The sequence below is a fragment of the Aedes aegypti genome, chromosome 3 (genome assembly GCF_002204515.2).
Source record: "Aedes aegypti strain LVP_AGWG chromosome 3, AaegL5.0 Primary Assembly, whole genome shotgun sequence".
NCBI classification, from domain to species: Eukaryota; Metazoa; Arthropoda; class Insecta; order Diptera; family Culicidae; genus Aedes; species Aedes aegypti.
Genome location: NC_035109.1, coordinates 96324477 through 96468655, shown reverse-complemented (window position 1 = coordinate 96468655; position 144179 = coordinate 96324477). Strand labels below are relative to the sequence as shown.

Here is a 144179-nt window from a genome sequence, read left to right as displayed (position 1 = left end):
ATTAGAGAGTTCACCGTTAGCATCTACCACTTGCGTACGTAGATTTAAATATGATTTGATTAATGTTACAGCATTACGATGACAGTAAAATTAAGTCGACAGCTTATTCAAAAGCTTAACATGTGGTACTCGATCAAAAGCTTTTGAAAAATCAATAAGAAGTAAATAAGCTACACCTTTCTTATCAATGGTTTGATGAATATCATCATGAACCTTGAGTAGTGCGGTAGTTGTGCTTCGCCCTGCTCTAAATCCGGATTGGTACGGACTAAGAAGTTCAAATCGTTGAACAAAGCCTTGTATTTGAATTTTTAAAATCTTTTCAAAAGCCTTAGAAAGCGAGCTCAGAATGCTTATTGGGCGAAGATTGTCCAACCTGTTACTCTTTGGTTTTTTACGAATTGGCAAGACCTTTGCAGCTTTCCATGCTCGAGGAAACTTTGATATCGAGTAAGGGAAAGTTAACTGTACAATGTAATCAGAATATTTCGAATATTCACCTGGCAGTGCCGTGTAAAAATCTTTATTTTTTATAATTGCTCGAAAGAGGTAGCTCATCAGCAAAGTTGTAGATAATAAAAGTTGATATTTTTCTATAGACGCATCACGCATTTGTTTATGTTTATATCTGTGATCAGCTGACCTACAGTGTTACCAGGGTTTGGTTGCGTAACTGCGAACTTTTTCCCCGTGAAAACATTTGCCCCAAATTACTCTACAGAGGTTGGATTGTAATGAAGACACGGTGTCTTTTTTATGTAACTCTATAACAAAAAAAAATATATATATATATCGGCATGTCATGTCTCATGTTTGGACCGATGATGGCGAAGACCTTCCTCTTTCATTTGCTGCTAAAATCAAAATAATCCATCGGGGGGTCTAGTGTCTAGAATGAACTTTTTGTTTTAAGCTTTGTTGTTTGTAATATCATTTCAAATACACCATAAATCAATAAATTTAGGTAAGGTGATCTGTTGAAACGGATTTAGATAAAAATGGTGCAAAAAGTTAGTGTCAATATCTTGTTGACTATACTGTAGACCTGAAAATTCACAAGCATGGGTCCGAGTAGTCCTCCTCTCCTTTGCTTTCATACATTGTTGAATTAGTATTGTTTTCACAACTAAGTTTGTCAAACAATCTATTTTAAAACTTGGTTTGTAATTCAAAAGCCATATTCATCTTCCCGGCTTGGTTTAGGGACAACAAGTTGAAAGACAAAAGGTCGAAATGACAAAAAGTCGAAAGACAAATGGTCTAAAGAACAAAAGGTCGAAAATAATTTGCATTTTTGGAAATTTGTTTATCTTTGAAATAAGATTTTTAACCTGTTGCCCCCTTTTTATTCCTCTTCTACCTTTGGCCCTTTCGACATTCCAACATTCGACCTTCTGTCCTTTCGACTTTTTGTCATAGATACCAGAATATGGACAAGTTCTTATTTGTGCCAATGACATAAATTCAGTATTCCAACCCAATTGTCTGCATAGAAGTGCAATGTTGACACAATTATCTTTGTTTGTTGTGGAGATTAACAGAACATTGTTTTTGTTTGCTATGGAAAAGAAAACAAAAACAGAATTTCTTACAAATACACACTTCCTTGTTAAATTTACGTTAGGAAAAGTGCAAATGAATTCTAACAAACATCGATATGTTCCATTCATTAAAAATCTACCGGCGAAAAAGCTATCGTGTGATTGTTGCGGCACGCAGCAAGCCCCTCGGCTGGCTTTGGATCACACTGGCTACCACAGTGCATTGGTAGGGAATAGATGTTGGTAGCAGATAAGAAACAATGATGACATAATTTGGAAACGTTCCGTCAATCGTGATGATAAGCAAAATTGATCACTTCACAGTTATAGTTGCTATTGTGGGAAATTTATTATCGATTATTACTGAACTAATTTACATTGAAGTTGAAAATTAAAAGTTGAATTACTATTACTATTACTATTGAATACGGTAAGAAAGTGTAGAATATCCTTATCCTTAAGACCAAGGGTTTAATATTAGATTTGTTTTGCGTTTAGAATCTGGCATTTCGAGATAGCGTCAAATTGTACCCAATCAGGATCGTTCCATTGCATTGGTAATTCGAACACAGGAAATAAGTATGCATTAATTTCTTCTCATAAGATAGGTGAATGATCGAATGTCTTTTGTATAGCTGAAATATTGGCAAGCCACTTTAGCAGTCGGAACAACGTAGTCCCCATCACACGGTAGAACACCAAAATTGTAAGTGTAGGTTGTTACGAATGTGAATGCTAATTGTTAAATCAATAAACTTATTCCAGCTTAAAGCGATCAATCACACATCCCGTGTTTAGCTACAAAGATTTGGTGCCTCTCCGTACAGTGATAGTGTTCGTAGCATTTTGCTTGGAGACCTCAATAAGAAACTGTAATGTTCAGTTCTGCCATAGTTTTAACAGAGTTGTACGGAGTTCAAACACTATAACATAAAACATAAATAAATTCAATCAGGTTCATGAGCTTAATAACGAAAATAGCCAACTCATACGAAGCTTGAACAAACATCTCAGCTGAACCAGAAAAGTTACCAATCACATAAAAAAGGAGAAAAAACTGTGAATTTTAGTGCAACAAAACTTGGATTTATGAAACAATTATACGCATATCAATAAAATTCATCTCAAATCGTCTAATAATGACAATTTCAAATTTCCCCGAAGTTTTGGAGTGTAACATTTTTTAAAAACGAAGGAAATTAGAAAAACTTTTAAATATTGCAAAATCTACTTGTTCGTGCATTATATAATTGATTGTCTTTCATGTTCATCATTGATCAAGTAAATGAAATAAACCCCTAATTTACAAATACTTACAGCTGTTCAACCAAATGCATTGTTTGCTTGTTGGGCTTTTTGATTTGGTATATTTATATAACGATGAATCTAACTACCATGATTTTCCTACTAGTGTAACATTAGCATTTCGTGTGTTTTGTTGTTTATCGTATTTTTGTATTTGTGTATTTTTTTCCTAGGAGTTATATGCGATTCTCAGCTTTGAAAAAAGGTGCTCCCAACAAACATTTTTACTGAGAATTGAGCAAGTATTTTTTTTAGCTGATTAGAGCATAAATCGAAACTCAAAAACAGTAACCCTTTATTTTAGATGTTTTTGCTGAATTATAGGGACCTCCTGTAAACTTTTGAAACCCGTATGGAAATCTCTTGAGAACATTGATTTGTTTTCATACTTTTATGCATTAAAGAAAACTAGCGTTGAAAAAAAAACTTATTAATAAATGTTATCGTCAAATGGTCCGTAATATCAAATAATGTTATCTGTGTCATATATATTGCTTTCAGATTTATTTTTAAAATGAAATCAAAGAATTCAATCAAAATAAATCGAACTGCGTGCAATTACTCAATGCTGAAACGATTATCCCAAATTAAATTTGATGCAATAACCGTGTACAGTTTCCCTCTCACACAAGCTTCTACATGAACAGGCATAACTGCACGTCCAACGGAGCGTCTTCTTCTTCTTTCTGGCGTTACGTCCCAACTGGGACAAAGCCTGCTTCTCAGCTTAGTGTTCTTATGAGCACGTCCACAGTTATTAACTGAGAGCTTTCTTTGCCAATTGACCATTTTTTGCATGCGTACATCGTGTGGCAGGTACGATGATACTCTATGCTCTGGGAGTCGAGAATGTTTCCAACCCGAAAAGATCCTCGACTGGTGGGATTCGAACCCACGACCCTCAGCTTGGTCTTGATGAATAGCTGCGCGTTTACCGCTACGGCTATCTGGGCCCCCAACGGAGCTATAAATCTTAAACGATAATAATACACTTCTGCATACCTAAAGACAGTAGATGGATCACTCTTCGTCCTGGATGTTGCTTCCATTCATTCATCCGTCCACGCTTTTGACCAGTGACCGCGCTTTTCTGGATCACTTTTGCGTAATAATAGCCCACCGAAATGGACGGCAATTCTGCTCTTGATTCTAGCTGAGAAGGAAAAATAATGTTCTTGCGGCACGTTTGACCTCGCGAGAGACATTTGGGAATTCGCGGTCATTTGATTTACCGCTATCTAACAAATAAAATAGAGGCTTCACTGTAAGCTATGATGAGTTTGGAAGAATGAAGTGCATGGATCCAATCTATGGCGTTTATAATGGACTATTAGATGACCTATATGATTGTTACGGAAAACGCGTTGTGTGTATAAAAGATCTCCATTCATATGATTATTTTAAATAGAAAATCTTCAATGATCTACTTGTTTTGTTAAGTTCTGCGAAGAACATTTTATAAAACTTTTTTCTTTGATTTCGATGCCATGGATATGTCGGTATTAGTTTGAAATATGCAAGTATTTTACTACCTACCCCTCTTCCAGTACTTAAAATTCTACTACAAAACACTTTTGGATGACTTCCACTCGAAAGCGATCAAATTAATGATTGCTCAGCGATGCAAGATTAGTTTCGTTTTACTACCCAGATGACGCCAATGATAATACGAAGACACTTTTTCAAACCATGTCATCTTTGATTTTTTCTAGTCAACCAAATCCAATACAATGAGTAGGTATTAGATTGTATCTTTCAATAACGATGGCAAACGTTGACGAACCGTGTGTTAGGTATGGGAAAATAGGCTACGATGAGGGAGGGGATGTCAAAATTTGGCCAAAAAATGCTACGTTATTTATGGACGTTGTCTTAAGGGTATTGGGGGCATAAAGAAAATAGGGGTGAAAGGGACACTCCCTATTTTTTGAGAATTAATATTTTTCATCAAAACTTAATGCACTTCATTGTATTTACATTAATATGAACTTTTCAGCGGTATAAAAATAGGTTTTTATGCAACAAGTTAGAAAATTAGCATTTTTTTTTATAACGAGTACATTTATCCAACGAGGCTTGCCGAGATAAATACAACGAGTGCTGGAACAATCTAATTTGCAATATTTTGTTGCAATTCCTTTGCATACACGCATACTTTTCATCAAAAGGATGGCCACCATAAGGGCCTACTTATTTTATCAGTAGAAACAGTGCTGAAAACTGCTACTATTTTAGCACTACTAACGGTGCTGAAAAGTAGCATTTTTTGGTACTAATTTTGAAGTACTTAACTTCTGAGAGATCTGAATCTTGTCCATTGCAATTCGTAGATTAACTGCACTTCTCAAAAATTTGATCAACAATTTTCTGATTTTACATATATTGGGCAATCCATAACCGACTCAGGTGAACCAATAGAAATATAAGTAGTAGAACGCTAGTGACGTTGTTATCACAAAGCTAAATTACTTTATTTATACTTATTGTTGTTTGCGGTAACTCAAAGTTACCAAAGCATACTTAGCAACGATGATCCATATCACCGCCAACCTAGCAAAGAAAATCAATCCTTGACGTCGCCTTCCTTGTTAAACATCCAATCCGCATTTGGTGTGCCCCATTTGATATTTGCATTTCAAACGCACACAGCAATATTATTGAGGCTATCGATTGTTGGTTTAGTGCCATGTTGTAGAGAATGTTTTATTTTGGTTAAAAATCGATTTGACATTTATAGACCCGGTACTCAAGCTGTCAGAGCGTGGCAAACTTGATGTTGGTCACATGAACAGTCGCGACATTAGCATTCTAAGGCTCGTCCAGTGGACGTAAAAGAGGCATTAGATTCATTTCCAAAATGTCCGAAACTTTGCTTCATGCTCTTGAAAGCAATTTGACACATGAGGAATAACTGTACAATAGTTGGAAACTGCATGCGATGTCTTAATGGGTCCATCCCCAAATTTAAAATAAAGATGGAAGTATAGTATTGATGAGAGCGTGAAAATTTATGACATACAAATGCATCACAGCCTACATGATTGAAACAAATAGTCGATGTTTTGGCTGAATGCCCGTGTGGCTCTTCTTGAAATATGTTTACATTTATGAGGTTTAATCACCGCATGACTATATTATTATGAAAATTTATTGGCTTTTTTCGGTGAATACAATACCTATACTCAGAGTGGAAGGGAGTAACGAAAGTAATGAAATGGCAAGATGGAAAAAATCCAATATTGAGGATTTTGCCCTCTAACACTGTTCGACAAAAAAAGTCGATCTGAATGCACTGAGACCGGACACTCCGGGCTTGAAAGTATAAAAATAAACAAAAATAATGGCGTTTTCAGAATGCTCGTGTCTGCCCCAGGTCATTTTTAAAATATACTTGAACTTTTTGCATTTTTTATTTAAAAATCTAATCTAATCAATAAGTGTTTTATATTCAGGACAGCGGAATTCATGTGCCATATAATGTTTTCAACTTTAAATACAATATGAAGAGTTGTAATAAGATTTGCAGGGAGCCCTCCCACCTTTTTTGTACCCTCCCCATTTTTAAAGTATCGCAAATGATGGAATATTTGATATACAGGGGGTTGTCAAAATAACTGGAACAGGCAAAAATTGGGCCAACTTTGGAATGCTGTAACTTTGACAAAAAATGACCGATTTCAATTCTTTAAGAAGTAATGGACGGGTCAACTAATCTAGTTTTGAGGTGCATCCACGGAGATGAACTATGACCTCCGGATACCGTGGATAATCCGGATTTCCGGAAGCATATCTTATGCAGTAAAATTATGACGTGATTTTAGCAAAGGTCTCGGCTAAAAAATCAAAATTTTACTACACATGAAGATAGAAGATCAAATTCTGAAGCGATTGGTGCGCCAAGTATTAAGATCGGTCCAGAAACAATCAATATATGGCCATTTCCCTGGAATCGGTGCCGGTAGTGGATCCGAATTGGGATCAAACAATTTATTCACTCAAAATATATCGCGCAATATTGTTTTCTCCCTAGCTCATCATAAAATATCCTATTATAAATTGAAAATGAGTCTTGTAAGATTTGGCCACTCATGGTGCCGCCAAGTGCCCGGGGGAACCTTGCATAGGGGACATTTCGATTTTGACACCAAAGCAGATCATGCGACGGCTCATTCTTCATGTCTTGTCGTAAATAGAGCAACTGTAGAGGAGAATTCTAAGTGAAATTCTTGAAAAATTCTTAACAAATTCATTTAAAGAATTTCGGAAGTTATTCCCGAAGGTATCGTCAGAAGTATCTTTCATTATATGTTAGAAGATACCCTCAAGAAATCCATTAAAAATCCTGGAACAATGCTTGAAGGATTTACCTCTAAAAACTGCCTTGATACCTGAAAAAACTCTTATAAATAACTTTGGGCGATCACTTGAAAAATTTCTTGAAGCAATCACTTAGAAACTTCTATTAAACAACCTCGTGAAAAAAAATCCAGAAGAATCCAATACGATTTTTTTGCAAAAAATCATAGAGAAATATCTAGAGGATTTCTTTCCACATAAAATGGTTGAGGAAAATTATAGTACTGTTCGTTTAGTTGAGGAAAGATTCTCGTGCACAGTTTCAACGTGGAAAAATAAATACTCACACGTCAGTTTATATGGCACTTTCATAGAAGCACGCTCCTTGCATTCAATGTACAATCCAATCCAATGCGTTACATGTACGTTACTTGTTGGTTTTGTCAGATACGACGCCATCCAATATATGGCAAACATGGTGGGAGAATATTTTGGTGTGACAAAATTATTTAGGTGTGAGTCTATTAGAGGGCAAAATCCTCAATAAAATTAGAAATAAATTAAGCATGTACACTACCCACCATAGGTATGGTATCGCATCACTTAGTAATGCAACACTCCAGTTGAATATTGCAGCACCTTCCAAAAAGTTTAGCATCACCTAAAAACAATAATATTTATGATGTAATATCTCAGAATCCTTACTTCCTACAAAGTTGTGATCTTGGGCAAAGTTGTTCAGCAACCTTATGGCGTTTATTAGGTGAAATTTTTAATGCGTAATTTTGCCGTTACGTGGCACTAGGTGCATGTAACTTGGTAAATTTCATTATACTCTAGCTTATGATCCTGAGTACCTAGAAAGTACGTGTCTTCAGCAAAATAGTTAATAAGATTGAAAGCAATTTGAAAAAGTACTGTTTAGTTAGAAATTTTGCCGCTACGTGCCGCTAGCGTGCATGTCATTTGGTAATGTTCTAGCAGGCTCTAGCTCATGATCCCGACTACTTAGAAAGCTCGTGTCTTCAGTGAAGTTATTCAGAAGCTTGAGAGCAATTTGAGAAAACACTGTTTGGTGTGCATGTTATTTGATCATATTCCAATAGATTTTAGCTCATGATCCCGACCGCTTCGAAAAATCGCGTCTTAAGCAAAGTTGTTCAGAAGCTGGAAAGCAATTTGAGGCAGCACTATTTAGTTAGCAATTTTGCCGCTACTGAGTCTGTTGAAATATGACTAAATAACATACACACTAGCGCCACGTAGCGGCTAAATTGCTAACTAAACAAAGCTGCCTCAAATTGCTTTCTAGTTTCTGATCAACTTTGCCGAAGACAAGAACTTTCTAGGTGGCCAGGATCATGGGTTAGAGTCAACTGGAATATGACCAAATAATATGCACACTAGCGACACGTTGCAGCAAAATTGCGCATTTAAACTTCACCTAATGAACACCATAAGTGCTGAACAACTTTGCTGAAGACCGCAACTTTGCAGGAAGTAAGGATTTCGAGATACTGCATCATGAATATTATAATTTTTAGGTGATGCTAAACTTTTCGGGGTGCTGTAATATTCAACTGGGGTGTTGCAATATTAAGTGATGCGATTCCATACTTATGGAGGGTAGTGTATATCGGGAGCTATTTCCATTGAAGTATTTTCGGAGAATTCCTTTAGAAATTCGAAAGAAATCCTTTGAAAACACTTGGCAGAATGATCTAAAATGTTTTACAGATATCCCAGATTGGACATTGAGGGATTTCTAAGAGAAATGTATAGAACAAGTGCAACAGAAACGATTGGTTCAATTACATCAAACATTTCGCTTGTGATTGTTCCACAAATTTATCGAAGAAATCATTCAGCCCTCTTATATCCAACCCCGCCGTTACATGGGGTACTCTTTGGAATTTTGTGTATTTTTTCATAGCTCGGAAATCAAAATGATTTTATTTTTGGCCTTAACCTTGACTCATAACACGCATATAAGAAAAGATTTTTATGACTTTTGAAACTTCTTTGTATTTTTGAAAATTGTTTGAACAATTTGTATTCTTGTATAACCTACAAATGCCTAGGGTTCATTTAACGTGTAATATAAAAAAAGTACCTTTAATATTTTTCTACGATCAATCAATCAATCAAAATAATTACTTACCTGTTTTTACGTTAATAACACGAAAATTAAAAATATATCCAGAAAAAATAAAAATTTAATGTTTTTAAAGTACCGTACAAACTTGAATTTTCATTATTGCTAAGAATCAGTAGCTAGAAGAGGCTTCAAGTAAAAATGAAAATGGATAGGGATGTTCAAAAATAAAAATTAAAAAAATCAAAAAGCAAAATCCTTAGATTTGCGAAAAAAATAAATCTGGGCAAACGTGTTTAGAACGATTTCCTGGGCAAAAAACTGGTACAATTTTTAAAATTATTCCTGGTATGATGCTTGGAGAATCTTCTGTTTGAATAATTGGTTCCTAAAATGTTTAATGAATTCTCGTTTTAATTCAATTATACGAAAGAGCATGTTCTTGCAACTACTTTAGCAAGTTTTCCCGCTCAAATAACGGCTATATCATTTTTTAACTTCAATTTTAAAAATGGTTCCAAATATCAACCTTGACACTTGTGATCTTGTTTGACATTCACTTTTTCGACAAAAATGCCACAGGGCATATAGTTTTAACACTGGGGTTGTTCCTAACTGCCATTTCGGAAGGGACACGGAAAACAAAATATACCCGAAATTCGAGTTTAAACCAAGGGGTGTGACAAAATCTCAAAAATCATAAAAAAATGTTTTTTGTACTTTAACCAATGAAAATCATTTCAAAATTGAGTAAACATGTGTTTCTTCCCTAAACTTAAGCGTTTGGTAATAAAATTGAGACAGGGCTTTAGGACCCTATTCTAATATTCGTACATGAATTATGAAGGAAGCCCTGGAAAACAATCCGATGAAATTCTTCTAGTTATCCATCTAGTAGTAGACTACATGTACGAATTTCTAGAAGAATCTCTGCAGAAATTCCTAGAAGAACTAGTGGAGTAATCTGAAGGAAAATTATTGAATTCCTGGAAATTCCTGACTAATGCCAATTGAGATCAAATCAATCATTTCAATAAGAGGAAAAACAAGTAGGGGTATCATGATATTGAATTTGGAAAAAAACTGAAGAGCAATTATCAAATAAAATCCTGCTGTTGGAATTGCTATGAGTATTATTCCACGGGCGATGTTTGCCATCAAAGTTTCCAATTACAAAATTTTTAAACTGATTGATTGTCGATTACCGGAAATTATTTTGCAGTAGTTGCACTTACTGTCCAGTGTGTTGAAAAGGCAAATAGGCTTCTATGAAAGTGTCAAGCTGTGTATTAGAAGAAACATCCAAAACTTTAAAAACTTTGGTTTGATATGATGAAAAAAATTTATGTGTACTTTCATTTCAGGTTACGTTTCAGTTATTACTGCAATATGTTTGATATTGACTGCTAAAAAACTAATAATTCAATTTATAATAGCTGGTCCTCTTAACCATTTACAGATTGAGCACTTCAATTAGTGATGAATAAAATTTTGGTCATTTGCAGCTGATTCTAACATTTCCAATTTAAAAAAAATCGTGTCTTCAGTACAAACACCAAACGATTCAACGGATTAATTTCCTCCAGCCAGCAGCGTGAATCAGCTATCAATTAGTTATCCTGAGCCGACAAATCTCCGTATCCGATCGTTGGGTAAACGCAAACAAAACGGAAGAAAAGGAACATCTTAGAACGGGCTCGGCTGGGAAGAATGGAATTACGGCGAAAGAAATATGCAATATCCTGCCTTGCACTTCGGGCTCTCCACTTCATGCCAGGCCAGGGTCATAAATTATACACATCCGAGAGGAAAACGTGCCTGCTTGTTCGATGACGGAGCGGAGCATCCTCTCAGCTCGAGTTCTAAGGGGTGGGGTTTCACGCGAAAATGCAGACGCGGGAAGGTTAGTTAGGCATCCAAAGTACAGTGTTGCATCAAGAAGTGCAATCTTCTTGGAATATTCATCGAATCGAAGACACGAAGGCAGTTTGATGTCGTTTTCGTATCCATATGTTGAAAATCTTTAAAATACAAAGTTGTTATAGTTATGGACTTCTAGATACAGCTATGATTTGATGACATGCAAAATCTGTAAAAATACTTATGATGTTGGAATGTTTTCCGATGAAGGTACGCAAAGCACTTTTTGATTCTACGCTTTCCGATGTAGCAATCAGCGTGGATATAGAATGAAACGTGAAGATAGTTTTTCATCGCCATCCATCGGTCCCATTACTTGGTTCCGAACAACCGAAGACAACTCGATGGCAATGGACTGACTGGTAGAATAAATAAGCAGTGAGCAAAAAAAAAGCCATCAGCACAAGCGGAAAAGGCTCTTCAAAAGAACAAACGATCGAGCTTCGTCGTCGTATAGCTCTGTGTTGCGACGACCTCCATCTCCATCAACCGACGATCCACCTTCCCGAGAGGACCGACCGGAGGAATAGGCTCTCGAAGAAATGCGCGAAAAAGTGGAAACAAAGAAATGGGATAATGGATGGAATGTGCGGTAAAATGTTTCGAGGAGATGTGTCCTGGTCAGAGATATCTCATGTACAGTAAAGTATTTGTAATTTTGATTTAGTTTTCAAATTTGTGTTTCCTTCATCTGCAAGCTTAGTACACTCTCGTGCAAAAGTTTGAGTTCAAATCGCTCGAAAATGGTAACCTATTAACTATCTTTGATACCTGATATCGTACCGTTGGAAATAACTGATTAGCAGAAAGCTTAAAATAAGAAGATCAGGAACGTTGGCCTATTATTTCTTCAAATTAGTGTCTTTGAAAACGTGAGGAAAGGCACAAGTTGGTCATTGTGACTGCCATCTTTGGATTCAGAGATCTTTCACTTCATTGCCTTAGAAGCTATTTTCCACACTGAGAATTCTAATGATTTATGACCACAAGGCAGGGCTGGTAGCTGAGTGTCTTTAAAATAGAAACTCAGGAGATCTGTAGCCATTTCTTTTGGAATATTCTTTGAAATATCTTTCGTTATTTCTTTTGGAATTCTTTACAGAGTTTTCTTCGGATTTCTTTTTGGAATTTCTTCGGAATTGCCTTTAGAATTTCCATTGAAATTTCCTTAGGAATTTTTTTTCGGAATTTCCATAAAAATTTCCTTTCAAATTTCCTTTAAAATTAACAAAGGAATTTCTTCGGAATTTCTTTTCAAATTTCCAATAGCGTGGATAGGAAATTTCCTTTGGAGTTTCCATTGAAGTTTCCTTTGGAATTTACTTTAGAGTAAAGTGGGGTAAAAGTTCGAGTGGGGTAAGAGCTTCTTTTTATGATTTCCAGCTCAATTCAAAACAAATCTTATAAATGTCATGGTGGTTCAAATGCTATTCAAGTAAGATACTTTCAATCCAAATATCATAAAAATCGATTGAGATTTGGAAAAGTTATGGCTATTTGTTGTTTTTCGACGTGAATATTGTAATTTTTGGTCAAACTTTCGTTGCATGGAACCAAATGAAGATAAAATCTTTTTGAATATTTCATGTAAGGGCGTTTCTAGGCCTATCATAAGGTTGCTTTGAGGTGTATTAGTTTTTGCATAGATGCTTGAAAACAATTTTTGGCCCATAGTGGGGCAAAAGTTCGAATCAGCGGGGCAAAAGTTCGACCCATGTATAAAATCACGGAAAAATTTGCAAATTGCCTAAAATCCACATATATCTTCAAATTGAGTAAAATTTGTCTGATCGTGTGAAAATTTTCACCAAAATTTTACATTTCCACATAGTTTTGTGAAAAACTGCTTTTTTTGAGTATATTACAATTAACCCGGTTTCGGGCAATTTTTTATTGAAAATTTAGTGTGTATTTTTCGTCAAACTTAAGTTTACGGCTGGTGTAAAGTATGCCTATCATAAAAGGATCGATATTTTGTGTTTTAGCCAGCGAACTTTTGCCCCACACTAGATTCGAACTCTTGCCGCACCTGTGGGGCAAAAGTTCGAATAAGACAATTAATTTTGAAACTGTTATAACTAAAAATGAGTAAATATTTTGACACAAGTTTGTTCATCAAAATTATAGCCAATATATTGACGCTTCACTGTATGGTATTTGTTTTGTTTCAATTGCTATTAAGTGTAGAACTAGCCCTCGTGTGTTAAAATACACTCTAATAAAGACTTAAAAAAAAAAAAAAAATTCAATTGCTATTGTTTTCCTGATTATACCACTAAGGTCGAACTTTTGCCCCACCTTACTCTATTTGTTTTTCGGAATATTCTTTCATTCCGGAATTTCCGTTGCAATGTTCTTAGAAATTTCCTTTGAAATTTTTTTGGAATTCCTTCGAAACTTCCTTTAAAATTGGCATAGGAATTTCCTTTTGAATTTCCCTCAGAATTTCCTTCGGAATTCCTTTTGAATTTTCTTCGGAATTTTCTTCGGAATTTTCTTCGGAATTTTCATTGAAATTTTCTTAGAAATTCTCTTCGGAACTTTCTTTATTTTTTTTCGGAATTACCTTTGGAATTTCTTTTGGAAATTCCTTTGAAATTTCCTTAGGAATTTCCTTTGAATTATCGTTCGGAAATTCGTTTGGAATTTCTTTTGGAATTTTCTGTGGAGTTTCCTTTGAAATTTTGTGATCTCCATAGAAATAAATCAGAATTTCCTTCGGAAATTTTTAGAATTTCATTTGGGATTTATTTTGTAATTTTTTTCCGAAATTTCCTTCCAAATTCCTTTTTGAATTTCCTTTGGAATTTCCTTCAAAATTTGTTTTGATATTTACTTCGGAGTTTCCTTTAAAATTCGCTTCATATATTTCTTCAGTATTTTTTTTTATTTACCATTGAAATCTCCTTTGGAATTTGCATTAAAATTTCCTTGAAAATTTTATTTGGAATTTTCTTTAAGTTTTTTTTGGAATGTCCTTTGGAATTTCTTGCGGAATTCCATTTGAAGATTTTTTTCTGAATTTCCTTCTCGAATTTCCTCTGGAATTTCATTCGAAATTTATGCAGGAATTTCTTTCGGTATTCCATTCGAAATTTTTTTTGAAATTCCTTCCGAATTTTCTTCTAAATTTGCTTTTGTATTTACTTCGGAATATCCTGTTTCCGCATTCAAATTTCTTCAAAATTTCCTTTGGAATTTCTATCAGAGTTTGTTTTGGAACTTTGTTTGGAGTTTTCTTCGGAATTTCTTTCGGATGAGAGTCCATTCAGGAAGTTCCTATTAACTCAGGATTTTTTCCTGGAATCCTTTCAGAATTTATTTGGAAAAACCACTCATTGCATTCCATTTGAAGTTACTCCACAAATTTGTCTGGATGTTCCAGGAAAATCCTTAGGATTTTCTCCTTATATTTCTTCCGTAAATTGTTTCATGAATTACTCTAGGGAATGCTTTCAACTTTCCATCAGTAATCCTTCCGCCATTCTTCAACAAATTTCTACAGGCATTATGTTGGAAATTCCTCCAAGAATACCTTAGCAATTACTCCAAAGATCCTCCAAAAATTAATCCAAAAATACTCCTTCTGGATTTCCGCAGTGATTTTTCCAAGGAATTCCTCCAAGGACTTTTTCTACAATTTCACAGACAATTTTTTAACCGTTCTTTTTGGTATTTCTCTAGAAGGGAACTCCTAGATGAAACCTTAGAGCATTTTCTAGTAAAAATTTCTAGAAACTTTCCGAAAATTTTCCTTCAAGAAACTTCAAAGGAAATTCCGGAGGGAAACCGAAGGGAAGTCCAAAGAAAATTCTGAAGTAAATCATGGAAGTTCCAAGGATTTCCTAATCACGAAAGGAATTTCGATGAAAATGCCGAAAGAAATTAAAAGAAAAGAGAAATTTCAAAGGAAATTTCGATGGAAATTGCGAAGGAAAATTCAAAGGAAATTCAAACAAGTGCCGAAGCAAATTACAATAGGGAAATACAAAAAAATCCACAGATATTTCCGAATTTTGGAGAAAATCATGAAAGTTCCATACAAGTTCCTAATTCCGAAAGAAATAACAAAGAAAATTTTCAAGGAAATTCCGATGGCAGTTTCGAAGAAAATTCAGATTGAAACGAGGAAATTCCGAAAAAATCCGAAAATAATAATAATAATAAATTTCGAAGAAAATTCCAAATCAATATCAAACGAAATTCCTAAGAAATTTCTTACGAAATTTAGGAAAAAACTCCAAAGGAAATTCCGATGGAAGTTCCAAAGAAAAATTTGATGGCAGTTCCAAAGGAAATTCCGATGAAAATTCTGAAAGAAATCTCAAAGGAAATGTTGAAGGAAGTTTCGAAGGCAATATAACAGGCGAAGGAAATTCCAAAGGTTGTTGCGATGGAAATTCCTAAAGAAATCTCAAAGGAAATTTCAAAGAAATTTTCAAAGTAAATCCCTAAGAAAAATCAAAATAAAATCCACATATATTTCCAAATTCCGAAAGAAATCAAGGAAGTTCCATACGAGTTCCTAATCCCGTAGGAAATTACAAATACATTTTTGAAGGTAATTCCGACGACAGTTTCAAATGAAACTCAGATGAAAACGCCGAAGCTAGATCCAGCTGCAATTCCGAAAAGAAATTCCGAAGAAATTTTCAAAGGAAATTGCGAAGGAAATGCCGAACGAAAATCCGAAAGAAATTCAAAAGTATATTGCGAAAGCAAATTCCGAACTAAATCGCGAAGGTAATTCCAATGGATGCCGATGGAAATGCCGAAGGAAAATTCAAGGACATCCAAAAGGAATATCAAGGAAAACTCTGAAGGAAATTCTAAATCAATTTCGAAGGAAATTCCAAATTAATATCAAACGATATTCCTAAGAAATTTTGAAGGAAAATACAAAGAAAAACTCCTAAGGAAATTCCGATGGAAGTTCCAAAGAAAAATTCGAAGGAAGCTCCAAAGGAAATATCGATGGATGTTTCAAAGGAAATTCCGATGAAAAGTTCAAAGAAAATTCTGAAGGAAATCCCAATGGAAATTCAGTAGGAAGTTCCGAAGGAAATTTCAAAGACAAAAAATCCGAAGGAAATTCAGAAGGAAATTTTAAAGGCATGTCCAAAGAGATTTCCGAAGAAAAAATCCACAGGAAACTCAGAATTCCGAAGGAAATACCAAAGAAATTAAAAAAAAAAATGCGAAGGAAATTCCAAAGAAAAAAGAAATTCTAAAAGAAAATCGGAAATAAATTGAGAAGGAAACTCAAAAGAAAATTTAAAAGAAAATGCCGATGGAAATTCCAAAGGCAAGAGAAACTCCGAAGGAAAATCAGATAGAATATCAAAAAGAAACTCCAAATAAAAAGAGATCCAAAGGAAACACGATGGAAATACCAAAAGAAAATTCAAAGGTTATTCGTGAGCAACAAATTCCGAAGGAAATTCCAAAGTCATGTCCAACGACAATCCCGAAAAAACATGCACATGAAATTCCGAAGGAAACCTTCAAAGAAAATTAAAAAAAAATTCTGGAGCAAATTCGGGTGGAAGTTTCACTGGAAATTTCAAAGAAGTTCTGTCCAACGAAAATTCCGGAGGAAATTTTAAAGAGCTTTTGAAGGAAACTCATAGATACACTACCAGAAGGAACTGCCGGAGAAACTACCCAGAAGAACTTCCGGAGGAACTTTCTGATGGAACTACCAGTACGTACTTTTGCGATAAACATCTGGAAGTGAAGGATTAAAAAAAAAATCTTACTAGAGGAACTTACGGAGCTGTAAGATTTTGACAAAGAAAGGGTACCTAATCAATGAAATTCGGTAAGAATAAGAAGAAAATGAATCATAATATCAGCTCTCAAACAATATCACAATAATATCCAATGTGAACGGATTTCGTGATACAGGTGGGAATTTTTTTATTTCCATACGGGTTTGGGCCGAAGGGTCTCAGATTTTCATGAAACTTTTTCCACAGGCAGGGCTCATCAATATATGAATAAAAAAAATTGAGAAAAATTCAGGGTCGCCTATTTTCCCGGAAAACTCAGTTGGAATTTTTTTGTTTTCCCCTGACACTACTTACTTTGAAAAATCATAACTCAAGAACGAAGCATCATAGAAACAAAGTTTTTTTTTATGAAAATGAAAGCAAATTTTCTCAGGAATAAAAAAAAAATATTAACTGGAAAAAGTTTTCCACAATATCTTCCACCGTTGAGAAAATTCGTAAAGAAAAGCCGGAAAAACAATGCTCCAACTCGTGGAAAATTTTCAAAAAAATATTTTTGAGAAGATAATTTCATAAGCTTTAATCTCTGAAATTTTTGAAATGTAATTATTTTCGTTTTTGAGTTATGGCCAATTTTGTAAAAAATGTGCAAATGTGCCATTTTGAGCCTTTTCTTTGAAAAATCATAACTTAAGAAAGAAGCATCGTAGAAACAAAGTTTATTTTATTAAAAAAAAGCAAATTTTCTCAGGAAGAAAAAAAAATAATAACTGAAAACAGTTTTCCACAAAATTTTCCACCGTTGAGAAAATTCGTAAAGAAAAGCCGGAAAAACTATGTTCCAATTGGTGGAAAACTTTCAAAAATATATTTTTGAGAAGGTAATTTCATAAGCTTTAATCGCTGAAATTTTTGAAATGAACTTTTTTTTTTCGATTTTGAGTTATGGCCAATTTTGTGGAAAATGACCATATAAGCCTTTTCTTTGAAAACCCATATTTCAATCGAAGCATCGGGAAAACAATGATTTTTTATCAAAGCAATTGCAAATTTTCTAAAACATCTGAAAAAAAAAGATATGGGATTGGTTTTAATGAAGTATAAGTCGTAATGGATGATATTTTTCATGAAAAATTACACCGCTAAGAAAAATTGAAAAAAAAACTGTTTCTGCCTCAATTTTCCATTACACTGAAAAGGGATTCTTTTTTTCTATGGAACAAATAAGATTATTTTTTTTTATACTACTTATTCAATTATTCAGTATATAACTTACATTTTCATCTTAATACTATTTATTTTTTCAACCGGGAAGATTGTCTTTGGTTGCTAACACCAGAAGATTTTCGTTTCTTTGTATTATTAAGAACAAAGCATGCTGTATTCTCTTGGTTTTCATGTGCATCTGAGAATTCACTAGCAAAAATGCTTCGTTCGTCTTTTGGTATAAATGAATGATATTTTTTTGTTCCAGGAATTGGAACAAGGTTAGAAAATCTTTCCTGAAGAAATTTTTCAGCCTCTGAATAGTCATTTTCAGTTGCATAGATAAATTCCCAATCTTTTTAAATTGGTCTTTCACCTTTTGCGACACAGCCCAGTAGAAAAATTCTTTGGCGTTATTAATTTCTGCTGACTTTCTAATACAAGCATCCCTAGCCATTCGCTTAATTAAGCCACCGATACCATCACAAGGACCTTTTCCATGTGAGGTTGGGAAAAAGTACCATTCTGCTTTAATTTCAAAATCATTTTCATGGTTGCATGCATTTTTGAAATTTGACATTAAGCGAATGGTAAGTAACAATTATTTACTTTATAATGTTTAGGGTTCTCAAAAGTGTACATTGAAGATGGAAAGCTAATCCCAAGCTGTATCTTGTGTTCCTTGTGCAACTTCGATTATTTTGGCCTATCATGGAGTAGCAATTACTAATTGTACAGTCAATCAATGTTTATGATTATGCTTATCATTTTCAAACAAAACTAAACAAGTGAAGGTCACAATCATCGCAGGATGCAGCTCATTTAGGAAAAAGTTTTATTTATTTATCATTCATATCTTCGACTTAGTCGTACAGATGGTAAAATATGGTGTAACGTTTTCACATCTCTCAACCTATTCTCGAAAACAACTTTCGACACATTAAAATCAAACAACACACTATCATTATGGAATGCCCTTACGCTAGCGGAAAACGGGTTATTTTGACCATAACTGGTTCTGTGGACAGGAATGGCTAGGAAGGGAAGGCTTCGTGGTGAAACATGGAAAAGTACCTCAGCAAGAAGCGTTGAACAATCCTGGTTGCTGGTTATGATGTTAAAAATGAAAACTTGTTGTGATTGTTCTCTTCTTTTCGAGAGAGTCTCTGGCATTGATCAGGATAGCTTGGGAAATTTTTCGGGTCTCTCCAAGGAAGACCTCTTAGTGCAAATCGCAGAAAACTCTTTTAATGCAATTTCTCATCGTAATATGCTGTTTTTTCTCACGCCAATCTGTCATGAAACGGCCTACTTTCCACCGAAGTATGCAGTGCGGGAATAGTAATTATACAACTAAAGCCAGTGCTGTAATGATTCATTACGCAACGCTTTCTCATTACGCAACACAACAACAACATGCAACAATTTTTCAGAAATTGTAATATAATAGTGAATGCATTCCGATTTAATTTCTGATATCCTCAAGTGGCCTTCTAGGAAATTGCAAAAAATGTTGTACGTAACTCGTTGCAGAACTCGGTTTTTACAGCACTCGTTGTAATTATCCTACTCGGCACTACTTGTTGAACAAATGTACGACTCGTGCTGTAAAAATCATCATTATGCAACTTGTTTCGTAAACTACTATTTTGCAATTTCTCATCGTAGGTAATAGGCTGTTTTCCATTACGCTAACCAGTCATGAAATGGCCTACTTTACCCCATTGTTGCTTAAGTCTATTACCCAACTGAAAAGCGTTTGGTAATGACTCATTTCTCAACGCTTTTCAGTAACGTAGTGAAGCACATGCGATTTATATTACTATCATTCTTAGAATAACGGAGAGGTCTCTGAATTTTCGTTCTTCGGATTTGTGTAATTATCATTATCTAGGCCTTGACAATTTGTCTATCGCACCTGATTCTGTAAACTGCTTCACTCAGGCAGCTCCAATTCTTGTTCCCATCCATCCGCCCCGGGGCAACGACGAACCGAAGACGGTGGCGTCCAGCAGCAAGCGAGCATCTTCGTTTTATACTCCCATCATCATCCATATGTGCCTACATACGTTCATGTTGGTATGTGCACAAGCAAGCAAGCGAGCGCATAAGGATAAATCTCATGAGCTTTTACTCGCTACGGATGGCACTCGATCGACTGGATAATAGGCCCAGCAGCCTCAAGCCAAAGCAGCGAGCGAGCAACGAACGCAACGCAACGCGACACCGACACCACATCACATCACGGCAGTTGCACAGAGCAGCGATATGTTCGCCGGACACTATCGGCCGCGATCATCGTATCGTTTTGCTGCTCGTCCGTTCGTTCGTTCGTTCTTTGGTTCGTTGATGCCTTCACGCGAAAGAACGATAGAATCGATTGAATGCCGGTGAACTTCTTCGGGGAACAAAGAAGAAAAGAAGTTACCACACATCACCACGGATAGCTAGCGAGATACGGCGAGAGCGCGGACGGAAGAAAGCACGCAGCAGTGGATCGCGCGGTCTTTGTTGGTTGGGGTGGTGATTGGTGAGGTGGTGGATGTAAGGGTAAGTGATAAGTATTTCGAATGATTCCGTCAAACAGCGTTTGATTCGGAATTCCGTGGAGATCCACGGAATTTAATGAAGCAGAATTTATGTTTTGGTAATTCCATATTGTGTAGACTAAAATTAACTAATAGACAGTTTATCGTCCTACTGTACGACTCTTGCTGTAAAAATCATAATTCGGAAACTTATTGCGTAAACCACTATTTTGAAATTCGGTTGCATATGACTCTACTTTTCATCAGCAGGTTGATCAAAATTATGGCTTTCTCTTTCTACCAGTAGGAATAGTGCTTCAAAGTGCTAATTTTCAGAACTTTTAGCGGTGCTAAAACGTAGCACATTTTAGTACTGCTTTTAATTGTTTGATATATCTTAGGAAATATGTATCCTCTAATTTTGAAACTTTCATTACAGTTGTAAAATGAAATCTCCTATTATATGTAAACTTGTTTTCATTTTTCGTGTGTTTTTTTTTCAAATTTGTAGAATAGTTTAATACGTGTAAAACAATAAATATGAACGTCTTCAATGACCACTCACTCTTTCAAGAATATGGCTATTGATCAATGCCGTTTGAACGTCTTATTGTTAAGATTGTTTATTTCGTTAATATAAAAAGGTTTATTTATTTTTTAATATAAAAAGGTTTTATAGCTTTCTCAGAAAAAAAATCAGTGAGATGCTCAAAATTCAAAAATTAAAAAAAAAATAAATAAATAAATAGTAATACCTAGTTTTACGGCCGGAAGATTAAGACCGGTAGTGCGTTTTTATTTAAACCAGTTTCCTTTTACAACAATTTGCAACTAAGGACTGTGAAAAACAACTTGGAAAATTAAAAGTCATGGATCTTTTCAAACAGCTGAATTTCTCTCTTCAAATGTTTTTTAATTTCGAGGTTATGGTCCTGAATTGATGTAGGTACCATGAGTGAAAGTTGTTTACACTTACCATTCCAAGTTGTTTACATCGTACAAGCTGCTGCCATGAGATTCGCAACATGATTTTGTAAGATCACTGTACCGGTAAAAATTGGCAACCACTATGAAAATAAATCTCCCAAACTTTTACCAACGCTTCGATGATTTCTATTTGCGTAATCGATTTCAATGTGCCAAAAATAGTGAATAATAGAGACATTCATGCATATGCGTCACAGAAGGAATGGAACTTTTTGTTTACTGTATTTTACTTACTTAAAGAGCTACAAAAATTCAATCTTTAAGCCTGTCGGCCTGTAAATCAAAAAGAATAGCAATGACATATTGTTTTTTGACATTATTTTGCTTTCGGATGTCCTGTATGTTCACAGCAGAAATGGAAATTTTTGATAAAACTCAAAATTTATTTTGCTCAAAAAACTAGGAAACATCCTATTATTTAACCATTTTTTCTATCGTAAATCATTAATCAAACCGATGATATGTTGTTTTTTTTTTGTACCCGAAATTCATTTGTATAAGATATTTGGAGAGAAATGAACCCCCGTATATAAAGGGGGAGTGATTTGAAGTGAAGGAGGAGTATAAGAGTTATAGTGTAAAGTTAACAGAGTTTATGTGGCGGTGTTCGTCGTTTCACTGGTGTTGTCGAATGATGGGCAAGAACTTCGTACCCCTGGTTAGGGTCGTTATGTTAGGGGATGTAGTAATTTTGTATTCCTTCACAGGTCCAGGGTCTCAGAAGGGGTCATATTAAGGTAAAGAATCCAGTGTCTTTTAAAAAAAAAAAGAGCTGTCGTTCCTTTACCGCGTCATTTTGGATACCGGTGATTCCATTCTTTGTATGTACAGGTGCTCAGGTTTGTAATTGCAGACGGGACACTGACGTCCAGCACCATTTCTCCCTCCTCATCAGAAGCTCTTCCTTCTATTAAATGATAGCTGTTCTTTAGAAACACAACGTATGCATTGAATAGAATATACTGCATAAACGTAATATTTTATACAGATCTTTATACACTGTGTGAAAGATTATTCAAAAGGCTACCTTGGAAAAATAAAATGAAATAAAAAATCCTTTTTTTGGTCGGATAAATGCAGGGAGTGCACTGAATAAAATATATTTGTTTTTTTTTTATTAAAACTTTAAACATCCCATACTTTTTTGTCCCAACTTGTTTCAGGCTAAAATTTATTTCCAAGGGTACTTTTAGATCTAAATTAAAGGATCATGAAGAATTTAGCTGCAAAAATTAGCACTTTTTTAATACAAGGCTGACCATTTTCTATGGAAAACAGCTAAAAAATTATTCAGAGAATAATTAAATATCGCTTAATCATTTATATCATTATGTCTATGTTAGTTCTAATATTTATAATGGTTTGCACAACGTTTATCGCATAAACGGCTTATATGCATCATTAGTAACAAATCTCATTATTTCGCTATAAGCCCATTTCAAAAGTTAGTCTCAAAAACTTGATTGTTGAAAATAAAAAATCAAATTTGTATCACAAAACTCAATAATACGACATGATATGGATTTTTGGCCGCCAGTCTGTATGGAAACTGCCCATAGTGCATCAGCTGTTCTTCATAGATTTCACATATCTGGCCTGTATTTTTTTTTTCAATTGAAATGTTGCCTTCTAATTAATATCGGCTGTTCTTCATCCTTTAGAGTGTTTATGGGCATTTCAATTGCATTTTTATAAAGGATTTTCCTTCTTCTGAAGTTTTGCTGTTTTTAGGGCTATGCATTAGAGTTTTATCTGACTGGTGATTTCGACTGATTTCAATTAGCATCAGAGACTAATAATCCTTCTTTACTGGAATTACGTCCCAACTAGGGTAGAGTCTGCTTCTCAGCTACTCAAGCGTTTACTGAGAGTTTTTCTAATAATTTGATCATTTTTGCATTTGTGCATGATGCTTTTCATTAGGGATGATCTGCAACCCGAACTGTGAGAAGATAATTCAAGAAATGCGGGTGTTATGCCGCACCACCGACGACCTGAAATCTACCAATGCTCTAAATTAAGGTTTACTGAAAACATATTACTCTTGGATTCAGACTAATTTCTCTTTGGAACCACCTGATGGTATGGTGGTAGGTCATTTGGCATAAAGTCGTTTGACATAATGAGTCTGAAACCAAGAATTTTTTAAGATGATATTTGTTTTTACGTTTCAATTGAACATTTCTGATAACATCAGGCTTGTTATGGGGTCAATTGATGCAAAATGTCACTTTATTCAACAATCATATGCTCTTCAGTAAACTAAACCATATTAGGAAAGTTATTGCCAATAGTATTTTATTATTTATCTAGAACTTATCATTCTTTCAAATATTTTTTTTGAATTCCGCTTTTTGAATAGATTTTTGCACAGAAGATTTTGATATATTTAGCACGCTTTTCAATAACCTTCTATCCCTAATCAATTAAAGTACATGTTCTTAATGCATTTGTTCAATGTGATGTCAGAGAAAAATATAATTTAAACATTTTTATTTTATTCGCATAACTGACTTAAGTAAAATTGTTATTTTTTTAAATAACGCATATCACAGTTTTAACACATGATATCGCCAAATCATATTTTACAAATTTTTAAAATAAACAGATATGCTTTGCAAGAGACACAATGGTGCCATGATTTGAAACTTCATGTCTTTTGAACTTCATTTTCTTCTTCTCCTTGAAATTACGACCTCACTGGAATATAGCTTGTTTCTCAGCTTAGTGTTCAATGAGTACTTCCACAGTTATTAACTGAGAGCTTTCTTTGCTTAAGTTACCATTTTCGCATACGTTTATCGTGAGGCAAGTACGATGATAATCTATGCCCAGGGAAGTCAAGGAAATTTCCAACACGAAAAGATCCTAGACCGACCGGGAATCGAACTCGGACACCTTCAGCATGGCTTTGCTCTGTAGCTGCGTGCTATAACCACTCGGCTAAAGAAGGTCTATAAAACTATGTAATTTAAATATAAGAGAGTTTAAAGTAATATAACATTAATAGGTTTTCAGAAATATCGTTATTTCGGTTTTCAGAAATACTGTTATTTAATATTGACAATGCCAAACAAAGAAATACAGGAAAACAAGTACGACGGTAATGTGGTTTTAGTGCTTGATATAATCTCTATAATAAAAACTGGGGGAGATTCCATTTCGGGGTGAAATTGTTCATATGTCAATGAAAAAAAAACTATATTACTGGAAATATTAAAAAAAAAATCAAGAATTACACGAAAAACGCCTCAATGTAGGCAATACTGAATTATTCTAACAAAATGAGCTCATTTAAACGAGTTTTGTTGGTGAGATCTGGTTTGGAGATGTAATACAGGCATCCTAACAAATTTTCAGGCTGTTTTTGAATGTTTGTTAATATCGTATCGTATATGATTCTTGAGGATGAATTTTACATTATTTTCATAGAAATAAACATTCTTAACGCAAAAAAAAATCTTCACAACACTCGATCCAACAATAGTCAACAACGTTCGTTCACTTTAAGACTGATGAGCTTAGGCTGACTCCTAGTTTTGTTGGTGCATTTCACGTTCATAAAATATTGAGAGTCAAAATAATTCGTTCGTGATATCTTGAAATTTTTGGATCGGATTTTCTGTACAAATGAGGCAAACATTTTTTTTTGCAAAAGGCATGGAGAAAGCATTTCAGATGTAATATACCAGTCAATTTTATTATTCCATTAAAATGACATTTGATTTTATGGATTCCAAATGCAATATTGCATTGTATTCTTTTAGAAGAAAAAGAATATCTGAAAATGAATTTCTGAGCATGCTCACAAAAGATGTTTGAGCTGGAATATCCAATAAGTGTTAAAATTCTAATTATTCATCTATTGCTTACCCTATTGGCGAGCTAGAGGTGCATCAACTTATGCCGTACAAATCTGTTTTCCATCTGTTGCTAGAATATTCAAACGATTGGTCATCAAAAATGAACTCAAAAACTGTTTGTCTTCAACGGCAATTTTTTTCGATACGAATACTCTCTGATATGTAGATAATTGTCCTGAAACGGTTCGAAATTAATCCTTATTGAGTTATAACAGTTTTGAGTCAATATTAAAGTATGAGCATATCATTTAGGGGATAAAATAATACTGGGTGTTCCGTGTTGTCCGTTGCCGAAAGTTCGTGATTGTTCAGTCTGTGCTGCTTTTGGCTGAAGACGGTGTAAATTGTCTTTTTTATTTTATGAGAATGTAACTATTGATAACAATTTTGTGATAAGCACAATTGTGGGATATGTTGGTTGTTAACGGGTCAAGATCGTAAAAATGGTACGTATGGTCAGCCTATTCTTTGAAAAGCAGAACTCATACTATTATCGCGAAAGACTATCAAATCGTCTAATATTCTGAAGTAAAATACATTTCACGCAAAGACCATAAGCTCAAAGTTTGAGTCTGACAGGTTTTTAAAACTCCTTAGATAAAAATAACATAAAAGCAAAAATGAGTGCAACTATCCCGAGTCTATAACAAACAATTTTTTTTATATCGATTAGTAAACTTTGACCCCTCAATATTTTAATGAAGTTGGCGCCTTTGATCGTGCTCCTAGAAATAATTCAACTAACACGGCATTTGTAGCTGTAGCAAAAAATGTTGTATGCCACTCTCTGAAAAAAATCATTAATTGCAACTTCTTGCATAAATAACTATTTCAGGAATTCCATCTCAATTCAAACAAATGTTAATAAGTAATGGTGGTTCTTTAATCAGTTATACCCGAATTGACGGGCAGTTCGAGCCATATATTATATCACGGAAATTTCATAAATTGCCCAAATTCTACAAATTACTTTTGAATTTAACGAAATTTGCTTGATCACCCGAAAAAATCATCTGCTTTTACTTTTTACGATAGGTTTTCAAAAACTGCCTTTTTTGTTTACATATTACACTGCGGAACACGTTTTTGTCTCCAGCACCAAAATACCGCTATTCACCTTATTAAGGGTTGCTGAATTGCCGTTTTCAGAAATATCATAGCACGTCTAGTTTTTGAGATATTGCCTGTTGAAAATGCAAAAAATGACTATTTCAGCCAACTTGCATGCAAGTTTGCCAGCTTGTAAGGTAATATATTGGCTGAATTAGCCACAGAATTCAAACTTTATGTTTATAACAATACTTTTCATCAAAATTTGTAATACTTTCGATGCGGGAAAGTTATTTTTTAATGGTTTAGAGAATTGTTGTATTTTGCCATATAGAAGAAACGAAGAATTTTGTATGGAGACTAAAGCATGTTGAAAAAATCAGTTTAATCGAAATTTATCGCGTTATTTCAATCAAATTATGTCTGAAATGAAAGTTCAAGTTCTATTTTGCATGTTTAGAGGATTAGATTACAAAAAATTTTGATAAATTGTACTTTAAATTTCATGTAAACATTAATAAAATCAGTGTTTTATACAAATTTGGCGACCTGTAGCTAAAAATTGTGACGTGCTGGAACATTTCTGAGAATGGCACCAGATTCAGCAACTCCAAATCTACTAGAGACACATAATTTGATCCTTGAGACACGCAAAAATGTCGTTTTTGTTACGCTGTGTTACAATTAACCGTATTTCTGATCAAAAATTAATAGGTGCTATGCGAAGACGACTTTATGATTAGTAAAAGTTATTCCTATCACAGAATTATCTTATGTTTTATATGATTTCATACGATATTAGAGATGTTTCAAAACCATCACATTAGAATATCTCTTCATTTTAAATAGCACCGTGTTTATGTAAAGATGTATAACTAACATAATGATACTATTTAGGCAGCATCCATAACTCTAAAATTTGAAAAATTTTGCCCCCTCCCTCCTTAACGCTTTTTGTTCGGAAATTTTCTAAATTTTATACGAGTCATAACGCTCAATCCTACCCCCTCCCCCCTTCGAGCGTTACGTAGTTTGTGGATGATGCCTTAGTGAGTGGAAAAAGTTTAAGAACAAATTGCCAAGGGTGGCACACTCTCCCCAAATATCAGTGTATGATCAGTGTATGATAGAAATCCCGTGAATCGTTTCGTTCCGCATCGACATGAGTAAAAATCCATATCGCATACCCTTATCGGTGTGGTGCTGCACGCGGCTCGCATGGTGTGTTGGAAAGAAGGAAGATCCTCGGTGCAAGATTATGCTCGCGGGAGGTATAGCAGGTAGGTAAGGTGGCAAGGTGAGGTGGACTCTCGTTGCCTGCGGGCACCTGTGGCTTTCGGTGTGTGAGTGGCACATGCATTCCTCCCCTGGAGGTGCCGATGGTGCAAGCGAGATGGACGATCGCTCCGAAGAAGGCTGAAGAAGGTTCCCGTAGGATCGTTTCGCGCGACTTGCCCATGGGAGGAAGAGCTGATCGTCACTGGCGGCCCGGGTCTTCGATCAGTTGTGCAAGATCGCTCGAAGAAATATGTTGGATTTGGTCTAGCTGCTGCTCAATTGTTTCTGCAGAGTGGGTTCAATAGTCTTCCCCATTTTTCTTTGCCAGAGATATTGTGTTTGAAGAAACTGAAGCAAATTTTGAGTGTTGATTTGGGGGATTCGAGGGTTCTGTGATTTCGTGCAATTTCGGTGATTTTAAGAAAAGTTCCTGAAGTGTTTCCCACTTGGAGGAACTTTTCTCAAATCATTCTCTAACTGTTCCGATCCTTAATTTGTGTGAATTCCAATTAGAAGATAGTGAAGCTTGCTTTCGGGAGTTCGATCCTGACCGAGGAATAAAAGTGCTTGTTCAGTGTCAAGGAAGAGAATCGCGCGCAAAGTCCCGGAGAAGCAAACGAGCTCGGCGGTTCCAGTTTTCAGGAAGAGATAGAGAGAAATTTAAATCAACAGAAACCAGAAGAAAAGCGGCAAAACTCGAGATGAAGTCGATAATTTTATGTGTCTCGTTTATGCTGGCGTGCGTTGCAGGTATGTGTTGAGTGCCCTTTTTCCCAATCCATTTAGAGGAAGGTTCGGTGCCTTGTTCTTACATGAAATGTTTGAATATCGTTTTCATCATCGGCTTGTGGACGGTGATCCTAAGCAAATATTTGAACTGTTGTCGCTCAGTGGGACAAGTGCGGTGACGGAAAGGTGTTCTTTTTTCGGGACGGCAACACCCACGACGACGATGATGGATTTGTGGTATGGATGGTTATTTTTTTCTTGGGTTGGATGTGGTTTGATGAGACTGGCACATATCGTTAGTGAGAATGATGTTTGCATAAGAAATTATCGCACCTCAATGAGCGATGGTTGGTCACAGTGGCTTAGGGGATTATGGTTGCATGATAAAAGATATCCTTGGAATGAAAGTGCAATTTTCCTTATCATATCCTTTTCACTTCTTATTTTTCGTCTTAGCGTTACTTCCTTACTGGGACAAAGTCTGCTTCTCAGCCCCTCGAATATAACCACAGCTAATAATCAAAAGCTTTTTTGTCAATTGTCCAGTTTTGCATTATTTTTTTGTGTGGCAAGCACGGATATACTCTATAGCATTAGAAACCAAAAAAAAAATCAAACCCGGAAAATTCTCGATCAGCGATCCTTGTTACTATCACTTTAATTGTTTTACTATAAATCGCCAAATTCAAATCATAGAATTCCACGAATTTTTTGAAACATAATTGGAATACTTGGTATTGGGGATAATAAAGATCAATAAAGATGTCAAAAGCTTCATGGAAATTGCGGGTCTTATACAAGAATAATAAGATGTATGTATGTAAATGAAATCTGTGTTTACCTTCAAGCATTTTTACGCATCTTGAGGTTTTTGATAGTCAAAATTCAACTAAACATATTTTTTTGCTCCATTTTAAAACTTTTAATTCCAACTAGCAGTAGTGACTTTTTTGTGACTTCACCACTAGATATCACTTGGTCTGTAATTGAACAGCTTTTTTGGTCTCATCTCAGTCAGTACATTTTTTATAACGAGTTGGAAATATTGGTTTGATGGCATACAAGTTAGCTTAAACTCCTTTGATCTAGAGATTTTAATGAAATATGTTTTAATTGAAAAAAAAAAACTTTACCGTTTTGATTTAAATACCGAGCACTCTACTTTGTTTGGTAAACATTTCACTTCAAACTGTTTACCGCTCTATAGATCCACATTTTTTGGCTCACTGTAAGAAGCATCTTTTGTATACATCTATTGAAAATTTCAATACCTAGCTCTTTAACAGTTTGGCAAGTTTGATCAGTCATTTGACTTTGCTTATTAAGCGTTTTATGAGCTTTTCAAATTTGAATAAAAATGTACAGAATAACCTAAAGTGAGGATAAGAATCATTGAAAGTTCATCGTTTCTCTTTAGTCAAGATTTTTCGCATAGCGGAGCCAAAACCTCTTACTACTATTTCAATTCATAACTCGATCATGATGATTAATGATCATGATATGATAAATTATTAAATTCGTATGTTTTTATATCAGTTGTGCTTCACTAAGACCTTCAATGTCCGTAATATGAATCTAAACGGGAACTCAATGTCTTTATGTAGTAGAGTGATATGCATTGTTGAATTTAAATAGATCTCGATATTTTGCATAACTAAATTATAAAAAGCTTTGTGTTTTCAATCTGAATGAAAATCTATGCAAAAATGTGTACCCAAATTTGACAACCGTTCAACGTTGGATATGCGTTGCAATAAGCGAATAGCCGCTGCACATTTATGATAAAAAACATGACTCGTTATAATATTTATATATTTTTCAAATTTAAACACCTCTTAATGTTAAGCACAACTTCAGTTGCCATTGTATTATGATTATTTGTTCCAAATTAGAATGATTCTATCAACAAATTTGAAAAAATAACGTGTATAAAAAAATTTGGTTGAATTGAAATACTCTTTTGTTTAACCACTTGGTTTATATAGAATTTTATGAAAATATGAATTTTACCATTCGACGTATTGAAATAAAAAAATCTTCTAGCATCATATTACATGGTCATTTAATAAATTACTTGATATATTCTAAAAATAAAAAGGTGATTTTCAATATTTTATACAATTTTCTCTGGAAACACGTTGTATCGTCAGTCAAATTCGCCTCTATTGGTGTATGTAGATATTATTTACATTGTTGTAGTTTTTTACTCCAAAGATAATGACGCGACTATTCCGAGTAGTGCTTCGTGAGGCCCAAGCAGGACAGTTCGGTTTTGCGTCGTCGGTTAGATTTTGCTCACGATTTCGCGCGTTTTCGTCGCCGGAGAATTTTTTTTTTCTTTTTCCTTGTTTGGAGCGTCTTGCTGGGTAGGTATTTGGGAAGGCCCAAGCAAGACGGTTTGTTTTCGGAACGCCAAGAAGTTTTGCTGTCAGTGTCAGTTTTGTGTTCAGTCGAGAATGGATTACCAACTGGTGAGTTCGTTTCATGCTTATGATAACACATTTTTTCTTGAAAGCGTAACTTTTATGTAATATTAAAACAAACTTTGTATGGTTCGTCACTATAAGTGTCGGCATTATGCTTTTTTCTTATACAATTTCAATATACATATATTTTTCTCTTTTTGACATTATTGAAAGTTATCTTTTGAATTGTTCGACATTATAGATGTTGACGTATTTTTTAAAGTTTCCAAAAACCAAAAACTTCTCGTGACAAAAATACAAAACTAGCTTTTAATATAAGTCGTATATTTCCCCCTTGTCCATGGATCGCATCACCGACCAGAGGTGACTCCCAGATCTTTTCCTCCCTCACTAATAAACACAGTCAGTCTATGCTATGCTATGCTATGCTATGCCAAAGATAATGACGCGACTATTCCATAGGTTTACAGCTTCATCAGCTTCAGGAATTGTAGAGCTTTCTTCAGAAATACATGCAAGGACTCGTCCAGATTTGTCTCGAGAAAATATTATAAAGATCTCTCTAGTAATTCTCTAGGAATTCAGCTTGAAAATCGTTAAATGATTTCTTAAGCTTTGCCAAAATAAATTTATTCACAATTTGCCACAGTAAATCGTTTACCATTCCAACAATGGGATTCTCCGCTTATTCTCCCAGAAACTCTTACAGAATTTCTTAAGAAGCTTCCTTCAGTTTTACCGTGAAGGGTCTCAAAGCTCTTTGCCAATTTTAGTGCCGAACGCTTAATCTTAGGCCAGAAACACATGTTTTCTCAATTTTTGAGTATTTTTCGTTTTTTTCCAAAATAAACTTTTTTTTCTGGTTTTTGGGTTTTTGTCACACCCCTTTGTTTAAACTTAAATTTTGGGGGTATTTTGTTTTTCGTTACTCTTCAGAAATGTCAGATACACGAAAAATCAGTTTATCTAATTTTTGAATTGACTTTACCCTGAATGAAGTATATCGATTATTCTCTCTCTTTCCCACCAATGATGTCAAAAATAGAGAGAGAGCTGCACCTACCCACTGGGGGTAGTCTGTCCTAATAAGCCAATTTTGGGTAAATGCATTAATCTCAAGCTTGGGTTGAATGAACTCATTGCATTGAATCAAACCAATTTTAAATAAATTGTTCTAATGGCTTCAAAGACACAGAACCTTATGGAGGCCTGGGAAATTTAGCCATTGGGCTACATGTTAAAAAAGTAAATCCCCAGTGGATTTTTTTCGGCGAAGTGAACGTCAAACATGATCAAAAGTGACAAGGTTTATATTTGGACCAACTTACGGCTCAAATAACAGTTTTATAATATTTAAAAGCCATTATTTGAGCTGAAAAATGAGCCGAAGTAGTAGTAAGAATACGCCCTGTCGTGTTTTTTTCCGTAAAATGAATATTTAAAAAAAACTTTAGTAACTTATTCTTCAATACTAACCATCTCAGAGCAAAAATTAGAAAAAGATTCCTATATTCCGAGAAAATATACATAGGTTATTCTAAGGTTGAAAAAAATTCATCTAGAATTTTTAGAGATATCTAACATGCATTTCTTGAAAAGCCCTTTTATTTTTTCAGTATTACTTTGTTCCATTTTAAAACCACTCTTTCATAATTTACTCACAGTTTATCACAGGAATTGTTGCATTAATTCCACCAAAGATTATTCCACAAAATCTAATTATAATTCTTCCAGAAATTTTACTATAAATTCAAATGGGGTTTCCTTATACACCTCTCCAAAACAATTGAGTGCTTACATTTCTTGGATAAATTTTAAAGTAAATTCTCAATTGATTCTTCAATTTATCAGTTCTTGTAGGAATTTATCATCTTTATTTTACCAGAATCAGTGATATTCATTGGATTTAGTTCAGAAATCACCAGAAATGTTCTTATGGAAATCCTGGATGGAATCATTGAGAAATACTTTGGCAAATTTTAGGAAGAACCTGTTCAATGTTATATTAAGAAAATTTTCTTTAGAAAATCCCTGGAATTGTTTCGTCCAGAAAAAAAATCCTGAGTGAAATCTTCAAGGTATCCTAAATGAAAATCTGGGAGAAATCGTTTGTGAACTTTTTGTAGAAGTCGCTCAATCAACTCCTGATAAAATATTTGAATTATTAACAGAAGCAAACTTTTGGAAAAAACCTTAATTTTCCTCTCAAGAAGTCCCTAAATACGTATAGTAATTTTTGACGTAACTGCAAACGTCGAAATTCTCACAGATATTTTTAGAAAGACCCTCTGAAAGATGTCTGGTTGGATTCTCTGAGGAACCTTTATAGAAATGTAAAGATGAGCATGGCCGGAAGTAGCGATAGTCATGCTTTCAGTATTCTTGTTCAAGGTGTACTTGTCTGCCTTGCTCCTGAAAGCAGTCTGAACGAGATTATTGAAAAGAAACCTGAATGTTGCTAGTATCCAATTTACGGAACATCGTCACTACGGTAACGGTAACGTATTCCATAAGAAGTTCCTAGAAATACTCCTGGATGTTCCCTAGAGGTAGGGGAAAAGCATTAATATTCGACCTACAAGAAATCTGTGCCTATTTTGTATTTTCACACAAGGTAGGCCAAAATCGAATGGGTCGAAAATGGGTGCTTTTTCCCTAGTTGATTTTTTTTGGCCAATTCTTGAGAAAATAAGATCGCATTAGTATCAGTTGATTTTTGTTGAATCGGAGGAATCGGAAGAGGCTTTCTACACAAACTGATGGGGAAATCAGCGAAATACTTCTGGAACCATTTACGGCGCAATTCCTGAAGTAATTTTTGGAAAATTCCAGGAAAATTCTTTTTGGGAAATGATCAGAACCATCTTCCTTGGAATATGCTAGTAAAATCTTAAGATAAATAAATTGTAGAAATCTCAAGTGAAATCTTTTAGAAAATTCTTGCGAAAATATCTTTAGATATTACGGAAGAAATTTCTGCTGGAATTGTTTGAAAGTTTAATGGTTTTATCAGCAAGGTTCATGGCTAAACTTCGGGATCGATGACAAATTACATAGCAGAATAAAAATAATCTTTTCTGGCATACATCATTCTTTTTTGTTGTTGCATTTAAGCTGAAGCCAAGCCTGCTACTCATTCCAATTGTCTATGAAAATTTATAATTATTGATTAAGACTTTGCATTCAAATAGACTAGATCAAACTCTGATTGAATTTGTGTGTTGACGGGCCACGCTGCCATCGCCAATCCATGTAACGTATATCTCATAATATGTTTTCTTATAATGCATAAGGAAATATTTAGCTAGTGCTTTAGTAGTTACAACAGATGTTCTTTAGAAGGTTTGTACAAATAAAATTCTGTTTCTCCTGGAATTTCGTCACGGATTTTAACTAGAATCATTCCGAGGATTGATGATAGTCATGTATCAACGTTAATTTTTTTTCCGAACCATTCATTGAATTCCATCCATCCATTTCCTATAATCCTTCTACGTATTGATTCAAAAACTTTTCATGGAAAATCCATCAAGAATAGTTTTTGTTTTTAATTGAATTTTCTAGTGATTTCTTCACGAAATATCTTATACGTTTATTAAATTTTTTTTTTTTGAAATTTATTCTAAAACAATACCGGAAAAAAATTGGAAAACACGGAACAATACCGAAAAAAATTGTAAGAAAGATTGAAAATGCCTAGGTCAATAACAATAGTTTTAAATCCATTTTCTTTTCAAACAATATATGTTGAACGAAATTTAGAAAAAAAAATCGAGTTACGTTATATCGAGGTATTACTGTATGAGAGATACAATACTCGTCCAAGCCATCAAAAGTTAACTGCTTAGATCGGGGAGGAAGCCGGGGGAGCCCAAACATATCTAAACAAACTCCAAACCTGGGGGACACTATTGCTTTTGAATGTTTAGGGATTGTGTATCAAGCCTGTAACATAAAATACCGACTCTCAATGGTAAATAAGCGATAATGATCGTTCTTTCTCTCTCTTTGGAGCGATTGATGCTGTTATTTTTCAAGCTTGTTACAACTTGCGAAACATTGTTCTTCCTGGACCGATACAGTTGGGATAATTTTCTTCGCTTGCTTTGATCAGGCTTTGAAATCAAATGAGAACGAATTCTGCAAAGACTGTAAGGATCAAAAATACTTCACCAATATTCCGGATTTTTCGAACCATTAATAATGGTATAGATATTTTTATTGGAGCTTGATAAACGGCTATTTAAAGCGAAAGTGGATCGAAGCCACAGCTTAAATTATCTGAAGCTAAAATTTTGAGATCAAAATCAAAATGTATTCAAAGCTAAACATTGGATCAAATGATGACCACCAGCGAGTAAGCAATCGTCCATGAATTTAGCATGAACAAAACTCATGTTATCCAGTTTTGTCCTCTTCAAAATTCCGATTGCTCTTTAATCACCTCAAGCAAACAAATTAACTTCGGAAACTAATCTAAGCGTACAAAAGGCGAAGAACTTTCTGATTCTCCCCTTTAATTCAGTGCCTGCAGACGATTTCCAAGAAAAACTGCAGCAAACAATTTCGTCTATGAATAATTTGCCGTTTTTGTGGTTTTTTGAGCATCATAACCTCTCATCTGCTGCCGGTTCTCCACCGCAATTCAGTTCTGACTGGAGGTCGTCAACGTGACATGGTGTGACCATAATTGATGACAACCTTTCAGAAGTGCCCGAAGTTAGGAAAAGCTGGTGAAGCAGCAAAAGGATGAAAAAGCGTTGGTTGAAATGTCGGTAAGGGAAGATCGGGTTATATGTGCCCCACTTAATTTTAACTGTGAATTTCGTCGAAAATGTTATTCGTATTGGGTGTTTTGGTGAGTCTCATTAATAGGCTCGGAATCACTAAAAATAGACATTGGATTGAGACAATCATATCCAAAAAAATAAAATCAAAGGAAATGGAGCCATTTAGAGCTATATTCAAATCAGCGGGATATAACGCTCCACCCAGTTCAAAACAGACTTTTTTCATGTCAAAATCCAACTTTTAATCAAATTGTATATGTTCTATACAGGTATTGCAAACTTCGTTCTCAATTGATTTCGAAGCACGATCGAAGCAAACGAAGAAAAACATCACATCTGTAGCGGTCCATGATCAGCAATGTTTCGCAAGTTGTAACAAGCTTGATAAATAACATCAGCGAAAGAGAGCTCCAAAGAGTGAGCGATGGTAAACCCCGATTTTCTTGCTTATTCACCATTGGGGGTAGGTGTTTGACTTTACTAGAATGATAAACATTCCCTGAACATCCTGTAGCGGTTTTGTCCGTTCGGTTTGGAAATTGTTTAGATGGGTTTTATCATGCACTGTTATAGAATGCGATCAATGAGAGATACTCTCAATTTTTTCAGACTTCAACGCATAGGTCAATGTTTCGCTTGAGTTTTTTCGGCTTAATATTGATATCTCGGATGGAAAATGTCTTTCCGTGGAAGGCTTTCAAATGGATAGAGATATCGATATTGATATTAAAAGATCGAATTTGACTGGAATACCTATCATCTTGGAGAAATTGCAGTGACGCGTTTTACCCCAACGGTGCATTTCACACCTTGTCCCCCAACCGTTCCAACTAGAACGGATACGAATGTCTCCTAGCCAAGGAAAGAAAGAAAGCACGTCGCTCTTCACCACTCGGTGGACCTCGATTGCTCCGGATGCCACCAAACTCGGAAAGGAGCCGGTTGTTGCACAGGTGCATAGAGAAGCTTGATGCAAATGATGGATTCCCTAGAGACTTGAATGGCTCTTTAAACCGGGCGGACCGGGCGCTCGCTCATATTGAAATGTGGTTTTAATTAAATCAAGATGACACACCGGAAGCCTCGTGATTGCTGGCTGGGCTCATTTGAATGGACGCGAGAATGAATGAGCGGTGGTGAGTCAACTTCCTCTATGCTTGAGTAGAGAATTGTGGAAGGATTTTTCTTTCGGTGAACGAACTGAAGGTTGAAGAGCTTGTTTTAAACTATGGGGAGTTGATGGCAAACATCTATGTAGATATCATGATTGATAAACCAAACGACATGATATCTACATAGATGTTTGCCATATATATAATTTTTGCTCATATATGTTGGCCCAATAGATTGGTTATCATAATTTCAATGATTCTGGGCATGGGAATAGTTGCACCTCGAATTGCATCTACGAAGATTTAGATACCACCGGAAAATCCAGATAAATAGTTGAAAATGAAGTAAACAACTCCTTTCCGTTTAGAAATTTGTTATAATATTTAAATATGCTTCAAATGTATTCACAAAAAAGTGTATGCTTTTTTGTTATGTAATAAGTCTTGACATCTCTTGAGGAATATTTTAGGATCGATTATATGTTTCGTCTGGATAATCTGGTAACTTATTTCGGGAGTTTCGGCTAATCGGAAACAAATCTATGTCATTTTGAAACAGTTGATCATATAAGATCAGCTTCGAAATCCTGTTTTCAAATACAAAGGGATTGTGATGCGAAGCCTAAAGAATTTTTTATCCTAATGGGACTACTGAGAAAATTCTTAATAGAGAATTTTGGTGACAATTCTGAGAAAATTCTGATTAGAATCCGGGAATATTTCTGATGAGAATCCTAAGAGGATTCTGATGAGAATCCTGAGAGGATTTTGATGAGAATCTTGAAAGAATTGTTATGAGAATCCTAAGAGCATTCTGATGACAATCCTGATGGAATTCTGATGAGATTTGTAGAGGAATTTGATGAGAATCCTGTGAGGATTCTGATGAGAATCCTGCCGAGATTTAAATGAGAATTCTAAGAGAGATGATGAGAATCCTGGAATGATACCATTCTCATGTGAATTTTGACAAGATTCTGATGAGAATTCGGAGAGGATTTTGATGAAAATCCAGAGGAGATTTTGATTAGAGTTGTTATAGGATTGTGATGAGAATCCTGCGAAATTTCTGGCAAGAATCTGAAGAGGCTTCTGATAAGAAATCTGAAACGATTCTCATGAGAATCCTGGGAAGATTCTGATGAAAATCCTGAGAGGATTTTGATAAGAATTCAGAGGAGATTTGGATGTGAATCCTGAGAGGATTCTGATGAGAATCATGAGAGGATTTTGATGAGAATCTTGAAAGGAATCTGATGCGAATCCTGAGAAGATTATGATGAGAATCCTTAGAGGATTTTAATGAGAATTCTGACTGGATTTTGATATGAATCCTTCCGGGATATTGATGAAAATCCTGAGAGGTTTTTGATGAGAATCCAGAGAAGATTTTGATGAGAATCCTTAGAGGGTTCTGATGAGAATCCTGAATGGAGTTTGATGCGAATCCTGTATGGATTCTGATAAGAATTCTGACAAGATTTTAATGAGAATTTTAAGGGGGATTTAATGCGAATCCTGGAATGATTCTTATTCATACCATGAGAGTATTCTGATGAGAATTTCGAGAAGATTCGAATGATAATTCTGAGAGGATGCTGATGAGGATCCTGAGAAGATTTTGAAGGAAATTTTGAGATATTTCTGATGAGAATACTGCGGAAATTCTGACAAGAATCCTGAGATGATTCTCATGAAAATCATGAGAGGATTTTGATGAAAATCCTGAACGGATTCCGATGAGTTTCTTGAGGGGATTTGAATTTGATGAGAATCCGGATGGTATTCTGATGAAAACCCTGAGAGGATTTCGATAAAAATCTAGAGGAGATTTTGATGAGAATCCTTATAGGATTGTGATGGGAATCCTGAGAAATTTCTGGCGAGATTCCGGAAAGGCTTCTGATGAGAATCCTGAGAGTATTCTGATGAGGATCCTGAGAGGATTTTGATGAGAATTCTGATGTGATTCTGATGAGAATTCTTATGGGGTTACGTTGAGAATCCTGATGGGATTCTGATTAGAATCATGAGAGGATTTTAATGAGAAGATTTTGATAAAAATCCGGAGAAATTCTGATAAAAACTCTGGGATTTTTTTCCCTGAGAAGATTCTGATGAGAAAACTGAGAAGACTTTGATGAGAATCCTGGAAGGATTCTGATGAGAATCCTGACAAGATTTTAATGAGAATTCTAAGAGGGATTTGATGAGAATCCGGGAATAATTCTGATTATTACCATGGTAGCATTCTCGTGAGAATTTTGAGAAGATTCTTATAAGAATCATGAGAGGATTTTGATGAGAATCCTGAAAGGATTCCGATGATATACATAAGGATATTTGAATTTGATGAAAATCCTGATGGGATTCTGATGAGAATCCTGAGAAGATTTTGATGAAAATTCAGAAGAGATTTTGATGATAATCCTTATAGGATTGTGATGGGGATCCTGAGGGATTTCTGGTGAGAATCTGGTGAGCCTTCTGATGAGAATCCTGAGAGAATTCTAATGAGAATCCTTAGAGGATTTTGATGAGAATTCTGATGTGTTTCTGATGAGAATTCTTATTGGATTTTGTTGAGAATTCTGAGGGGATTCTGATAAAAATCTTGAGGGATTCTGATGAGAATTCTGAGAGAATTTTTATAAGAAACCTAAGAGGATTTTAATAAAAAACCTGAGATGATTCTGATAAGAATTCTGAGAGAATTCTTATGAGAATCCCGACAAAATTTTAATTAGAATCTTGAAAGGATTCTTATGAGAAACCTGAGAGGATTGTGATGAGAATCCTGAGAAAATTCTGATGAGAACCCTGAGAACATTTTTAAGAGAATCTTGAAAGGGTTCTGATGAGAATACCGAGAGGATTCTGATAAAAACTCTGATAGGATTCTGATGAGGATCTGGAGAGATTCAGAGAAGAATCCTGGCAAAAATTGATGAGTATCCTGAAAAGATTTTAATGAGAATCCTGTGAGGTTTTTAATGAGAATTTTGACAAGATTTCCATGACAATGCTGAGAGTGCTTTAAATAGAATCCTGGAAGGATTCCGATGAGATTCATGAGACGATTTGAATTTGATGAGAATCCTGATGGGATTCTGATGAAAATCCTGACAGGATTTAGGTGAGAATTCTGTCAGCGTTTCAATGAGAATCCCGAAAGAATTTTGATAGGAATCCTAAGAGTATTCTGATGAAAACTCTGGAAGTGTTCTGATGAGAAGCCAGATTCCTGATGGCGTCCTGATGAGAATCCTGAGATAATTTTGATGAGAATCATGAGAGGATTTTGATTAGAATCTTGAGCTGATTTTGATAAGAATCCTTAGAGGATTCTGATGAGAATCTAAGAATTTTCTCATGAGAATCCTGAGAGGCTTCTGATGAGAATCCTTAGAGGATTCTGATGAGAATCCTGAGAAGATTATGATGAGAGTTCTGAGAAAGTTCTGATGAGAATTCTGACTGAATTTTGTTGAGATTTCTGACAGGATTTTCCTGAGAGGATTCTGATGAGAATCCTGAGAGGTTTCTAATATGAATCCTGATAGGTTTCAGATAAGAATCCTAATAGGATTGTGATGAGAGTCCTAATAGGATTGTGATGAGAATCCTGAAATTTTTAATGAGTATCCTGAGAAGATTCTGATGAAAATCCGGAGAGGATTTTAATGAGAACCCTTAGAGTATTCCGGTGAGATTCCTGAGAGGATTTTTATCCAGGATATAATATTTTTCCGGGTTTTCCATCGGTGTCGAAATCATTATGGGTATAGTTTGAGAAGTAACTACCCAAGTAACCACTAGCCTGCTAATTCTCCCTTTTGGCCTTGTAGGGCTATTATACGGCTAGTATAGGCCATGCCAACTGTATTATAGCACCATATTGGCACACAGGGCGAAACAAAGTGATATTTGATTACTTGAGTATTCTTCTGCACAGATAGCGTTCAGAATTGAGTCTTCACAAGAAGGAAAGTGCTCTGAACATGTTTTCATTCCACCATACACTTTAACACATAGCCACGAGGCATAAACAGGTCAAATCGAGCATTTTTCTCTGTTTGTTGATTCAGCTGTTTGATCAAGCTACACCACAACCACAAAACCACCATTCCTTGGATGCTTTGCTCTGCAGTGGTAATAAGTGGTCACAGTCGTCATCAGCCAATCACCGGTGTATTGCGCTCCCTCCCGCATGTTACCACGCTGGTCGTCTTCGTCGTCGTCGTCGTCGACGTTTTGTATCGAAATAAGTACCGTTTCTTCAAGACCCACCATTGGATGAACGGACAGCAGCAGAATTTTAAACAACGACAGTGCCACCGTTAATTCTGCTGCCAGCGATACGGAAGACAGAAACTCGACCCGAGACGGAAGCAACAATATTATACCAGAATGTGTTTCTCTGATATGATTTTTTTTTTAATACCATCAGTTATTACAGAAGACATGTACCGTTGGTAAATAAAATGACAAAAAATCATATCAAAATTGGTATAAATTGAAACAAGAATATAACAGATTCTAGAATTATTTCTACAAGATTATTACAAAATGCGATGTCATCAGTATAACTTATGTTGTTACAAATCTTCACAAAAATAAGTAACAAGTTTAGAACAAATCAATCTTGATAACAAAATTATTTCATTTTTTTTTTCCATTTTTAACTACTGTTGATAGAATGTGCTACAATTCTGTTATGTTATTCCGGTCGGTAAGTGTTCCTCCCTAAAAAGCGTGAAAATAAACCGGACAGCCGGAGGTTAATCAGCAGCTAACTGCCTTCCCCCTCAATCCCAGAAGAGCTTCCCTTCCTGCCTAACCATATGCTAAGGGCTGGAAAGTTTCCGTAAGCGACGAACCCGTTCGGTTCTTATTTGGTGCAGCAGTTAGCCGCCGGTGACAGTTAGCGTTGGGCAAATTTGTCCAGAACATCGATGTTACTGAATCGATTCTCATTTGAACTGTCGAATCGATTCACCCGATTTTAGGTGCTCCAAACATCGATTCAAAAAATCGATTAATCGGAATGCAAACATCGATTTTCGGAACATCCATTCAAAATCGCCCAACGCTAGTGACAGTAGGTCAACTCGCCTCTACCGTATGGTGGCAGTGTGATAACGGTTTCATCGGTCGACCAGCAGCACTTGCCGGTAGTTTGTGGAGTGTCATTGCACTGTGACTGGTTTGTTTTGCGGGCTTTCCCGATAGGCCCTGGAGAATGAGGCGCTACCAGTTGCTTCGAGAATGGGGTCGTTTTGATGTTTATGGTGGCGATACGTGTCTGTGGCGAGCAGGGAAGGAAGTACCGTTTTTTATTTGATTAATATCAATCGGATGGCACTCATTTATGGATGAGACCGAAGGTGTCATTATGTGGTATGAAATGGGGGCATTAATTAATTGTGATGGCAATTTGCGGGTTTTTGCATATTTTTTATAATATGATAATGGATAACTGGGAACAGTTGAAACGGGTGGGACAAGATGGGATGTAATGCGTTGGGTGTGTTCTTCTTCTTCCTAGGATTACGTTAAAACTGGGACAGAGCCTATTTCTCAGCTTAGTGTTCCTATGAGCACTTCCACATTCCAATTATTAACTGAGAGCTTTCATTGTCATTCAGAAGTAAAAAAAATATAGTTTTGTAAACTTCTGCAAAAAGTTCAAACAAAATTAGCTCTCGAAAGATTTATTTCTTCAGCAACTTCCTTTATAAGAGTTCGTAGAATTGGTTTTCACTATGAGATAATAAGTTTGTACTTACAGAGTGATTTCTTTCTCAGTTAGTGTGTATGCGTTAAGAGAAGCTGAAAGTAGATTGTGGCTGATAAGTCAAGGACTAAGGATCGATTGGTGAGCTCGTTTCATACTTTTATTCCAAATCTGTAGAATACATTAAAATACACATTTAATCGTTACAACCGAGGTACGTAAATATGGGTTTTCAACGAACTTTGAATGGTTCGTCACTGTGAGTTTTGGAATAAACTGTTATTCATAAATTATTTATGTTTTACATTTTTTTCCAAAACGCCTCTTCTGCCTTTATTTTTGTAATTGAAAAAAAAAAACTTTTAATTGTTTGACCCTTTAAGCGTTGACTTGCAAAAGGTTCATTTTATTCAACAAACTTTGAATGGTTCGCAACCGTAAGCGTTCTGTGATGGTACACCAATTGAGTTCTTTTTTTCTCTTCGTATGACTAAAATATGATAACACATGCTTTCGCCCTGACAGCTATAGAAATGTTGCGTTTAGCTATTTGTTCAATAAAATTTTAATGGTTCGTCATTTCAAGTGTCGACATTATTTTCTTCTTAAAAGTGACGATAAGAGATTGCCTCGCTGAGATTTTTTTAAGCCATATATTGGTGACTTATATAAACAATCTGCTTGCAATGAACATGAATAAATAGCTACTGATAATCAGAACATCGTCGTAATTATAAGCTATTCGATAATATTGATAGCTGTCGACCAAATTAAAAAGCAAGCCTTTACAACAATTCTACACCAAACTTTTTGTGGTTTAATATGCTTAAAGAAAGGTTTTCAAATATTCAAAAAAGATTATGTTATATTATTTTTAAATAAATTGAATAATCTTATCCAATTAGTCTTATGGTGCAAGAATTTCGTAAAATAACACTAATAATAAGCATCGAGAAATTTTGCAGAAATATCTTTTAAATATATTAGCAACAAAAATCTGATTTTTTTAAATCTTAATGCTCTACAGTACTCCAGATTTAAAAGATCTTGGCAAAAAGATTTCATCATGACATTTGTTTTTTTTTTTAAGAACAAATGTTCTAACAAGCTTGCAGTATTTCACACATTTTGAATATTTCAAATCAGAAAAACGAATGTTTGGGCACACTTAGGCAAGAGCATCTTTCTCTTATCGCTTCCTTAGACTTGAAAAAACATTTGAGCAAAACTGAAAACTTAATTTACACGAGTTTTAGTGAAGGCGAAAAAGTTGAGTTTTGAAGCAAAAATGAAGGTTTCTGGTTCAAACTAACTATATGATATTGTAGATGAATTTTTGACTTTGGTTTGCGAATAATAACATGTTTGAAAATTGGGTATTCGACAGCATTCTGCAACGGGGCAACCTCTAGTAATTTATCAGGGACCTCTACTATACAAAGATTCAATTGTAACATCCTTAGTCACTTGAAGATAGACCCCCAAGTTATCCGCTAAAAATAGATTTTGGGACACTCTAACGGTCGTGCCGATCAATGGTACCGTAATCCAGGGTAACATTGATCAGTTTTTAGGATATTTCTTAAATATTTAATTCAAAAATGCAAATGTTCTGAGTTTTATATTTTTAAAACAAGTACTGCCACCCATAGCTCGTGACTACATACTGTATTTTGTTTTTTGAAAGATTTAAGCATGTTTACAAAAATGTTTTATGTGATTTTTTCATTTAGCTGAAATGGGGTAACATTGATCATCCATGTAAACAACGTTCGGTAATATTGAAAATGTCGTTACTTACTTAAATCATGGCCCCTGAAGCCGAATATGATGTCCAAACGCTTACATCTCATTTACTTTTTGAGTTAATTAAAAATTAAAAACACCTCAAACTGCGAAATACGCCTAAAGGTAGGCAATTTCCTAAGGGAATTTTACATTCTTAACAGTAATTCGTTAATGTTGCCTAATTGAACATACTTATAAAAGTTTTGACAGCGGAATCGTTTTATGCGATGCCATTTTTAGTGAGAACCGCATTTTCCTTGCTCATATCGTTTGCAGAACCTATGTGAGACATGAATCTTCGGTAGTGTCATCCTTAACCATTGAAATTATTGTTTCGCAAACTTGACAAATTTACGCATAAAGTTAACGCAATTTTTGCAAAAATCTCAATTTTTAATAGCTTATTAATATAAGAAAGAGAAGCAACATTCATGCTTTGGAAATGTTTCATCAATAAATGATGATACCAACTTTTTACGAGATGAGTCATTCCGATCAATGTTACCCCGCTGATCAATGATACCCCGGATTACGGTACCCCGTTTCAAGGACTCATCGCTTTTCTAGCATCGTATAGCATTCGAGTCTTTGTTGTTCAGTCATTGAACATGTTATTTCTGGAAAACATGATTATTTCACGTGAACGGCTTATGACGCAGTTTTTCAAAGTTTGGTAGCTTTGATGTCAAATTCATGAGTTGTAAGAATTTTATTTAAATTTTCTTATTCTTAAGAACCAAATTTAGCGGATAAAGTATTTTAATATTTAAAAATTCTGTTTCATTATAAGGTAATCGATGCTGTCCCAGAGTCTAAACTTCACTGAAGATCGTTTTCATTCATATTACGGACAGCTTATAATTCCGGACACTCTACTTTGAATGGGAAACATTTCACACGAAATGTTTCAATTTCTGCCGTTTAAAAGTTCTTGCTTTTAAGGCTCCTTTAGATAAACATTTTCCATAGATATACAGTCGATTCTCTAAATCGCGATGTTCTATACAAATATCCAGATAGGGTAACCTATATACTTTAGACCTCTATATATTTTGGACTCCTTGGGCAGTTTTCCAACAAATCTCTCCGTTTAAATTGATAGATCAACTTATTTCGCAAATCATTTGGAAAGACAGGATTGTTCCACACTTGTCTCAACCATTTGTACATGGAAAATGTCTTCATTTTGACTACAATTTATTTAATGCAATCTCTTTATTTATACAATCGTTATAACACGTTTCTGTCAAATTTGAATATCAAAAAATATTTTCAAATTTCTGGACTAAAACGCGAAAATTATTTCCAGTTTCCAAGTCAAATATATTGATTAGACTATGTGCGAGCAGTGCCGTAGCGTGCGGTTGGCCAGGTTGGCACCCGCCAAGGGCGCCAGCCTTTGGAGGGCGCCAAAATGCGTTCAGTCAATTTTGAAAGAGATTAATTAAATACGGGCGCCTCTTAAGTCACAATTACAACAGGAATCTATCGTTATAATGGAATGATTGAACTATTCATATTTTGGATAATGCCCATAGGTTAATTTCAAAATTTAACATTGGAGTTTGTATAGTAACTTTACAAATATCTAAGTGATTTTCCTGTATTTAAAATGACTGTGAAACTGGTTTCGCTTAAACCTGTTTTAACGGCTATTAAAATTTAGATTGTGGTGTTCAATTTTAAGTTCATACTGAGAATAAATTAGGAAATATTCAAATAAACTTGGTGAGGTTTGTAAATACTTTTTAAAACACAACACTAAACAAGAATTCAAATTTTCCATGTTTTTTTTTTGAATTTCTAAAAGATATCTAAACGAAACACAAATTTCCTTCCAAATTTTTCTGATTCTACTTAAAAAATACTTTCTAGGATTTATTTAACTTGATCAAAAGGAATTTATTTATTTGAAAACTCTTGGTAAAACAACTAAAACCATGTTTTCTGAAGGAGTTGTTAAGCATAATCATTATACATTTTTTTCTAGAAGCTTCTTCAATATATTTTTGAAACAAATGAAAATATAGTTAGCACACTGTATTTTAGAGATTAAAATAAATTATCCAGCAAATTTAAGAAGAATTTCTGCAATGCAATGCTCATAGAAACAACTCTGCAGACGTGTATCATAAACAATAATTTTCTTTTGAATTTCTTCAAAGCAAGACAACAGTGAATACTTAAGTCTGAACATGATATTTATGTGGGTTTCGAAAATCATTTCATAAAATAGTCGTCAAAAAATCATTAATCGAATTGATCCGTATTTACATTTATTACATTCCATTTAAATTTGCCTTCATTTTAAAAACAAATGGAAAATTATGGTAAATGCGATGAAGGTCATTTTGCTACATGCAACTCGATGTAACATTTTTTAATTGTGAACAATAAAAGTTGCTTGTTTTTAATTATGAATCGTGGTTTACGGCTAACCAGCCGAGTGGAAGTTTAACAACTACCGAAAAGCTGAACATTACATATAATTTGCAATTGGATTAGATGGACAAATTGATGTGGAGATTTGCGAAAAAGTTACACGTCTTCTCAGTGAGAATCGAACTCACGACTCCCCGATCTCTAGTTGGGGCGCGTTACCACTACGCCATGAGAGCACTCATGGACGCAGAAGTTAACCTGAATTCGATTTCAGCTCAATAATCACGTGGTTCTTTTTCGCAAAGTGCACCTCTTTCGGAAGAATTAGATGCCCATCCAAACACAACGCTTTCTATTTATATACAATGCTTAGCCCGAGAGCGCATTATTTTTTAGGTATAGGAATAGCACACTACACTAGCGCCTCTCATGGCGTAGTGGTAATGCGTAATGGAGTGGTAATAGAGATCGGGGAGTCGTGAGTTCGATTCTCACTGAGAAGACGTGTAACTTTTTTGCAAATCTTCACATCAATTTGTCCATCTAATCCAATTGCAAATTATATGTAATGTTTAGCTTTTCGGCAGTTGTTAATAAAAGTTGATTTAAAGTGGGGCAGGGTGATGTAATAATTCATAACATTAGGTCGAAATTTTATCACATACAAACTTGCATAATGAAAACAAAATTGACTTGGGGGCGCCCAAAGGCATGTTTGCCAAGGGCGCCGTGAGGCCACGCTACGGCTCTGTGTGCGAGCAGTGTTGATAGACTCACACTCAAATCTCAATCGAAATGCTATCCCGCGAGAGCAAACTCATTAGAGATCTGCTTCGTAAACCTCACGCTTGAGATTTTGAGGCAAAATCATTCAATCAACTCAAACCGTAAAAAATGATGCATTCGCAAAACCCGTCAAAAATTCGTGAAACCCGAATGTTGTTGTTTACGTTAGAAAGGATTACTATAATTTTACCAGACTAACAATAAATTATTGCCGTGTTTGAGTAAACTGTGGAAAAACGAGACAATGAGTTAAAAAGGTGTGCCAACTCATCCATGTTTTTTTGACTGCTGATTTGCGTGATTGACAACTCACGCATGAAGAATCTCAAGCGTAAGTTATGAGAAATTGAGTTTTTCAAAACAATGTATGCGAGCATATTAAACCAACAGTTTCTTTAACCTAGCCTACAATCAAATAATAACGCCGGGGTTCTAAAATATGTACGTTCATCGTTCAAATTGTATTGAGGTTTCCAAAATAATGAGAAACAGTGCTTCATAATTGAACTAGTTTTGACGTATTTTGGACTATATATGACCGTGTGAGCATTTTATTTCAAAGAGGAAGCTTTTTGGTAAATTTTGGCATGTTAATTGACTTGGTTACGCTGTTTAAACAAATGATTGTTACAAAAACCCAAAATTACTTCCTTAGAGGGTCCAAAATGCGAACGTTGCCCTACGTCATAACTTAAATTGATCAAATCTCAACTGAGCAATGTTTGCCAAACATGATGGGAACGGAAATTTTTAATCAATTTATCCAGGTTTTGGTCGCCGCAAACGGACTTGCTCTCTGGTAGGGATCAAACGATTTGATGTTTGGCTAGAATCAGTTCAATATAGGCCTTTTCACGAGACCCATAAAATCAGCTGGTTTTGAAATGGAAATGATCCTATCAGAAAGCAATCCAGTTTGCAGCAGCCATTAGCTCTCGCAAATAGCTGGATACTTAAGTATTCGTGAAACGATTGAGTTTTGTACATTATTAGAAAATCATGTTTGTCTACACTGTTTCCGCAGTAAGGGACGATTCAAATATGACGTCCGTCGTTTTTTGAGATTTCTAGACCTCTCGCCCCCCTCTGCCAGGCTTTTCCAATACCTTCTACACGTACGGTCACACTTTCGTAGACCCCCCCCCATCCTCCTAAAAAGTACAATGTTATTTGTTTGCCAAAATGTATGATTGTTTTATCTGCCGAAGGGTGTTCCGACTGGCCAACTTTTGTTTGGGAACATTCTAATATTACGTAACGCAAAATTTGTCATTTTATGACCCCCTCCCTTCCCTACGTAACAGCTTATATATGAAAATTTTCAATCTTTTTATGGACCATAACATTATTCCCTCCTTCTCTCTGTTGCGTAACGTACACAGTTCGAACGAAACGTGTAAATTTCTGAGACATATAATGCACATAATTGGAGCGTGGAATATCATGGATATTTACATGACATGTCATGTAAAGTTCAATTATATGTCATGTAATCCAACAGGATCCTGAGTGATTACATGACATATAACACATTTTTGCATGATTTCAGAATTAAATTTACATGACGTCGTGTTTACATGGCATAAATGAAGTTTACATGACGTGTAATCTTCATTATTTTTAACTGTGTAATATTTGAATGAACTCCCAATGGGGGTACTTTGGCCTAATAAGCCGAATTTGGGTAAATGCAACTTTTCTTATGTTTGGGTCGAAAGAACTCAATTTTGCGTTAAATCAACCCAAAATTGAGTATATTTTTATAACGGAATTAAAGCCAAACTACCTAGTGGGGACCTTGAAAATTTAGCCAAAATTGAGTTATTGGGCTCAACTACGGAATTGCGTTGAAACAACCCGAAATTGAGTTGAATTCCGTCTCCGTGTAAACAAACTATACACGATGGACCGAAACCACTCAAATTTATGGTAATGAATGAGTGAGCTGTCATTATGTTATCCGTCTATCAATGAACGAAATTTTAATTGCAGGTGCAAAAAATCTAAAAAATATACTGTTGTGCTCAGAAAACGTTAAGCTACCAATGCTACCATGTAAAAACAAAATTTGATAACTTTTGGAAAAAAAAATCTTAAACCTTAATTGGACTGATGTCTTTTGGTTTGAAAGTAGGAGTACGAAGAAGAAAAATTCTCCGTGGAGAATTTCAACGAAAAATTCTTGATCATGTGACCAATTCTTAACTACTATGGTTTCACCATACTGGTCTATGCTTGAGAACATGCTTTTGGCATTCTAACATTATCTAATTTTGACATTCAGCAGGACTGACTATACGTCTTATGTCGCTTCAAACCGTAGCTTTCTCCAATGTCGCTTCAAATCATCTTTAAAACATTAATGAGCATACTTTTGCATTCATTTACCAAAATAGCGCTATGATTCGAGCTTTTAGCCAACCAAGCCAACCGCGAAAACATTGTCAACCCCATTAACCTTCATCAGACACGCATCGCCATGATGGCATAAAACAGCGCCATTAAAAATCGTTGCGGGATGAGACCTGAATCACACCCCGAGTCCCCGAGGTATTTATAATTATGTTTTCGGTACTGCCAACATCAGCACCTCGTCAATTTCTACTCTCGCAGCTCGGTGACATACATCGGTGCTCTCAACTGTGTAATTGCCTCCCATTTTTTTTATTTTTCTGCACCGGTTCTCGAGAACACGTACACATAAATCTGTATGTAAATCTGCTGTTGCAATACATCTGCCGTCAACCGTTACTAAATGGAAATTTTTCTCCTCAACGTCACGCCGGAAACTCAACGACGATCACGTGTCTCAACGCTGTCAGAGCTGCGCTGCTTATCCTGCTTCATAGTAAATTCCATTTCCGTTGGTATCGCCGGATTGGGAATTGTTTCGCGCGCTTCTTCATTTATAGACTCAAGTACCTACACTTCAGACTGGGTTCGCTTCGAACAGATTTGAGCTTTTATATGAGCAGCATAAGGATGAGCAGATTACACGCTTAAATAATTGATGCAAAACTGGGCTCCGTGCAAACTTAAGAAAAGGAAATGAAATTTCAAGTTTTACTTTTAATTAGCTTGTATATATTTGGATAAAAAAGACAACTAAAGATACCATCCTTTATCGAAGCATATCTTTAAGATAACCCTTCTACGATCGATTTGGTCTTAAACGACTCTAGTCACCTTTGTAACTAACTGATTACTCATGCGAACATTGTTTTCTATCATGCCCCTGTTACATTTAAAATATCCCATGAAGCGATTCTCAATTCTGTCAGCTCCACTTTCAATTATTTACGAGTCAACTGGGGTACATCTAAAATATACATCGGTAAAAATCTTGAAGTCAACACTTTTTCGCAAACAAAAAAATATAGCTTTACCCTCACTCATTTAGTACATATGATATTCATAGAATATCCAATGTGGAATCATTGGAACAAATGTCGAATTAAATTATCAATGATTTTAGACAGAAATCGTTGCAATCTTCTATTGTCACGATAAATCGGTTTTATCTTTAGAGTAAGTTAATTGAAAGTGATTTTTTTTTCTCTTTCAAACAGGTGAACTCAATTAACTTGTAAAAGTAAAGGAATTGAAAAAAAATATATATCTAGATGGTATAATGGAAAACCGCTTTGGGAAAAATGGAGACTGCCCAGTGAACCATGTATCGTATAAGAATGTTCATGTAAAATCACATATTCATGCGTCCAAAATCAGAATCGCGCAAGATGCCACACAAAGCGTTATCAATGTTAATACAAGTTGTATATTAGTCCCCAATACGATTCATAAACGACAATCTGTGTTGACAACAAAACATGTCGTAAATAGTGCAACATACAATCGCGTTATGTTATATAAACTGACAGATCATATATCAATCCAGAAAGCATCGTATGAAATCGCAATAACTTAGCAACCCCAAACTTTGTATCTGCTGACGATAGGCCTCAAAGAACAACAAAGTATGTGTCGCTGTACATGAAACATTGGGAAATATTGGCAAATAATCACCCGTCTGATGTGTAACCCTTAGTGGCACAGTGGTAAGGTGTCCGAATCCTGATCCAAAGGTTCCGCGTTCGAGACTCGCTGGAAACTTTTCTTTATTTTCATCCAAATTTTGTGGCATCGTATATCTAATCGCAGAAAGATTGAATTGGTTCATATAGAATGATGTATAACAAAAGTTATACCAACCAAAATGTTGACTGGGTGACGTCAATTGTTTTTTTTTCATACATATTGCATGAATAAATGAGTTATATAAGGAGTTCACCTGTGTATGCAAACTTCTGTCTGATTTTGATCTAATCAAACTAAGAGTGTACATTCTCTGCAAATAATGCTGAATAGACCTGAAAAAAAACGTATTTTGTTCAAAGCAAACCCAAGTTGGTATGTACACATTCACCGAAACCTGTGAACGGATTTTCTCATTTGCACTTTGAAAGCCGTTTTCCCCGTCAATTGAATGGCAATGCTTTTCAATGGGGAAAGAAAAATCTATTTCCAGTTGTTTGAGATCGATTTAATGAAAGTATCCTCGTTTGGATGGTGTCTCACAATTCAACACAATAGATGGCAGTGCTGTCTTGCATAAAATTTCTTGTTTCCACTGACAGTCGTGACGGTTGATATATCGGAAATTGAATTTATTATTACCGACTCTCGTCGAAAAGAGAAGAGGAGTTCATTTGTTTTAGAATTATGGTGTCTTCGGGAAAGACATAGATTGGCAAAATCCTCAGAATGGAATACTTCAGTAGAATGCTGTCAACATTTTCAATTTCATTTAATTGCCAACATGATTTTTGTTCGACCACCATATCGTGGAAGATTTATTTATAATTAATACACTTGCCTTTTCTTAGAGTTGTGTTTGATCCTTCGACCTTGACGCTTGCTCCTGCGGAGGCCGGTGATGAGGGCAGGATCAAACATGTCGCGCGTCGGTCGAGTAAAGTGAAAAAGTGCCGCGTTCGATTAGTTCTTTTTGATCTATCGACGTTGACGCTTGCTCCTGGGCAGTGCGTCAAGAAAGCCCGAGCAGTCGTCAGTTGTTTTCCCTCTCGGGTCACGCGCCTATTTTCTCTGAGTGCTTTTATATAGCCGAGCAAACGAGTGAAGCTGAAAGTGGATTGTTGCTGCTCAAGAATGATGGATCAATTGGTGAGCTCGTTCAATGCAACTATTTCTAATCTATAAAATATGTTTGACTGCACCTTTAATCGTTACAACGGTGAGACGTAAATATGATTTTTCAACAAACTATGAAAGGTTCGTCACTGTGAGTGTCGACATAAACTCTGATTCATAAATAATTTATGTCTATTATTTTTCAAAACACTTTTTCCTTTTATCTTCATTTTTATAATTAAAAAAAACTTTGACTGGTTCGACACTACGAGTGTAGACTTGCGAAAGGTTCACTTTATTCAACAAACTTTGAAAGGTTCGTCATGTCAAGTGTCGGCATAATTTTTCTCTACATAAATATTGTTCATATCAAATGAAAATGTTATATTTACATATAAGCATGTTTATATCTCACCAAAATTATTTATCATGCTCTTATCACTTATCAAAGTGAATCCTGTGACCCAACGATCCTCTCCATTAACAATCATCCCTCCCAGTAACCTTTGTGGAGATACAGAGGCAAACACGGTCTCCAAATAGCAAAGGTTACACAATAACATTCCTTTCCCAAATCCCACCTAACTGCAAGGACGTGGCCAGCGCCGTTATTGACCATGTATAAATAGAGGCACTGAATTATGCACACTGAAGAAGATTATGGCCAATCCCAGCTGATCTTCTAGTTGATTCTTTGTGCATTTTCACTGACTTCGGTCAATCACGGAATAGCAACCATTGATATGTATAGTCAGTCTAAGCTAAGCTAATACACTTGCCTTTTCTTATCTCCAGTGAAAATTGAGATTACTCATCGTCAAGGATTTAATTCTGAGAGTATTGAGAATATCTCTCACTTATCGCTCTCCGCTACACATCATCAGAACCTGTTTATCATCTTCTGCTACAGGTCTGATTAGGTCGGGAAGAAAACAGTGAATGATAAAACCCATCTTAACAAGTTTAAAATCTGGGGGACACTACTACTATTACATGTTCGGGGATTATTTGATAATGCACCAGTAAAATAAAAAAAACCCACCCCCAATGGTAAACAAGCGAAAAAAATGGGTTTTACCATCGCTCACGCTCCTTAGGGCTCTCTTTTGCTTCTTTTATCTATCAAACCTGTTACAAGTTGCGATACATTCCCGACCATTGAGCGATACAGATGGAATGTTTATCATCGCTTGCCATGATCGTGCTTTGGAATCAAATGAGAACGAATTCTGCAATGTCTATCATTGTTCGATAACATTTTGATTCATATTACGGACACTTAAGGCCTCAGCTTGGGCTAACCTAGAACATCAAGTCTAATTGGTATACTGTTCTGATTCATTTTCTGGACAGCTTCAAATTCCACACATTCTACTTTGTATGGGAAACAATTGACAAGAAATGTTTCAATATTTGCAGTTCGAAAGTTTCCATTTTTAAGGCTTGTTTAAATAAGCATTTTCCATAAATATCTGAAATTGAATACCTAATTTTGAAATCAAAATCATTACTCATCATTCGAATGTTTAGTGTATATGAAGCTATGAAAACAATGAAGAATCATACAGAATATTTATTGTATATTCTCTTGATGAGTTATACCTCATTGAGGCTGTATGTGTCAGTAATATGAATTAGAAGGGTATATCTGTCACAGTTTCGCACATGCTCTATGATAAAGATTGAAACACACTATGCTTCACGAAAACAATTTTGTCAGTTTTTCCAAAATTAAAATGAGAAAAACCATAATAGTTCATACAGATAACAACCACATGCACTATTGTATGACTTCAAAGCTAGTCAATTTATTCTCATAAATCTATTTCAATCGTTTGTACTGAATAATTCAACATCATTTTGTTCTCCTTCTCTTTCCAGGTAATACCCGTCGATACAATCCACTTACATAATTTCCAAAGACGCCTCTTTAAACGGTAAAACATCTTAATAACTATCATCACTTCAACCATCGGAACTTCCAGAAAACCGTTCTAAAACCATCTCCTCGAATATTCCCACAATAAGCGCCACCCAATCGATTCGAAAACGCATTGCCGCCCTTTCAAAGTGCGCATAACACAACCTGCAACCTCATCGTCGGTAATTGAATTCTCGAACCGCATCATGCACGTGGCCGAGTCTTGTTTTTCCCTTCAATCATCGTCAGCCCTCATTCTGGTGATTATGATGCTCTCTGCATGACTCCCACACTTACTCGTGCAGCACACCTTTACCGCAACTTTCTATTGGAATAGCAGTCTTAACATCGCTTAACACCAAAGGTTCGTGCTTGTTGCTTTTACACTAGGTGAAAAAATTGAAGCTTTTTGAACGCACTTGGATCATTTGCAATGGATTCAATAAATTTTGATCAAATAAAATTCTGCCGTTGGATTTACGGCAATGAATTATTCCATGATCGATGTTTTGCGTTAAAGTCACCAATGACAAAAATAAATTGACTTATTGCGAGTAAATTTATGCAAGTCATTTTGGAGCAAATCAATTTGCTGTCCAGAGCATTGAAAAGGCAAATAGGCAGCTATGAAAGTATATTTACGAAGCTGTGTTACATCAGAAACATCCAAGGTTTCGAAAACTTTGGTTTCAGATTACGGAGTTGATGATTTTACTCATATGAATGGTGATTGCAACGCTCCCACATTCCCCATCATGCCGATCATTACGATAAACAAAAAAGTTTGGATGTTTTTTTTTAGCTTGGATCCAGGTTTTCAATAAGTTTAAGTGATAACTGCTGTATGTATGTTATTAGCTGTAAGACAGTTAAACAGCTCGTCCTTTACCATTCAAAGAACGAGAATTCCAATTGAAAATATTCAAAAATTGTTTGGATGCATTAGAGAAACGTAATCCGATATCAATTTGCTTAGTAAATTTTACACCAACTTGAACTGCTTCAGCCATAGTGCTGGTTTTTGAACATTGCATCAATCATTTGACTCCAATGTTCAGTTGAAAAAATCAAAATCAGAGAGTGTCATTTTACTAGAAGTAGGTGAGATTTCTGATGATTTTTTGTTGGAATTAACGGATAAATGAAGAGTGGGTAAATGAGTTGAAGGTAGCGCAGGGGTTTTTCCATATGATTTGGAACAATTAGAACGGTTGTCCATAGAAAACAATTTGAAGAAGAGGAGTTGAAACTGCCTACTACAATATCGGCATACGTTTCGGTTAGGTAAATCCATTCAAAATTACAAGATTCGAACGACCACCCGAAAAAAAAACGAACGAAAAACGTTACCGTTCATCTGCCTGACACGAGCCTCGACGATGCGTTTACGCGAATGGCAAACCCAAAATAAGACTCATCGTTGCCCCCGAAATTTGCGCATTCACATTTTTTGATATCGTCTTTCACAGGATAGACCTCCTCAGCGTGAGAAAAACCCTCCGCAAATCATGCATTTTGAATCTATGTGACAATGTCTAGTACCATGACCCCACTTTTGGCACCGACGGCACTGAGTGGGGTTCTGATAATTTCCTCCAGGTTTCTGGAAATGTTCCCATGTCATACGGACATCGAACAAACGTTTTGCTTTTTCTAAAGCTTTAATATTATTTAGTTCTTTTTTGTTAAAGTGAACTAAATAATATTCTTGAGAAAGCCCTTTCCGAAAAACGCCAGATTGGGCTCTCTTTTTCATAATGATTGCTTGGACTGAGAAAAATTCAAGTTAATAAGTTATTCAATTTTTTATCTCTTCGGGTGACTTATAGTAACTTTAGAGTCATTTCAAGACGACTTTGAACAAACGTTCAGTTTTGTAGTCATAAATAAAAAATATGCTTCTTCTCTTCAAGATGTTTGACAAGAAGCTCGCGATCTTTAAGAGTTTCCGGCAAAACGCGACAGTCTCCCCTCTTTGTGGTTCGGAAGGAAACCTTGATTCTCCCTAATGGAGTTTGTAATCTTCTGCCTAAATTCCCCAAATTCGGAACAACTGACCACGATAGGCGGCACTCTTTGCTTCCTCACTTGAATCAAAAAGCCTGGGCTAGAGGCTGCTTCGATTTGGTGTTCGGAGAATTTGTCTAGAGCAATTATCAACATTATTCATTTCACTCCTGGAAGAAAGTTCGTATTCCGTAGAAACGTCCTTTCTTCCATGTTTGCCACCCTTCCTTTGTTTGTGATTGCAACCATGTTCAGTATATAAACAAAATTAGAAGATACCTTCTAAGAGCTTTTCCCAAGACGGTATCCAAGAAGGATCAACACCGTTAGCTTTCACTAGCGGGTCAAACGAAAAAAAAAAAAACGAAGGCACGGGTCCAAACAAGGATCGTAAAGGGATCAATAGTAGAAAAAAAAATAGAACTGAATCAGAGCGCATCGTACCTTCGTGCTGTGCGTACATGAATTCTCTCTGCTCTTGGAAGTTTTCTCAAAAACTACCTAAAGCAATAAAACTGTACTTTTCAGTGCTAAAAAGAGTACTTTTCAGTACTATTTTTTTCAACTATTGATCCCTTTACGATCCTTGTGGTTCTGTTTGATCTTTCGACCTTGACACTTGCTTTTCCCGGGGCAAGCGACGAGGGCAGGATCAAACATGTCGCGCGTCGGTCTCGTAAGTGAAAAAGTGGCGTGATCGGTGAGTTCGGTTGAAGAAAGTGAAAAAGTGCCGCGATCGGTTAGTTCTGTTTGATCTTTCGACCTTGACACTTGCTTTTCCCGGGGCAAGCGACGAGGGCAGGATCAAACATGTCGCGCGTTGGTCTAGTAAGTGAAAAAGTGGCGTGATCGGTGAGTTCGGTTGGAGTAACTGAAAAAGTGCCGCGATCGGTTAGTTCTGTTTGATCCTTCGACCTTGACGCTTGCTCCTGGGCAGTGCGTCAAGAAAGCCCGAACAGTTTTTTTTTAATTCTTTTTGGGTCGCGCGCTTATTTTTTTTTTTCCTGAGTGCTTTTTTATAGCCGAGCAAACGAGTGAAGTCGAAAGTGGATTGTGCTCAGTCAAGGATAACGGATCAATTGGTGAGCTCGTTTCATGCTACTATTTCTAATCTATAAAATATGTATGACTGCACATTCAATCGTTACAATGGTGGGATGTAAATATGATTTTTCAACAAACTATGGATGGTTCGTCACTGTGAGTGTCGACACAAACTCTGATTCATGATTTATTTATGTTTAACATTTTTGTTTTCAGAACACCTCTTATATACCTTTATTTTTGTAATTAAAAAAACTTTGAATGGTTCGACACTACAAGTGTAGACTTGCGAAAGGTTCACTTTATTCAACAAACTTTAGATGGTTCGCCACTGTAAGTGTCGGCATAAGAATAAGAGTGTTCTATGATGTCCCAACCAATCGAGTTTTTTGTTTCTTTTCAAATGAGTAAAATATAATAACACATGCTTTCGTCCTGACAGCTGTAGGAATGTTACATTTAGGTATTTATTCAACAAACTTTGAATGGTTCGTCACCTCAAGTGTCGGCATAATTTTCCTCTACATAGAAATTGTTCATATCAAATGAAAATATTATATTTACGTATAAGCATGTATATATCTCACAAATCATTGTTTATCATGGTCTAATCGCTTATCAAAGTGAATCCTATGACCCAACGATCCTCCCCATTAACAAACATCCCTCCCAGTAACCTTTGTGGAGATGCAGAGGCAAACACGGTCTCCAAAAAGCAAAGGTTACACACTAACATTCCTTCCCCCAATCCCACCTGACTGCAAGGACGTGGCCGGCGCCGTTATTGACCCTGTATAAATAGAGGCACTGGGGCCCAGATAGCCGTAGCGGTAAACGCGCAGCTATTCAGCAAGACCAAGCTGAGGGTCGTGGGTTCGAATCCCACCGGTCGAGTATCTTTTCGGGTTGGAAATTTTCTCGACTTCCTAGGGCATAGAGTATCTTCGTACCTGCCACACGATATACACATGCAAAAATGGTCATTGGCATAGTAAGCTCTCAGTTAATAACTGTGGAACTGCTCATAAGAACACTAAGCTGAGAAGCCGGCTCTGTCCCAGTTGGGACGTAACGCCAGAAAGAAGAAGAAATAGAGGCACTGAATTATGCACACTGAAGAAGATTATGGCCAATCCCAGCCGAACTTCTAGTTGATTCTTTGTGCATTTTCACTGTCTTCGGTCAATCACGGAATAGCAACCATTGATATGTGTAGTCAGTCTAAGCTAAGCTAAGCTAAGCTAAGCTATTGATCCCTTTACGATCCTTGTTTGGACCCGTGCCTTCGATTTTTCGTTGGACCCGTTGGCGAAAGCTAGCGGTGGTAATCCTTCTTGGACACCGTCTAGGGAAAAAACCTCTCGAAGGTCACGTCTCTCTCGTTTATTAACTAAACATGGTATCAACAACTAACAAAAGGAAGGGTGAATCTCTGAATTCACAACTTCCTTCCAAAAGAGTGGGATTTAAAACTGACACTAAACGTGGCAAGAATGGAAGAAAGGACATTTCCTCGGAATGCGAACTTTCTTCCAAGGGTGAAATGAATAATTGTATCGAAATGAGCAATCAGTTCGATGCTCTAGACAAATTTTCCGAACACCAAATCGAAGCAGCCTCTAGTCCAGGCTCTTTGATTCAAGTGAGGAAGCAAAGAGTGCCGCCTATCGTGGTCAGTTGTTCCGAATTTGGGGAATTTAGGCAGGAGATCTTGAACGCCATAAGGTGAATCAAGGTTTCCTTCCAAATCGCAAAGAAAGGTGACTGTCGCGTTTTGCCGGAAACTCTCAAAGATCGCGAACTTCTTCTCAGACATCTTGAAGAGAAGAAGCATAAATTTTTTACTTATGACGACAAAACTGAACGTTTGTTCAAAGTTGTCTTGAAAGGTCCTTCAAGTGACTATAAGTCACCTGAGAAAATCAAAAATGAAATAAATGATTTACTTGGATTTTCCCCAGTCCAAGTAATCATTATGAAAAAGAGAACCCAATCTTGCATTGTTCGGAAAGGGCTTTCTCAAGAATATTATTTAGTTCACTTTAACAAAAAATAACTAAATAATATTAAAGCTTCAGAAAAAGCAAAACTTTTGTTCGACGTCCGTTTGACATGGGACCATTTCCAGAAACCTGGAGGAAACTTCCAGAACCCCAACTCAGTGCCGTCGGCCCCAAAAGTGGGGTCACGGTACAAAAAATTGTCGCATGGATGCTAAATGCATGATTTGCGGAGGTTCTTCTCACTCCAAGGACGTCTGTCCAGTGAAGGTAGATACCACCAAGTTCATACGCTCTAATTGCGGGGCCAATCATAAGTCAAATTTTTGGGATTGTCCTTCACGCAAAAGAATCGTTGAGGCTCGTGCTAGGCAGATGAAAGATAATATCCGTTACGATAACGGTTGTTTCCGGAATTCGGGAATTTGCCTGGTAGAGTATCGAACAATACTCATTTTTCAGTTAACGTTAGCTTGATTAGGAATCATACCCATCAGGAAGATCATAATCATGCTAATTCTCAAAACTTATATTAATCCGTCGGGTAGCTGTAGCTGTTCAAATCTTTCAATTTCGAATTATTTACCCACGGAAAATCCTTTGCCGATATCGTAGCAAGTAATTTGAACTCCTCCTGTATTTGTTCTATGAGTACCCATTCTACTTGTTTCAAATCAAATGAAAAAACCCTACCGCCACAGGTCACTCCTACTCCGCCTCTTCGTCTACCGAAAATTCTAATGGGAATTCATCAGATAATGTACCCACTTCAAGTGTTGGGCGAATGACCATAATGGTTAAAGCCCAATAAAAAAAACCCACTTCAAGTGATATGTTTGTTTCTGATTTTAATTTTCTAACTGAACAATTGAATCTAATGATTGATGCAATGTTCAAAGCCACCACTATGACTGAAGCAGTCCAAGTAGGAGTAAAATTTACAAATTAAATTGTTATTAGTTTACGTTTTTCTAATGGATCCAAATAATAATTTAATTTAAATATTTCAAATTGGAATGCACGTTCTCTGAATGGTAAAGAGGACGAGCTGTTTAATTTTCTTACAGCTAATAAAGTTCATGAGCTAGTGTTGCCTAGTGTTATGAAAGGGTAGTGTTGCTCTATACCGGCCGGTTCCCAACGGGTTGGATCAATATTGAGCATTACTTTCAATTATTGTTCATTTCACAATTGTTGAGAAACGATTTAATCCGCTCTATTTGAGCAGAAATCTTCTTCAGAATGACGTCAACTTGCGGGGTTCCACCGAAAACAGCCCACAGATAATTTGAACGAGAAAAACGCTACAATCCGGTATTTAAACGATTCCGGTAGATTCGATGGTGTTTTGATTCCATCTAGATGAAAACAACAGCATCCCGTAAGACCGGCAAATCTGACTGCGTGTTGATGCACATCTGTTCCCACTCCAAAGAATGTACTCTGAGCGTGGGAGGTGGAACCCGACCAGAATAATATAACAAACATTAGGAGAAAACCAGTAGAATAGCCTTCAGATTTATTGGAACGAATCAAATTTGTTACACATAAAAGTTGATGAGTGTTCGAATGTCCACGTCGGAATTCGAACTGTTCATTGGCAAAAATTGAATTTTCGTTGATTTGGACCATGATTTTGTTCAGAACAACTTTTTCAAAATGTTTGATGATGGAGGCAATCATAATCTTGTTTCTTCCGCCTGGTTGGGAATGGAGTCGAATGTTCCCAAGACTCCAATAAATCGTGGAACCGAGCCAGAGGATGGAAGAAGCATTGCGGGCCGGCGGCGTTCGTCTGGGAAAGTCGTAATTATTCGATTGATTGGCGAATGAAGGTGGTTGAGAAAATGCAAATTGATAAGAAGCAACTCAGCCGCAAGCAAGCAGCCGCTCCGGACTCCGGATTGAAGTCGAATGATTTCGAGAAGCCAAGAACGGCAGTGTGAATGAGAAGAGTTTATCGATGCCGTTTTGTTGGACTACAATCAGCTGATGGGTTTGAACTTCTTGAGAAGTGGGAACACAACGAATGCTTGTGGAGGATGCACTCTTTGCGCTTGACGGCGCAGTTGATTTGGTCCCGATATTGTTGGAATGTGGAATTAACGAAGCTGGAAGTAATTCATCTATAGGAATATTGGGTGGTTTAGTAAGATCGCTGACCTGGAACTGAACATTTAGGGAAGGATTAGTTGCTAATTGATTGGGAAATCTTGATCTACGGTCAAATTGTAGTCGCAATAAATTTGATTTCATGGGGCCTTCTTACAATAACAGCCATACCCGCAAATCAAGGTCTCACTGTCTAAGTTATATCTTCTTCTTCTTTTTGGCATTACGTCCTCACTGGGACAACGCCTGCATCTCAGCTTAACTTTCTTTGCCAAAGTTGCAATTTTTGCAATCGTATATCGTGTTGCAGGTACGATTATACTCTATACCCAGGGAAGTCAAGGAAATTTCCAGTACGAAAAGATCCTGAACCGACCGGGAATCAAACTCAGACACCTTCAGCATGGCTTTGCTTTGTGGACGCGGACATCAATCACACGGCTCAGGAAGGCCCCTCAGTTATATAATAATCATGGAAAGAGAAATTTCGAAGCATGTAATTTTATAAGGTACCGCGGGGCAAGTGGGAACGAAAAAAACGATAGTTCAAACAAATTGTTCAATCAAATTTTCAAATGTCAATATTTTTCAAATCCAACAACAGAATCACGTTTTGGCAACATATTTGCTGGTGTGTGCATGAAACTAATCGAATAATTTCGAAATTGTGAAAACCTTGGAAGAAAGTTTTAGAATGAGCCAATGGTCCCACTTGCCTCGCTAAGCGGGGCAAGTGGGACACATCCAGTTTCATGCGTCAATCCACATCAGTAAGTCAACCATTACAATAATAGGATTGATAATTCATAGATTTTTAATTTTAAGTACATATTTGATGTACATAAGGGATCAACCATAAAATACGTTACGTTTTAGGAAGAAACCCTTTACTTAATAGTATGTCACCTCACATTTAATATTAACTGATAATTCCTCAATAAAAGCGTAAAGAGGTATTAAACATGTTCAAAATATATCATTTATAAGTTGTTAATTAAAATGTAGAACATAAACAATCAATAATTGACGAAATTATAAAAATGTTTTGTTATTATTTATATGCATGGCAGAAAACCACCTTATGGGGTGGAATTGTTTTCCATCTCTACTTAATTTGGTAGAAATAACAAATAAAGTTCAAATAAAATAGAAAAGTAATCGTTCTCATGATGCATTTCAAATTTCAGCTGTGTGTTTGTTCAATTTTGAAGTCGTATTTCAAAAATAAAAAATAAATTTAAAAATAAAGAATAATAACACTTTTCTTCTCCCTCCTATGCAATTACGTAATTTGAGGTTGATCTTTTTTGATAAAAATCATTTGTTTGAATGTTTTAGTGCTACTCTCTAGGAGAATGTATGAAACGTGTACGAAAAGTTTTGATTCTGGTTTTTGTTTTGATAGGTCCCACTTACCCCAGGTACAAATATATTTTGGGGTAAGATAGACCATCGAAAATTTCATATGAAATGAAAACAAAATACTGGTTTATCGTTAGCAGCTTGTAATAATACTCAAAATTATAGCATACTGATGGAAATTCGATTTAAAACACATTTATTTTTTGCGAGTCAATGCAAGACGTGGAACGTGTCACAATTTGTCATGCAAGTTGAAAATGGCGCTGAACTGACAACTGTTACATGAACCACATGGTAATAAAAATAACAATATGTTTAGTACTAAATACATTCCTTGTCATTGTATCTTCAACTTTCTAGAAGAATACCCCCATGAAAAACTTTTCCTAGTTGAGCTATGACAAAACGCCCCACTTACCCCGTATTCTCACTTGCCCCGCGGTACCTTACCCCGAAAACCAGTTCCCCGAATGCGACACTTCCCCGAAAGTCAGTTATGCACATCAAGAAATTCTTCAAAGACGCTCGCGAATTTGAGCCTAAAATTCCATCTCTCTCGTTCTATGTACGACAAGCGAGGTTTTCCTGGCAGTGTTAAAATAATTGTCGGCGTAATAACTACTAACATTTCTATCTGTAATTTTTTATTCTTTCAATCATCGGCTGTTCTTTCGAGGTTGTATAATGCCAGAGTGTACGTTTTAACCAATGATTTTCCCTTCTTTGAGTTATAGAACAGCCGAGTTGTACTGTTTTAGTTAAATTTTGAGCGATAGCCGCCAAAAAAATCGACTGGCACAATTGTCTTGAGCGAAATTCAAAGTTGACAGTGACTTCAGACGGGCGACCTTGAAAATAAGCTCCTGCATTACTTGTCAGTGTTACATCTTGTAGGTATTACAACTTCCAACAAGAGAATTGTCCTTCTTTTAATTATCGACTATTCTTTCAAAAGTTGCGCTTGTATAGTGACTATCGGCATCATAATTTTTAACGTTTTCATCAACGATTTTTTCTCCTTTTATCATCGGCTGTTCTTTAGCGATGCATATATAAATAGTTGTCAGTATAATAGTCTAGTGCCATTCCAGAATATGTTGATCATCAATTGATATAACGCTTTTGAAAGAGGGCGGTAGAGATCTCTGACATTAACATGTGAAAACAAATTCTGTACCAGCAATATCAGCAGTTCGAAAAATGTAACAATGAATCTGTGAACACAGCCATCCTCACAAAATTAAATTAATAAATCTTTGATAACAAGAACACGAATTCAAATAAAAATCAAGTAGTACCGTTATCTAATATCATTGAGTAAAGTATATTTTGAAGTAAGGAACACTTCGTCATATAGAGGAGGAGTTTTCTACTTCCGAACCTTTAGATTGTTTTTATCATATACATTAGCAAAAATTTGATAGACAATGACCTCCAACGAACAAGAGAAGAAGTGCTTAACCTCAACTAATTATTTAAAAAATGTATGGTGCTGATTTATCGAATCTTCATTTTGAATTATTCGGGGCAAGAAAATACGGGGTTATGGTCCATTCGGGGAAATAGTATTCGGGGTAACGGACTATTCGGGGTAATGGATTTCGGGGTATTGGTTTTCGGGGTACTTGACCATTCGGGGTATTGACTTTCGGGGTGATGGTTTTCGGGGTAATGGTATTCGGGGAAGTGTTATAGGATCTATTCGGATAGCAAGTTTCAGGACACTATTTGAAATAATAACTTCAATTCTTCTCTTAACACTTTTCCTATATTTTCACAAGCTCTTTCTTTCCGCATCCACACCGTTCGGTTGCTTACTCAACTCTTCCTTTTTCCCCGTGCCTACTTTGATTCATCGCTCTTGGTTTTTATAGGGTGTGAGGCCCTACAGTCATAGTTTATTTTAACAATCGATTTCACATCGTCGCCTTACATTTAGACGGCATTCACATTTATTTTGGGTGGCCCTAGATGGAACTCCGCACCGGGCCCCAAAAACCCTAGCTACGCCACTGCAACCTTCTAGCTCAGCAGGTTCTTGGGGTTTCTGTTGAATGGGTGATATGGCAAATTTTGGTAACAAAAGACAATCCGGAATAACTCCGGAACCATTTGGCTCATGTTTGAAATATCTTCGGACCACAAACTACAAGAGTTTTTTCGGTAAGTTCTTAACGTGTGAACAAAATTCATCTAGAAGCAATAAAGTTATGCACATTTTAATGTGTTTTTCAACATGTGAAAAGTATGTTGGCTGGATTCGTGTAGGAATTCCTCCAAGTTCTGTTTCAAAATTATTTCCAGGATTTTGCAACATTTCCCTTGAAGAATTCTCTAGAAATTCTTTCAAAGAAATCTTAAGGGGATTTATTCATAGATTCCTCTCATATTCTGATCAAGTTCTTCTTGATTCTCTTAAGAGGTTTAATAGAGCATTTCTTCGACAATTCATAAAAAAAATCGTGCAAAAAATCAACAAAAGTCACTTCCTACCCTATACAATCTCTCCAATAAATCTTCCACAGATTACTGGGAGAATTCCTCCAGGTACTTCAGGAACTATTTTCAGGCTTTGTCCAGGGATGTCATGCAGTTTCATTCACATTGATAATCATGTGGCAAATTAGATGAATTCGTTAATTCGAAACATCCGCAGTGATTGCACAACCGCTCTGCGTGCCGAAATAAGCTATTGAAAAAAAAACGCAAATCTGAATCCCTATTCCATCCGCGAAGCTTTTTTTTCATTTTCCGCTCAACTTGCGGGACTGATTTAGACCTGTAAACCTACTCTGAAAAACATCTCAACTGGAGAATCCCTGCCACCAACTGACAGTGAGCGCCATCATGGGATGGGTTCCATTGTCCGTTTGTCGTTGTTCCGTCGTCGGTCCAGTCGGTTGTGGCGGTCAATGTCAATGGCGAAGGTTTTATCAGAGTCAAACAGACGAAACACTTACGACAATCGTCCAGTTCAAACCATTACCATATGTAAAATGTAGGTATCCCCTTATTAATAGAAAATTAAAACTTTGTCTTAAGAACAAACTTTTGATCTTCAAACTAATTTCCAGGCAAGTCATGTTGTATGCTCTACCAATATGGACTTGTTGTTGTAATACCAGGAAGAAGCTCTGCAGAGGATAAAAAATAAAATTTTGAAAATGATTCTGAAGCTTCCTCCCTGGTATAGAACCAATGAGTTGCATAGAATATCCTATGTCGAAACATCATTGGCGTAAATAGGGAGGGGCCAGGGGGGACATGGCCCCCCCAAATGATGGGCTCGCCACCCCCCCACCCCCCCCAAAAAAATGGAGAAGAAATGACAATATAGTTAAAACTATCAAACATGAACTTATGATACTAAACGCGTTAAATGCATTTTGAATATAAATTTCTGGATGATCATTATTTGACAGGCAATAGCAATATGTAATTTTAAAACGGCACATACTGGTATACTGTTTCCTTTCTGCCCTTTCCCAAGTTTAAAATTCATTGAAGTAAGTTTTAGAATAAGCAGAACTGGCTTGATCCATTTGTAGTGGTATTGTTAATTAGAAATCCAATGTCTCTTAAAATTTTAAAACAAGCTGCGACATTTTGTGATCAATTATCTAGAATGAATCGTTGTTACTGGGAAATGTTTGTGTATGAGAGTTATTGTATCACGCTATGCCTGAACTAGGAGATTATAAAAATGGAATGTACATCGGATTTTTTCTCGCTAGAGTTTAGTATTTGGGTCATATTTTTATAATCGGAAAGTTTTAAAATATTCCATCGGTGAAATTTTGATTTTTTCCACTTTTAAGCCATTTTTCATACTAAATCCCATTAAAATCAAGTTTTCGACACATTTCCGCCCATACAAAATGTATGGAAAAAATTTCACCGATAGAATATTTTAAAACCTTCCGATTATGAAAATATACACCAAATACTGATTTCTACCGAGAAAAAATCCGATGTACATTCGATTTTTATAATCGTCTGATTCAGACATAGCGTGGTAGAGTTTAAAAAAAAGTCTCATAAATTCATACATACATTTACTGCAAACTTTTAAATGTTTCATATTGAAATTTGTGAGTCATTCAATGTATTTGACTACGAAACGTCGGAAACAGATTTGAACTGCTAGTAAGTAGACGACAATGAAGCTGTTTTTTGTAAGTCACACTAGCATTAAAATTTTGTGCATGTAAAATCACAAAGCATTCTTAAATATCTCTTGGCTCAGATTGCTTATTTTACCGAATCCAATGAAACAGCCATTTGTTAGGTGACCTTTATTAACATTTATGTCAATCTACTATATGAAAACCGATTGTTTTTCAAGCATGAGCTCATGAATTTTTCAGTAAATATGTATTTCTCAGTCGTACATTTATATTTTAAGACCAACCGGATTCATTTTTCGATTTTTAGTAGCCCAAAACTGAACATTACTAGAGAGAGTATTTTTTATGTGAGATAAGATGCTTCGAGGTGTATTAGTTACTACATAATTGCCTGGAATCAATTTTTGGCCCATAGTGTGGCAAAAGTTCGAATCTGCGGGGCAAAAGTTCAACCCATATAAGCTCGCAGAGAAATTTACAAATTACCCCAAATTCACATATTATCTTCAAGTTTAGCGAAATTTGTCTGATCGTGCGAAAAAAAAACATCAACATTTCACATTTCCGCTTAGTTTTGCAAAAAACTTCATTTATTTCGGGGCTTTGGGCAATTTTTTGATGGAAAAGGTGTGTGTATTTATCTGTAAACATAAGTTTATGGCTGATATAAAGTATGTCTGTCGTAAAAGTGTCGGACAGCCAAAAAGTTCGTTTAAGACAATCAGCGATATTACACAGATAAAAATATTTAAATTTCAATGTAGTGTAAACAGAAATATATAGTAAAAGTAAACCAAATTAATCTATTGTTACAACATCACGTTTAATTTTCAACTAGAGATGCTTGAATGTTACATGATCATGTAAATTTAAAGTGCATTCGATTGAAAACTAAGCGATTTGTCGTTGACATTTCAGTTTTTTTTATGCTCCAAATATGTGCATTAAATTAAACTGAATTCTACAAAATATTTTTAGCTGTGTATAGCATATATGTTGTAGGTTCACTGTATGGCATTTATTTCAATTCAGCTGCTATTGTTTTTATGAAAATTGTGATTATATCACTAAAGTCAAACATTTGCCTTACCTTACTCTGATTGGATATTCATAAATCCATGAGCAAAATACCTTCCATCCTGCTTTCTTCAAACAACTGTTATCGTACAAATTTGCTGACGACAGCTTTATTTAAATACAAAAAACCTTCAATCCTTCAATATGATGGTAGCTAAGCAGCTTTAGGTTTTAAAGTTTTTAACTCTAAAAAGAGGTTTTATTCAATCCTATGTTCAAATTTTGGATTCGAGAAGTTTAGAGAAATGATTCGTTCGCTACAGAAATTCCGAGCAACAATAATCCATATTTTCAAACTAGCAAGCGTTTTTTTTTTCAAAGGCTTGTTTTTTTTACTTTTCGGCTTCAAGAGGTTTGAATTTCACATTGATCTTGAACCTGAATTGAACTGATACATTTAAATCTTTATAATTTTGCAAAAAATCTAGTTCAAATCTGATTGGAAAGGTAAATCCTGATTATAGTCTGCTTTTAAATCCTTGTATTCTATTCGAGATCATTACACTCTTATAAAATATCATGTAAAATTAAGTTTATTAAGATGCACATAAAAGAAGCGAAACAATTGACGCTTTTTTACGTCCGTTCTTAAAATTACATGACGCAGAGGAACCAAAAAAAAAAAAAAGATACACGCCATGCCATAAAAGTAAGACGAAAGACTTACTTTTACATCATGACGTGTAATTTCTCTAGCTAGAGGCTCTGTTGCCACATTTACGTGTAATATATGATGCGCAATGTGTAAAGCATAATTCATAAATAAAGAAACGAAAAACTTACCATCTAATCATTGTCGCTAAATGTCTCCCACTTGTAGGTATGCCATTTATCCGCCACACACAAATTAATTATACTTGCAAAACCGTACTAATATTTCCAATTATTAAACACATCTTTGAAAACACTGTAGTGGGGCTGGGACCCTACGGAATTCTAGCCAATATTAACACTTTCAAATGCCCATTTTCTTACATTTACTAGCTTTGGGAATAACAACTTCACTTATTCTCTGTAAGAAAGTTCGTTTTAATGTTGCTTCAAATATGTTCACTATAGCATCTTGGAAAGCAGCCTTCGATGCCACACAAACCGAAATACAGAGAAAAAAAAACTTCATTCCTATTTTAGTTATTCTCGGCCAATTTAATCGCCTGTTTCCTACTCCAACCACTCGCGCACTGGTAGGGAAAAGACAGCTGAACAATGTTTTTCAGTAAAATGCACTCGAATAATGATATTTTTCGATAAATAACAACTGTTTGGAACATAAAACACACGCGAACGTCTTACCGCGGCCATGCTTGAAAACAAACTTGACGATTCGTATGACGCCATCAACAAAGTAGATAAGCACGTAAATTCACGTTTTGGTGCATTTAAATTTAAGTGCTACCATTTACTTTTATAATTTGAGATACCTGAATTTATGGCGCTGCATTCAATTTTTATGATGATATAAAAATCGGTTATAGGTTATTAAAATTTCCTAATACGTCAATTAAAACGTGAAATTCAGTCATTTTTTAGTTTAAGTCACACAATATTAAAAAAAAAAAAAACATTTTTACGTCACCTGTAAATCTCATTATTTTTAAGAGTGTAGATTGGGTTAAATATGTCATCTTGGCTGATCAATCGGTTTTGGACGATTTTTAGCTTTTGATCTACCTCTGTATGAAAGTGCGCGACTATAATCGGTTCACAAATATTATCAAAACAAGCAATGTTAAGTTATCTAAATTCTTTACGACTTTTATCTCTCATGAGAAGGGGCCGTGGCCCCCCTCAATTTAGGTTAAGTTAGGTTAAGTTGATTATAAACTTCTTTTTCGGGTGAAATCAACTCGTCTGTAAAAATTCTGAACTGCTACGGCAAATAAAATATAATATGTTGGTAATCAAATGTTCATAAAAGCTCAATTTTGTTTTACCGAATTAGGATGATAGTGTTGTCTAACACAGATCACCTAGATATAAGAAATGAATGTAATGATACTAGTAAAGATATTAAAAAACTGCTTTGTGCGAGATGCAGATGGCAGTAGTGAGAAACATCAAACTCTAGGGAAAAACGATGCGCGCGCTTCTTCATGTGAGGTTTCGAACTAAGTGAATGCGAAATGATCGTTAAACGACCTGTCGATGAAAATTTCGTCAGTGTGACGTCTATTTGCCTATGATTTCTCCATGTGGCGAAGTGGAGATAAAACCTAACGATGAGAAGTGGACCAATCCGCTGCCTCCATCGTCGTCATACACGCGAATTGGAAAGTAGTGTGGTTTTCTGTGCTCGAAGTTGGCATGAAAGAACTGCACTTTGAGTCCTGTTGAACTTGGGGGAGCAAATGGCAGGATAGAAAAAAATAATGCTTCGAGCAGAATAGGGACTAACCACCATTTGTGATGCGCTATCCCGATGCCTGTCTTTTGTGGCTTGGAGCTTTCGGGATGGAGGTTGCTGTGTTGAAGATTTTTTCCTGAATGCACTTCGAAGTGCACGTGACCGCACTTTGCGTATGATGCTTTTTGAAGTGTAGATATTGGTGACAGCGATTGTTTCATTAGGGATGTTGTCAGCTTTTGGAAATTGTGTGGTTTTGTGAGGTTATTTCGGAAGTTTTTCTGAAGTTTGTGAAATGTCTTAAAACTGTTAAAGTTTAGGGAGCAATTTCAACATCAAATTTTGTTTGCAAAGAAATGTTAACATCAAGATAACTATCGATGTATGTTTCATATGTATTCCAGTCGGCTTGTAAATAATTGAAAGTGGAACAGATAGGATTGAGAATCGTTTCATGGGATATTTGAAATGTAACAGGGACATGATCAGAATCAAAATCAGCGTGAGTAGCCAGTTGGCTACATAGGTGACTAGAGTCGATTAAGACCAGGCGTTGCAGAATTCGCTCTCATTTGAGAATGAAGCACGATCAAAGCAAGCAAAGAAAAACATCCCATCTGTTGCGGTCCACGATCGTCATTGTATCGCAAGGTGTAACAAGTCTGATAAATGGAAGCAGCGAGCGAGAGCCCCAACGAGAGAGCGATGATAAAATCCATTTTTCTCGCTTGTTTACCGTTGGGGATAGGGGTTTTTCTTAACTGGCACGATAAACAATCCACGAACTTCCAATAACAACAGTGTCCCACAGGCTTGGAGCATGTTTAGAGGGGTTTTATCATGCACTACTATCCCCCCAATCTGATCAAACTTGTAGCAGTATACAATAAACAGTCTCTCATAATGAGCAGCATGTTATGATAGTTACAGAGAGCGATACGTGAGAGATTCTCTCAATTTTCTCAGGATTCAATCTCTGATTAAGACCAAATTAATCGTAGAAGGCTGTCCAGAAGATGAAAAACTAGTAGGGCTATCGGGGTATTGAATTTGAAAATATTCTGAAGAGCACACGTCAAAAAAAATCTGCTGTTGGAATTGCTTTGATAATTATTTCATGAGCGATGTTTTCCATTAGAGTCACCAACAACAAAAAATCTTGACTTATTACGAGTCAAATTCCGCAAGTCAGTTTGAAGCAAATTAATTTGCTGCCCAGTGCATTGAAAAGGCAAATAGGCAACTATGAAAGTATATTATAAGTCAAATAAGGGTCGAGTTTTCCTCACTATTTTTATTGTGAAGAGCAACCCCAGCAACGTTCGATTTCCACTTACAAGAGAACACCCCCAAAATGCTATCAGCTGAGTAATGCACGGTCTACACATGCTGTACCACATCATTCCTCCGGAGGATGAATGGCTCATCGCACTATCTGTGTCCGGATCCCATTCACCTACTATCTTCATCCAGACACCATATCATCGAGTCTGCAGTGTGAACCTATGGGGGGGAATGTCCACCGTACGTGTGCAAAGAGGACATTGCCTAGCACATGACCTATCCATTCTTCCTGTGATCCTCTACACGGAGGAAAATCTTGGAAGATTGACAATTTTTTCGATAGCTGTTTTAACAGTTGCCTAAATTAAGTTGTTACAAGAATATTATTGTCTTATTGCATTTTTGCTTTGTCGATAAAGAATATTCGTGAAGTTGAATTAACTGTACTAAATAGTTGAACTATATATATGGTTGATTTACTAATATGTAATGTAATTTACTGCACAATTCTTTTTTCTCCGTGCATACGCCGTAACTATTGTTCATCGAAACAGAAAAAAATCGACCCCGTATCCGCTTTGCAAATCTGACCGCTGCTGGCAAACCCTTCTCCCCATGGTGCACAAACAAAATGCAATTATTCAAATCGTGTTGGTTCGCCAAGCTTTAACTGCAGCTCCACTACAGCCACCGCCTGAAGGATGAATTTTGAATGAATATTTAGCTGTTATGCAACAAGGAACTGGGGAATAGTTTGTTTCGGCTATTCCCCGGTAGCTTTAGTTGTGTTGGAAAGGAAAGTAGGAAACCTAAGCAATGTGTCAAAGTCAATTTGGTTGTGAATTACATTCCCGGTGGGAGATCAAGACAAGGAACATTCGTTGCAACGTTGTTGAATAGTTTTGAAGCAACTTTTTAGTGTTTTGGTTTCCATTCCTAGGACAACTTTCCAGCCTTTTCCATATGGATTTTTTCAATCATTTATCCACCGGTTCTTCCAGGAACTGCTCCAAAAATCCTTCAGGTATTATTCCAGGTAATCTATCAGGAAAATTCTCAGGATTTCCTAAATAAATTCGATTAAGGATTGCTCATATAGCTCCTTCAGAAATTTCTATATGAATTCTTATATCGGCCTTGAAAATCGTTAAAGAAATTTCTCATGGAATATCTGAAGAACGAATGCAATCTCTGCAAACATTGCTGTTAATATTCTTGCAGATGTCTGAAACGGACGTTTCGGATGAAATCCTAGCAAAATCGAAGAAAAACTCCCAGGGATTTGTAATGTGCATTCAGATTCTTCAGATTATCATTTGCGGTTTCAACTCAGCAAATACTTATGCATTTATTGCAATTATTGATCTGATCTGAGTTCTTTCAAACAAATCTGCTGCATATTATCCATGGATTCGTATTTATAGAAAAGCCACCACGATTTCTTTAGTTTTCTAGGAATTCTTTCAGAGATTCTTGGATGAGTTTAGCAAGGAGATCATCAGAAGTTATATCCATAGTTATTATTGGATATTCTTAGAAACTACTTCTGTTTCAAGAGGTTTACCTTTGATTTTCTGACAATTACCTGGAAAAATGTTTAAGAACTTCCGTGGGAAATTTTTTATAGAATATCTGCTGGAATTCCGGAACAATTTTGGAAGGAACCTCCGGAGTAATTCCTGATGGTGTATCTAGCAAAATTTCTGAAGGAAATCCTATGAAATCAGCGAAGACATTTTAGAAGATATTACTGCTTGTATTCTTGCAGATGTTTACTTTGGAGTTGAAAGAATTCCTGGTTGAAACTTTGGAGTAATTTCTAGGGTACAGCTTAGAAAAATTTCATGTTGAGTACCTAAGGAAGAAAGCTATGAATAAGTTTGATAAATTTTCTGAAAAAATCTTAAAACTTACATACAGTATAGCGAGTAATAATACTTGTTGTGATGTCACGAGTAATAGCTGTCTCTATTCCTCATCCCTCATGCTCTTGCAACTCATGGAAATTTCCTTAGAGAAATGTCTGACCAGATTTAGTGAAAAATCCTCGCAAAACTCTTATTCTTGGGTTTTTGTCCGGATTCTATTTCTTTTCTTATTTGGTGTCTACTTCAGTTAAGGACACTCAGTCGCTACCAGCCCTGCTATTCGGTCCAATGTATTAATACTAAACGTATTTATGTGGAACGTCTATTCAGCCAAGTGCCCATATTCCAAAATATGTATCTTTAAAACACATCGTTAGTTTTGTGGAGGAGTTCGCTTCCTCATTGCATGGGATGAAGCAATGAGAAAGCGCCCAAGCGGTAGTTTATGAGCGGTTAGAAGCCACTTTCTAGTGGTGGCCAACCGATCAAATTGTCAACTCAAACGAATACTCCATTCTCCAGAGCTGTTCTTTTGAATTCGAAATTCGAGTCAGACAAAATCTTCTTCTTCTTTCTGGAATTACGTCCCAACTGAGACAGAGCTTGCATCTAGGCTAGAAATCTCCTAGGAACCACTGGAAAGTCGTGAGCACCTCTGCAAATCCATTTGAGAATATGAACATCTTGGAAATTCCTGATTTTTTTTTTAATTTCTAGGATCCTTTTTGAACCATTTGGGACTCCTGGATACTCCTCGGTTACCATCGGTTACCATAAGTTTTGAATATCAATGGGAACTTCTGGGAAATCTTTAGACATTTATGTTCTTATGAGCACTTCCACAGTTATTAATCGAGAGCTTTCATTGCTAATTGACCATTTTTGAATGTGTACATCGTGTGATAAGTACGAAGATACTCTTAGCCTAGGGAAGTTGATCAAATTGCCATCACGAAAAGAGTTTCGAGCCCACGACCCTCAGCTAGGTCATGCAGAATAGCTACGCGTTAACCGCTAGGCCTTCTAGCAGGTTACTACTAAAGTACACCATCCTAAACAGAGATTGAGTAATATTTAAGAAGCTTTTCGAAGTTTCCGATAGTCAATGTATGGCTATAACAACCATGTATGCTACAATAAACCACAGAAAAGAAATGAAGAGTGTACCGGCGCACATCATAAACCACTGACATTTGTTCAAACGATGGAAAGTTACTCTTTCGCGGTGGCCGCTTGCAACTTACTAGCTCAACAAGGCGAAAATAAATCAAAAGTACCTACCTACTGAAAAGAAGCATCTACACTGTGCACAGGGAAACTTTTTCCTGGAATTAGGATGCTGGACGAAAAACTGGTCGGTTGAAAGTCAAACCGATGCAAGGTTGATTTTTGTCTAATTCATTTCAATTGCATTGGTAGGTTTTTCTCTTTATAAAATATCCTTCTGCTTCTAATTAAATATAAAGTTCGACCACCTGGCTGAAATTTCAGGTTTATTTTTTATTTTTGAAATTCTTTCTTTTCATTGTGCTGTGAAATCCGAGACCCGCAACATTCTACAATTACAATTCGCAAAACGCCTTGATTCTGCAACAGATTTCTTCGAAACAATAATTAGAATCAAATGATATCAACGTTTTCTCTGGGGCCCTCGAATGGTTACCATTAAGGAGGTTCCATAATATTCTAAGGGTTTCTCACAGCATTTTCAAAGAAACTCGAAGAAAGATTTTCAAAGGATTTGATAAGGTGTTTTGGAAAAGGTTCTCAAAAAATGTCTAATGGAGTGTTAAAGATTATTAGCTATTTCTCACAATACTACAGGGGTTCTCAAGAATTATCTTTGTCTATGGGTTTTAAGAGGGTACCATGTGTTTAACATAGAATTATCAAAAAAAATCGAAGGGTGCTTAAACTCTCTTAGAGGTTCCAATATAGTAGTTCACAGAAGTTCTAAGAACTTCAAGCCTTTCCATCGATTTTATTTCGGTTACTTGAGGGTCCTACGCAATATCCAAGAGGATTTAAGAGGAAATCAGGGATTCTTAACGGGCCTTTGATGACTCCAAACCAATAGTCTCTTGGGATAAATCCCTGAGCGAATAATTTTGTTCCTGAGTGATTCCTAAGAGGTTCCTTAAAAGTTCCTTTAAGTTTAAGGGATTTTCAAAGATTTTCCAGAAATTCCCATTGATTGCTCAAATTTTCCTGGTGCTAACCTAGAAATTACCAAGAGACTTTTGCAGGTCTCTACAGGCTCCCAAACAGTTCAAAAATATTCCTAGTGATTTCCCCCTAGGAAAATTCCAGGGGTTTCCCAGATGTTCTTGAGAAACCACATCAATGAACTCCCAAATTGGGGTTCAGAAGTTGCAAGGCGATTCAGATAGATTCAGCATTTACAGAGGCTTTCCGATAGTTCCAAGATGTTCACAGAGGCTTCTCAGGAGTTTCGAGATGTTAACGTGTATTCTCAAAGGCTTCTGCACCTGTGGGATCTTCAAAAATGCTGTTTATCATACATTGATTCAAAAAGGTTCATTGAAAGCATCTGCATTTCTCCTTGTGACAGTTCAGTTGCATTTGAATGCCAAGAAGGTTTAAGCTTTACGCTTGATTGCAATGAAATTGCAGTTCACCACGTGTTTTACATAAAAGATTGGTATCTTGTGAAGGCGTGTCTTAAATGCTGAAAAAAGATAAATAAAAGTAAATTTTACAAGCTGAGCCATGAAGTTGACAGTTCACTGAACCTAAAATGAAGGCCATTTTGTTTTTTTTTTTTAATTTGTGAGTCGGTGGCAGAAATGTTGTTTGAATTGAACATTATTACGATTTAAACAACTACCGTTGCGTTTGGATGGGCATCTAATTCTTCCGAAAGAGGTACGCTTTGTGAAAGAGGACCACCATCTCGTGGTGTAGGGGTAACGCGCCCTATCTAGTGAACAGGGAGTCATGAGTTCTATTAACCGAGAAGACATGTAACTTTTTCACAAATGTCACACCAATTTTTCCGTTTAATCCAATTGCGACAATGTTTAGTTTTACGGTAGTTGTTCAAACCTGTTTTATTATTGGATACTGCTTGGGGTTCTTGAGAGCTTTAAACAGGTTGTTGAGGTTTCAAAGTGTTATAATGTGTATTTTTGTTCAAATGCATTGGATTCAACATACACTGGAAACCTCTTGTAAACGAACGGAAAAACTATGGATCTCTAGTAATGTCTTAATGTAGCATGATGAAAGAAAACACGGTGATCCTAATCAAGCTGCTTATTGGTTCCCATGTGTTCTCCAAGTTATTAAAATGTAGTTTCCAAATTTTCTTAACTCCTCAAAAGTTACCTTTGGAAGATTTCGGGAGTTTCCAATGTTCTCCAATGTTTCTCAGGTGTTGCTAACTAGGTAACGAAAGGTTGTCGGAGTCTCAAAAGCAATTCATACAGGTTGTCCAAACTTTTCCGGAAATTTCAAAGAATTTTCAAAGATTCCCATGTGTTTCTAGAGATTAACAGGAGCTATCGAAAACTTCTTAGAAGTTTTGCTTTTTGGGTTGGTTTTGGAAATTTGATAATAACATTTGGTGAGCACTCACGGGGTCCTGAAAGATTCTTGAGGGCTTCAAAAGTATAAATTAGGAGCCGAGAGCTAGTAACTCGAAAAACACTTCATAACCCTCTGGATTACCATTGGAACTATTTTCAAAACGCTTTAAAAACAATCGAAAAACTGTAATGAAGATTCAATTCAAGCATTATAGCAGATCATTTGGATTCTTTTAAAGGCTTCCAAGACCTCGTGTGAGCTATTGGTCACCCTCTAGAAAACCTTGGAATTAATGAAGATTGTTTCACAAATTTCTGGGAAGCCTGAAAACCCCGCAATATTTGAAGAGAAACCTCTTGAAACCTTCTTGAAATGCACTTAATAGCGAAGCATTATCAAACCAAGTGAAGGGAAAATCTCATTTATTTCAGTCTACATATGATCGACAAAGTTTGCAAGTTTCACGCAAAAAAATAACACATGGTCCAAAAAAGCCCAATTTTGTGTGCATCTTACTTAATAGTCTATTGAACTCAAAATTCCAAACGCCGATCCTCAAACGATTTGAGTGAGAGTGCATCAAAATGCGAGATTTTTTTTCTGATGCTCTTTCCCTCTTGCTACAATGCTCCCCTTTGGTTACACTTTAAAAGAACTCTGGAGTGACCCGTCCAAACAAAACAGGCCTCGCAGAATTGTGATGGTACTCTTTTTTTTATGGAATTTTCTTCTGTTATGTTTTGTGCCCCATCTTCCTCGTTCATTTTTCGTTGCCTCTCTTTTTAATATTTTTTTGCTCTATCACAAAGAGATAAAGGCAGCACGCTACCCTGAAGCATGTCACCGTACTCTGAAGATGTTGAGGAATATTGTCAAGCCTGGTTTCAGCAGCGAGACATTGGAATGTTTAGATTCACTTGAAGTCCTGTGCAAACTCCTTGGGGACTCTTGAGAAACACCAGAGGACCTGATCGACGCTTTTTGAAAGCCTCTTGGACAGTGTTGTTTAACACTCAAATTCTCGTAACTCTCAAATGATAATTTTCATGCGTGATTTGTTAGCCACGAAACTCAGCAGTCAAGAAATCATTGATGAAGATCATCTGTTTGATTCAGATTCACTGCCTCGTATTTCCACAGTTTTATTGCACAAAGCTATGATTGCTTGTTAGTCTGGTAGAACTACAATAATCGTTTCTGACTTAAATAATAACACACATTTTTTTGTCGATTGAATGATTTCGCATGGAAGGCTGAGATATGCAAAGTAGATCTTCAATATGTTTGGTCTCGCGGGAGAGCTCATTGATTGAGATTTGAGTATGAGCGTAGACTTATTTGAAATATTTCAAATCAACGTAGACACATTAATTCTGGACCATCAGAAATGACTGTGAATTTATGGGAAATTTAGGGGTTTGAACTCATAATAAGCCCCTTGTTGTTTCAGATCTCCTTAACACAATTGAAAACTCTTGAGAACCTCTTGTCTACAACTGCAAAACTTGTAACCCTTGATGAACTTTGAATCCCCTTATAGAAATTCTGCACATCCTGTGGCAATTCCTCTGGAAAATGATAGGAACTACCTCTTTCTGCGAACTGGAAAATTAAGCCTTAACCTTAACCTTCTTGGAGTGGTTTGAAGACCCCTTGGAATTCCCTTGATAGGAGCAGCTCTTGTGAACCTCTGAGAACGTTAAGAAAGCTCGAGAAGCTCTTTGGGAACCCTCTAGAAACTCCGCAAACACATGATGAACACCTGAAAATCCTTAAAAAGAATCTACAAGAACCCTTTGGAATTCTTTTGGAACCCCTGTAAACCCTCGAGGATTTCCGGTTATTCTTCAAATCGCATTGAATCTATGCGTAATTACTCAAAACTACAAAACTAATCTTGGTTAGATGCTAAATTGCTAAATTTGAAACATGCTGAAAAGCTTAGATACTCATTTCGACAGCAGATTGAACTTCTTTTCATCGCTGCAAATCATCTGAATGGGCATTGGATCGTATTAGTGATTTCTAGTACACGGTGTCCGGCCGTTTGACCGAATGTCATTTGGCCGAAAGCCGTTTGGCCGAATGCCGTTTGGCCGAATGCCATTTGGCCGAATGTCATTTGGCTGAACGGGTCGTTTGGCCGAATGCCGTTTGGCCGAATTAGGAACAAAAAAATATCAAATTTCTACAACACTTATGTGTAAGACTCTTAGGTGTTGCCCAATAACACAGCGTAACAAAAATGACATTTTTGCGTGTCTCAAGAACCAAATTATGTGTCCCGAGTAGTTTTGAGGTTGCTGAATCTGATGCCGTTTTCAGAAATGTTCCAGCACGTCACAATTTTTAGCTACAGGTCGCCAAAGTTGCATAAAACACTAGTTTCCTTGATGTTTATATAAAAATCAAAGTATGATTTATCGAAATTTTTAGTGATGTAATCGCTCAAGCATATAAAATAAGACTTTAGCTTTCATTCTAGATATAATTTGGATGAAATTTCACGAATAAATTTAGATTAAATCGGGTTTTTCAACATGCTTGCAGTCTTCATACAAAATTCATCGTTTCTCTTATATGGCAAAATACAATACTTCTCTAAATCATCAAAAAATAACTTTTGAGCGTTGAAAGTATTATGAGCTTTGTTTATAGGTATTGTTAAACACATGAAGTTTGAGTTTTGTGGCAAATTAGGTAAATAAACTGCCATACAAGCTGGTAAACTTGCATGCCAGTTAGCTGAAATGGTCAAATTTTGCATTTTCAACAGCCGATATCTTAAAAACTAGACGTGCTATGATATTTTTGAAAACGGCGATGGATTCATCAACCCTTAATTAAGTAAATAGTGGTATTTTGGTGCTTGAGACAAAAACGTGTTCCGGTGTGTAATTGATCAGCTAATTAATTGACATTAATGATGGACGGCATGTTTGTCACTATATAAGTGCCTAAAGAGAATGATATAATTGATCCTTTAATTTAGGACGAAGTTGTGAACTCTACGTTGTTTCATCTGGGGCTATCACCGGTATGATAGGGTTACAGTTTTTTAATGATTTCACTAGAAGTTTTTCCTTCTTTTAAGCATAGGCTATTCTTTCGAGTTATACGAGTCATAATTTGTGAACCGTTTTAGTTACTGTCAAAAGCTGACTACAAACACAATGCAAAAGCTTCTGCTGGCAGCTATTACCACTAGCAGAGAAGTGAATATTTGTCTACATTACGGATGTTCTTTCTTTTAGCACTGGCTGTTTGTTGAACTAACGTCAAAGAGCCAATTATGTGTATATCAATGATGATAATCTTCTTTAAAAATAATCTGAATAAGTTCTTTGAACTTCAGCTTCGAAGCTCACTACAATAATATGTCAACTGTTATTCACTTTTATTTCCTATTTCGGCCAAACGGCATTCGGCCAAATGACCCTTTCGGCCAAATGGCGTTCGCCCAAACGGCATTCGGCCAAATGGCATTCGGCAAAATGTTTTGCTGTTAACTTACCGTATGCCACTGCCGATTCATGTTATTTATGCTAAGTCGTCTCTCAATGAGAGAAGTAGTCAAGTTTGGAGCTTTCACCTTCTTGGCCCTTTTGATGTGCGGACTTTTGACCAAAACCTGACGCACTGTCTCCCTACTAATCTCCAAACTGAGTTCCTGTTTAATGTGCTTCAAGGATTTCAAGGAATTCGAAGCAATTCTATCGATTTCACGTTTGTCACGAGCGGAAAGCTTAGATTCACGTGATTTAGTCAAATCTGCGGGATTTTTCAAGTACGATAACACAACATGATAGGATCGACCAATAAGTCGTGCTATAACTCGGATCCCTATGTTTTCTCGACAAAATGCTTCAAATGGAATTTCTCTTTCTCTGAAAGAAATTTTCCCTTCAATAATGATAATGATAATGATCGATTGCTGAACAAATCACTTGAAACTTAAGAAAAACAATAATGGTCGTAAGTTAACTGGACACTGGATAAAATATTTTCACCATAACAAACAAGCAAACAGGAATTATTATCTGACAGTTCAGATTTATCGAGATGCTCTTACCAATACAAGCATAGTTCGGTATGGTGGGACAAAATTGCAATAATATTTTTCAATAAATGACATAAAAACGATGTGGTCTCAAGCCAACTGGACAGAGTGTAGGCATTGGTAATTTTCCTTGACACCGTTCAGTTACATTTTAATAAAAGAAAGCTCTGAGTGTTGCAATGGGAACGTAATGCAAAGAAAAAGTTGTTCTGAAGTTACACTATGCTGCATTAAAATTGCAATTCACCACGTGTTTCACTTTCCAGTGTATGTCAAACCCATTGTAAGGCTTCGTAAAATCCACACAAAAAATTTGAAATTCCAAGGAACTCCATGGGAACTATTGATAACTTCTCAATATATTCTAAGAACATTTTGAGATATTCTAGGGATCCTTATCTTAAGGTCATTGGCAGCATTGGAAGGCGTTATATCCTAAGAATCGCTAAAAATTGTGTTCAAGAACAATCTGATTTTTTTTTCCAAAATTCATGTGAACTTTTGCAAATCACTACCAATTTCTTGTTTTAAACGTTGCGGACTATTTGGGAGCCATTGGGAGACTCTCTGAACTCTTGTAATCCTCGAAAAAATCCGTCATGAGCACCTGATCATCATGAAAACTTCTCAGAATTACTTGAAAACCTCTTGAAAGCTCCTGTATTGCCCTCATAAGCTTTTGAGAACCAATCAGGAACGCCAAGTAATCCCCTGATCAATTTTTGGTAGCCCCCCAAAAACTTCACAAACCCATGATTTAAGTCTGTATTCATTTGGAAACCTCTACACAACTATCGGGAACTTTTTAAATTTGTTTTGGAATGTTTGTAAACTCTTGAGAATCGGAAAGCAAATCTTGAAATTGAAAACTCTGTTAATACTTCTGGATACAATTGCAAAAAATTCGGACCCTTGATGAACTCTGAAACCCCTCTTGGGATGTCTGTACATCACGTGGTAACTTCTCTGGAAAATTTTGGGAACCCCTTCTTCTCAGGAACTCTGAGAACCCTATGATGTTCTGGAAGATTCACTAGGAGCCCTTGAGAACCCTAAAAATTTCGTGGATAGATTGACCTTTTAAAATCCTCTAGATAGCCCTCAAGTGCCCATGCGAGTTTCTGGAAACCAATGGAGAACGTCAAAAATGTCAGGAAAGGTGCTTCGCAAACATATAATCAGTAAGTGAAAACCTCTGGAAACTTCTACGATTCCTTTGAGAACCCTGTGGAATTCTCTTTTTGAAGTCTTGTGAACTCTATAGAATTCTCGAGCATTTTTAGGAACTGCTTTGAATCTCCGCGAAATTTTTCAGAATCACAATACTGTATGCGAAACAGGCTTCAAACCTTAGATACTCATATCGACTACCTACACTTGGTTCAATCAGACTAAACACCGATCAACTTGACACCAAGAACGTGGTGGCAGCAGAATAATGCGCATAATTTTCCACTTTCCTTGACTGATGTTCTCGTTGAACGACTCAGGTACCAGTAGCTTGTTGTAAAACTTAAATCACCTTAAGTACACCTACACAATATAAAGGTGACTTCTTTTGTTTCTAGGAAAGTTGGTTTTCGTTTGCAATCTGGCGGAAGCATCACGTTTATGCAGCTTTTGCGCGAAATCATACTTTGCCTTTTGCAACCAGCATTAATTCAGATCTTTGGGAACAAATTCACCTACATTTCGGCTTTATATCTCAAATGACAGAATCATATTTCCGTGAAACTCGGAAGCTCCCAGTTTGACCATTTCTTCGAATCGTGATCGAACAAAAGCTTGTCCCCAAAAATTGAAATCAAAGTCAATTCAGCGGAATAGGATACGTTTGTTTGAACTAGACCGGCTCGCGAAAATGTCACTTCCGCCAGTACCAAACCGGGGGTTCCATTTCAGTGGGAAATCAACACGGATTGCAGCTTTTAGTCGGCGGTATTTATGTTTCCCGCCACTCTGCTCTGGCTGCCGGAGCTCGAAACCCGATTATGGCAATGGAGTGAAACTTCCTCTCATTCTCAGCACCCCGAAATGACACGTATTCGTTAATCCTATTGGTGGGAGTTTGCTGCTCGGTAGGGCGGAATGTCGGTTTCCAAGCGAATGGATCACTATTTAATATTTATGAATTGGATATTTCGGTGACAATGTAACCGCACTTAGGATCGGAAAACTGGCATTGGCGTAGATAGGATTTTTTTAGAGGGGGAAGAGATCTATTTTAACCAGAGTTGTCTCTTGGGCCATTCTTTAAATAGAATTTTACTAGTGCAGTGCAAAATGCTAGTGTCTCCAAGACCTCCAGAGACCTTGACGTGACTGTTCCACTGGTTTCTCAGAAATTCTTCTCAGTTTCTTCTAAAAATTGTTGGAATATTTCGAAAACAAAAATGTAAAAAAAATGTTGGATAATCATGTGAAATTTACTGAGGAATTTTAGATTAAACTTTTGGATTTTTCTTCCAAACTTTCAACAAAAACCTGCTTAATATATCTGAATAAGATTTGACGGAGCTGTATGAACTTCTAGAGAAAATATTACAACTTTTTCTTGAAGGAGTTCAGGACGGTAACTGAAATCATTATAAATGATTACCCCCATGCCTATCTCCCCCTGTTTCTACGCCAATGGAAACCAGTCAGCGCTGGGAACCTTTCCAGGAAATATATTATTCGCGGTGTGTTGCATTTTGCCTACGAAAACATTTGTATTGCAAGGGATTGGTTCTCCATTATTCTGGTTTCGTAAATGTGAACCACCTGTCAACTATTGGTTCCCCACACGTGTGTGTTCAATATATTCCCAATTGTAACTAGTGAGTGGCACTCTGTATTAAACTATGTTGTATTTTTTTCTCATTTCTCATCCCACAGGCCAACGTATCACCACAATCCAGCTGGATGGCGTCCAGTATTTCGTGAGCCGGATGAATCCCTACTCGCCGGAATTGAATTACTTCCTCGCCTACCAGTACTGCCGCTCGCTCGGTCTGCAGCTGGCCTCGTTCGAAACCAAGGAGAAGGTCGAATCCATGACACAGTACCTGACGAATGCCGGTGAGTGCAATATATGTAGTTTAGTAATGGGGGATATAATATGGGAGCCAAATCAAATTAGGGGTTGTCTGCACTTGTTTGCCATCCATCATCTGATTTACTGGCTGGAAGCTGCGATGTGACTATAATGTTTCATTTATGTGTCGGAATAAAAATGTATCTCTGTCTGTAGAGTGGATGTTGTTGTCAAGTTGGAATACTGCCAAAATTTTCTACGGAACTTCCTTCATTTTTTTTAAATGAAAGCTTCAGGAGATTTACAACAAACATACATGTAATTTCAATTTGATTGCTCATTTTTGTTTCATCACATAGCTGAAATTGAATCACGCTTGCTTTCAGCATATCGATAACAGGGGTTTGTAAACTTTGCACTGACAAAATCAATTGAGCGAAAAAGGACAAATACTGGAATAAGGACAAATATATTCTGAAGTTGAACTACTTTTGATTTTTTTTTTTTTTTTTTGGTGTTGGGATTTAAACCACTGCGACCATGAGTTTGATCTATTGTGGTATACCCCTATTTAATTTGCATTCTTTCAGGACGACGAATTACCATTTGGGGTAAATGCCGTTGACTGATGATGCGAAGTACTCCAATCCGGTATGATTCTTAGAATGAAACCAATAATCAGATTGGGATTTTCTAACCAAATTTCAAAAGGGCTTAAAATGCCCTTATTGAAATATTGTCTTCTACGTACATATAACGCTGGACAGTCACAGAGCAAATGTTTTGAGGTCTCTATTTCACAGTCACAAAACCGACAGACACCAGTTTGACATCGATTGATTTTATTCAAATGATATCTTGTCGGACAATGTCCTGTGAGAAGTCCAATAAGTATGCTTAAAGATTTTTTGTTGTTTGAAACTACTTTTGATAGTTTCTATCCTTTGTATTTTGTTGAAATTTTAAAGTTAACCGATTACATTTCTCTTTAAGAAATCCTTCAAGAGCTTCTGTAGAACTTTTCCTTTAGATTTTCCTGAATATGAAATACAAAATGAAAAAAACATTCTTAACAATAATCTTTGAAGGATTTCTTCAACAATTGCTTTAGTGCATGTATAGTTTCTCAAGCTGTGAGTCGCGATGCTCAGGGAGTGAAAAATATTTAATTTGTCTTATGATTAAAATAATGATTATTTTTCAATGAAATTCATAATTCGTTCAAAAAATGGAACATGATGATAGTAAGTCCTAATATTTCAAACTGTATGTTTAAAAGTATAGAACAATCTATATAAATAAAAATGGAATAGTGTTTGTATGTCACGAAATGGCTTACGAACGGGTCAGCGGATTTAGATGATTCTTTCTCCATTTTGTTCGTCAAGGGTTCCGACGTGTTTGTGTGTATAAAAATCCCAGGATATTCACCGGGAAAATTGAAAAAAAAAACGAACGCGAACGAAACTGTCATTTTATATGGGACGATCAAAAGCGTTTTTCAACAGCCTACCGTTTTGACTCATATTCCGAACACTTAAGCCCGACAGTGACTTCAAATGCATCTAATGCATAAACTGGCTGATATTTGTGAAAATTTTAATTTCTTCGCAAAGTCTAATTGTTAGCTGTTAGATGTACCGATAATAATGTTGATTTGATTAGTTTTAGTATTGATTTTACGTAAAAGTATGGAACAACATTTTGATTCAAATGCCGAACACTGTGCTCATTCTGTCTCATATTCCGAACACCTTGATTCAAATTCCGAACAGCCCGAATAAATCGTATTCAAATGAACGATTTCGCAAATAAATTTATCTAAGCTTGTTCTATTGGTCTCAAACTAGAGAATCATCGCTACTCCTGCGGTATAAATTATATTCGAGGCGTTTAAATTGAATTGCAAGTGACTGCCATTTCCATGTTATTTGGTGACATATTTCAGCGAAACATTTCAACCAAATCACCATACAAAACCCGAGTGTTCGGAATATGAGTCTGTTCGGAATTTGAGACAAAACGGTACCGTTTTGTCTCAAATTCCGAACAGACTCATATTCCGAACACTCGGTTTTTGTATGGCGATTTGGTTGAAATGTTTCGCTGAAATATGTCACCAAATAACAAGGAAATGGCAGTCAATTGCAATTCAATTTTAACGTCTCCAATATAATTTTTACCACGGGAGTAGTGGTGATTCTCTAGTTTGAGACCAGTAAAACAAGCTCAGATCAATTTATTTGCGAAATTATTTATTTGAATACGATTTAATCGTGCTGTTCGGAATTTGAATCAAGGTGTTCGGAATATGAGACAGAATAAACACAGTGTTCGGCATTTGAGTCAAAATGTTGTTCCATACTTTTACGTTAAAACAATACAAAAAATAATCAAATCAACATTATTATTGGTACACCCAACAGCTAACAGTTAGGCTTTACGAAGAAATTGAAATTTACACAAATATCAGCCATTTTATGCCAATCAGATGCATTTGAAGTCACCGTTGTCCTTGAGTGTTCGGAATATGAGTCAAAACGGTACTTGATGGCAAGACGAAGTTTGCCGGGACCACTAGTTATTAATAGTTTAAATCAATGATTATTTCTGACAAAGTAACAAATGGCTCGAAAGATTGAGAAAAGAACTAATATTTTTTCACATTTTCTCCTGGTGGATCACGTGAAATATGCCAGACTGTTAGGTGGGTCGCGTACCGTCGATGGGGGTGACAATGGGTCTAGGGGGTGAGATTGGGTCAAAACGGAAAAATATGATTTATGAATTATTTCAGGTTATAATGCTGATATTACTAGAATTAATAATTCATATGCTAGGGAACATATTATTACACATAATTCATCACAATATACATTTTAAGAAATAGTAGTTTTTGTTTACTATATCAATAAACTTGTATGTTGAAACTAGATAAAATTTACAACAATAAATTTCTTCTGTGCAAAGTATCACGCATATATTTTAACCTCTATCATTGTACTGGTAGAAGGTTGAAAGTCTTTTCATTACACTTCACACATATTTTCCGGAATCTGTTTGATTTGTCCATAAAACTTTCATTTTTTTTTTTGGTACGGTGTCTAAAACATTAAAAATGGGGGTGAGATTGGGTCAAGCAAGAACGATAGTAAATGAAATTACAAGTCCACCTTTTTGAAATTTTACGGTGCAGGGTGTTCTCTTTATCTATTAAGATGTGTTTATTCTTTCCAAATATAGCATCTCTGAAACATCAAACAAGTCTACTTGAGGATTCCATGCATTGAATAACAATGCGACGCAACAACAACTTCTCAAACCAGCAACTGTGTTTCGTGCGCAGCAACATCGTAAAGTTTTATCAAATGGATTGTTTTTTTTTAGAATTTAATTATTTATCAGTGGTTTCATATTATAGAAACATCTCACGGAGGAAGTACAAATGAGTTGGATCGCCGAAATACCGGGATTATGGCGTCAACATCTGCCTGAAATGTATTGATCGTGGAATGTCGCACCGAAATTTAACTATTTGCGAAGGTTTAATATAATCACTGTTTCAGTACACATTTGGGGAAACTGAATAGACTTTATGGCATAGGCAATGAGACTTTGAAGACAATTTGAGGAAAAAATCAAGAAAACTTATGTAAACTTGACGATGTTTTTTTCTCATAGCTCTTATTTTTTTTGTATAATCGTTCTTTTAAGTGGGTTTATCATACTTGTGAAACATCTTAGATATTTTTTTGTCTTCTTTGCATCGTATTTCATCAATATTTTTCAGCTGTGAATGGTTTTGTAATGATTTTCTCAAAAACAAGTTATTTCAATTACAGTGACCCAATGTCACCCCATCTATGGGGTTAGATTGGGTCATTTTTCATTCACTTGTGGTGCCGCTGTGAATAAATATTTTAACAAATTTTTTTTTTGAACAGTTGTTAATGTACCATCCAAGTACATACACACCAAATTTGAAGTTTATTGGAGTTAAATTGCGATAGTTATTCAATAAATAAATCGTACATATCACTTTTTGACCCATTCTCACCCCAACGACGGTACTCGAAAAAATTGGAAACTTATTTGCAGAAAATCCTCCAGAAATTTCTAAGGATATTTCATGAGAGAATTTTCCGGGAACTTCTCAAGTCATTTCTTAAAAGTTTCTTTATTTATTTCTAATAGATATTATCAAAGATGTCTTAAGGTATTCTTTTCGGGATTACTGCTATAACATTGTGTTGCATTTTTTCCGTTTGGTCAAATATCTTTTTATCCTTTTCTCTGCGACTATCATAAATAACTCTGTTATATTCCAACCGATTATCAACCTCACTTTAATTTCAGAGAGAGATAAAACTACCAACTCATATCAATAATAAATTATACATAAAACACTTATTCAAAATATATCTCCTTTAAACTCAAGGGAAACATGTCTCCAGATCCCGGGGACTTCCACCACGATAATCTGTTCATACTTCACCAGTAATTCGCAATTGAAATTTTGTAGAAATTATTTCATGGATCCCATAAGGATTTTTTCGAGAAATTCTTTCTGAAATTTCTTCAGAAGTTCCTCCATTAGAAAGGTTTGCTATTTAAAAAAAAAAACAAAGGATATGTTCTTGGCATGAAAATACTATGGAAATACAAACCAATGAGTCAAACGGATGACTCATTCATGATTTTCTGGCTGTTGAGTTGCGTGAGCTACAACTCAAGCGCGAAAAATATGAAGCATGAGAAAAGAGAACTTGAGATTTTCGCAACGCTGTGGTTAAGAATATTATCGGGTATTTCTTTATCAATTCTTCTAGGAATTTCCTTCAATATTTCTTTCTGTGAAGAAAAGATATTCATTTTCAGAGAAAAAAAAAACTAACATAACGCCATTACTTCAGGGGTTCTACCAGCAATTCATTTGTAGATTGTTTGAAAGATTCCTCAATGAAATTCTCTGAGATTTCATCCATGAACTCTTATTGAGGAGCCATCCGAAGAACATGTTGCGAATGTTTCTAACTACTTACCTGTTCGGAGAAACGTTCAACACGCTCACTGTCAATGGTAATCGAGGCGTCAATGAAAATTGAAAATTATTATATTTGAAGGGCTCAAACGTAAAAAGCTGTAAGTGACATTTTGGTCGGTTTTAAGTTGAGTTGAGTTGAGTAGGCTTGTTTTTTGACTCCCATACAATTTGTATTGAAGAACTTTTTCCAGAAAAGAAAAAACAAAAAGAGATCTCAAAGGAACCAAAAAGAGGTCGAAAAGAGACCAAACAGGAACCAAGAAAACAAAACAAAACCTAATAGAATCCAGGAGAAAGTGTTCGATTTTTCATAGTATCAGACATTTTTTTTAAGATCTAATATCATTTTAGAATACTTCTTTAGTAGAGCGTCCATCCCGGGATTTGACAAAAAATCCCGGGATTTGACGAATTTCGGGTTTTCTCGTTTCCCGGGATTCCCGAAATGTACGTAAAATTTGATGAAAACCTCTAAATTTCAATAAAAACCCATGATTTTTTTTCATCACTATTAGCCTTATTTGATACAATAGAGAAGCATCATAAAAAGAGAATAAACGAGTAATTATTTTCATGAAATAACCAATTTACCAAATAGAAGACCAAAGAGAATAGGGAATTTGAAAAATCCATAGCAACCCTGTAATTAGTCAAGCTAAGTTTTGATTTTTGTTCGGTTACTGCATCAGAATAAGAAAGTCTTATCTGAAATATGATTTGCTACAATTAACGCATTATCTTGGAAAGTTACATTATCTGTTTATCTCATTGGAAAAAAAAAGAAACATTGTATTGTTAAGTTTGTACTTCTATTTGAACCAAAATGCTAGTTTTAGTGAAAATTTGATAAATCCCGGGATCCCGGAATTTTCCGGGACAAGCTTAGATTTTTGTCCCGAGTCCCGGGTCGAGCAAAATGGTCGGGAAATGGACACTCTACTCTTGACATTACGACAAGTAGTCCTGTATGTGTTTTTTTCACGATTTTCTCTTTCATCAGAAATTTATTCAGGTGTTTGCCTAAGTGTTCAGGTATTACTTCAGGATTTATATAAGATTTCAACTAGGGATTTCTCTAAAGGTACATTCAGCAATCGCTTCAGAGACTCCTTCTAAGATTTTTACAGAAATTCCTCCAGTTCTTTTAGATATTAAATCAAATAAGTCTTTAGTTTTCCTTTTGTCAGAAATTCTTCCAGGAATGTCTCCAGGGAAATGCCAAGGATTTTCTTTTTCTGAATAATTAACCCGTGTGGTATTTTGAAAACATCCTAGAGTAACCTCTGATAAAACTTGGGTAAATTTTAAAGTAACCCTCAATGAACAAAGGTCGCCGAAATAACTTATGGACTCTTTATTTTTTCTTGAGAAAGTTTCAGAAGATTCCATTCCTTCGTAATGAATACATTTTCTTTCCCTACTCATTAGCAAGAAAATTGCCCATTCATCGAACGAAATTCACGCCGTAAATTTGCCTACTGGTGAACATCAAACAACCCTCTTATGATTTTTTTAAGGAAAAGTAGCTAATCTATCGTTTTGGCAGTCATGATGGCTTTGAAGCTCACAATTCCAAAGTAATAAAACAGTGAACCTAAGTAATGAAAAATGGCATTGTTAATATTTATTTGGAAAAGTATCACCATATGATTTTTCATACTGAAATCATGCTGATTCTTTCGAAGCTATGTCAAAACATAGCCAACGATACTCATTAAAAATCAACCAACTACATTCTACCATAAATTACTCCACATGGTGAACTCCTCCGTAGTGTCTTGAAATTCCCTCATGGATTCCATTGAGTATCCCGCAAAATTCGGCTAGAATCTTATCCACAGTAAACAAGATGGATTTTTCCAAAACTCTGCCAACAAGTCATTCATCTATTAGTTTCCCATAATCGTTTCAAATACCCCGTAGCTCCGATGCGAGCTCGTAGACTTTCCCATTTTCCAGCTTTTGCAAGATCACGGCCAGAACAGCTCTCGACTGTTGGATGACGGTGCCAAGCTCCAGGATTCAGGAGGAGCAGGGATTGAATCCTGAGAAAATTGAGTATTTCTCCCTTATCGCTCTCGGTAACAGTAATGATAAGCAACACATCATGAGAGCAATACATCTCTGCTTTAATCGGGGGGATAACAGTGCATGATAAACCCCACCTAAATAAGCTTCAAACTTAGGGGACTTGTTATCGGATGTTCGGAGATTGTTTATCATGCCAGTAAAATAAAATACCTAGGGAAAGTGTACCAGTTATGGCCATAGTTGTTCCCTATTTGGCCATATGTGACATTTTGATAACTTTCAAATTTTAAGTTTTTTTGAATGCTTTAACATCAAGATATATCTTAAATCTAACTACCACAAAACACAAAATTTGAGGACGTTAAAGTTATAATGCATGGCGAAATAGGGAACCACTATGTCCATAACTGGTACACTTACCCTACCTCTAAATCAACAAGATAAATAGCTTTGAGGCTCTCATTCGCTGCTGGTATTTATCAAGCTTGTTACAACTTGCGGAACATTGCCGAGCATGGACCGATACAGATGGTATGTTTTCTTCGCTTGCTTTGATAGTGCTTCGAAATCCAATGAGAACTTGGGGGATGCGGACTCTTATATTATTTTACTTATATTTAGGTCTTTTAAATTGAACACAATCTTTTCCTCGAGCGCTAACTTTCGTTCGTTCTCGCAGGAAACCTCATTCAAAGTGCACTCTGAAAATACTTCATACATCATTAATTCAATTCAGGCGAAAAACCAAATAAGCAGACTAAATCGGAACGTTTATGGCCGCATGTTAATTGGAAACATATTTGAAATAAGTTTAAAAGTTTTCTTTAAGAGTTGGCAGTCTTTTTATTATATAAATTAACATTTTTAGCGTGGCGAAATTATGACCGAACACTACAAGACAAGGTCGGATCATTTCCACAAAAAAAAATGTTTGAACGCAGCCTATCTGCTTGTTGATTTTAAGTTCGCATCCCCCAAATGAAAACGAGTTCTACATTGACTGCCCTAGAGTCAAAAATTAATTCTTTGACTAAGTTTTAGACGGTGTAAAAATACGACAAGTTGTAGAAGACACCAAAGTTCTGGGACTTAAAATAACAAAGTTATGATAAAAAATGTGTAAATCATTCACTTTGGTATCCTTGTTAGGGGACGGGAAACAGGTAGTCTTCGTGTAGCGGTCTAAGACTATATCATCCACGATTTCGTTCGAATGCTTATGTTCAATATATCTAGTGTCCTAAAATAAAGAGTTTACTTTCTTCAACTTTCAAAAAGATTCGTGGAGATCTTCTCTAAGATGTAAGAGAAATTCTTCAAAGAATATCGCTAGATATTTTTCAAACATGACTCTTTTAGAGAAACCCCAGGGATTTCTTTTAAAATACAATTGAGAATCACACAACTGATTCTTTCAGGAGTTCTCCCGAGCACTTCATAAGGAACCCGTAAAATGATTTTTTGAAGAACTTTTCCACGGAATCCTTTAGAAATGCTTTTTTCAGATATATTCTGCCGTTCTACGCATATTTGTCCCGCGGTCCATAAGGTTCACATAGAACATGGGACAAGTAGGCGTAAAAGGGCAGTATCTAATATTTAGTTCCTTTAAAGTTTCTTTACTGATTAGTTCGGTATTCACCCCAAGATATTCCAGAGCCATTTTCAAGGAATTCTTTTTGAATTTGTTTGCACATATTACTTCCATTATACCTACAGGGATTTTTTCAGAGATTTTTCATTAAACATCTTATATATCTTCTTTTTTTTCGGCATTACGTCCCCGCTGGGACAGAGCCTGCATCTCAGCTTAGTGTTCTTATGAGCACTTACACAGTTATTAACTTAGAGCTTACTATGCCTGTGGTGACTAGAGTCATAGTCGTCCATGCGAATACATTGAATCATCTTCATGCAGTACACTTCCATCCATACACTCACCCACGTGGTGACGCGAGAGCTATCATACACACTGCAGCTTAGCAGCGCAAGAGTTAGTTTGTTAAGAACGCTCAAGCGTAGTGCACGCGGCTACCACAAATGGCGACGAGGAGAAAAAATTTCAAGAAGCGCAGAACGTTTAGCATTCGGTTTTCGCATTTTTCGAAGGTGGTGAAATAGTGCAAAGTATATTTGAAGTGGAATTATTAAAAGAACACAATCGAATAAATTAAACCAATTTGATGTGCTTATGACGATTAAAAAAAAAGAGGTTTAGAGCTGAACAATGTGCGGAAGAATCAATTGTTCGAGCAAATGACCTTGATGCGACACGAGCTTGACGCAGCAAATTTTTTTTTTGTGTTCTGCGCGTGAAAGTGAAGCAGTGAAAAATAATGCTGTAGGTAGCCTGATTAAGACTAGCGCGTGTGGATAAGTGTAGTAAAATTGAAGAAATATACATAACCAAGGGAGAGTGGCGTGAATGTGTAGGCGTTGCAGCTGGTGTTTGTTAAGGTAATGTTATTATTGGATGACAATTTGCAACGTGGAATCTTCGAACTAAAGGTATGTGATGGTTAAAGTTTTTGCAAATAGAAAATAATCCACCGTGAAGCGCGTCATAGTTCAGTTAATATAAAGTATTGTCTTGTTGGTGAGGGAAATAATCTTACAGCATGGATGATGGTTTCTTTCTAGTTATTGGTATGCTATTCTTCGAGCAAATTGATGATTTGTTTCGAATTGTTTGCAACAGGAAGCATTCTGTTTGTTTGCTTGTTAAGCGCATGGAAAAAAAAAACAAACTGAGAATACTTAGCAGACAGTTGCATTCGACAGCTATAAGTGTGTTGTCTGTAGTTTACTGCTGATTAACGGACGTCCATCTTACGAGTGCTTTCATTGCAGCCAATGAATTTGTTTTACTTAACGTGACCATTCAATTGTATTGATGTATGAACGGATCCGTGTCAGTCTCTTTCGTTCTGTTTTAGTGGGTACATGTTGATGTTTTGCAAGGTTTTTTTTTTAACTGTTGTGTTCGACACGGTTTGGTCGAATGCGTGGCAAAACTGATTGTAGTTTTCTGAATCGTTTGAATTTCTCTTTTCGTATTGCACATTCTCACTGTGGATACTGTGCTGAACATGATAAAGAAAAATCGACGAGCATTTGCGACATTGAAATGAGGTGAAGACGATATTGATGAAAATATTTCTAAAAACATGCTACAGTAAGCCCGGACAAACCGGTGATATTTAATGTGCATAATACACAAAAAAATACATTGGATGATTATAAGTTTTTGTTCAGCACCGTTTAATATGTATTTCAAATGAAGGTTAGTATATGAATCCTAGTAATGTTACTGGAAAATTCCAACATTATATTCGTGGATTGATGACTACTGTGCAAACAAATATTATCAACTTTATGAATGATGAAATGATTGATTAAGAAAAGCGATTCGGTTACAGCGTATTTGAATCCACGAAAAAAAATCACTTATGGGAAAGAGATAGAAAAAAAGAAATTGCGTTCTCGGATTCTTATGATAATTGTTGATTCTAGTAAAATCAAATGGTTGATTCAATTCACTAACGATAGGAAACCCCGTGATTAATATACCGAAAGCAAATAGAGTTGTGCTGCACCGTGAACATTGTGATTAAATTTACTGAGGATCATGAAGAGATGTGTGATTTGATTCACTGAGGTAACACTGCACGGGGATCTAGATGAATATGGATCGAAAAACGGGTGTGATTTGGATCATCAAAAACAAGTTGAACAATACTGATTGAAACAATTCTCAATAGCAATTGTGTTGTAGTATATTTTTTTAAGAATGCGTGAAAATGTTATTGCCTAGAGAAAGGTTTACACGAAGTTGGTCATGATTATATTGTATTTGAGATATGGACATACTACCTAGAACTGAAAACGGCTTCGTCCAGAACCGATACTTAAATTCTAATGAATATAAAATTTGAATATGGAACTTGTGCATTTAACTTTCAGATAATAAAAAAAAGAATGATTGTTCATCTGATGATAGAATACAGTTCTATACTGCCATTCGAAGCTTGCTTTATACAAAAGCATATATCACTGGATTGCTATTGTTAAAACAAATCAATATTTAAATAAACAAATAAATAAAACAAGAAACATTATTGCTGCACGCTTTTTTTTGCTTCTTAGGTTATTTGTCAAATATTTCTACCTTTCTCGTAGATTACAAAAAGATCTTAGGTGAAATGATCGATCACTTTTATTAATTTCGGCATATCTATCCCTTGAGGTTTTTTTTTGTATAAGAAAAAAGTTGCAACATACATATGTTTCTGATAGTTTCTGGAGTTACTTGATATTGACGCTTGAAAATGGATTACAAACATCAGTCAGTTAGCTTCACTGGATCAGAAATATATCCACCATCTATAAAGTATTTAATCTGCCTCTGATTCCAATTCAAGCCCTATTATTTTTAGTTTGGGATATGCCGCTTGAAATTTTAAAGCTGAGTTGCACACCATCGATATTTGATAAGATGTATCAATTTTATGAAGTCCAAGGTCTCATCTATAATGCGTATGGTTTTATGCGATTGATGCTTTATTTTGATGAACAGTTGGTTGAAACCAGGTTCTAAGTATTTCATTCCTTTCGAATTTGTGGAATTTACAATTCAGTGATGTTCTATCATTCGCATAATTAACTCAAAACCAGGTGTACTCTCAGACACCGCCCGTACCACTTAGAAATATGTGCTACAAGCATGCAAGCACTTTTAGGTTAACGGTCTCAGAGAAAATAAAATACTTGTTATGTTTGTGCTGTGATTAAATTCACTGGGTGAGGAAACTGTTTTGTTAAAATGGTTATAAAGTACTATGATTGGATCCTCAGGAAATTATGGGAAGAACTTTTATTAAATTCACCAAAGTGCATACATAACGAGTCGTGATTAAATTCACTGGAAGAATACGAAATCAATTGTCATTAAATTGACATGAAAACTATAACAAGAGTCGTGATTAAATTCACTGAGAGAACACAAAAGTAATTCTGATTGAATTGACTGCAAAAGCATAAGAACAGTTGTGATTAAATTTACTGAGAGAATACGAAATCCACTGTCATTGAATTGACTTGAAAACAGTAAGAAGATTTGTGATTAAATTCATTGTGAGAATACGAAAATAATTGTGATAAGATTGACTTGAGCTATGGACTACTCTTCCTTTAGATTCACTTAAACAAAGTGTAAAGGAAAGTGAAAGCACACACAACGCACACAGCATAAAAAAATGTGATTAAATTCACTGACAAATGAAAAAATGTATAGTTTGGACGAGGGCTGAAACAGCCAAATTATTGCGTTAGATGACAACAGTTTACAAAATTCCTCCATGGAAATGTTTGAATGGTTCCACTAGGCATTGACAGAAATTAATTTAAATGCAATATATTGACACAGTCAAACTAAAAAAAAATGGGAGCATGGAAGTTATAATGAGAAACATTGAAGTTATCCATTGAAATCTCTCAATTAAAAAAAAATATATATATATTGTGATATTGCACATTCTGCACTATCAGACTCCCGGCGGAAAAATTTTGTCACACCATGTTTGCCATTGCTTGAGTGGTGTCGTAGCAAAAAAAAAATCAACAACATTAAACGCACTCTTTATTTGTACATTGAACGCAAGGTCCTTGCATTTGTTAAACTGCCGTATTCAGTGATATGTGAGCATCCATTTCCTCACATTGAAAATTTGCACGAAAATCTATTCGTCAGTGATAAGAGCAATAGAATTACTTAATTTTTGGGTCTACATATATTTTTATGCACCGAAATAAATAAATAATCATTAAACCTTAAAACTCTGCAAAAGTTTTTTTCAGGATTTTTTTCGTAGTTTGAAAACACTGCAATCGAGAAAGATTCACCAAATGTACTATGTACAAAACTCAAAAAAGACCGAAAAACCTCTATGGTGATGGTACCTGCACCGCCCAGACAACCAGAAATCGCATGAAAGTTCACGTAATAACTCGTTTATTCATACAAATTACATCAAACCCGCAACACACGGTGGGTAAAATCGTCAGATTGATGAGTTTCCTCGCATAAAACGCTGTTTTCTGAGTACATTTTGTTTCGTCTCGTACACTCGTACAAAGTAAGTCGAATCAATCCGTAGCAGCTGTCAAATCAACATTTGTTATCATAAGTTAAATCGCTTAAGATCACAGGTAAGTTCGGAAGAAAATTTATACACTCGCATCGTATGTTATTGTTCATCACATAATATATATGCACGTATATCGCCTCCACTTTTGTACGTAGAAGGCCTTTTCGCAACATCTTATAAGTGAAATTTTGCACATACAAAGCCTCCAGGTGATTTTGTTATACGTACATTTTGGTTGTCTGGACGTGTTCGAGGAGAACTTTCAAGCATATGGAGTCTTCGAGTAGCGAGTGCTTAGAACCACTTTTGGCGATGTGTAGCAAAACAGTGTGTGGTGGCAAAGGCTGAACCGCGGGCTCATTCAATTTTACGACAAACCAGTACCCAGAAATTGACTAAAGTCGAAATAATACACTAGAAACGGCATGTGTTGAAAAATGTTTAAAAACAACCGTATAAGAACAGAGTTCGTTTAAAATTCGGTCAGAACAAGAAGGTGTGAGGGAGCGAGCTTGGTAGATAGGTCAGGTACACAAGGACCTGGAAAAAAGCGGCCATGAACCGAGAGAACTAACGAAGAAGGATAATGCTCAGAGTAGTTGTGATTAAATTCACTGGAAGTACTGTAATACGATTCAGTGAGATCGTATAAAGAGCTTTGTAATAAACTTCACAGAGTTATGGTTAAATGCACTGAACTTGTTGACTAGAGAGCGATTCTGTTAGAATCTGAAGAAGTAAATCGGCGAAAGATTTAATAGCATCCCCTTAATGTCACACTTATTGTTGACTTCATTGATAATTATATTTTCATTGTTCTAGTGATTGGTTGGCTATCCTTCATGAAACATTCATCATCGACAGAATTTTCACTTGAAGCTGCATAAACTTTAATTATTGAGTCGAAGTTGAACCCAGTGATAGACTTTCAGGATATTGTCGATTGTGGTGAAAAGTTTCTGTTTCTTTTATAAAAAAAATGATAATTAGAAAAAACATAGAGTTGATATGGGTGTTCTTGCAAAATAACAAAGTCATTTGAATACTGCATATCTCCTGGAAGCTGCAATGCTATTTACTAAAAGTATCACTTTTATCGCATTTATAAACGAAATATTGTTTATCAAGGAACAGCTGTCCAAATGAACATCAGAAATGAAAGCTCTTGAATCTTTCGTTGCTAGCCGTCACGAGGAAGAATAAGAATGGTTTGTAACTGACTAAGAAGCTTGCGATTGATCGATGTCCCTACAGATGACAAGAGCTTGAATAATTGAGAAGAGGAGGACAAACAATGAAACACACGTGCTCTTTAAGTAAAGAATAGACAGATGCAAGAAATTCTACGTTCTAGATAAGGAAAGTACCACAAATAAGGGGAGTCGTATTATGTTATTCCCTTAACACAAAGTAATTATGACTATTGGAATTGGTATATTATTAGAAAACTGCATGGAAATATTGCGTCAAATACTTGTTCAAATAAATGATTAACTATTTGTATTCAAACACAAAATTAGAATAAAGAAAGGGGGATGTGGTGACTAGAGTCATAGTCGTCCATGCGAATACATTGAATCATCTTCATGCAGTACACTTCCATCCATACACTCACCCACGTGGTGACGCGAGAGCTATCATACACACTGCAGCTTAGCAGCGCAAGAGTTAGTTTGTTAAGAACGCTCAAGCGTAGTGCACGCGGCTACCACAATGCCAATGACCATTTTTGCATGTGTATATCGTGTGGCAGGTACGAAGATACTCTATGCCCTGGGAAGTCGAGAAAATTTCCAACCCGAAAAGATCCTCGACCAGTGGGATTCGAACCCACGACCCTCAGCTTGGTCTTGCTGAATAGCTGCGCGTTTACCGCTACGAATATATGGGCCCCAAAAAAACTTATATATCAAAATGCAAATAATTAGTATCACTGCCGGTCAGTGGGAGATGGTTGAGTTATCGTTTAAAATAAACGATTAAAATTATTTAATTAAAATTAAACGATTTAAAATACGATTAAAATTAAAATTAAATAAAGTATTAAAATAATTACAGGAGTTACAGGAGCACAAGCCGTTCTTCAACGGATTCTTGATAAACATCTGAGACAATCCTTGAGGAAATCTTTGGACATCTGGGATTGTTCTTGAAGAGCCAGTCATTCGTGAAAACTGCACAAAATTTGTTATTTTTTAGTACTTTTCACAAACGTGATCCTAAATTCTATTCAAATTTCGTGGCGAATTTTGAAGACCATATTTTTTGTTACGATATTTTGATATTCTCAGCAAGTTTCTGTCGAAATCTTTGTCGGATTTCTATAGAGTCCATTGATAGTGTTCATAGTGAGATTCTTACTGTGTGTCGCTGAGATGTGTGAAGATTTATTTAACACAACTAAAAACTTGAGTTTAATAAGATCTTTTTGAAAAAAATACACGTGGTTCTTGGCGGATAAGAGATGTGATCTTTAATAGCTTAGCTTAGCTTAGACTGACTACACATATCAATGGTTGCTATTCCGTGATTGACCGAAGTCAGTGAAAATGCACAAAGAATCAACTAGAAGTTCGGCTGGGATTGGCCATAATCTTTTTCAGTGTGCATAATTCAGTGCCTCTATTTATACATGGCCAATAACGGCGCCGGCCACGTCCTTGCAGTCAGGTGGGATTGGGGAAGGAATGTTACCGTTGTAACGATCATATTATTATATTTTATAGATTAGAAATAGTAGCATGAAACGAGCTCACCAATTGATCCGTCATCCTTGAGCAGCAACAATCCACTTTCAGCTTCACTCGTTTGCTCGACTATATAAAAGCACTCAGAAAAAATAGGCGCGCGACCCGAGAGGGAAAACAACTGACGACTGCTCGGGTTGTCTTGACGCACTGCCCAGGAGCAAGGGTTTGTTGGTTTAGAACTGTCGAATTGCTATCAAGAATTACGCAAGCTTCTGAAACCGAGCCAGGTGTTTTGCCTGGCTTGCTCTAAGATATAGTTGCACTCCAAAAATTCTGGAAGCCTTCATCCAGGTTCATTGATCTTAGTTTTCTTTATCGACTAGTTGTAAAATCAAACATTTTGATTATTTTATCGGGATTGCAGTAAAAAAGTTTCAACCAAACAATTCAAATGATACTTTTCTTTCTTCACTACAGGCTACAGCAAGTACAACTTCTGGACGTCCGGCAACCGACTGGGCACGGGAATGTTCCTCTGGATGAGCACCGGTCTGCCATTCAACGCCACCTTCGACTACTTTGAAAAGTCATCCGATGCCACCACCGGGCTGGACCCACTGGATCACAACAGCAACACCTCCCCTCAGCGCACCGCTCGCGACAGGTAACTACTTGAATACATTACTGGGTGTTTATTTTTGGAAAATTCCTAAAATCAAAAGTTCGTGTGCTCTACGGAATTCAAATCACATTAAAAGAGAAAGCACAAAGTTTGTGCTAAAAATAGTAAGATTTAGAAGTGGCCTACAGATAAATTTAAAAAAATATTACTTATAACCTTCAGTGAAGAGAGGCTTTTAACTCTTAAGAGAATTCTGATGAAAATCCTTAGAGGATTCTGACGAGAAACCTAGGAGAATTCTGATGAGAATCTTGACAAGATTGTGATGAAAATCCTGAAAGTATCCTGATGTGAATCCTGAGAAAAAAATTTCAGTTTTAGGCAAATTTGATATTATACAAACTTTTCTAATGTTAACTGTGAATAGAATAATACTTGAAGATCCATAATTTGTTAAAAAATAACAAAGTTTTGATTACTTTTTTGAAGGTCATATTTTGTATCTTCAAAGTTAACCTTCAAGTCGTTTGCGTCTTCTCTTATTATCTGATATTTTTGGTTTGCACTTCTAGGTTTCTCTCAGAAAACTACACGAACTATTGGTTTTGGGAATTTAAAAAAAAATAACACTCTACTTCCTAGCTTTACGTTTATCTAATGTGTACTAATCCGAATTTGTTCTGTTTCCCCCCTTGCAGCAGCAGCGGTATCGAGCGGGGCTGCGTGCACCTGAAGGCCCCCTCCCTCCGGTGGGAACCCGAGGACTGCCTGGCGGTGAAAGATTTCATCTGCGAGCAAACCAGATGCTACTACTACAACTACGGTAGCATTCCCGTTTCGTCGGCGCAGGGGTAAATATAGTTCCAATTAAAAACACATACAAAACCAAGCAAAACTCGAATCAATTAAAAGCAAACAGCAAATAGATCCATCACAAATCATCATCAGAGAACAAACAAAAGTGAGAGATTGAGAGACAGAGAAATCGAGCAAAATAATTAATAGCAAACCAATCAATAGACGAAAAAAGGCGCCATCCGTCACGGATCGGTGTTTCCCGGTAGCAAACAAATGGCGGGATTCGCAAAATTCCACCCAGCAGATTGAAAGACAAATATTTTGCATCAAAAGTAAGAAATGAAAAACACAAAACACTGCGAATCGAATTTGTTCAAATTCCCGTTAGAGAAGAATCAGTTTTCCGATAGTGCGAACTCTCGAAACGATGAAACCTCCCCCCTGCATAGGTGAGCTAACGCCATTTCCACCATCTATATGTTATTAAGCTAATATCCGATGTTGTTCCTGCTGTTTCTAATTTCGATATGAATTCGCGTTCACCTTTCCCAGCTGTTTCCTTTCCTATCGGTTATTAACGGGTTTCAGGCAAGGCTTTCATCTGTTCTGGGCGGTCCCGCGGTGTGTAAGAGAAGCGATGATCTAATTAAGAATGTTAGCACATTTAATTAATGGATGGATAAAACAGTTGTGTCAAAGATGTTAAACTTCTAATAATTACCATTAAGAATATGTTAAACCCTCAAAAATTATGGACGACTGTCTTGCTCTCGTTTGCTCATGTCTTTTAATCCAATAGATCAGTTCTTAAAAAAGTAACGGTTTTCAGCACCTCTAATTGCATCAACAAAAAAAATGATGCTGGTGGATAATTTGGAAACATAGCCATGAATGTAGTATACACTTTCTATAACCCAAGTGAGTTATGTATGAAACAAGTCTTGCGATTTCAGTTTTGGCCACAACTCTAAGTATGTTCAGATTTCTAGGTTGAGTAACAAAACGTCGAATCCCAATAAGTCGAAAGCACAAAACGTCTAAAAGAGAGAATTACTTGGAGAGAATAATTCCTCTTGTGAAAGAATTCATATTGAATCGACCACACTGTGAAACAACTATCTGAACAACAATTCAACATCGGTGTTGAAAAATGATTGCTTTCGACGTTTTGTCCCTTTCGATGTTTCGGAATTTGACGTTTTGAATCGACGTTTTGTTTTTCGACATTTTGTCCCTGAGCCAGACTTCTATACTGTGGAAATATGAAATAACATACTCAATCAACGAAAGATGTCCTTCACACACTGAGGCAGATCGCTGTTTTCGACGGCAAAAACCTCTCGCACTCTGGATACGCATTAGTGTTAGACAAAATTTAGATTCTCGCTCCAGTCCACTTTACGGATTGCATTTGGGTTTCATAACAACTGTGCACAATTTAAGCTCGATCGGTGAAACTATATTTTAGCGCCAGCCTTCAAAGTTTGTATGGGATTTACTATGGGAAAACTTACTTTAGCAAAAAAAAATCGCCAGAGGTCGCCCATTTAACCCTTATAAAAATTCTGAACACAGACCTCGATAGGTATTTTTACGATGAAGAATATTTCTTATTATATAAAGTCGAGTCTAGTACACGACACTGAAGACGGCCTTACAGTTGAGGTCGAAATACGCGTATCTGTCAAAGGATACAAACTCTAGTGGAATTAAATGGTATTGTACTAAATTCGGATTTTTCATCTACTAATACTTATCAGCAAAGTTCAAGATACTATCGATGTTAAAAAGTTATTTTTTCGTGTTTTAGAAAAGAATTGTATTTTGCCATACAAGAGAAACAAAAAGCTTTGTATGGGAACTGCAAGTATGTTTAAAAAATCGGTTTAGTCTCAATTTTATTGAGCAATTTCAATCAAATAAAATGAAAATTGAAGTTTTAATTCATATACTTGCTGGATTGGATCACAAAAAAGTTTGATAAATCATACTCTAAATTTCATGTAACAGCCAAGTATAATTAATTTTTTACAGCTTTGGCGACCTGCAGCTAAAAATTGTGACGTGCAGGGAGCAGGGACATTTTTGAGAACGGTATCAGATTCAACGACCCCAAATCTACTAGAGACACATATTTTGATCCTTGATACACGCAAAAATGTCATTTTTGTTACGCTGTGTTCTCTTGACCAGCAGGATTCGAACATACGGCTATCAGCTTGGCTGCGCGTTAGGGTGCCGGTTATTTTTTCAAACGTTCACCGAACCGAACATTCGTGTGTATGAATTCAATTCAGATTAAAAGGGAAACTTAAAGGTTGAGCTAAAAATATTTAGATTTAGAAGTAGCGCATGCGTCTTGAAGGTGAATTGTCAAGTTATTAAAAAGCCACAATAACTTAACGAAGTCCAATCAATATTGAATATTTTAGCACCATTATCTTCAAAAGTGAACTTATGAAAACTTTGTAGAACACCAAATTTGTGTATAATCGAAACTAGTCTTAGTGAAAAAAAGTTTTTTTTTCCAAGTTATTCCTCATTTTACAAAAAAAAATTATCTTTATTTGACCATAACTTCTTAAATAATCAACCGAATCCAAATCTTTTTACATGTTGTTGAAGCAAATTCATACAACACATTTTTCAATGGGATTGCACTATGGGCGGTTTTCATACAGACTGGCGGCCAAAAATATTTTTTCCATCTCATGTCGTATTTATGAGTTTTATGATTCAAATTTGATGTTTTATTTTCAAAAACAAGTTTTCGAGACTAACTTTTGAATAGGGCCTATAGCGAAATATTAAACTTTGTTACTTATAATGCATATAAGCCATTTATGCGATTAACGTTGTGCAAACCATTATAAATATTAAAACTTACATAAAAATGATGATATGAATGATTTAGCGAAATTCAGTTATTTTCTAAATTAGTTTTTAGCTGTTTTCAATAGAAAATGGTTATAAATATTGGAAAACTTCAAAAAGCCTTCTATTAAAAAAGTGCAAATTTGTGCAGCTAAATTCTTCACGATCCTTTAGTTTACATCTCAAAGTACCCTTGGAACTGAATTTAAGCCTGGGACAACTTGGGACAAAAAAGTACTCGATGTGTTAACTATAAGCTTATTCGATTTTTTTAACCGCTTTATAAAAAAAAATTATAAAAGCCACTATTTTGAATCTTTTTTTTATTTTTTTATTGTTTGTAGGATGCCTTTTTTGTAAGCTTTCAAATGGTGTAAAAATATTTTGCGTAAAATTATAGAAAAAAAGTTATATTCATTTGAGTAAACCATAGTTTTTGTTAATAAAAACAAGTTTTTCTCCATAGGCTTAACTTTGGCACCTCATATCTGAGTGTGCAATGCAAATAATGCCCTTATATTTTGGGGATGACATGTTTACATGAAATGGCGAACAAGAATTTAATTTTGGGGCACATCGCTTTTTTGATTATTGGCCACCTGATAAGCCATAGTGGATTGACTTAGTTGACTTTTTTCAGCGGAAACTGCATGTTTTCTACAAAACTTAAGTTTATAAAGCATCTTGTTTTAATTACGAGTTGAATAAAGCATATAATTTTTACCATCGGCAAAACTATTTTTGTTCCAGAATTATTTAACAATTATTGCAAAGTCCTTTTCAAACTATCAACAAATGAGAAAACCCAGTTTCAGCTTTAGAGATATTGTTTAACTGGCAAAAATAAAAAAAAACTGACATTTTTCGATAAAAATCATGTTTTTGTACAGTTTTTGTTGAATAACTTGGTCAAAAAAATATTTTAGTAAAATGTGTTGTAAAAACAGTTTGCTTCAAAATAATGAAAAAAGATTTGGAATTGATTGAGTATTCATGAAGTCATGGTTAAACAATTTTTTTTTGTAAAATGAGAAAAAATGGAGTAAAATACTTTTAACTAAGACCAGTTATGGTTTTAGATAAATTTGGTGTTTTACAAAGTTTCCATGATTTTAAATTTTGTCGATTCGGACCATTGTGCAATGTTGAACAAAATACATCAACGTGACTAATGAAGTGTTGAAGAAACATTAACCTTGTAGCACATAAATGCAAATTTGAAGTAAATTCTCTTCACGAGCAGCATTCAATCCAGAAGTAGTAAAACTTCCAGAAATTCCTGGATGGTTATGGGAGGATTTTGATGAGAATCCTGGAAGAATTTTTAGGATAATTCAAGTAGGCTTCTGATGGAATAAGAAATCTGTGAGAATATTGATACAAATTTTGGAAGGATTTTAATGAGAATCATATAAGTATTCAGACAAACCCCTTAAAGATTCTTATTAGGATCCTGAAGGGATTCTGATAATAATCCCTGAAGTATAGCAACTGAGAATTTTGATGAGAACCCCGAAACGAGTCTTATTCTATGAGAATACTTCGAAATATTCTGATGTAAATCCTGAGAATATTCTGATAAACATCCCAAGACTATTCTGTTATGCTTTGTTCATGAAAATCCTGAGAGTTTTCGAGCAAAAATTCTATGAGAATTCCGAAGAAAATTCTGAGTGTAATCTGATAAGGATGCTACAAGTGTTCTGATAAAATCTCACTAGAATTTAAATATAAATCCTGATGCTGTCCAGATAAAAAACGGCAACTACTCTGATAAGAATCCTACAAGTATTTTGATGAGATCCAGAGATGATTCTGATTCTAATCCTTAGAAAATTCAGATTAAAATCCTGACTGGATCCTAAACGGTATTTTAAGTAGATTCTGATAAGTATCCTAAGATCTGATGAGAATCCTAAAAACATTCTGATTTGAATACCGAGAGGATTGAGAAAATAAAATGAGGAGAATAATGAGAGCATTCTGATAAGAATGCTGAGAGAACTCAGATGAGAATCCTCAAAGAATTCTGATGAGAATTCTGTGAGGATTCTTATGAAAATACTGAAAGATTCTGAAGAAAATAATGATAACAATAGAGGAATCTGATGAAAAAATAAAGAGGATTATGATAGAAATTCTGAAAGGATTTTAAAGAGAACTCTTTCAGGATTCTGAAGGTCCTGTGTTAATTTTCAAACTTCTGAAAAGATTCTGATGCGAATCCTATAAAGATTCTGATGAGAACGCTGAGAGAATTCTGATGAGAATCCTTAAAGCCTTCTGATGAGAAATCAAAAGATTTTGATGAGAACTGAGAGGATTCTGAATTTTGATAGGGTTCTGATGAGAAACTGGATAGGATTTTGATTGAATTTATATCAAGAATCCTGATAGAATTCTGATGAGAATCCTGAGACTATTCTGATGAGGATTTTGATGGAATTCTGATGATAATTTAGATAGGATGTTTATGACATTCATGAGAGAATTCTGAAAAGAATGTTGACAGAATTCTGATGAGAATCCTGAGAGTATTCTGAAGAGAATACTGTAAGGGTTCTAATAAGACTCCTGTTGAGATTTTCATGAGAATCTAGTTAGGGTTCTAATGAGATTCCTGAGAGGATTCGGGTAAGATTCTTGAGAGAATTTTGATGTGAACTCTAATCGGATGAGAATCTTGACTGGCTTCTGATGAGAACTGTGAGGATTCTGATGAGAATCTGGCTAGGATTCCAGTGAGGATTTTGTGAGGATTCTGATGAGATTCCTGAAGGGATTCTGATGAGAATTCTGAGGGGATACTGATGAGAAGCTTGTGAGGAGTCTGATGATAATCCTAAGAGGATTCTTTTAAGAATACTGAGATAATTGTGATGAGAATCCTAAGAGGATTCTGGTAAGAAATCTGAGAGGATTCTAATGAGAATCCTGAGAGAACTCTGATGAGGATCCTGCAGAGATTCAAATGAGATTCCTTAAGTGATTCTTATGCGATTTTCAGTGGATTCTGATGAGAATCCTAAGAGCATTATGATGAGAATCTTGAGAGGCTTCTGATGAGTATCCTTTGAAGATACTGATTAGAGTCCTGAGAGGATTATGATAAGAATCCTGAGAGGTTTTTGATGAGAATCCTGATAGGATTCTAATGAGAATCCAGAGGGGAATCTAATAAGCATTCTGAAAGGATTCTGATATGGATCCTAAAGAGATTCTGACAAGAGTTCTGAGAAAATTCTGATGAGAACCCAGGGAAGACAAAATGATAATCCTGAGAAGACATTGATGAGAATCTAGGGAGGATTCTGATGAGAATTTTGAGATAAATCTAATTGGAATTCAATGAGGACTCCGATGGTTTCTAATGAGTATCCTATGAAGATTCTGATTATAATCCTGAGAGGAGTTTTATGAGAATCCTGGAAGGATTTTGATGAGAATCCTGATAGGATTCCAATGAGAATCTTGAGGGGTTCTGATAAGTTCCCTGAGGGGATCCTGATGAGCTACTGAAGATGATCCTGAGAGGATTCTGATGAGAATTCGTGAGAAATCTGATGAGAATCCTGAGAGAACTCTGATGAAAATCCTGAGAGGATTCTTAAGAGATTCAGATGAGATTCCTGAGAAGATTCTGAAAAACAAACCTGAGTTGAACTCTGATGAGAATCCGGAGAAGATTCTGAAGAGAGTTCCAGGTGGATTCTGATGAGAATATTGGAAGATTCTGATTAAAATACTAGCGAGGATTTTGATGAGAATCTTGAGGGGAATTTGATGAGAATTCTTAGCGGTTCCTGGTAAGCATCCTGAGGGGAATCTGATGAGAATTCAGCGAAGATTCTGATGAGAACCCTCAAAGGATTCTGTTACGATTCCTAAGAGGATTCTGCTGAGAATATTGAGATTGTTCTGATAAAAATATTTAAAGGATTCTGATCAAAATCCTCATCCGAATTCTCTAAGTATTCTCATCCAAATGTCTATGGATTCCCACAAAATTCTCAAAAGATTTCCAACAGATTCCTCTTAGGATTCCAATTATATAAGAATGGGAATCCTGAGCAAATCCTGAGGGGGTCCTGTTGAGAATTCTGATGAGAATTATGATGGGATTCTGATTAGCTTCCTGAAAGGTTCCTGACGCAAATCCTGAGAAGCTTCTGACGAGAACATAATTATACTCCTAACAGGATTTGAATAAACATTTATAAAAAAAAAAAAAATTGAGAGGATTTTTTCGGTAATCCTGAGAGGTAGTGTTGTGAAAAATTTAATTTCTTATTACTCACGCTTTAGATTTTTCTTGCGTGAGTTGTCAATCACGCAACTCAGCATTCAAAAAATCATGGATGAGTTGGCTCACCTTTTGACTCATTGTCTCGTATTTCCACAGTTTACTCACCCATGGTAATAATCTTCTTATAGTCTGGTAAAATTAAAGTAATCCTTTCTAACGTAAACAACAACATTCGAGATTCACGAGATTTTGACCGGTCTTGCGACTGAATCATACTTTACGGTTTGAATTGTTTGAGTGATTTTGCATAGAAATCTCAAGTGTGAGATTTGCGAAGCCGATCTCTAATGAGTTTGCTCTCACGGGTGAGCGTATTGTTTGAGATTTGAGTGTGAGTCTATCAACACTGCTGAGAGGATTCTTTTAGGAATCCTGAGAGGATTTTTATAGGAATCCTGTGAATCCAGAGGATTTTAATGACTATCTGGCAAGTATTCCTGATGAAACATCTGTGATGTTTCCGGTGAGAATCGTTAGCGGATTCTTATTGGAATTCTGAGAGGTTTGTAATGAAAATCCTACAAAGATTCTAATGAGCATACCGAAAGGATCCTGATTAGGATTTTGATTAACTTCCTCAGTTCTCAGAGAATTTTGATGAGAATCCTGAGATGATTCTGATGAGTATCCTGAGATCTGATGAGAATCTTGAGAAGATTCTGTTCAGAATCCTTAGCGGAACCTGATTAAAATCCTGAGAGGATGCTTATGATAATCCTGTGAGGTATACACAGACAATCCTGAGTTTTAATGAGAAACCTTTAGATGATTCTGATGAGAATTCTGAAAGAAAATTCTTACATGACTAACGATTTTTATTAGAATCCTTCCAAAGATTCCATCACAAACCTTCCTAGGAGTGCATGATAAAGTGTTATCATCAGTTGCTCCATAATATGCATCAGAAAGTGTTCAAGATCCTAATCAGGAATATGCCAGGGTTCTCATTGGAATTTATTACAAATTGTTATCATATTCCTTCTGAGAATTTAATCGGAAACACTGTGGGATTCTAATGAGAATGCTTGGAAAGTTCTCAACACATTTTTTTCAGAATTCTTACTGGATTTTCCAAAGGATAAGCGATCAGGAATATTTAAAACAAAGCATTTATTTTCTGTTATTCAAAACATAAAAGATATAATTAAATCAAATTTCTTGTATAATGATCGACCTCACCTGAATAATCTAATTCCTATAGTTTTATCTTTATTTAACAGTTGGATGAGAGTGTAAGCCTTTTATATTTAAATATGTCCAATGGTCAAAAAATGTGACCAAAAATTTTTCCATGTGAGATCGCAAGATTAGAAATATTCACTCTCTCATAAATGTAGATGACAAAAGTTAGTAACCAAAAGTTTTCGAATTAATTCGAAAAATCATTCAATTACTTACTTTTCTTTTTGACCAATCCTCTGAAACTCCTCGGAAAATGATTGAAATTTAGTGAGCTCAATAAACACAAAACTTCAGGTTATTTGTAGTTCATCATCCGAATTTGAGCCAATTCGGCCTACCAAAAGCTGAGATACAGATCCCCAAACTTGGGCATTTTGTAACGATAATAATCTATTGGTTACTAACTTTTGTCACTGACTGTACATCAGTTGAAATTCCACCATGATTTACTTATGGAAAAGAAAATGCACATGCCATGATCCGGATTGTTCATCGGTATCTAGATTTGTGTGGATACATTGGGAAATGCAATTTTTCTCAATAATTAAAACCGGTAAAATTTTGAGAATTGAACTAATAGGTTTAAAGATATGAACAAAAGAGTGCAACAAAATTGTCAACGCCCCTCAAGAGTTAAGTGAGCATTCAACGACAATAACATTATTGTTCTACAAACATTTTTGATCACATAGACTTTTTAACGCTTCAAAACGCTTCTCTGCCACACCAGGATCTCCAGATTCTCTACTTTCCGTTCACATTGTAGCCATATCCCTATCCACGCTTTTGCAAAACATGCTTTTTACCACGCTCCAACAACGGATCTGATGCGCGGATTAACACCTCCCTCAATCCATCATCTCATCTGCCCACGGACCTCGACAACAACGACAACGACTCCGCCGATCCCAATGGTGACGGACGTGACACAATAAATGACGACTAACTGCTCTCGAACCAAGCAAGCAACGGAACGAAACGAACGCATGACAATCCTACTTCTGTGACACCTACGAACGGCCGGATCTCCCGACTGCACAGTGGTCCAGTAAGAAAATCGTGGTGAAAATTACTCATTCCTAATATTTTACTCTTTCTGCCCATGAAAACGTTTATGAACATGTTTTAGAGTTGCATCTTACAACTCATGTATTTGTTCATTTTATTGCAAAATAAAACTTTGTAAATCTGAACAATACGCCTAGATAAAGCCAATTCACTTCATTTCCTATCATTATTAACGGGATTTTAAGCCCTAGGTTAGTTCATCTTGGGACCGGATCTAATTTTTGACAGCATTGAAAAAGCTGGACCCCTGCGCCCGACCCGTGTTTATGGTTCTCTCCCATCTGTTGTTGCGTATGATTCTCGACAAAATGAAGAAATTAACTGGAAGTTTAGGATTTCCACTTTCCTCCCGTGGAAAGTCTGTGTAAACAAGTATTTATTGGGAAACCCACGCATGACACGGCGGAGTGTTGTGATGCTTGCTTGCTCAGTTGCTCCAAACACAATTGAAAACCGTTCTGCCGGAAGAGAAGATGAATGAACTGTTCCTTCCTTCCAGTGATGATATGGGAGGCGGGTTCGTTTGTCGGAAAATGTTTAATTGGATCCAGTAGGAGCCTGGAATGGGCTATTTTGTTTGTGTTCTGGAGAACATCGGAGTTGCTTTTGTAGCAGATCCTGAGGGACATATTTGATATGGCTATTTATATCGATGTATGAAAAAAAAAAATACTAAAAACAGAGATATGTTTCATGGGACAGTTAATTTCTGTTGATTGATTGCAAAGAGTAAACTTCATTTCACAGAATGTATTTTACCTTTTTCAATGCTTGAAAACATATACCATCTGTACAATGTGCTTAGATCCACCATCCAAGCTACGTCTTTTTGCTATCAGAATGGAAACGATAACATAGTTCAAAACTTTAAGAAAAAGTGTATTTGATTTCATGATGGCCTTCATGGTAACATTTTTGATGAAATCTCGCATAACTTTTCTTTTTGTTTACTTTCTCTTCAATCAATAACTGAGCCATATAAACCACTTCTGTATCTTGTTTTCTAAAAAAAACGCTAGTGAAGGGTATGATTTTTTGATTTGTAGTGAAAAACTTCCCAAAAGCTTTACTATTGCACTGTTATTATCGAAAGAGAACGAGAGAGGAGATAGTCTTTCATTGATCCATTTAGCAACTACTAGGTCCTGATTACTTAGCAAAAAGCCATGGGTTCGATCACAACCCAATAACTTTTTGTAAATCAGTATCAACACGTTAATTTTCCTACTAAATAGTAATTGCAAAAGTTATAGAGATATCAACGATTTTTTTTTGGGTAAAAGGTATGATAATTTAATAGACACATGCTAAATTTGAACTCATTCTCCTGAAATGACTTCGGTATTCATTTTATTTCAATATGAAATTCTGTTGTACAAATAAATAAAATCATCATTCACATTACCATTTTTAAAGTCGAGTCTAGTCGAAATACGCGTATCTGTCAAAGGATACAAACTCTAGTGGAATTAAATGATATAGTACTAAATTTGATTTTTTCATCTACTTTAAAAAATCATGTTTTTTTCAATGTTTGCACCAAAACTTAGTTTTTGACGCATTTTAAATTGACAACAAGTTCAAAAACAAGATACATGCTTATAGTATAATGGTCTAAAAATGAACTGTGATACTTTTTCCCGAGTGTTATTTCCCCGAACGACATTCGAGAAACAAATATTCTGGGAATACCACAATCCCAATGCCACAATAATTAGTGTATTTTCTCATTTCTGAATATTCTGAATAAACATTTTTCATTTAAACATTTTTTTTGCAAAATGTTTGTCAATGTTATGCTATGAAGCTCATTAAGGTGATTATGAAACGAAGCCTAGCTTTGCACTTTCAAGTACACAGACATAGAGAATCCGTTCGCGTTGAAAATTTGATTGATAGATTGTATGGTGATGATGATCAATCGATCAAATTTTCAGATCAGAGCGCTTTTTGGTTCTCTGGACTGATGCTCTTGAAATTTTGAAACCGTCTTCAAGCTAAGGCTTTCGTGAAAATAGAAAATAAACAAAGTACAACGACAAATTTATAAATTTCTTAGGGTATTGCCTACATTTAGGCGTACTGTAGGGTATCTTATGTTTGAAATAACTAAAAAGTATATGGTTTGTAAGAGAGTTAGGCCATCGGCTCTACCCCATTTTGTATAAAGTCAGCTGATCGTGAAGCACTTTGACAGTTCTTCTATGGAAATGACAGTCTCGTGTATGAACCGGTCCTCCACCGATGTACACGAGTGCCTAGACGGACCTGTCACATGAAAAGGCTGAGAGCTCTAACACGGATAAAACGAAAAACCCATATTTGAGTATTTTTTTTAACTTACTTTTGAGCTATTTTTTTCTCCCTATTTCTATTGTTGTCAGAGAGCGAAGAGCAAAACAATCCAAAAACCGAACCTTTGTGCGTTACCTCAAATATGAGTAAGTTGCATAATATTGGAAGTTAAGTAATTTGATCTGCGGTTGAGCGAAAAGAGCTTAGCCAGTAGGTATGTTGGTTGTCGCATGGCTGCAAATGAAAACAACTTCTATCCCATCAACTCAAAATTAGGTTAACGCACGACCCCCGGAATTGAGTGCAGTGAACTCACTTTTGAGTACTTCATTTTCTCCGTGAAGAGCACGGAGCAGCAACAAACTGTGCTTGCATGTGTGGTGTGGCGCGATATAATAAAACCGAGATACGGCCGAATCCGAATAGGAGAAAAGAATCATTTTGTTATTTTTAGGAGTCATGCATAAATTATGTCACGCTCAAAGGGGGAGGGGGTCAGGCATAGCGTGATAAGAAAATTGTTGAAGCTTCCATTAAAAAGCACAGGACAGAAACAACTGTCATCCACGAACAACTGGAGTGAAGCCAACAATTTGGTGCAGAAGAAGGTGCTGATATGACAGCTCGTCCAAAAATTCCATTTTAGGCCATTTTAGGTTTTTACCTATCATTCTGGTGTGAAGTGCATATTACTTCATCCTTTTTTTCTGTAATTGCTAGATAATTTTGCCACATATTATTAGGCACAATGACAAAACGCTTATCAATAGTATATTTTTTTCCTCATACGGCATTTGTCGCTTCCGCGCGGGGTTTGATGAGGGCAAAGCCTTAATTTGCTTACTCTGCACTAGCGCCACACAGATGGATGCTGGCTTCTAGAACTAGCGCTTTCTTCAGGGGGTTGTTCAAAAAGCGTGACAAGGAAGGGTGGGAGGTGTTTAGTGTGACATAATTTGTGTATCATCACTTACGGATCGATTTTTATCTGATCAGCTCTGTGACTACAGATCGAATGAACCGACTCTCACCAAAAAAGAGCCACGTCACTCGGTCAATTGAGTAATTCGGTTCTTTTCAACGTCTCCGATTCATTTTTCCCATCTCTATTGACTTATTTTTTCCTAGATTTCGTCGTAAATCAATAGTTATTAGAGCGTAAAGATCAAACTTTTTTGAATCAACTTTATATAGTCATATCTCCGCCAGCTCTCTTCATTTTTCTGTGACGAACTGAAAATTCATAAGTTGCGGATAGGCTGAATTTTGACAATGAAAAAACAAGAAAACAACGTGTAAATATATCTTGGTGACATCAGCGTATTTGTTCCTCAATCACTCAAACAATAAATCCGCTGAAGGCCCCAAGATGATTTGATGCGGAACTTTTTAAAAAATGCTCAAAAATGAAAATAATCGGTAGAGAAACGTCGGAGATACGGCTGTCTAAATTGACCAGATTATATGGCAAAACGGCTTTGGTGCATTTGATATGTCCGATACAGTGCTCGTTCAATTTTGGCAACATGTCAAAAATTTTCGTGTTACTTAAATCGAACCGTGCCAAAATCTAACGGTTTTTTATTAAAAAATTGTATCACCACGAATTGAATTTACCTATTTTGAACACGGTAAGCCTTAAAAAGGTCCATTGAAACATTGAGATAAGCAAGGTCCATGATCCATTTTTTGTATATGTATTTCTTTGTTGCCAAAATCGAACGGGCACTGTACTGTATATTCTATAAAGTTTGAATCCAACTAGGTATAGAAGAAATCTTTTGAGTATGAGGCCCTGAATCTACGTTAGATCTGCTAGCATGCATAGAAATCGTTCTTATAGAGAAACAAAAAAGTATATTGGAGTACCATGTACTATTTAATTCCAACCTAATTGCTTATCTTTGACAGATACGCGTATTTCGACAACCACTTGCAGTCTTCTTCAGTGTCAGTTACTCGTGTGAGGTTTTATCCCGTTAGGCCGAATGCCGTTTGGTTGAAATTTGTAAATGGTTCTGATGCGTCGTAAGGCCGAATGAGTTTTTAGGCCGAATGGGTTGTTAGTAGTTTGATAAAGAGCAGTTCCATTTGAATTCGAATGTCGGTTTACTTTTGTATTTTTTGATTTGGCTGAAATTTGGCATATGCTTTCTTTATACCCAAAAATGCCTATTTGCATCATCGGTTCGCCATTTTGACCAAAGCGTTACTTTTGAGAAGGGCCTAAGAAAAAAAGCCTAAACAATTTTCAAAAAAATCTAAACTCAAAAACTGTTTGTCTGATCGGTTCGGTGTCTTCCGCAAAGTTTTAGGTTATTATTGGAACTATCTGGAAAAAATATACACTGTAAAAATTTTTTTTTTTTATTTCGAAAATAAAGCTTAAAAATTCATTTTCCCATAAATCGTTTTTTTTTTATTTTGTTCATTTTTTTATATTTTAAAGTAGACAAAAAATGGAGTCTTCTGCACAGTGGGTCAAGATAGAGAAATCATGGACAAAAAAGTTATGATTTTTTTAAAAAAAGAGTTGATTTTTCAATATGGTCTGAATAATGTTTTTGAATGTTTTTCGACCCGATTTTATGAATGTACGCAAAATTTGCAACAAATATGGTACATGAGAAAATTTTGCTAATTGCTACCGTTTCCGAGGTACAGCGATTTTAAAATTAAATTTACTGAAAATTCACAACTATTGGTTGCTTTCGGATGTTTTTCGAGTTGATAAAATAAAGAATATTTTTTTTTCTGAAAGCATTTTATTTCATGTTCTTAAACAATGATGGAGCGTCCTATTTTGATACAGATTTCTTACTTTTTCATAATGTTTACAATTTTTTTACTATCATTAAAGTTTGAAAATTGTCTAACTTCTATTTTATCTACGGAAACTGGAATAAATGAATGGTATTTTTGAGTTCCCTGAATAGTTATTGCTTTCGAATATTGTCCATTAAGCTGTTCCTTGATATGTTCATATTCTGTTGTAGTTGCATAAGAAAAGGAAATTTTTGTTAGTTGCTCCTCCTTTCGCTTTTGAGCCCAATCAAATAATTTCTTGGCATTTTTGATGGGATGTTCACGTTCTTTAGCTAGACTAGCCCTTGTAGCCATGCGTTTTATTGCGATGTTGCTGACGTTGCTTCTAATGTCTTCTTACTAGAAACATTCAAGTTGGAGTTTGTTGAATCTATTGAAGTTGCTGACGTTACTTCCAATGGCTCCTGACTAGGAATATTTATATTGGAATCCGTTGACTGTATTGAAGTTGCTGATGCTGATGCTTCTATTGTTTCCTCTTTCATGCAAACATCTTCCTCTTCACTACTTGATGAGTCATCACTGCTTGATAATGCTGTTCTTTTGGCCAATTGTAAACGACACGAATTGCAAATTTTAAATTGTTTATTAAGCTGATTTTCAGCTGCAAATCCTAGTTCGACTAATTTGGCAATATTACTTTCCGTGAGATTTCGGTAACTTTTTGAACACTTTATTGAAAACACATTTACACAACCTTTGTTGATGGTGTTCATTTTATACTTCATTGTTCTAAGCTATCTTTTACTTTTCATTTGATTATCACTTGATTGTTTTTCACTTGCTTGTGTCTTTGCTGCATCAACTCTTTTTTATACCAACAAGGGTACTTGAATTAACTATTAGGTACGTTTCTGTCAGACCTCAAAAATATACCAACGTGCTGTACTTTAAAAAAACATCAGGTATATTTATGTGAGACAACTGGGCACGTTACTCCTCTACTCATGAAGCTTTTGTTTTCAAATGGAAATATTTCATTATCTTAAATCGATATAAATGCATTTCACGTATTGATTGCTTTATATTCGTTATTTTGTTATTTATTAACTTTTAAGATTTTGTTCCATATTTTCTTGATAATTACATATCAAAATATCACAATGTTGAATGTTGAAGTTGTGTTTTGTTAAAAAAAAATAAATAAATCATTTGTACAGGGCACATTTTTATTTCGCCTCATACCATGAAAAATTACCAAATAAATATTTTTTCAAACATTTTAGTCAAAAATTATCTGCTCTTTCAGACAATGAACAAACTTCTAGGCTTATGAGCCTCTAAAAATATTCGAAAATGACCGAAAATTGAAAATTATATCATAATTTTGTATTAAAATCGCTGTACCTTTAAAACGGTAAAAGTTAGTCTGATTTTCCCGTGTACCTTTTTTGTTGTAAATGTTGCGTACTTTCATAAAATCGAGTTGAAAAACATTTAAAAAGATTATTATGACCATTTCATCGTTTTTTAAAAAAATCATCGTTTTTTAAAAAATCATAACTTTTTTGTCCATGATTTCTCCATTTTGACCCACTGTACAAAAGACTTCATTTTTTGTTTACTTAAACATATAAAAAAATCATATATATGATTTTTGAGAAAATTGATTTTTAAGCTTTATTTTCGAAATATAAAAAATTACATCATTTTTTACAGTGTATATTTTTTTCCAGATAGTCCCAACAATAACCTAAAACATTGCGGAAGTTATATTTTTTTGAAAATTATTATGGATTTTTTTCTTAGGCCCTTCTTAAAAGTAAGGCTAGAGCCAAAATGGCGAACCGATTATGCAAAAAGGCATTTTTGAGCATAAAGAAAGCATTTGCAATCCAAATCAAAAAATATAAAAAATAAATTGGGGAAAAAAGTCGTCATTTTCTGTGGAACCTCTCTAAAGGTAATCCCTATTACCTTGAAGCCCAATGCAATTATTACTAGTATTAACAGCTTTTGGATCACCTCAAATAGTTATACATTTTATCGGCATAACGACACTATCAGCTTAAACTTTAAGGCCGAATGAATTGTTTGGAATTTGGTTGAGGTTATCTATATTAAACTGAAGCCCATAACATCCGCTGTGAAATATACCTAGAATAAAACAGCCTTTGTTTGAAAGAAAGGAAACTCACAGAAAAATGTGTTAACTCTTTGAAACAGTGGTGTTCGGTCTCACCGCAACGACATCTCCCATTCACTGCATACAAGGCGCAGTAAGATATAGCAGCAGCGCTGCGGTGTATGTTCAATTCAATTTCTCTGTTTCGCCCCAGCTAGCAGCAAGCAGCCCAATTGCTTTTATGCAGTTGCGTTGGGCTGCGTGATGCTTGCTGTCGGCGCATTACATCTTTGTCACGAATAGCGCAAACCGTACTACCTCTCGCATATATAAGCGATAGCGTTCTCTGTGTAATATTAGTTGTAAGTTGTGACTGTAACTGTAGAGTATCGTTTCCCCACCGAGCAGGAGCACTGCCTCTCGGTGGTGGTAATAAATCATCGTCAGTAGTAGAAGTACAGTTTGTTCGTTATTTCGTCTGCCCCTTCGGGACCAAATTAAGACACAACGTAGGGCCTGGTCAACCCTGGACGAAACAAGTGGTTTGTATTCTCACCCTGAATATCCAGATGTTTAATTCGGTCTAACAACCCTTTCGGCCCAACGTACTTCTGCCAATTCTTCAGTTGTCGTCCAATCGATACAAATGAAATTCAGTATATGATGAGTTCTTCAGAGCAATGAAGCATCGTTATCAGTGCTGATAACAGTGCTTTACGGAACAGTTTCTCTCGTTATGAAAAGTAGGCCGTTATGTTGTCCATACTATTAATGAAAAGTATGGTGATATGCAACGGAATTGCAAAAATGGAATTTTCACCTCTTGGGGCAAAGTGGGGTAAGAAAAATCTATTGTACGTCTGAAACTAGTATTCTGTTTCATAGTAAGTGACTCGTTTTCTCAAAATACTACACATTAAACGGACGAAGTTTAGTAAATTTACCAAACTTTTGATGAAATATTGCAAAATCAATTTTTTGTTACAAAAAACTAATTTATATGTTAAAAATTTTGTAATTACAGCCAAATCAAAGGCTTAAGACAACAAGCCTATTGAGCTTAAATCGGTTATGATTTCGTTGAGCTGTTTGAATTTGCTTGGTGAACCATAGTTGATGAATTTGAAGCAGTCCAATTTTGCTGACTTTTCCACATTTACGATGCTGCCAAAAATCGAAAACAAAACAGATCAATTTTAAATTTCGAGAAATTGTCTATGCAACATATTAACAATTGATTTTGAGAACATGGGTCTTGCCTGGGAGGGAGGCACAGATACTACACACGAAATATGGAACATCACTTTTCCAAATTGCAAGATAACTCCCGCTCACCAACGATAATCAAGGAACGCTTGGGAAAAATCGCTAGTTTTTTTGTTGTGTACCTTCGGTCTTTCTGGACAAACTTGAAAAAAGGGCCATAGGCCATGTGCATTTAGTTTTAATTTTGATTGGAAAAGAGTAAAAACGTGCGTGTTTCAATACTTTATATTCGATTAAATTTAAAGGTGCTATCGTGGCATTGTTTTTAGGTGTGCAGGAATTCATTTTCATTCGATTGTTGTCAACTTTGTTGAGATGCAAAAATATGCTTTGCTCAATTACGCGCTTTTATCATGTTTGTCCATTCTTTAAGATTTGGACTCACAGTGACAGTTCGTGACAGCAGAATCTTGGCTCGCTATGACGTACATAAATTTTGTATCGGTGTCTCCCTTCCAGGGTCTTGCCATGCGTCACTGTTGGAGGTGATTCCAGGTATGGTTCATGATCTTTTCGGTCGAAAAATTTTCTCATTTTTCGTGGCCAAAAGTATTATTGTGTCTGCCACACAATATGCAAGAATGCAAAAATGACTACAATGGAAAAAAGGCTGTGTGAAAAGTCAATGTTGCAATTGTATAACTTTGATTTATTGCTGTAGATCAGTTAAATTATACCAAGCATGAAAATGATTGGATACGTATTATAATAATGTGCAGCATTTAATGCTTCAATTATAATTTTGGGTGGCAAACTCGCCAAAGGAGAAAAGCCACTATGATAAATTCAATTATAACTAATAATAGCTAATCAGATATCGTTATTAGGATAATCTGAACAACCTTTTTCAAAACGAAAACATATCAACCTTTTCTGTTATTTTTATGTCGAAATCCGTTATCATTGAGTAAAATAGTATTCCATTATCAATCGATTCAATAGCGTCGCAACGATTCACGCAAACTTTAAGTTCCTCAATCCTTTTTCTCCATTCCGACAAACATGATACTCTGCCTTCATACAAAGCCCCACATCCCCATCTTCAATGCGAACGGTCATGGAATGAATCGACTCTTCAGGCAGCGTTCTTACATCTTTCGCCTTTTCTTCGCGCTTCTCACGCCTCGCGGCTCCGTTTCCCATATAGTGGCTCCGGTGTTAACCCTTAATGATAATCTATACTCTCCACGGTTCATGTACAAAGTGGGATAACCCCATCAAAAGACCAGGCACCGAAAGGATAATCACCACGTCTCTGGTTCCTACTACTACCACTACTAACCCTAAAACATACTCACTCACTTATAACACACAAACAGTCAGTCAGTCAGTCAACCAGCCAGTCTAATACAGTTCGCGCTAACATTTGGTTGGTGGGTTTGGAGTTAGTTCATATTATGTACACACACTCGAAATTATACAAACAGAAAGCGAACAAACGAATAGAGAGCCCCAAATGCATAGAAAAGGGCAACGCGATAGAATAGAATTGCTTCGGAGGGCGAAAGGGACCGGGAACGATTGGGTCCACTGTGATATTCGTTTCTGTTTGGATTGTGACCCGAACGTTTCCAGCTCCCGGCAGCTCTTGACCGAACAAATCTCTAAATGAACTCTGTGGAGAACTGTGCAAACTAGAGACTGCCAAGAGGCTAAACAACGCAAAACTAAAGCAAACCGTAGTTATTCTCTCGGCTTGTAGGTGTCGCTTTTCTCCTTCCGCTGTCTTCCTTTATCTGTTCGTATTAGTTGTTGATAATTCTTCCTATTTAATATAGATAGCTGCAAACGGACTATACTGGCAGATTAGCTAATGGTGGTTCTCGAATACTTACAGCCGTCCCATCACCACCTCATCAACCACCTCATCAGGCTCACCCGTAAGCTTTACGACAGTCGAACGCATTCCCACTACTCCAATCCCTGTGACCTTCTCGTCAACCACCTTGGCTCCTCGTCTCGAAGAAACTTCTCCTCTGGCTGCGCTCTTGAATGTCAACCCGATCCCGGCATCTCCGGAAGCCGACAGCAGCCTGGAGTCTCACAGCGAAGAGGAAGCCTTGTTGGACGAAGAAGAAGAGGAACATGACGACGAAGAGCATGAAATCGAGGACGAAGACGAATCCGAGGGACGATCCCAGCAGGATGACGACTCTGAAGGCCAGGATGAACACCAACAACTACACGAAGAGGAGGAATCCGTTCCCGAAGAACACGACATCCCCGTTGAGCAGAAACTGAAGCAGATCACTCGGGAAATCGAAGAGATGACACACTCCGACCGGGATGTGGACAACGGACGCCAGAGCTTCCTGTCGTTGTCGGACCTGATCAAGAACATTCGCCCGGCCGAAAAGGTAATCCCGCAGATCGATTCGTCCTACTCGAACACGATGCGTGTCCTCGGAGAATCCATCACTCACGGAGAAAGCCGAGCGGTCAAAGTCTGAGCACCATAAATCAATCATCACTCCATAATCACCTCATCGCACTCACACGCAAACACACTCATCCACAACCCACACAATCATTGAAGCACTTACACATCAGATCAGATCATCACTCATTTCAAGCATCAAGTCAATCATCAGATCACCCACATCCATGCGCACTCTGTCTCTCATCACATCACACACATCGTCGCCGATCGCTTCGCGGTGTTTTCCGCGGGACAACACCAGGGACTTTGCTTCGTCGACTGACCTTCAAGATCCGGAAATGACCGGATTACGAACGCGAGCGGTTCTCCCAATGAGACGACAACAGTCGACGAAGGTAAAAGTAGCCTCGTGAACTTCCCGAAAACACCCGACCGAATCGGGCGAATCGCCCTCTCATCACTTCGCACGCGCATTTGCATCATCGCATTCATTGAATCATTTCGCACCCGTCGCACCACACTCATCAGCGAATCATTTCATATGTCATCGCGCATCCCAAAAACATTCCCAAGTGAGAGAGAGAGGAACAAATCTGAATTTTTGATTCACGAGAATTTCAACACACAAGATGATAATTAGTTTTACCAAGTTTAATTCATTTTTTTCTCGAGGAAGAAAGTGATAAGATTTCTTTCCGCCTAAAAAAAAGGAACTCAAGTTTACTAAGTAAATACGATAAACAATAAAAAAATACATTAAAATAATGAAAAGCGATCAATCCAAGAGAATGATTAGACTGTACTGAAGTTTAGTTAGTAGGTGAAAGAAACACAACAAAATACAACGAATGGATCGGAGTTAGATCAAACGTTTGGGAAAAAAAACCTGGACAGTGATACGGACGAGCGTTCCGTTTTATGAAAAAGTGAAATAAAATAATGTGAATTTTTGTAAAAATAAGTAACGGTGTTTGAATCGAAAGAAACGTCCAATGTCCAACGATTTGATTGCAAAGATGGGAGAAACAGTTGAATCTTCTCGATATCGGCGGTAAAACCGGGAGTACACTCAACCATCTACAATCAAGGGTGGAGGGCGGCTGTCAAATAAGAGTAAAATTGAAAAGCCGCCAACCTAAGTCCAGAACCAGTTTTAAGGCTTAACGCGGAAAAGTAAAAAATATTATTCGCAAAATTACAGGTAATCAATGCGCTTGAAAGATATTGTTTGCAAGCAGTCATTTGCTACGTGCTACTGCAGTGCATTGTTGGCAATTTAATCAGCAAATTCGGCTTAATTCCCAAAATAGATGTTTTCTTGAAAATTGATTACGCCTTCACCATTGTTTGGTCGTAATTTTGTATGGTTGTTTACTTTTTAGAACCAGCGACACGTTGGGGTAGCAGTAAAGAGCCGCCAGTTCCACCCTTGTCTACAATACGAAAGTTGATTTTAAGGTGTTTGAGACAACGCAGCTTTAGTTTGGTACATTCTTATGAATGATCAGTATACACCGTTACCTCAATTTACGAAGTAGATCGGGAGTTCGAAACTTCAATCAGTTTGTATACGAGGGAGCATAGTTCTTAACATGAGGTTCTGCGTTTTGGAGTCTACTTGTTGCATTGCGTTGCGTTGCGTGGTAACGGAGTATTTCGTAGATTGCATACTGAAAACTGTCATGTTAGTTACTTTAACACTCTTATTCCAATTGCTCATGGAGAACTATTTTGGATGGAATAGCTATCCAATCGGAAGTCAGAAATGAAAAGACATGACAATGTCCATTGCCGGCCACGTCCATCTTCTCCGTTACGAGGAAAGGAAATGAAAATGATGATATGACACCTACTTGAAGAGAGGCCAGCGACTCACCGACGCCCTCATAGATGTCAAGGAGTTGGATGAATGGAAAGGTGATGGTCTAGGATTCACTAGAAGCGAGTGATGCGACCGGATTGAAATTTAGTGTAGGTGTAGTTAAGTATATATTTTGTAATTGGGTGTAAGTGTGAATGAAATGGTTTCATCATCGTTGGGAGTGACGCAGCTAAGAAAGTTAATGTCACTCCATGCGCGTTCGTCTTCCAGGGATGGGACACAGGTATTTCCACCTAGTGCCCTAGCTAAAAAGCATTGGTTTGAGCGCCATTACTCGCTATCTGAAATGAGAAAATAAATTGGCCCGTCCCCATGATACAGAAAGAGCCCAGATTGCATTAATATATGTGGTCTAATTGGAACAAACTCACCAAATACATTCATATGTCTAAACGCCGAGTTAAAAACCGTTTCCTCAAAAAACTTGAATGATTCTATTGGGAATTTGAATCGACATCCTCTGAATGGTTTCGTATATCAATAGAACTTAACGGCATGGCAATGTACCCATCATCTTTTCGTCACACAATAAATGGAGAATGGTTTGAATATTTCTGCGTAGCACAATAATCATCATCGAATGCGGTTTTCACACTTAACACAAGTTTTTCAATATATATTCAATTTTTAAAAGTATTTAATTAAAAAAAAGCATTAAAAATTATGCAAATCTCACAACCGTATGATTTTTTTTCTTAATTTGTCAGAATCACTCTTATTCCAAACGAAACAAAACCAATCCGGGTGGAGTAGCACCGACGGGATCATGTCTACACGCCATAAGCCATCTTCAAAATCTTCGCTTAAAAATTGGGGTGGGTAATGTCTATTACATTACCGCGGGGTTGACGTAGAACTACGATGATTAATAATTTGATTTGTCATGTGTATGAATTTGTAAGTGTACTAGTTTTGTGTTGTTGTTGTTGTTGATCGGATGAAGTTTTCAGAAGATAACTCTTTTTGGACTCATTTTGGTAGTCCTGAAAAGAACCATTTGTCGTTCTGTGGTTTCGAGAACCAGTGTATGGTGTTCCAGGAATAATGCCAGATGATTGAATTTGTTTGTTTGGTCGTGGCTTCGTTGTGTTGCTTGGTTGGGTGATCGGTTTCTGGCTCCAGCTGTAGTTCGCCAAACTCCTCCAGTAGATTAGATGTTTGATGGCTCGGGTGCTTCGATCGTGATAATCGATTGAAACGGTCCAGTGCTTTGGTCTGTAGCAATATCCATTGCATCAGCATTTAGGCTCTGTACATTGATACTCATCAATATGCAGGTTGGGCCACTATGATCCAGTATTTCACGTCTCAAAGCGTCACTAATCGATGATTGCCTAAGCGCTGCAGCTCATTCCTCAAGTCAACCCTTGGAATTGCTGCGTGATGGAACTGGGAAGAATTGGTAGAGTTTGTCAAAAATAGTCCTTGCAGTGAAGTAACCCGCGACAAACCAACATATACCAATTGCTGATCCAGACTTTTGTCATAGTCATCCAGACTTTTGTTGCTTTCAATTCTCCGCTTCGATCGCATCTCAGCAGGCAACAGATCGTCTTGCTCTGACCGGGCGTGCTTCTCAGGCACAGACATCGATAGCGAGGGACCTCCCCGTTTGTCTTGCTTCGCTCAAATCAAACTGTCGAGCGAGCGAGAGAAGATGCCGTCCGAAGCCAAAGTCATCACCGCTGCCGCCGCCAAGAAGAAGAAGAGGAAGCAGTCCACAGGAGATTTTGCGGTCGAACTGTGAACATGGTCGGGCAAGTCATTCTCGCTTTGTGGTTCACCGCTTGTTTGCGTTCACCCAGCCATCGTCATCGCCGCCATCATCAGATTTTGACTTAAGCCCGGTGATCCACTACCTGTTACTGTTGTGCGCCATCCACGTCACGAAACTTTCGGTTCGTCGTTTAAGCAAATAACTTGCTCAAATTTATACATTTGAGTTGAGGATTCCCCGTTTGACCATGGCAATCAACTGATAACATCCCGCAGTGTTATTTATCTGTAAGAGCATCAAAGCTAACAAAGCCATCGGCCCTTTTCAAGGCCATCAAATTAGTGGAAAAGAGTTAAAAGAGAAATATATCCGACTTTATACATGACTGCTTATATTCCTAAATCAATTTCACAGCTTCATACAAAATTTCATTTGTCATAAATAATTTATGACTCAACAATTTGTGACTGTATTCGCGGGCGCTGCTGCAGTGCCGTCGGGGTGAGTGCTCAACATTTCACAACAATTGTAAAATAGAGTGGCATTTCCAACAGCGTCTTTGATGTTCCATATTTTGTGGGAACACTTTGATTAGCAAAATTATCACATGTAACAAAATTGCGACATATTAAGAATGCTTTTGAAAAGACATTCTCATTGAACAATTATAATAATTCTGGCACCCATGGATCAGAAATTTACCGTCATAATAAAGAAAACTATTGATTATCATTATCTCGTATTGAATATTTAGTTAATGTCAACCCTTCCAGCAATTCATGTTCGACCAATTTCTCACGCATTAGCATTCTCCGCAATTTTCAAGTAATTCTAAGCCCAACACATTATTGGCACATACCCATTTCCCAGATTGGTTGATCAGCGAAGAGCACAAAAGGGAGGAGCATCATCTGCTATTCTGAGGTTATAAAACATGCTTCCTTCGTCGGATTCAGTTTCATTCTAATTCCGCTTTCGAGCTGGTAAGAGCTCCTCTGAACTTGCTCAGCGAGAAGTACCTCGCTGCTAGTTTATTGGATGATATTCACTGATTTATCTATAATGATCTAAATATCGCGGTATACTACAATTTGGTTCACATAATTTACCCCACATAATTACATGAATTTGAGAATTTACCACTGCAGCGCCGTCGGACCGTAATAACATCATGCTACTCAGCATTGTATGGTATTTCTAACAGCATCGTTGATTTATCATATAATGGGGGAACACTTCCTAAATTCTCGAGTATTAAATTGGAAAATGTATTAAAATTGCGACAGATTTTAAATACTGTTCAATAAACTGTTTCCTGACCAATTGTAATAAGCAACTATTGATCTGAAATTTTTCTACATGTTAGTCTATTGCGTTAATCTGAAAAATAGGCTATATGAAATTGATGTCTTGGCAAGGGATGTACAAGATGAGCATTATGTATTAATTTTCCAATTTCCGTACTCGAGAATTTTGGAAGCGGGGGCCGTGATGCTCGGGATGGATTGTCCTCCATGACTGGTCCTGGCTGGAAATATACGTGGGGAGAAACTCGACCCTTTGCTGCAGGAATTTCATTAATAACTCTTTGGTAAAGCAGAAATTTCTGATAAAAGTGAACTTTTTCAAAACAACTCTTATTGATTGGAATATTTACCAACAACTCTTTGTTAAGTAAAATCATCCTTAATAACTCTTTGCTCCATCGCCAAACCTAACCATTTCATTGAATTCATCAAGTACAAGAATATGAATGGTAAGGAGAGGCAGATGGTGTATATTTTGCTGGCGTTACTTTCCAACAGGTCGCCGGTTGGCGCTGACTACTAATCCGTCCACTGAATGATTTTCAGTTGTTGCTTTCGCTCTCTGGTTCCGTTCGCTACTCGCACACTGCTGTGGCTTTCACGCACTCTTCTTTGCTGCTCCGCTGCTTGATCCGTTCGTTATGCCGATCGATTTGTGAATGAGCTGGGAGCAGAACAACCAGTGGTTTTATTTGCTCGAGCTCCGTTCACCGATGGCGAGTGGTGGGGTTCTCGCTTGGTTGTTTCGTCACTCCGTTCGCTACTCGCACGCGATTGGTTATTGCTTTCGCGCTATTTTCGTTGATGGTGTGATTCTTCGCTGAGAAATAAAAACTGAAACTCTTTTGATTTTTCATGCAAAATGACCAACTTTGATAAACTATATCTCAGTTATTTATGGACAGATTTGAATGAAATTAGACAGAATATCAGACATAACTTAAATTTTAACATATGTTTTTGAGTGATTTTTCCAATCACACGTTGAAAAGCAGTAACGGTTTGACTTAAGTGATTTTTTGACGATTTTTTATGATTGACATAACTAAACAGCTTCATGGTATCTTCAGAAAAGTTGTAGATTTTGACGAGATGAATAAGTTTGCTGAAGACAGTTTTTGTGTAAGGCTATCAGATTTTAAGATAAAAAGTTTTGAATTTTTCGTCGAAAATTACAGTTTAGTCAAACCGTTATTACTTATAAACTTGTGATTGGAAAAATTTTCAAAAATATATGTTAAAATTCGAGTTACATCTGATGTTCTGTGAATGTTTCATTCGAAAATATTTCCATAAATAACTGAGATCTAACTTACCAAAGTTGGTCATTTTGTATGGAAAATCGAAAAAGTTGCAAATGCATGCGAATAAGTTGGGGCCTTCCTTAGCCGAGTGGTTAGAGTCCGCGGCTACAAAGCAAAGCCATGCTGAAGGTGTCTGGGTTCGATTCCCGGTCGGTCCAGGATCTTTTCGTAATGGAAATTTTCTTGACTTCCCTGGGCATAGAGTATAATCGTACCTGCCACACGATATACGAATGCAAAAATGGAAACTTTGGCAAAGAAAGCTCTCAATTAATAACTGTGGAAGTGTCATAAGAACACTAAGCTGAGAAGCAGGCTCTGTCCCAGTGAGGACGTTAATGCCAAGAAGAAGAAGAATAAGAAGATGTGAATAAGTTCTCTGTTTATTCGACAAACAAGCTTAATATTGGGTACACAACAGCAACAGAGTAGCGTACACAGGGATTTAGTTGAAATCTGGAAACGTAGCTCAATCTTGAAATCTTGAGCGATTTCACAAACCAGATTCTGGATTAACAGCTCAGCAGGCTCCTAGCAGCGAGGTACTTCTCGCTAAGCAAGTTCGGAGGAGCTCTTACCAGCTCGAAAGCGGAAATGGAATGAAACTGAATCCAACGAAGGCAGCATGTTTTATAACATTGGAATAGCAGATGATGCCCCTCCCTTTTGTGCTCTTCGCTTTCTGATCGACCAATCTGGGAAATGGGTATGTGCCAATAATGTGTTTTGCTTGGAATTACTTGAAAATTGCGGAGAATACTAATACGTGAGAAATTGGTCGAACATGAATTGTTGGAATTATTGGCATTCCCTAAATATTCAATACGAGCTATTGATAATTAATAGTTTTCTTTATTATGAAAATTCCTGATCCATGGGTGCCAAAATTATTACAATTGTTCAATGAGAATGTCTTTTCAAAAGCATTCTAAATATGTCGCAATTTTGTCACATGGGATAATTTTCCTAATCAAAGTGTTCCCATAAAATATGGAACATAAAAGGCGCTGTTGGAAAAGCCACTCTATTTTGCAATCGTTTTGAAATGTTGAGCACTCACCCGACGGCACTGCAGCAGCGTCCGCGAGTACAATCCCAAATGGTTGATTTATGATTCACGACAAATGAAATTTTGTATGAGGCCGTGAAATTGATTTAGGAATACTAGAAGTTATAAATAAAGTCGGAAATATTTCTCTTTTAACTCTTTTCCACAAATTTGATGGCTCTGAAAAGAACCGATGGCTTTGTTAGCTTCGATGTTGTTACGGATAAATAACACTGCTCGGACCAGCAAAACTCAGGGGGCTTCTGGTATTTGCTCCTAACGGGATTGCTTCTTGACCACCAATGATGATTTCATCACGAGTCGAAATTTTGAAGCGCGGGTCAACAGCTCCTCGGCCGATGAAATTTGCGGCGGCGATGACGATGGCTGGGTGAAAGCAAACAAGCGGTGAACCACAAAGCGAGAAAGACTCGCCCGACCGTGTTCACAGTTCGACCGCAATTTCTCCTGTGGACTGCTTCTCTTCTTCTTCTAGGCGGCGGCAGCGGTGATGGCTTTAGCTTCGGACGGCATCTTCTCTCGCTCGCTCGACAGTTTGATTTGAGCGAAGCAAGACAAACGGGGGCGTCCTTCACTATCGATGTCTGTGCCTGAGAAGCACGCCCGGTCAGAACAAGCCGATCTGTCGCCTGCTGAGATGCGAGCCAATCGGAGAGTGAAAAGCAAATGACGTCAAATTTTCTCTAGTCACCCCTATTTATAGATTTGCTTGAAATCAACGTTCTCTTTTAAAACAGTTATTAAACTATTTGGACAGGTATGTGGGATTCAGTAAGTAAACGACATGAAGCTTTGATGTCTTGGCTTTCGATTGAGATGCTAATAAAGAAATTTCGTTAAGCCAGCGAAAAGTTATAAACGTTTAAAATATTTCATGCCAACGTAACGCTCTTGGTTTTGAAATTCCAATTTCACTCCTGTATAGAGAAGAGAGACGTACTTCTACGTCAAAAATACACTTCGATTACAGCTCAATCAGCCAGTTCTATTGCAGCTATTTAGCGTTGCATAAAGCACTACAATCCAGATAACGTTGCATCTGCTAATATTGGCGTATTTGCGAACAACGAGAGCACGAAAAAAAATTCAGGTGGCATAGCACCATCAGCCGAATCTATTTTTCACTATCCGAAAACGCGGAACCGAGATAAACGTGACAGAAAATTCAAAACGCAGCCGCCCGCGCGCACGGCTTGCTGCGATCCTCTGCGTTTTGGAGTCTACTTGTTAGAAATTAATTATTTCCAAAAATATTGCTTTTTAGTATCCTAAGCAAATTATTGTTTTTTTTTTGTTCCCAATCAGGTTACAAAATATGTGCAAACTGAGGTCCGCCAAGAATATCTTGGAGTTTAGGCATATGATTTTGCATGAGTAAATGGAGATCAATCAATCATTTCTACAGTATCGGACATATAAAATGCTCCGAAACCGTTTTCTCATACAAAATAGTCATCTTCGGAGTGCTATATCTCCGCCGTTTCTCAACCGATTCTTTTCATTTTTTCTGTGATGAACTACAAATTACCTCAATTTTCGAAAACTATTGAAAAAGTTGTGTAAAAACTATTGATTTAAAAGTTACAGATAGGTTGAATTTTGACATAAAAAATACACCAAGACACAAAGTGATGTAGCAGACAAACTATGCGTCGTATCATTTCGGTGTCTTTAGCGCATTTGTTCATTGAGTGATAAGAACCAAATGCGCTGAAGACACCGAAATAATATAAATCATAGTTTGTCCACGTACGGACTTCAAATTTTTACCTGATTTTTTTCTTACCAAAACGAGCACTTTACAATGACGAACTTATAACATTGCAGTGCGCATCGTACCTTCGTGCTGTGCGTACACGAATTCTCTCTGCTCTTGGAAGTTTTCTTAAAAACTACCTAAAGCAATAAAACAGTACTTTTCAGTGCTACACAAACAGTACTTTTCAGTGCTAAAACTAAAAACGGTACTTTTCAGTGCTACTTAAATAGTACTTTTCAGTACTATTTTTTCTACTATTGATCCCTTTACGATCCTTGTTTGGACCCGTGCCTTCGATTTTTTTGGACCCGTTTGGCGAAAGCTAGCGGTGGTAATCCTTCTTGGACACCGTCTAGGGAAAAAACCTCTCGAAGGTCACGTCTTCTCTCGTTTATTAACTAAACATGGTATCAACAACTAACTAAAGGAAGGGTGAATCTCTGAATTCACTACTACCTTCCAAAAAAGTGGGTTTTAAAACTGTCACTACACGTGGCAAGAATGGAAGAAAGGACGTTTCCCAGGAATGCAAACTTTCTTCCAAGGGTGAAATGAATAATTGTATCGAAATGAGCAATCAGTTCGATGCTCTAGACAAATTTTCCGAACACCAAATCGAAGCAGTCTCTAGCCCAGGCTCTTTGATTCAAGTGAGGAAGCAAAGAGTGCCGCCTATCGTGGTCAGTTGTTCCGAATTTGGGAGATTTAGGCAGGAGATCTTGAACTCTATTAGGGGAATCAAGGTTTCCTTCCAAATCGCAAAGAAAGGAGACTGTCGCGTTTTGCCGGAAACTATTAAAGATCGAGAACTTCTTAGAAGAGAACTCAGACATCTTGAAGAGAAGAAGCACAATTTTTTTACTTATGACGACAAAACTGAACGTTTGTTCAAAGTTCTCTTGAAAGGTCTCTCAAGTGACTATAAATCACCTCAAGAGATCAAAAATGGAATAAATGATTCACTTGGATTTTTCCCAGTCCAAGTAATCATTATGAAAAAGAGAACCCAATTCGGCATTGTTCGGAAAGGGCTTTCCCAAGAATATTATTTAGTTCACTTTAACAAAAAAGAACTAAATAATATTAAAGCTTTAGAAAAAGCTAAACTTATGTTCGATGTCCGTGTGACGTGGGAACATTTCCAGAAACCTGGAGGAAATTACCAGAATCCCACTCAGTGCCGTCGGTGCCAAAAGTGGGGTCATGGTACAAAAAAATGTCGCATGGATGCTAAATGCATGATTTGCGGAGGTTCTTCTCACGCTAAGGACGTCTGTCCTGTGAAAGAAGATACCAGAAAGTTTGAATGCATCAATTGCAAGGGCCCTCATAAAGCTAACTTTTGGGAATGCCCTTCACGCAAGAGAGTCGTTGAGGCTCGTGCCAGGCATATGAAGGATAATATCCGTTACGATAATGGACGTTTCCGGAATTTGCCTGGTAGAGTATCGAACAATGCTCATTTTTTAGTTAACGATCGCTTGATCATGAATCATACCCACCAGGAAGATCATAATCATGCTCATTCACAAACTAATTTTAATCCGTCGGGTAGCCGTTCTAATCTTTCAATTTCGAATGTATCTACCCACGGTAAATCCTTTGCCGATATCGTAGCAGGAAATTTGAACTCCTCCCCTGTTCGATCCATGGGTACCCATTCTACTTGTTTCAAATCAAATGGAAAAAACCCTACCGCCACAGGTAACTCCGCTTCTTCATCTACCGGAAATTCTAATGGGAAATCACATGAAATGTCTGCCTCTGATTTTAATTTTCTAACTGAACAATTGAATCTTATGCTTGATGCAATGTTCAAAGCCACCACTATGACTGAAGCAGTCCAAGTAGGTGTAAAATTTACAAATCAAATTGTTATTGGATTACGTTTTTCTAATGAATCCAAATAATAATTTAAATATTTTAAATTGGAATGCTCGTTTCCTGAATGGTAAAGAGGATGAGCTGTTTAATTTTCTTTCGGTTAATAACGTGCATATAGCAGTTATTACCGAAACGTATTTAAAACCTGGATCTAAACTCAAAAGAGATCCTAACTTTTTTGTTTATCGTAATGATCGACTTGATGGGGCATGTGGGGGAGTTGCAATCATCATTCATAGGCGTATAAAACATCAACTGTTTTCATCATTTGAAACTAAAGTTTTTGAAACTTTAGGTGTTTCTATTGAAACACAGTTTGGTAAATATACTTTCATAGCTGCCTATTTGCCTTTCCAATGCTCTGGACAGCAAGTTAATTTGCTCCAAACTGACTTGCGAAAATTGACTCGCAATAAGTCAACATGTTTTGTCATTGGTGACTTTAATGCCAAACATCGGTCATGGAATAATTCTCAAAGTAATTCCAACGGCAGAATTTTATTTGATGAGTGCTCTTCAGGATATTTCTCAATTCAATACCCTGATAGCCCCACATGTTTTTCTTCTTCTAGAAATCCATCTACGATTGATTTGGTCTTAACCGACTCTAGTCATCTTTGTAGCCAACTGATTACTCATGCTGATTTTGATTCTGATCATGTCCCTGTTACATTTCAAATATCCCAAGAAGCGATTCTCAATCCTATCAGCTCCACTTTCAATTATTTACGAGCCGACTGGAATATATATAAAACGTATGTTGACTCCAATCTTGATGTTAACATTTCTTTAGAAACTAAACTTGATATTGACAATGCTCTTGAAACTTTAACAAATTCCATTGTTGAAGCCCGGAGCATTGCTATTCCAAAATGTGAAGTAAAATTTGAATCCGTGATTATAGACGATGATCTTAAACTCTTGATCCGTCTCAAAAACGTAAGGAGAAGGCAATTTCAACGCACTCGCGATCCTGCTATGAAAATTATATGGCAGGATTTGCAGAAAGAAATCAAGAAACGTTTTGCTCAATTAGGAAACAAAAATTTTGAAAATAAAATTTCTCAATTGGACCCTGGCTCTAAGCCCTTTTGTAAATTATCTAAAATCTTAAAAAAAACCTCAGAAGCCAATACCGGCATTGAAAGAGGAAAACAAATTATTACTAACTAATTGCGAAAAGCTCAAAAACTTGCTATGCAGTTTGAAAGTGCGCACAATTTTAATTTAGGACTTACTAGTCCAATTGAAAATGAAGTTACTCAGGAGTTCGAAAATATTCTCAATCAAGAGAACGTTTTCGAAAATGCCTGGGAGACTGATTTGGAAGAAGTGAGAACTATTATTAAAAATTTCAATAATAGGAAAGCTCCTGGCGATGATGGAATTTACTACATCCTCATCAAGAAACTTCCAGAAAGTAGCTTTTCATTTTTAGTTGATATATTTAACAAATGTTTTCAATTAGCATATTTTCCTGACAAATGGAAAAATGCTAAGGTTGTTCCAATTTTAAAACCAGACAAAAATCCTGCAGAAGCTTCTAGCTATCGTCCAATCAGTTTGCTTTCCTCCATCAGTAAACTTTTTGAAAAGGTCATTTTGAACAGAATGATGGTCCACATCAACGAAAATTAAATTTTTGCCAAAGAACAGTTCGGATTCCGCCATGGACATTCGACCACTCATCAACTTTTACGTGTAACAAATTTGATCCGTTCCAACAAATCTGAAGGCTATTTTACTGGTCTTGCTCTTCTAGACATAGAAAAAGCATTCGACAATGTTTGGCATGATTTGAAAGACTTCCTGTAAGAGCTGGTGTTCCTCAAGGCAGCATTTTGGGACCAATATTATACAAAATTGTCACATCTGACTTTCCTGAGTTATCTCAGGGATGTCAAAAATCTTTGTTTGCGGATGACACAGGCCTCTCCGCCAAAGGACGAATCCTGCGTATCATCTGTAGTCGATTGCAAATTTTCTGCATACTTGCAAAAATAAAAGATTTCTCCTAATTCTTCCAAAACTCAACTAATAGAGTGTCCATTTCCCGACCATTTTTCTCGTCCCGGGATTCGGGACAAAATTCTATGCTTTTCCCGGGAAATCCCGGGATCCCGGGATTAATAAATTTTTTAATAAAACTGGCATTTCGGTTGAAATGGAAGTTCAAATTTAACAATACAATGTTTTTTCAATGAAACAAACAGATAATGTAAATTTTAATATTTTAATTATAGCATATTACATTTCAGATATTCTGATGAAGAAACCTAACAAAAATCAAAACTTAGCTTGACTAATTACGGGTTTGCTATGGATTTTTTCAAATTCTCTATAACATTTATGAACGCAAGTATGATAAAAACTTTAGTCATAATATTAAAGCAATTGGCTTCAAACATTTGAAAAGCCATAAAAACTTTAGAACAAAAGAAACGATCAAAGATCATTGAAGTTATTGTAGATTATGCTAAGAGATAATTACTGAAAATTATTGACTGAAGTTCATTGCCCTGAATCGCAAGTCAGAGCCATCTGCATTTTGGTAAAAATTGAGCTGATATCAGTTTTCATTATATCTTCTAATGATCTTTCAGCTGCACTAACTAGAAATCACTTTTTGTTCAGTAAAATAAGGAAAGAACACCATGTCGAATTGCCCCATAATGAAAAGTAAACGCATGTAAGTCCCACTGCACGGAGTAAAAAGCAAATTATGAAAGTTTCATTGAAATCGAAACATGTTCCAATCTCCTGGATTTTTATGAATATTTGTATGGAAAACGAGATTGAAAACTTCTCAGTCAATTTTATAAGTGCCTACTTTTTACAGATGGTACCGACTTGCGATTTGTAAACTACCACAAATCGTACTTTCAAATATGTTATCTCAGCATAGGCTTATAAAAATGGCTAATGTTGAAAAGAAAAGCATTAAAACATTGCAACTAGACAAATAAAACTATGTGTTTCTTACTTGGTAAATAGATATTTTCATGAAAATAATTACTCGTTTATTTTCTTTTCCGTTATGCTTTTCTACTTTATTAAATAAGGTTTATAGTAAGGAAAAATGTCATTAACAATTGAAATTTAGTGGTTTTCATCAAATTCTACGTACATTTCGGGAATCCCGGGATTCCCGGGATATCAGAAATAAAATCCCGGGAAACGGGAAATCCCGAAATTTGCCAAATCCCGGGATTTTTTGTCCCGGGATGTCCCGGGATGGACACTCTATCAACTAATAATATTCCCACATAAACCAAAAGCTCTTTATTTGAAACCTTCAAGTAGACATGTTGTCACGATGAGAGGGGTTCCAATAAATTGGTCAGAAGAAGTTGAGTATCTAGAGCTCATGCTAGATAATAATTCAACTTTCAAATATCACATTGAGGATCAAATTTAACAAATAAATAAAATGCCTTTATCCACTTATTAGCAGAAAATTGAAACTTTGTCTTAAGAACAAGCTTTTGATCTTCAAACAAAACTTCAGGCCATCCATATTGTATTCTGTACCATTATGGATTAGCTTTTGTACTACCAGGAAGAAAGCTCTGCAGAGGATTCAAAATAAAATTTTGAAAATTATTCTGTAGCTCCTTGGTATAGTACCAATGTGTTACATAGAATATCAAATGTTGAAAGATTGAAACAAATGTCAAATAAAATTATGAATATTTTTAGACAAAAAAGATTGCAATTCTATTGTCACTATTATAATAAATGTGTTATATATTCAGGTTACGTTAGGTTAAGAAATGGCCTAGATATAAAGAATGATTCTAATAAAACAAATAGACATTAATTCAACACTCTTCAACTTTGGGGATTTGTAAGAATTATAAATAGATTTAGATAATTTTTGAAAATATCTAAGTTGTACGTAACAAATGTGCAAAATATGCGGCAAATTCATTGAGTAATTTTTTTTTTTTTTTTTTTCTATCTTTATTAACGAGATTTTTAGCCCTGGGCTAGTTCATCTCGGGACCAACGGCTTTACTTCCCTTCCGAAGGAAGTCGTCACTGAAATTTTTTTAGTGACTATCTCGGAGATGGGATTCGATCCCAGGTCCTCGGCGTGAGAGGCGTGTGTTCTAACCACTACACCAGGTCCGTCCCCTTTGAGTAATTAAAATAATACATGAATAAAAGAAAAAAAGTTGTCCTTGAAGTCAAAAAGTGCAGCTTACTTTGAAAAATCAATACAATTTCATAATAAAATGATTTTATTCTCATATTGATTCTATAGATCATTGTAAGCAGTCTACTTAAGCTTGACGAAATAAATTAATAAACATATAGTGATGATGTGATGTTTTTGAACATTTTCATCGATAAACATTGTTTAGAGAATTGTGAAACTCGAAAACATACATATATATAACACTTTTCAGCAAAACATGCTCTTTATATTTTTAGAAAGCAGTATTAAACTTCAAATGTAGTTGCTTAAAAAACTGTCAGTTACGAATGCTTGATTGTTTAAGCTGACACAAACGAACGTTGTGACTACCAGATACTATGATAATTAATGGGTGGTACTATACATGTACATACAGTCATAAGTTTTTCCAATTATTTTATTGCCGAATAAGCGTTTCCATGCCACGGAGCAAACTCATGGAGAAGCTTGGTTGCTGACTCTTCGTTCTCCATACTAAATAACATTCTACCCCATCCATTTGGTCATTTTGAACCACCTCAATGTTTCAACTGACTTATCAACACAATATAAAACCGAAGAAAAAGCTCAAATTTGTGAAATATTTTCATGGTTTTAGCTAGAAAATATTGTTTAGTTACTGTTAAGACTTAAAATTGCCTTAAAGTATGGATCTTATTTCGATAAATCTTTGAAGTGGCATTTTAAATTGTTTCACCTTACCTGTGAGCGAATCCCGTTTTCCAGATAGTCACTCATAACTTAGATAGATTATTGTACCATGATCCTTCGGAAGGAATCCGGTGATCCTGAGATCAACTTGCCTAAAAATATATGTGGTAATGCGGGTAGCATTAAGAATTGTTCTGATGAATGTGTATATGTGCTGGTGATCTTCTATTTCAGGCAACAATGGCGCCTGCAACGTCACAATGCAGATCAGTGAGGTGAAGGGGGAAGATTTGATGTAGCATATCCAATGTCAATATTGCCCACTGCAGACCGTCGAGTCCACTGCATCTGAAGAACGTAATGTGAATTGCATAGGTGTCGGGAGGGCTTAAGTTTATAGCACTGGTTTGCTTTTGTTATCAGATTGCCAATGAATCAAGTATAAGGAAATATAACATAGAAATGATGGAAGATCGAATGTGAGGGAAACAATTTGTAGTCCGTTTCTAGTACTTTGTATTCAGAGAAACAAATGATCGATAGATAGATGGAAGTAACTCTGATGTACGATGAAAGGGACGGGTCTGAGAACCCATGAGCTTCTACCTACAATACAAAAGTGATAGCCACTAGATTATCCTTCCAGTCCTTCTTGGGAACCTGTGAAAGCTTGAGATCTCTGTGAACCCCTGTTTAGTATTTTAACATTCAGGAATTCTCTGGTGGTTTCAAAGCGCCCCTGAACGCTCAAGGGCAATCTCAATTAGTTTTAAAACTGCATAAGTTAGAAGGTAGATCAAGTAGTAGCATTGAAAGGTTTGCGAAAAATATTTTCTATCTCTGTTTTATGTAGTGCAGATTGAATGCGTTATTGATTCTGTATACTTATTCTTTTGTTAATACATTTTGAGAATTACAAAATCCTCGACCAGCTGAAATTGAACTCACGACCATAACCATAATCTTTCTGTATAATTGAAGCGTTAATCGTCATAGTTATATGGGTGTTTTGCTTATGTAAGGTTTAACCTTCATCCAGCCAACATACTTTTCACATGCAAAATACACACTAAAATGTGCATAACTTTTTTGTTTCTCGATGGATTTTGTTGAAATATTCAGAACTTCCCGAAAAACTTTTCTAATTTATGGTCCAAGAAACTTGGGAATATGGTCCACGTGGTTCCGGAGTTATTCCGGATTGTCTTGGTGTACCAAAATTGGCCACATCGTCCATTCAACGGATATCTCAAAACTCAGATGAGCTAGAAGGTTGGTGTCTTCGGCAAATGTGTTCAGAAGACTAAGGGCTATCCGTCAATAACAATTTTAATCGGGAATTTATCCGCTAGATGGCGCCAGTTACAATTTTTCTTCATTCATCTATATCTCAAGATCCTGTTGAGCTAGAAGGTCGGTGTCTTCGGCAAATTTGTTCATTAGCCTAAGGGCTATCTGACAATAACAAAATTAGTTGAGAATCTCTCCACTAGGTGGCACCAGTTACAATTTTTCTTCAATATTCTATATTTCAAGATCTTGATGAGCTAGAAGGTTGGTGTTTTCGGCAAAGTTGTTCAACAGACTAAGGGCTATCTGGCAATAATAAAATTAGTTGAGAATTTATCCGCTAGGTGGCGCCAGTTACAAATTTTCTTAAATCTTCTATATCTCAAGATCCTGATGAGCTAGAAGTTTGGTGTCTTCGGCAAAGTCGTTTAATAGACCGAGAGCTATCCGTCAGTAAGAATCTTAATTGGGAATTTATTCCCAGGGAGCGCAAGTTACAAATTTTCTTAAATCTTCTATATCTCAAGATCCTGATGAGCTAGAAGTTTGGTGTCTTCGGCAAAGTCGTTTAATAGACCAAGAGCTATCTGGTAGTGATTGGGAAATTATTCGCTAGCTTGCGCTAATAACAAATTTTCCTGTATCTCTATGGTGTCTTCGACATAGTTGTTCAGCGGATCAAACATTTTTGGGTAGTTGCAAATCTTATTCAACATAAAATTGCTTCGCAGCAATTCCCGAATATTAAAACGTTTGTTTGAAAAAGACGTTTGTGAGGAATTTTGTTTTTCTCCAATATATACAACCGGTACTAAAAATACTTTCCTAATATGTTTTTCAATATCGTGAGGTACATAATTTATCAGAAAAATTTTGCCATACAAAATTATTCCATATAACTTTTCGATTTATGTGCATTGTTATGGCACGGACAATTTAAGTGGACTGTATAGAATTAAGTCCGTCCAGACGCGGGTCTTCAGAGGTCCCTGACCTCCACCTTCGATCGTTGACCTTTCTCACACACGAATCACTGGGACGAGTTTACGTTGGCAAAGGTAAACTTTATTTCCGACCGCGAGCCGAATATAGAGACGTGTTCTCTTGGTGGATATTGGTGGCTAACTAACTTTATTTGTGTCCAAATTGGCAATTATAAACAAGCGCCGATGCGGCGAACTCTCGGGAAACGAGAGATGGGAGATAGCTCTTATCGCTCCTACACGGAAAAAAAATCGTTGCCGGAATCATGAACAAAAAGTCATGAAATCATAAAATTGTATGTTTCATAATATCATGACTACAAGTCATGAAACCATGGCTATTAATCAAGAATTTGTGTGCTCAGGGCGTTACATAAATCCAACTGTCACTTTTTTCATTTAAGTCAACACGTCTTTTGCGATCGGTAGTGTTTTTTTAAGTGAAATTATAATTAAGTTTTGTTTGCGGAAGGAGTTAATCTTAGAGTGTCCATCCCGGGACATCCCGGGACAAAAAATCCCGGGATTTGGCAAATTTCGGGATTTCCCGTTTCCCGGGATTTTATTTCTGATATCCCGGGAATCCCGGGATTCCCGAAATGTACGTAGAATTTGATGAAAACCACTAAATTTCAATTGTTAATGACATTTTTCCTTACTATAAACCTTATTTAATAAAGTAGAAAAGCATAACGGAAAAGAAAATAAACGAGTAATTATTTTCATGAAAATATCTATTTACCAAGTAAGAAACACATAGTTTTATTTGTCTAGTTGCAATGTTTTAATGCTTTTCTTTTCAACATTAGCCATTTTTATAAGCCTATGCTGAGATAACATATTTGAAAGTACGATTTGTGGTAGTTTACAAATCGCAAGTCGGTACCATCTGTAAAAAGTAGGCACTTATAAAATTGACTGAGAAGTTTTCAATCTCGTTTTCCATACAAATATTCATAAAAATCCAGGAGATTGGAACATGTTTCGATTTCAATGAAACTTTCATAATTTGCTTTTTACTCCGTGCAGTGGGACTTACATGCGTTTACTTTTCATTATGGGGCAATTCGACATGGTGTTCTTTCCTTATTTTACTGAACAAAAAGTGATTTCTAGTTAGTGCAGCTGAAAGATCATTAGAAGATATAATGAAAACTGATATCAGCTCAATTTTTACCAAAATGCAGATGGCTCTGACTTGCGATTCAGGGCAATGAACTTCAGTCAATAATTTTCAGTAATTATCTCTTAGCATAATCTACAATAACTTCAATGATCTTTGATCGTTTCTTTTGTTCTAAAGTTTTTATGGCTTTTCAAATGTTTGAAGCCAATTGCTTTAATATTATGACTAAAGTTTTTATCATACTTGCGTTCATAAATGTTATAGAGAATTTGAAAAAATCCATAGCAAACCCGTAATTAGTCAAGCTAAGTTTTGATTTTTGTTAGGTTTCTTCATCAGAATATCTGAAATGTAATATGCTATAATTAAAATATTAAAATTTACATTATCTGTTTGTTTCATTGAAAAAACATTGTATTGTTAAATTTGAACTTCCATTTCAACCGAAATGCCAGTTTTATTAAAAAATTTATTAATCCCGGGATCCCGGGATTTCCCGGGAAAAGCATAGAATTTTGTCCCGAATCCCGGGACGAGAAAAATGGTCGGGAAATGGACACTCTAGTTAATCTGAATACCATGCTCGTCGGAGCTTTGCCATCATGTCGATGACATTCCCGATGACCGAATTAAACTGCCGGATTCTATAAGATGTGCGAAAATGTACTTGCCAGCTTTCACACGGATTATTCCGTACCGGGAAATGATTGACGAAGGTTTTTCTTGACAAATTCGTCGGCGATTTTAAATGTTTGGATGTGATGCATCCTCACATCTTACAACAGAACAGCTCACACAAACCTTCGGCAGCCGGATGATCTTTACCACTTTCCACGCCTGCAGAGTCGTTTAGGATTTTTTCCATAGCCAATACAATCCAGCGGAATTTTGCAGTCCAGAGACGATGAGCCCATTCAGTTGATGTTTGAACTGACATTTTGCGTGCAAACCTAACCACCGGATGTTCGCGTTCCTGCCCAAGATGTGGCATTCGTTAAGTTGACTCTTCTCACAGTTTATTCCGAAACTACCGGCGCAAAATCCATCTCCATGTTATTTGTTTACCTATGAAAAATATACTGGGATCATAATTGACGTTTGTATGTTTTCATGAAGTTAGTTCATGATTTCATGATCCTGCTTCATGATTTCATGACTCAAATTTCCACTTTTCATCGCCAAAACTGGAATCATGAATGACAGGTATCTAAATCCATGAATAGCGTTCATGATTTCATGAATTTTATTCATGGTTCCAGCATACATAGTTTATGATTTGATGATTTGAATTTACACCTTGGAAACGTAACGCACAGCTGGAGTTACGGTGAAAAGATTCATGATTTCATGACTTTTGGTCATGGTGTATTTTCATAACATGAAAATACACATTCCTCTCAAAATCATGACCTTTTCTCCTTGTTTTCAGTGCCGCATTTTTACCCGTGTATCTCTTATCTTAGGAGAATTGAATGCGATCTAAAGAGATCAGAACCAGGGGTTCGCAAACTAAATGGGCCGAACATGCATATACATAAGCATTACGCGTTGAGTATCGATTTTTTCGGTACAGGAATCCCCTTGCATTTTGATTATTCATGGAAATAACTTTTCACACATTCCCAGTAAATTAACGTTTTCGATATCGAGTTAAGGAACATCAACTAAGGAACATTTTTAACTACTCAAAACTCAAAAAAAAAATCAACTAGTTTTGTTATCAGTAACATTATTTGATATTACTTTTTAGCATTTACTTGTACTCAGATTGCTATAACTTTAAACCTTAGCATTGAGCAGGAAATTGAGCATTTAAACCGTTGTCTATAACATTTCCGTTGGATTGTTTTAAGGAAGTTTTTTGTTGCTTGAAAAAAATCCTAAAAGACCGATATTTTAGCGTATGAGGATCTTGGAATAAAATTCTTCTTAAAAAATATACGGTAGTGCCACTAAAACTCAAACCAACTTGATCCCTATTAGGTAGATTTCATCCATCCAAAATTATTTGCCGAAAAACTAACCTTCCTGCTTATCATGTTGTTGAATAAGATAAGTTCTATGAAAATATCACTAGTGACATCTAGGGAACAAAATTTTAATCAATTTTATCACTATCAGACAGATATTGGGGCTATGAACTGTTTTGTAAATCATTTTTTAGCTATTTAGGATCACCATTCACACCATTCACAATTCAGAATATTGGAGAGGTTACTAGCACCATATAGCGAATGAATATTGGTTCAGTTTTCCATTTCAGATGGCTCTCGATCTATAGAACATCCAGTGTTGGTACATTGACACTCAAATCTCAACCATGAGGTTCCCTCATAAAAGCGAAATCTTTTGAGATATGCTTCGAAATACTCACGAATGATTTTTGGATGCAAAATCACTTGCTCATGCTCATACCGTCGAAAATATCATCAATCATGAAACACATTGAGTGTCTGTCAAATCCCAATAATATTGTTTACATTAGAAAGGTGCGTTATAATTCTAGCAGAAAAACAAAGGATTAGGATGTGGGAATGGACTCGGTGTAGTGGTTAGAACATATGCTGAGGACCTGGGATGCGACACATCTAAGAGATAAACATTTCAAATTTTTGTAACGACTTCCTTCTGAAGGGAAGTAAAGCCGTTGGTCCCGAGATGAACCAGCCCATAGCTCGTTCTTCTTATTGGAATTACATCCTCACTAGGACAGAACCTGCTTCTCAGTATAGTGTTCAATGAGAACTTCCACAGTTATTAACTGAGAGTTTTCTTTGCCAAAGTTGCCATTTTAGTATTTGTACATCGTGTGGCAGGTACGATGATACTCTATGCCCAGAGAAGTTAAGGAAATTTCCATTACGAAACGATCCTGGGTCTACCGGGAATCGAATTCAGATATCTTCAGCATAGTTTTGCTTTATAGCCGCGGACTCTAAC

At 36.2% G+C, this 144179-nt stretch overlaps 1 protein-coding gene across 7 annotated transcripts; it reads left to right on the top strand.

Moving 5' to 3' along the window:
- The first annotated feature begins 27954 nt into the window (after positions 1 to 27954).
- Positions 27955 to 123027, top strand: LOC5574224 (coiled-coil domain-containing glutamate-rich protein 1). Of its 7 annotated transcripts, none has more exons than XR_002501402.1 (6): positions 27955 to 28093; positions 28315 to 28551; positions 84335 to 84517; positions 100862 to 101048; positions 101708 to 102253; positions 121524 to 123024. XR_002501402.1 is itself a non-coding variant. In XM_001661224.3 (6 exons), exons 2-6 carry the CDS (start codon positions 28503 to 28505, stop codon positions 122134 to 122136), a joined length of 1185 nt encoding a protein of 394 aa, XP_001661274.3. In that variant the 5' UTR covers positions 27976 to 28093; positions 28318 to 28502; the 3' UTR covers positions 122137 to 123027. The 7 variants fall into 7 exon arrangements, 3 of the variants coding, with proteins under 3 accessions (XP_001661274.3, XP_021706116.1, XP_021706117.1); XR_002501400.1 differs by having other exon boundaries at positions 101705 to 102253; XR_002501403.1 differs by having other exon boundaries at positions 27974 to 28093; positions 28318 to 28551.
- Positions 123028 to 144179: the final 21152 nt, after the last annotated feature.

Coding starts and splice junctions, on each gene's coding strand:
- LOC5574224 (XM_001661224.3), top strand. CDS start 28,503: ATGAAGTCGATAATTTTATGTGTCTCGTTTATGCTGGCGTGCGTTGCA. Junction 84,518..100,861: donor ACAGTACCTGACGAATGCCG/GTGAGTGCAATA, acceptor TCTTCACTACAG/GCTACAGCAAGTACAACTTC. Junction 101,049..101,704: donor CAGCGCACCGCTCGCGACAG/GTAACTACTTGA, acceptor CCCCCCTTGCAG/CAGCAGCGGTATCGAGCGGG.